Genomic DNA, 144,179 nt, shown 5'->3' on the forward strand with positions numbered 1-144,179 from the left:
CGCGCATTTTATTTCAATTATTGATCTCATAAATTCACTTGAGCGCGCATCAATTCAATTGTTGAGCTCAACAATGTGAAGAATTCTTGTTCTCAAAAATTACTTTTAAAATTAGACTTCGGTATCTTTACAAGATTTTGATGTAGGACCGAATTTAGGCCACATTCTCTAAGTAATGCAAAAACCCCCTTTTCCCACCAAGATGAACTTTGTGTTATGGTCTGGAATCAATGGACATCCAGGTAATGGATGTCTTGTCCTGTTGATAACTGACATTTTATTAATAATTCTATTTTCTGATTGAATGTTCTAAATAAAACTCAAATGTATTCATCATTAAAGTGTTAAATATTTATTAACAATAGGCCCAAGGGCCATAACGGTCACTTATATTTAAATGTGCAATTGTTTATTAAGATATCTGGTCGTTTTTGAATTTATATATTTAGATTCATTTGTACATACTACATCAAATCAATTTTGAACATGCATAGCCTATGTAAGCTGATAATCATATTGACCTTTGGTTCCAGTGTAGTTTAATTTTTAACATTATTTTGTGTGATGAATTGTTATAAAGGAGAGGACGTTCTAAGTTTTATGAACTTGTGACCGATCCTTTTGTTGTAATATCTAAACAATAAAATATGTTCAAATGGTCACTTGAGTATAATACACCACTGTAGTAAAAAACAAATCAAAATAAACTGAAAAAAGATGAAGCTATAATGCCCAAAAGCAAGAGAAATAGGATGATCAGGGATCAACAAAATAATTAGTAAAGTAATAAATAAGACATTTTAAAGTACGCAGATCTATTTACTTGCCTGTGCTTGCCCCAGTTTGTCACTATTCATAGTATTAAATATCACAAAAATTCATATATACATGTAACCCTCTTATTCAATTGACCGTTCAATTACATTATTAACAGTGATCAATTATCATGGGTGAATAGAAATGGGAAATACTTATAATTTTTCTCAGTAAAATACAAATCAATAGAGTCCTGCCCAGCATCAAAACATTAAGCAAGTGGTCCAGAATTTCAAAAAAATATGGTACAAATACCTTGATTATTACAATTTTGTATTCTGTTTGCTCCTGGATGCTGTGGTGCAGAGAAGATTTGCAAAGAAATAATACATTTTCACCAAACATTCAACACAGTCCCACCCTTAAACTAGAACCAATGACCAAGGAGCCATGAAAATCAAAATCATGTGCAATGTTAGAGGCACACATGCTCATCATAATTATGCACTTAGTAGAAAATTTTCAAAGAATTAATGCATTTTCAATACATAATCAATAGAGCTCCACCCTAACACCAAACCCCTCGCCCTGGGGACATTAATTTTACAATTTTGAAAGAAGCACCCTTGCTCATCATAACAATGCATTTAGTTTGTTTGCTTAATTAATACCCGGGAGCAGAGAGAAAGGTTTTCAAAGAAATCATGTAATTTCACAATATAATCAATATAGCTCCATCCTAACGTCAAAGCTACTGAACCAAGGGCCCAGAAATTCACAATTTTTAAAGAGGCGCCCTTTCTCATCAAGTAATTTTGCTAAATACCTAAAGGCAGAGCAGATGATAATCAAATAAACAATGCATTTTCACAATATGTATTCAACAGAGCCCCACCCTAACACCAAAACCCAAGGGGCTATAAATTTCAAACTTTTGGAAGAAACACCATTGTTCATCATATCCATGCTATCTGCTGAATACCAAGGAGCAGAAAAGAATTTCAAAGAATACATGCATTTTCAATATATAATCCATAGAACCCCGGCCTAACACAAGAACCCCCTACCCAGAGACCATGAAATTCACAATCTTGGAAGAGGCACCACGCTCATTATGAAAAATGCATTTGGTTTGATTGCTTAATATCAAGGAGCAGAGAAGACGATTTCAAAAGAATACATGCATTTTCAATATACAGTACCCGCATCGTTATTCTTTACAGGATACACGATACGATAGGATACATGCACGATACGATAGGATAAACGCACGATACGATAGGATACACGCACGATAGGACAGGATACACGCACGATAGGATAAACGCAAAACACGATAAACGCAAAACACGATAGGATTGTTTCAAAATGCGAAACGTTTTTTGACATGACGAAAAGTTTTCTTTTTGATATACTATAGTATGATAATTTTAATTACTTACAAAGCCGCAAATTGAAATAATAAAACATTTTAAATTTATCCTGATAAAACATTTGAAGTAATTATGCTTTGTAACAGATATGGTGTTTTTGTCAACAAAATTGATCGTCATCAAATTTAAGCTGTAATCATTTTAAGAAGATGGAAATTAGGCGATTTTTTGGTGTAATTATACAAATGTCGAAATTCCTTCGAATCGTTAAATTTGAATTTTGAGTCCGTAGACAAGCGAAGTTTTACACCCAAGTGCAATAAATTCACGAAACGCTATAAATATATTCATTATATTAACAAATAAAACCTTATGAAATTCATAACAAACATTGATTATTTTTACGGAAAAACATGTAAAAAAAAAATGAAATATTTGGATTCAATATCTTTTGTTAGAAGTCTGCGAAGTATCCAAAATCGCCTTTAATAGTTTGTATTTAATAATTCAAATCTTACAAAAAAAGAAGAAGAAAAAATAAATAAATAAATACTAGTCATAATTTAGGAGGGGGGGGGGGTATTGAAAAATTATTGTTATAATTATTTAAGGTTAATGCGTTCTCCTCCAAGTTTTTACGAATTTGATTTATATTTTATATAAATTAATTAATTTTTTTTTTACGATTTAAAATTGCTGAAATTGCTAGTTGCATTGAGACAGACCGTGCACTGGACTGTGAATAATTAATCTCTCCTATATATAAATATATATGTCACACATATCCCGTGCACATAGAAATTATTTACATATTCCAAGTACATTCCAAGTACATACATTGTATATGTATATATGAGGAAGAAGACTTGCGAAAAAAATCGAATTTAATAAAATTAATAAACGTCACTAGATCTGTCATCATCTATTATTCGAAAAAATATCGCATTTCCATTCTTTTGTATTTATTTTGGTATTTTTATAGGCCTGTAAGATTAAGCTAGAAGGGAGCACGAGTCGCATAAATAAAAAAAATGTTACAGTGTACCAGCATGTGTAGTATACAATAATAATATAATGCTTATATAATATTACCCATCGACAATAATAATGTCTTTAGCCATTTTTGTTTGCTTTTCAAAACATTTCTTTTTAGACCCCACCCCGCTACCCCCGGCCGCTCCCAAAGAAATGATATTTCTTAGCGTGCTTGTGTTATATGCATTTACAATAACAGAATTTGTATCTACTATAGATACGTGTAAACTAAGCTCACAGCGTATATGAATATATTTATTGAATACTTAAACTTTGTATTAAATAACATTGAATGGTTACGTACACTTGTTTACAACATATTAGAACACACACAAAAAATAAATAATAAATCAATTTCCACAATTTAACAAATGGATTTTCGGATTGAATAATTGTCAATTATTGCTATTAGACTTTGTAATAATTGTTACAAACCTTATCTTATATAGGACGACATCGGCAAAATTAGACAAAACTTTGTAAATTATGAAAGTCTTAACCTCTTTTGAGGCACAGTCAGCGGGGAAGGGGGGGGGGTCCATAATCCCCCCCAAAAAAAAATCCGATTCAAAAAGCCAAAAAAAAATTATAAATAAATAAATAAAAATAAAATAAAAATATATATTGACTTCTTCAATATAGTCACGTATTATATGCAATCGATAAACACGAATAAAATTAAATAAAAGGTATTTACCAGTCTTGTGTATCACCGCAGAACCGGGCGATTTTTTTTTCATGTACCTTTGAGACGCCTTTACATGTAACAACGACAGACAACACAGAAAACCCTAAGATCCAGAAGTATCGCAAGCGCATTTTTTTTTGATTTGATCACACCAATCAAACCTATAAAAATTACATAAAAATATACAAATGAACTAAATCAACGGAGTTTGGAGGACAAACCTCGCCTATATTTTATTTGATTCAATTATTCAATTTTTAATCTGTAACGGAAGTGTACATTTACCAATTTTCTTAGTATAAAATCTTTAATTGTTAATTAAGTGTTGTTCATAAAAATTATGAACAATATCCAGAAAATAAGTAGATGCATTTCATTGAAACCCAGTAGGGTTCAAGGTAAATACTTGACACCAGATGAGAGCCAGAGTTCAGGTATGTCTACGTTGAATACACACGGGCCGGTCATGTAGGGGAAAAGGAGGGGGGGGGTCTTCACTTGACAAGAAGACAGTGTATTGATTAGGCAGGTACATGTAGATGTCAGTTCTTTTGTCACGGGAGCGCTTCCGTCTGTCACTAAGTTACGGTATAAATATTACTTCATCTCCGCGTCGAAGTAGGTAAGATGTATAATAAAAATTTGTGTGGTTTTGTTTATTTACTTATTTATTTTTTTACATCTTCTAAATGCAGTAGTTAAATATGAATGGCAAACATCTATATTATAATATATACTTATCAGAGAAAAATAATAATACAAAGGAACAACAAAACTTGCGCGCATAGACAAAATTTATGCTTCCGTTATTGATAAAAAGGATAGCCTTAATAAAGATACTGCTATTTTTTTATTCAAAATTTATTTTTTGCACACATACCTAATGTTTTATGTTTCTATAATTAACAAAACAAAGTTAATAAAGGTCTCGCTTTTGTGACTCTGACTGTGTAAAGGGATTATAATATTTCTATCTTTGACAAAAATATTTCTTACATATCGAGAAATTAAAAAAAAAAAATAACGAATGACTCAAATAGTAGATCGATTATTTCATGTATAAAAATAGAATTTGACTTTCGATTTATGCTCTCTGCTTGGTGACGGTACTTGACGTTTATTTATTTATTTCTTTATTTATTCATTTATTTATTTTCTTTAAGAAACATACCAGAGTTAGAGTATTAATTTCTCTTTTTTTTTTTTTTTTTTTAAATTTTATTTCCCAGACCTATACTATTACATTTGAATTCCCTACACGAATATTTATGGCAGCTGCCAGGGATGGGGCCCTGACTAAGCTCCATCGAAATACAATTATAGCATAAATTAGTCCTACATCATCTCGCAGGATGATGACATGATAATAATATTACTTGTAGATGAAAAATAAATATTGATAATTATAGAGTTGTATACACACACATATTCATATATAAATATACATTAATTTTACAAGTTTATTTATTATGAATATTAATACATTCCCATTGCTGTCGAAAGGGGAAATCACATACATTCACTCAGTCCTTGGGTTCCCCTTCAACAGCACTACTAGAGGGACAGAAACCATCTAGCAGCGGGAATTAATTAATTTTTCTTATAAAAATAAATTAATTTAATACATAGAGATTACATGAACAGATTTTTTTTTTTTAGTTTTATAGACTTATATCTATATACTATAACAAATTACAGTAATTTTATAAACTTTCCAATAATATCTACATTTAGAGCATAATTACAAAACTTAATTACTTTACACCAAAATACTGTAGATTTTTTTATATGATGTACAACATTATATTCTGTTTCGTCAAGATTTTCTATTCTACAAAACATTTTGTATTTATATATTTTTAATGCAATAAAGGAAATAAAATTGTTCAGAAAGTATGTTTTCTTGTTACGTTCAAAATAAAAACCGATAACAATGTCTTTCCATTGAATGTTAACTTTAAACACAGTTGAAGCTATATCCCATATATATTTAACATTTCTACATTCAAAAATAAGATGTTGCATGTCCTCTTCAACAGAACAAAGAGAACACTTGTCTGTGGTATCCTTTTTCCACTTTACCATATATTTTTTACAACAAAGTAAATTGTGCAATAATTTGTAATTGAATTCCGCAATGTTTTTATCTATAGCCAGTTTAATCTTTTGCTGATAAATAGATTCCCACATTTTTTGACTAACATTGAACATTTCTCCAAGTATTCGCTGATGTTTTGGCGGAATAACTTTTTTACTTAGAAGGATATCATAGAAAAATTTACATTTCTTGCTTTCAGCCATACAATAATATCCATGAAAATTATAATACCTTTTGTTCTTTATGTTAATAAATTTATATTGTTGATCTTCACTTTTTTCTCTAATATATTTAAAAATTGTTTTAATCATTTTATATTCACACAATAAATTTGACTTTTGATGAATTTCTTCTCCTATATTTTCGATGGTTTTAAATCCACCATCTGAAAAGAGATCTTTTACATATTTTATATTTTTTAACCCAATTTTTAAAGAATACCGTTTTTCCCTTATACAAAAACAGTCTATTATTCCAGATCGGTTCTTGTAAAATTTCGTTAATACTCATTTTCTTTATATCGGGAAGTTTTTTACATTGATTAAAATAAATAAAGATTTCATTATAGAACAAAGGCAGTCTTTTAAAGGAGTCGAAGTCGTTCAAACCAGTACTGTTGGTTTTTAATATATATTCAAAATTTACATTATACACCCCTAATAAATTGTCAAGGTGGGAAAGCATAGAGTTGTGATTAGCATTATTCACGAGTCTTGGTATCCAAGCAGCTTTTAATGCTTGGAACTTGGTAAGTATATCTACTACTCCAATCCCCCCTTCTTCTATTTTACCAATTAATGTATTTCGCTTAATTCTGTCTCTGGAATCCCAAAGGAAGTTGAAAATGAATTTACTTATTTTTTTTAGTTCGTTTTCTCGCGGAATAGGTAAGATAGACGCAACATAGATAAATTTACTTATACCTAAACTGTTTATGATTTCAGTCTTACCAAAAATAGTAAGTTTTCTTTTTTTCCATGATTCAAAGAGTTTTTGCATATTTTCGCATTTATCAATCCAATTTTTTCTATAGCATTCCTCTTTATTTATACCTATGTATATGCCCAAGCATTTAAGTGATGAAGTATTAACTTTTATACCTTCTATTTTGTCTCTAATATGCCTCAATGCCCCTGTCAATATGCATTCAGTTTTATCTATATTCAACTTCGATCCAGCATAATTTGAAAACTCGCGTATTGTTTTAAGACATTCTTTCATTGATTCCATATTTTTAAGAAACAATGTAAGATCATCAGCATGATGGACATGTTTATATTCTCTACTGCTATCAGAAAGTTTAATCCCAGAAATTTGGTCGTTATTTTTGATTTTAAGAGCTAGAATATCAGCGACAAATAGAAATAATATCGCCGAGATCGGACACCCCTGACGAATTCCCCTAGACATATTGCATATTTTGGATACCCACCCATTGTTTTTTAATCGAAAAACTGGATTTTTGTAAAGAATTTTCATCCATTTTAAAAAATTTGTTTTTAGGTTGTATTTCTCTAAAGTTTTGAATAAAAAGTTCCATTCTATCGAGTCAAAAGCCTTTTCAAAGTCTAAAAATAGCAATATTCCATCATTATTAGTTTCTTCACAGTATTCTAAAATATCTAAAATAATTCTGGCATTTTCACCAATATATCTCCCTTTAATATATGCTGATTGATTTTCATTGATTATATTTCCAATAACTTTTTGCAGTCTTTTTGCAAATATAAATGCAATTATTTTGTAATCAGTATTAGTCAAGCTGATCGGACGATAATTTTTTAAATTTTTTTCATCGCCTTTCTTGTATAAAAGGGAGATAACTGCAACTCTCTGTGAAAAACTCATTCGTTCATTTTCGAAAATACTTTTCAATGCTTCGTAAAATAAATGTTTTATATCTTTCCAAAAACATTGGTAAAATTCATTTGTAAGGCCATCTAGACCAGGAGATTTGTTAGCTTTTAGATTAAACACTGCATCAGTGCATTCTTCCAGAGAGGGAAATTGTTCACAGAAATAAGCATCGCTTTCGCTCACTGTATTTTCTAACTCAATTGAAGATAAATAGTTATCAATGCCATCATCTGGTATATTATTTGAAGAGTATAGATTTTCATAAAAGTCGCACATAGCGCCTAAAATGTCATCAGTGGTCTCTATATTATTGTCATTTACCTTTAGTTCTTTTATTACATTTTGTTTTTGTCTACTTTTTTCTAGATTAAGAAAAAATTTTGAACATTTTTCACCTTCTAATATCCATTTTGATCGTGATCTTACAAAGGCACCTTTACACTTTTTATCATAAAGCTCGTCTAATTGTGCTTCTAGGTTGCGTTTTCTGTTCATATCGATAGTTTGAAATTCAGATTCTTCTATTTTATTTATTTCCTTCTCTAATAAGTTAATTTTGTTCTTTATATTTTGACTTGATTTTTTTGAGAATCTAATAGAAAACTCTCTTGCTTTAATTTTGAATGATTCCCACGTATCTAACGGGTTTACCTGTTCTTCCTGTATTTCACTTATTATAGTTTTAATTCCTTTTTTGTATTCTATATCAGTTAAATGAGAATTATTCAATTTCCAGTACCCGCTCCCTCGTTTCTTCTCATCTAATTTAAATGATATTTTTAAAACCCTATGATCAGACATTCTTTTTCCGAGATTTGTTCCAGGAATTTTACGTATAGTAATGTTGTTTAATTCGAAAGCGAAGTTTTTGTTTATAAATATATAATCTATTCTACTACTAGGAATATTTTCTGAATTGCACCATGTATATCCATTTAAGGATGGATATTTCGTTCTCCAAGTATCCATCAAATCAAAAGTATTTAATATTTTTTTAAGTTTTGGAAGACTTTGATCGTGATGATTATCAATTTTACAATTGAAATCTCCACATAAGATAATATTATCATCATCTGTTGTGCATTTTTTTTGCAAAAAACAATGCAATGTTTGAAAAAATAAACCCCTTTCTTTAACAGAATTTGGTGCATAAATATTTATAAACGAAAATAATATTTCATTTATTTTTACTTTTAAAAATAATCTTCTACCGTCATGCGAGACATGTTTCTCAACTATTTCTGCATTCAATTCTTTCTTAAATAAAATACTGACGCCTCGGCTAAATGATGAGTCACTATAACAATGAAATGATTTTCCAAACCATCTTGAGTCATATTTAATCTTATTCTTCTCAACATAATGGGTTTCTTGTAAAAAAAATAACATCCATTTTTGTATCATTTAGCCATGTATATAGTTTAACCCTTTTTTCGTCCGAGTTAAGTCCTCGGACATTTACCGACAATATTTCAAATTTATTCATTTATCATTCATATAAAAAAAAAAAAAAAAAAAAAAAAAAACGAATATAAACATATTTTGTGTTAAAGAAAATTATGATAAAGATCTGACAATGTTTATAGATTTCATTTTTTTTTAAATACATATTTGATAGGTCCTTAAAAAAGAACTACTATTCAAACAGTTTTAAGACGTAAACGTTCATGATTTGTTATTTGATTTATTATTTCTGCGGTTTCTTACCGACTGGGGCTTCTGAGCTGTGTTTCCCCGTTTGGATCTCATGATGTCCGTCAGAATTTGACCCATAGTGTTTTTCCCAGGCCATGCGCTCATATCGGTGTACAATGTACCTTTCTTATCTAGTCCAGACCCCCAATAGTCATCAAAGGCAGCTTCAACAAGTAGAGTGGATGACTCAACAGAGGAAAGCTTTTCCTTGAATTCAATCACTTGATCGAATTTGGCTTCGATGACCTGACGCATAACGTCGTCTCTCTCCTGCAACCAATGATCCGGAACGGTCACCTGTGATCCAGTACGTTTGGCGTCGAGCGCAGTAGCGGCGTTTCTGACAGCTGATGCCTTAATGATGTCACCTGCTCGCATCGCTTTGCTGTATTGAAAAGCATGTTCTGCGGAAGCATGTGGAATACCAAAAACCGTGATATCACACGGGTAGAAGTTTGACATGACATCATCTTTTCCACTGAAAGCAATAATTTCCTTTGAAGTTGAATCGTGTTTGGTACAAGCTGTATCTCCCGGGGAATGACCAGGGTTTTTGCAGACTTTACAACAAGCTTCATATTCGCAGTTATACCTTAAGTGGTCTTCTCCCCAACAGTTGGTACACACCAAGTTCCTTTTTTTTGTGGGCTGACCATAATGAAATATAGAGCATTTGAGACCTGCACATTCACTATTCTTAGGTAGAAACTTGCCATTTTCCAATGGTTTCATGTAAACAAACCGATTTCCATTTAAAATTTCTGTCATTTTTAATGTGTTGGGATTTCGAATTTTTTCATATTTGATGTCAGATGTTAGTGTGGCACCTAGTTTTTCAAGCATGCTTTTGATACACGTGTCATCAACAGAGAGGGGGATCCCACGCACTGTCACGCGTACTACCACTTCGTTTGGATTCTCCGTCCCCGCGGAAAACGGATTTGTATCAAAAACAGAAACTGTTTTATTTCGCAGTTCGAAACCCTCAGATATAAGGAGATTCCGACTTTCGCGCGATTCAACATAAATTCTCCATAGGTCTCTATCTCTTTGGATACATTTAATATCGGAAACAACACTGCCCACCGCACACGCTAAATTATAGTATGTAATAGGATTGCTCTTATCCGTCTGAATATCTCTATGTCTCAAGTAGACAGGTTTTAACATTTTTGTTTGCTCCAAAGCCATTGTCCTATGAAAATTTTGAGTGAGCTTCACTCACCTCTAGGTGTAGCACACGGTTGTATAAACACAGTTATGATAACAATAAACTTTTTTTTGTCTAATAGAGCTTCCTAATGAAAAGAAAAACACTCCATAAATCCACTGTTAACAATATATACACAGAAGAAAGTTAAATCCAAAGAAAAATTGTCAAAAAGACGGAGCGATTATCGGACACGTCTGTCGACTGCCCCGTCACGTGACTTTTTTTTTGTTAATTTCTCTTTTTGTTCAACAGTTAGATTAATCCTAAATAAATTAACAAAACGAAAGATGAACTCGAGATATCTCGGGTGTTTCTTCTCAAGGTAAAGATAAAAAGCGTGGGTTTCCGAATGCACACGATAAACGCAAAACACAATACACGATAGAACCTGATAAACGATCTTCACGATAAACGCAAAACCTGATAAACGGAAAACACGATAGAAAACGCCAAACCTGATGAACGGAAAACACGATACGATAGGATACACGCACGATACGACAGGATACACGCACGATACGATAGGATAAACGCACGATAGGACACGATAGAATTGTAAAGAATAACGATGCGGGTACTGTACCTGTATCAGGCCCGTAGGAAGCAATTTCACTTTGAGGGGGCACAACCATACATTTTCAGTTGAGGGGGCACTATCAACTACCAAAATTCCTTGACAAGCAAAAAAAAAAAAAGTCATCAGACGTTATTATTGAGGGGGCACAAGCATATAGCAGCTATGTTTTCTATAGTATTCTATATACCGGCAAAATTATTGGCACGCCCCCCCCCGTGCCCCCTCCCCCCGGTTCCTACGGCCACTCTATCACAAAAAATCCTTGATCCAGGGGCCATGAAATTCACAATTTTGGAAGAACATTATAACAAATGCATTTAGTTTATTTGCTTATTATCTAGCAGCAAAGAAAAAGATTTTCAAAGAAATAATGCATCCCCCCCCCCACACACACCTAACCCTGGTGCCACAGATTTCACAATTTTGGGGAAAACACTCTTACTCATCATAACCATACACTTAATATTACCGCTAAATACCCAGGATCAAAGGAGAAGATTTTCAAAGCAATATTGCATTTTCACAGCACTATACATGTATAATCAATAGAGCCTCACCTTAACACCAGAACTCTATGGCTATGTGGACATGAAATTTTGGCGAGGCGCCCTTGCTCATCAATACCATGCACTTAGTTTTTCTGCTAAATATACAGAGGAGAGAAGAGGATTTTTGGAGAATTTATGCAATTTCACTATTTGATCATTAGCCCCCACCCTAGCTCCAGAACATCTGATCCTGGGGCCATGAATTTCACAACTGGTAGGAGGCTCAATGCTTATAACAATCATGCCAATAGTTTGACTGCTTGATGTCCAGGAGTAAATAAGAAGATCTTTAAAAATAGCATTAATTTTGATGGTTTAGCCCCAACCCTTAGGCCCCCCTGTGGGGGGGGGGCATGAAATTCACATTCCCCCCCTTCACTCATAGATGTTCTATGCTAGAATTGCTTGATATTGGTTCAGCAGTTCCAGAGAGGAAACAAATGTTAACACACGACGCAAAACGCACGACGACGGACGAAAACAGATAGCAATAGGTCACCTGACTGACTCACTTGACCTAAAAATAGTCATGCGATATGATTTAAAAATTAGTGAAAAAATGTTTTTAAATTTCAATCTTCAAGAGCCCAGGCCCCATCTCCAAAATCCATGCTTTAATTCCATTGAATTAGATATCTAATTATTTTGCACGATTTTGTTAGAGGAGTTTATGTGCACATTAATTTTTAAATTTTAAAGAGAGTAGCAATTCAATTAAAGACATCGTATTTTAAGCTATGAATAGAGCACTAAGTTGAATTGAAGATATCACTAATTCAGGTTCAAGTTCATTGACAATTTATTCTCTCAAACCAATTACTGGTACATGAGATTCTAATAAATTAGTTGCTCTCTTTAATTGAACGAATTGTCTCGCGCATTAATTGAATTTATGATATCATTATTTAACTCAATTGAAGAGAGGAATAAGTGTGCACTAATTGAATTGATGCGCGCAATCAATCATTTAAAGAGCGCAATAATTCGGTTATTGCAAGCATTTTAAAATTCAGTTACTGTTTTTGGAATATTGCGCGCATCAATCCAGTTTGTTTGAAAAAAGTAACAATACAATGATTGCGCACTATTAGTGTTACACGTATCAATAATTGAATTAATGCGCACAATGTTTCAGAATTGAAGATATCATTTATTATTTGAAGAGATCTTTAATTAAATTATTGCGCTCGTGAAAAGAAATTATGATATCTTAAAAGCTTCAAATAATTGAAGATGTACATGTATCTTCAATTATTTGAGTTTACAGTGTATGTTAATTTTCAACTGAGTTGGTATGACTTCACAGCAATTCAGATTCAAAAGGTCAAACACAAGGACAACTACGCAAATAGTATTGATAAAGAAATATTAGAACACTGAAGTTGAAATATGATAATTACATATGATATAATACCAACAAACCTAAGCAAATTCAAAATCCTAATTTTAATGTCAAGGGTGAAGATAAATCATTATTAAAGGTTGTATTGAAATGTAGCTCACTACAAAATCTTTGTATGTGTGAAATTATAAAATAAAAACTGTGGTAGGTCACCAATAACTATTGAACAATTTCGCTGACCGCTCAACGTTCCCTATTACATATACTAGGATCGGAACAATACTTCGGATGAGTGAACATGTATTTTCTTAACAAATTTAGTTTCCATTTAATTTGAACAGGGCAATGGTCACAATGTAAGCTCACTAAAGATAGACATTTACTTGAATTGATTTTTCATCTCGCTGAAAAGTTTGTCACTTTTCTTAGCAACGAAATAATCTGTTGACTTTCTTGGGGGGGGGGGGGGGGTAAAATGCATATGTCATATAGTCAACATTTAATCTACTTGAAGATAAATAAATATTACACCAGTTTTGATCTTGATGTTTTGACTCTGTTTTCTAAAGGAAGAAATAAGTTATCTCGGTATGATTCAAAAGTTCTCATATAGCGTATATTTTTCTGTCTGATTTAAAAGAAAAAAGAAATACGAAATTTCAAAAAAATGAATATTACATTCATACTAAATTCATGTGCCCACCCCTATTCATAATAAAGTTGAGAACAGTTGAGCTATACAGTCTCATCAAAGAATTTTGGCTACAATTAAGTTGCATATAGGCATAGATGTAATAATAGACATTTTCTATATGGTATCGACTGCAATCAAATAATTTAATTAATCCTTATGTGTGAAATTTAAATGGACTCGATCAACAGTCCGCGATATCACACGTGCGCCGCGGATTAGGATAAATGTTAATTCACAGGATTAAAGAACTTTTGAAATTTCTCAAATAACTGATAAATTATCCCTTGTTGTTAGCATTTTGGTTTTCAATATTGTGATAGTTCTGTAAAAGCAATTAAACCTAGTACATGTATATTATATTTATAGAATTATTAACTTAAAAGTTTATTCAGTGGTCTTTTCAATTAAAAACAATGAACACCATTTATCCTCAAACATTCGAAAAATGTCAGCATTCGATCACTGTTTGCTGAAAGGAATGCTTTGGAAATTAATCAATTTTAGTGTTTTAAATATCATTTATTCTAAAGATATCATTATATATAAGAATTACATGCAGATGAAAAAAATGAAAAGATAAGAAGGTTCCATCCAGAAACAAGATGTGTTTGTGAAACACTGATGCCCCCGTATGGCAGCTTTTGGCGAAGGTTAAAGTTTCTCAAATGCAAGTCAAACTCCAGGTCAAGAGATCAAATATGCTGGTACCCAAAGAAAAGTCTTATCTCGAGGAATGTACCTGTGAAATATGAAAGCCCTAGCACCAACCGTGAAAATTTATGGCGAAGGTTAAAGTTTTTCAAACTAAGTAAAGTGGCAAGGTCAAGGTCAAATGGTGATCAAGGGTAGGCCTTCTCACAAGTGATACACATGATCCTGAAATGTGAAAGCCCTAAAACCAAACGTTCAAAGGTTATGGCCAAGGTTAATTTTTTTAAGTAGGTCAAACTCCAAGGTCAACGTCAAAGGGTCAAAGCAGTTGGTATCTAAAGTAAGGTCTTGTCACAAAGAATGCATATGTGAAGTATGAAAGCCATAACACCAATTGTTCAAAAGTTATGACCAAGATTAAAGTTTTTTCAACAGTAGGTCAAACTCCAAGGTCAAGGTCAAGGGTAAAAGTTGTTGGTGTCCAAAAAAAGGTTTTATCACAAGGAATACACCTGTGAAGTATGAAAATCCTAGCACTAAATGTTCAAAAGTTATGGTCAAGGGTTAAGTTTTTCAAAATTAATTTAGGTCAAACTCCAAGGTCATAGCTGTTGGCATCATAAGGAAAGTCTTGTCACAAGAAATACACATATGAAATATGAAAGCCCTAGCACAAACTGTTCAAAAGCTAAGGCCAAGATTAAAGTTTTTTCAACGTAGGTCAAACTCCAAGGTCAAGGTCAAAGGGTCAAAATTGTTGGTGTCAAAAGGAAGGTCTTGGCAAAAAAAAATACACGTGAAGTTTGAAAGCCCAAGTACCAACTGTTCAAAAGTTATGGCCAAGGTAAAAGTCTCATAAAATTTTGCAAAAGTGGGTCAAACTCCAAGGTCAAGGTCAAAAGGTCAATTATGATGGTACCAAAAGAAAGATCTTGTCACAAGGAATACACATGTGAAATATGAAAGCCAAAGCTTCAACGAATCAAAAGTTAATGGCAAAGTTAAAGTTTTTGCGGACAAACAGACAGACAAACAGACGGAAGGACAGGGCAAAAACTATATACCCCCGAATCTTTGATTACGGGGGCATAAAAATGCCAGATCAAGGGATTAATTTTTGAACTCTGAAATCAAAATGCTTACCAATTAGTTTGATATGGATTAATAGTTGGACACTTTTTAAATGTACAGTAAAACATGCATATAGCGAAGTGTCAGGGACGGACAATTTTGCTTCATTATAACCGTCAAGTTCACAACACTTCTCAAAACCACCGGGAATGAAATTACTTCGCTGTAAGCGTAAATTCATTATAAGCGTATTCGCTAAGAGAGTGTTTTATTATACATATAAGGAAGTCCATTTTATGCTGTAATTCTGGTGGGAGTAATACTTTGACAGTTATATGATCCTATAAAATACCTTGCGTTATGTTGTCATATCAACAGAAAAGGAAGGGGAGATTCACATCTGTTTAAAAAAAAGCAGGGTTGGGGTCAATTATTTTGAAATGTAATTAAATACTTTCAAAATACATTGATAATTTTGTCAATTACTTGCAATTACAGTTACATTGATTGTAACAAATGTAATTAATTACTCTCAATTACTTTGAAGAATGTAATTAAATACATATCAATTACTTTTGTTTTATTTCCAAAAAGTTTGAAGAACATCTAGATGAATATTTTGAAGCAGCATAATTAAATTTGGCCTTTCTTATTGCCCTGCAGAGAGTGTTTATGCCGTATAAACCTTATAAGGCATTTAGTTATTGAATAAACACAAACTCATGCCCACCAGTACTGGTATGCATTATGATAAAACATCTTTTTTAATATGTAACTTGAATAATGAAGTATTTGAACTGTAATTGAAATGTAATTGAAAAATACATGACATTTTTGGAATGTATTTAAATACATTCAATTACTTGTAATTGAAAACAAACTCAATTACAAATACTTTCAATTACTTTGAAAAAATGTATTTAAATACAGTAAATTACAATTACTTATTTCAATTACCCCAACCCTGTTAAAAAAAGAGATGTTAATCCCCCTTCTCCTTTCTTTTTTTTTTGTTGGCATAACAACGTAATGCAAGGTATGTTGAAGGATTATTTGATCCTATTTGTTTATAACTGTTAAAGTATTACTCTCAACAGAATAACATCATTAAATCGGATTTCCTTATATACATTAATGAAGTGTGTAACTATTAATCCATATCAAACTTTGGTAAGCATTTTAATTTCAGAGTTCAAAAATTAATCCCTTGATCTGACTTTTTGGGTTTTGAAAAGTGCTCTGGATACACCTGTGTTTAAAATTCGTTTAGAGAGAGAGAGAGAGAGAGAGAGAGAGAGAGAGAGAGAGAATGCCCGACAAATATTCTTTTCATAACTGCTGTCATCATTTTTAGTACATAATTATCACACATCATCGTAGCTGTTGCGTGTTTACCTCCCTGCAAATATCCCCCCCTTTTTTTTTTCTTTTACAAAGGGCTCTTAATGTATATATGTACAAGAAATACGCGCATTTATTACATTTTTATGCGCCCGGATCGATAGATCGGGGGCGCATATTGTTTTTGTCCTGTCTGTCTGTTTGTCTGTCTGTTGTCAACTTTAACCTTCGCCATAACTTTTGAACCATAGGAGATAGAGACTTCATATTTGGTATGCATACTCCACTAATTAAGTTCTTTCAAATGACACCAAGGTCAATGACCTTGTGACCTTGACTGTGACCTATACGCTAAAAATAGCTTTTTCGAACTTTGTTGCCGCCGGGTGCATAGTGTTTCACAAACACATCTTGTTTTTTTTAGAATTTGGATCACTTCTATCATTCAGTGCAATGACAGAAAGTACCAAAATTTTAAAAACAGAATCTAAAAATATTGCCAGTTTAGAAATATCGCAGACAGCGATACAACATAAAATTTTCCATGTTACTGCGTTAAAGTATTAATACCAGCAATGAAAGTATATTGTAGAAATGCAGTTACCATTGAATTTTCACTTGTTCTTCCGGATAAATTTTCAGCAATTCAAGCTATGTAATATCAATAGACTATATAATAAAACAATGTATAGGTGCAGACTTCTTAAACAACATGATGCATATTTAAGCTATGTCGATGGAGTGCTTTATAATTTATGGACACAATGTAAACCCACTCCAACGTAATAAAAATCTAATGAAAAATACCACCGATTCTATCCGTTTTATGGACAAGTGCAGCATTTAAACAGACATAAAGAGTCCTTATGTAACCAGTGTCTATTGAAGCGCACTTTTAAAGATGAATTCCTTATACACAAATATATAGAAATTGATTCCGTGATTTCAAAGTTATTTTATTCAACTTTTGCAAACAAACAAAATTTACTGAAATAGGAAGAAGGCGTGATACAATGTAGTATAAATATATTGCTTATAAATATTTACCGAATTTTACGCCTGACTAGTATATAATGTTGCAAGAAAATGAAGAACGGAGTCAAGCATTACATATTTAACACACAATCAAAACACAAAATTCAGTTATGTTAATGAGAGAGAGAGAGAGAGAGAGAGAGAGAGAGAGAGAGAGATTAAGTCAGCAGCATTTTTTAAACTTCCCCCTTATCAAAAGATGTTATCCCCTGATACGAAAGATATGACTATATCTGATAGCTTTAATAATAATAATGATAATACTAATAATAATACCTGTTCATTAGAAAGTCTTGTGATTTATTCAACAAATGAAACTGTAATTTAATGCATATGCTATAAATTAAAGCAGTTGCAATTCGATTAGAGTTTGTACTTTTCAAAAACCAGCACGAGTAATGTACGAGTAAATGAAAATGACCTTTTAGTGTAGGGACAGTGCGTCCTTAAAATACATACATTCATGCAGATAATTTAGGTAAGAATTATTTTAAAAAAAAATGACGGCACTCAATACATGTAACTGGACAAATTCAACGGTTACAGACGGTCAGATATGCCATCTTGATGATTTATAAGCCCTATTTCAAATGTAGTCAATCATTACTTCATGAAATGTACTCTTGGACTAACATATGCAATCTGGTATCCTTTTGTAAAGAAACAAAGCAAAAAACCGAAATACAAAAGCACCATAAATAATACTTTTTTCTTTGATTGTATCTTTATATATTGGACCTTTGCGTGACAAAAACTGTTGGTAGTGCTGACATGTCGTTAGGTAACTCAATACTGGTTCTAGGGTCATCTTTTCGAAGAGTAACAGTGATTGGCGGTAAAATCAACTTCGGAGTCTTTCGTGGGGATTCCTCAACCTCCTTCTCTTTTTCAATCTGTTCCATCCTCTTTTTGTGAACTTTCTCAAGAAGTTCCGGAGTTTTCTTTGTTCTGTCGAACACCTCGACCCTTTTTCTTTGACTAAGAAGGAGCTCTGCAGCCCTTTTTCGCCTGACAATTGGTGACATTTCGTGTAACTGTTTCTGAACCTCGCTCTCTAGATCCTGCCTGCTAATCCCGGGACCGTATATTCCATATTTGTCGTCCCAGTCTTGATCTTTGGCACGTTCTTTCACGATATTCTCAAGCACCTGTTTATATGCTTGATGGTCCTTTAAGTTTTCCTGAAACATAGTCCTCTCTCTTTCGTTCTTCATTTCAAAAATATGTTGAGCCGCTTTCACTGTGTTTTGTTTCACTTTAAGTCTAGCGACTTCGGAACGATTTAGGACGTTAGCCATCTTTGATCGGTAATCACACTGTCTTTGCAACGCTTCCATTTTGGATTCAGTGTAAAAACTCCCTGAGTATTCATCATAGAATACCTTCTTTTTCTTAACTTCACTACCACCACCAAAATTCATGCTTAATTCCTGAAAATACCTTTGTCACTTCATAAAATCATATCAGTCCCACGAATATCATCTCGCAAATTATTGGAAATATTTGAACACTGTGTCAATTGTCGAGTAGATAAAATGATATAATCCTCTACCCCACGTTCGTAAGACTTTAGCTTTTTTCTCTCTATGTAACAGTCAGGATCACATTAAGTGTCTAAATATCAAGACAGCCATATGGATACACCAAGATAACGACTTTCCTTAGGAACCGACTGTTCGATAGGACAATCTCACGGGGAAATAAAACGCTGTTGTAAACGAACGTGGCACAAACAATTGTTTGGGTATTCCAAATATAATCCAAGAGTTTAAGAGGATTTTAAATTATAATACTCCTATCATTACTAAGCTATACTTGTGTCTTTACAAATAAACTAATACTTAGTGGCTAAAGGTCCCTAGAATAATTACACTTTGATCCCTTTTGCCAGTATTGTCCAGTTAAATGTAGGTGAAACATAATTATTCCATTTCTGACATATTGACAAGATTTTTTCTAAAAGAAATTTCTGTATAGAGGTATATTTTAATCGTTAAGCCAAGCGGATCCAAACTTCAATTACTGTCATATCGCAACATGTTCTTGTACAATTGCTCTATTAAAATGAAAGGCATAAACGTACGGGTCGAACAATATCGTGTTTAAATTTCATAAGTATTGGAATTTAATCTGTAAACGAGATGATTTAAAAAACCACCAAATCTATCACAGAAATCAATACGGATTTTTCTTTCATCCATGCGTTCAGATTGCGTGAAATATGAAAAGCGGTACTTTTCTATATCATTGTCAAATCAATTGATTTCGTATGCTATTAATGAAAAGTGCATTAACAGATACATTAAGTAATTGAATGAGTCTATTCATTACCTCTCCCTGGAATTTGTTTAATAATTCTTACTGGTGTTCTTTTATTTATTGGGTAGCAATAAGAATTGGCATTTTTACGAGTTGAAAGGGGGCTGTCGTCAAAGCAATGTTACGTTAGTTTAAAACAACAGTGTATAATTTGTGTTTCTCTTAAACAGTCGGTGCTTTGTGTATTCAGTTGTTGTAGAATGAAAGTGGTATTTATTAACAAAAGGCCTAGAAGCCTAGAATGCTCTTTTTTTCCAGAACGTTCAACCAACCAACAAGGTTTCATGATCATTGAACTCATGAATATCTATATGAAAAATAAATATTAAACAAATAAGTTTAAAAATAGCCATAAATAGTAGATCATTCTGACCAATACACGAGTCCAAATTAAGATGCATCAACTGACACTATTTGATGATCCTTAATTATATTCTTATGTGTCTTTATTAAAAAGATTTGAGAAGGAAAAGCCCCCAAATTCCATAAGTAGATCATTGTGACCTACCCATTAGTTGGTTATACCCAGACCTCAAGATGCATCAACCAACATGAGTTGTTGATCCTTGGGCTCAAACCGCATGTCAAATATATTCTAAAGAATAATGAAAATGGATAGGCAAAAAATTCAAAATTAGGTCACCGTGACCTACATTTTATTTTGGATTGTTACACCCCAAGGTGTACCAGGATGAATCAACCAACAAGGTTTGATGGTCTTGGGATCACTAGATAATTTAAAAACAGATATGAAATTCCGTAAGTAGGTCAACTTGATTTTTTACGTTGACAAACCCCAAGACGCATCAACCGATCAAGTTTGATGATCCTAAACCTCAATATGAACGTCAGAGATTTGGCAATGAATAGCTGCAAAAGGAGGTCAGGGCTAACACATCTCTGAATCCCAAAATACATCAACTGCTCTAGGTTTGAAAACCCTGTGTCTGATGTTGTGCAAAATATTTAGGTTAAAATTTTTCGAAATGAATACCAATAAACTCCAAAAGTAGGTCACTGTGATCTAGTTTAAAATCAATACATTGTATGGCTCCAAAAAACTATAATAGCATATCATCTGTCAAAGTTCGAAGATCTTAAACTTCTTAGTATCCCAGTATGTTTAGCTTAAGGACTTAAAAATAAATAGCCATAAAATTCAGAAAATATGCCACTGTGACTTACGTTTAGTTGATACACCCGAGGCCTAAAGATGCATTGCGTCGGTGTCCATGATTTTCATCAAAATTTCAAAAGTAGACTTAAGTATATTTACATGTAGGTTTGTTTTCCTAAATAATAACATTTGTTATCAAAGATTACAAATCTCACCTCAACGAATGTTATTTATAAGTAAAGCAAATCTCACACCAAATTTATTTAAGTTAGTGCGCACCCTGAGGTCAATATCCATGCAGATTTGGTATCGGTAGGACTTATAGTTATTTAGGAATGTATAGGTGTACCTGCTCCAAAAACTTAACTCATCCGGAAGCAAGTCTGGTAGTGTCTATCCCTAAATGCATCATCTATGCAAGTTTTGTCCAGGTAGGGCTTATAGTTCTGCTCTAAAAGCTTCAACTTGGTTACTCATCCAGAAAATATAAGTCAGATCCAGCAGCTGAAGCAAGTCTAACAATGTCCATCCCTAGATTCATCCGTGCAAATTTGGTCTAGATAGGGATAATAGTCACTCATCTGGAAAATGTAGGTCAGATCCAGCACTCAAAGCAGGGTGGCTAATGCAGATCCCTAGATGCATAATCCCTGCAATTTGGGTATGGTAAGGCTTATGGTTACTTGGGAATAGACCTGCTCAAAAAAACTTGTTCCATTTGTAAAATGTCAGCCCCTGCATCCAAAACAAACCTGGTAGTGTACCCAAGACGCATCACTGATGCAAGTTTGGTCAAGGTAGGGCTTTAAGTTACCTATGTATGGACCGATTCCAAAAACTATCTCTTGGTCACTCATCCAGAAAATGTAGGTCAGCTCCAGCATTCAAAGCATGTCTGGTAGTGTTCATCCCTAGATGCATCATCCATGCAAATTTGGTCCAAGTATGGCTTTAAGTTACTTGGGAATGGACTTGCTCCTAAAACAGGGATGCTAATGCTGAAGCAGAACTCTCAACATCATAGAATGAAAAAAAAATCATAAGGAAGGGTCTAGGGGCCACTGGGGATTTTTTGTAAATGGGATTTTTTAATTATGGATTTTTCCACTTTGTTTATTCAAAAATGATTTAGATTGCATGTTTGATGGAAACAAACAATACAAGCAAGAGCTATAAGGACTTTGACTTTTTTTTTTATTATAATAGTGAAAACTGAAAGTGGTAACTATGGAAATGTTGGTATTTCAAACTTGGAATAAATAAAAAAATCGTAAGGTGTATTTTAGATGTTCAATCTGTCAGCCTTATTCCAAAATCATAATATATGGCAGCTCTGCTGATGCCGACATTGGGGGTATAACATAAGCTCAACTCGACTTCGTTGAGGTGAGCTAAAAATGAATTTTGATTTATGTTCAGTTGTACCCCTAGCTTCCTAGTGGATAATCTCTTCTTTGCACCATCACATCACCAATAATAAAACTTCCATTTTCCACACAGAAAACCATAACCTTCACACAACTATGTAAGCCACATCCTCTAGTGCTGGCTTGGACACAAGTTTATTTATATCACACTTGTTTAAGATGACCTACATTGGCAGATTTAAGGGGTTGGGATTTGGGCACAATCTCCCACAAAGAAACTCTTGAAACATACAAAACTTTCTAAAGTACCCCCCCCCCCCCTCAAAAACCCTTTGATCTTGGATCTGCCCCTGAACTCGGCAAACAGAGTAGGTGAGTTATTTGTTGTTGCTTTATCTACATTTCCTCAAGCCATCATGAAATATGATGAAAAGATTCAAAGAATCTTACCAGTATTATTCGTAAGCATATGAATACAACACTTTGAAAATAAATAAAACACCAATCAAGTTAAAATAATTTATATATATTAAAATATCATCAATTTTATAATATAATGTATAGAATATGATGATGGTACATCAATAATAAAAATGACAAAAATAAAACAAAAAATAAACATAAAATGGATGGATGATTTCCTTAGCTTGTAAGGCATGGATAATTGAACACCAGGTTTTATCCATTAAAACTATTTTTAGTGGACGGAAGTGAAATACATACTAGTGCAATAAAACCCGTTAATTAAAAACTAAATTCAAACCATGTACAACCTTGACTTAGTAATTGGCCTTTTGATACCACAACCCATTTTTACCATCATGACAAGAAAGTCAAAAAATTGTCAATCACTAAAATTCTTCAATTTTCCATAAGTGCACCATTTATTAATTTCAACTAGTGCATATTAAAATAAAATTGACTAGAATGGATTATAAACCAGCTTTACCCCAAACGGATTCTCTGTTTCTTACAGAAAAGTTATGGCAACCCACTAAGTGAAAATATACCTATACTCCCCAAAATCTAACAATTCCCTAGAAAAATTATTCTATTGTAAACATTTCAAGCTATTAATAATAAGTTTGTTGACAATGCATGTTTCTATTATCACACTGAGTATTAAAATCACCAGATTTAAATTTCTAGGTAACAAATCCCTACTGAATAAATCTTGATAAAACCGTTATCTACACAATATTTTAAGTAGGTTCTAGTTCATATATACACAAAGTAAACATATATACTAGTATATGTTATGCATATCAAATTATACTCTGTTTGTGAGGGGTTCAAAACTAAATATCACAGAACTGTGCACTTGTAAATGTAACCTGTGTAAAAATAATATTGCATAAATTGAGTAAATATAGAAAAAAACCTATTTTTTAGGTCACTGAAACCTAGGTATGTTTTAAATGGGATGCCAGGCACAGCTCAATTAAAATTGGATTCAAAATCTATGATTTTAAATAATATTTTTATATCCTTCCTATTTCATCAGATGTCAATAAAATAATAAAGTGCATTGGTGAAAATCATAAAAAAGTACCCCGTGATTTTGATTTGAGTTCATGCATATAAAATAATTATTGCATAATAATGGAAAGAGATGTATTCATAAACTTAAGCCATTAACATATTCCTCCGAAAAACGAAACTGATTTTTACTGAGCAGAAAAATCAGGAATATGCAGACACAGATCTTTATGAAAACTTCTCCCAGCCTCAGGAAAACCAGGACAATGTGGAGTTGTGGATGAGATAAGTTATGGATGAAATGACTGAATAATGTTGATGGCTAGACAAGATATTTTCTCTGTAGCACTTCTAAGTAGTCTGCATTAGATTTGGCAAAGGAAGAGTTCATTGTGTCACTGTGTAGGCGGATCACAGGTTTTCCATTGTCATGGGGTGCTGGAAAAAAAAAGCACAGTTTCAATTAATCTGTATGCTTAAATGTAAATTTCATTAAATACGATATGTTCATAAGTTATGAATACTACACACAGCAAATGATATACAGGTTTTTGTTTACTTGTTTCACATCATTAGTAGGTGATTGTTACTTTGTAGTGGTACAGTACATGTATGTACAATGGTCAGTAATTGTTTCCAATTTGAATTCATTTTAATAAATTTATATATAATCATTCATAAGTATTAATTATTGTCATATATTTACATTTGCAAATGTTTTCTTTTATATAACACTATTAAAAGCAACGCGTATCTATATCCGTATAAACACGGGTTCCTCGCGTCATAAACGTTCGACGTAATTTCTCAGTGACGTCATAAAGGGTCGATGCACAATCAGTGGATCAAACACGTGCCGTTAGGTTTGAAAAATAAAACGTTTCATGCGTTTAAGATTATAATCAGGCAAATATAAAATATGAACAAGTCACAAATGTAAATATAAGTAATAAGGTATCATTTTAAAACATCTATCAGGCTATAAATACGGGTTGGTACGGGATCAAATTTACCATAAAGCCCTTCAGGCTTTATGGAATTTGATCTCGTGACCAACCCGTATTTATATCCCGATAGATGTTTAAAAATGATACCTTATTTCTTAAATAACATGTACATCTTATATATTTTATAAATTAAAACTTGGAAACAATTACATTTAATGCCACTAAATTTTTTTTTAATGTTATGGAAACCTGAAAGCAAGACTGTGTTGTGAGGAAATTAAGTATGGAGGGCAGTGAAGGGTTTCATACAACCACTCATGAATAACTTATGGTTCCTTACCATATTTATAACAACTTGACGTCAAAACGTATACCTACAGATTACAGATTTTGTTATTTAAAGCAACAGATAAGCCAATCAATCAATCTTCAATTTTTTTTCTTTTTTTCTGTGCATCATATTTTCTATTGGTTCTTCCAAAAATTTAAGCAATAACATGCATTCAAATGAACTTTCCACAAATTTAAAATAATTCTCAATGGTATGAAAAAGGTAATTTCAAAAGGGGTAATGTATTTCCCCCCCAAATATTCATTTTAAATCCATGCTGCATTCATCAGAAAGAAAAAAATCAAAGATAAAAAAAAAGCAACCGAAGATAGTACTCAACTGATTTTCTCCTTGACGTACAAAATAAAGTTACATCTGTATATAATTGTGTCAAATTAAAAACATTAAATTCCTTTTACTGAATGAACAGACGACTAAAGTGAAATTGTTAATTTTTTCAGTAATCAGTATAGGAGTAAATCACTGAAATTAATAGCTTTCTGTGTAAATAGGTTACATTATGATAGGAGACAATGACAGATGCTGGCACATACCTGCTTCCAGGTGTTTATTGATGCTGCGATCTAACTCAGCCTTGAGTTTGCTGGTAAACAGGTCGTCCGTCGTCCCTGATATTCGACTCGTGTCCAGCAGCTGACCATTAAGTGTTCCTGAGAAAGTGAGGTTTCCTAGAGTATTCAGAGCTCTGTTTCTCTGTTTTTCTAAACTGTAACACAGAAAACAGAGAAATATTAGATGTCTACAAAACGTTTGGCTCAGAAAATGGGAGATAAATTTCTAAGATGACTGTGATGGAAGGTATATGATAGAAAGAAAGGCAAACATTTATCAAAATATATGTATATGTATTTAATCTTCTTTGATGCAAAAATAGAAAGAAAAAATAAATAAGAATTGGGTACATGTACTATTATGTACTACATGTAACACGTGACAACAATCATGCAAAATAATATGATTAATATACAATTTACAAGATTAAACAAAATAATACCTATTTATTATGAGATACAATACTGTTACACTGTTAAAACAATCAAAAAATGTTTAACTTGGAAAAAAAATCATTATAAAGAAACAGAAGAAGGTAATGGTGCCAGCTCCCGCATGCCTGTAACAGAGTGGGGCTCGCACTTACACTAACTTTGACTTGTACGTGAAGGCTTTATCAGATGTCTGCATGAGTTGGTTGCTAAGACGCATCCTCCATTGCATCTCGCTCTCGTAAAGTTCCCGGTAACGTTTTACCTCCATCTCGCGACTCTCCCTCTCAGCAACTGCCTGCTCGTACTTCATCCTCAGTGAAGCATTCTCTTCCTACAATGAATGGTACAGAATCATAGGACTAACATGCAAAGAAGTGATACTGACTATGAATTCTGAAGCCAACTGCTTTCTTAAACTTATGTAGAAGTCACAATAATAAAACCTTTTGCTGTAAATATCTTCCTTTTGCAGAGAAAGTTGGACTTAACAGATAATTTTTCCTCCCACTGAAAATTATTAATAATAATAATGTATCTATCCTATAACATTTCAAATATAGTCTAAGATATGTTGATTTTTAATACCTGAATCTTTTTCTGGTCATCTCTAATCTTGAACTCAGTTTCATCTCGAGACATGTCCAGTTTCTCCCTGGCTCGAGCTTGATCCTCCAGGTAATGGTTGACATCCTCTAGTTTACGGTTCAGTTCCATCCTGTATCGAGCCTCCATTTCACGCTGGATACGCTCCAAATCCTCCTTCTCTACATATCCCGTCTCCACCTTATTCTGAAAGGGAAAAAAATAATGATAACTGAACAGTTTAAAACATCCAAAAATCAGACTTTGTTCATGGAGAAATATGGAATGTTACCAATAATTCTGATACAAGACTCCTTAAAAATAAAAAGAAAATCCCATATAAAACAATTTTTTACTGCATTACATGAAATCTGTTAAAACTCTAAGAGTAAAAGTGAAAAAAAAATCATAAGTTGACAAAGTAACAGAAGTTAGTACAGGTTATGATTTTTTCCCCCCATCAGTCTAAAAATTTCTGGTCAAGCAGCTAAATATAAGCAATGTTGTTCATGCATTCATAAAGGGGTAAAATTATAGAGTGTTTCCAAATATTTTTCTTGAACTTATTGGAAATAACTTGTTAAATTTTTAAGAATATCTAATTGATACTGATAAATAACAGAATTTTAAGTGTTAGTATGGGTAAGAGAACATTGTTCAGAATACACATGCTGACTTGAAGTTACATTAACCTAATTCCAAAGTGCTCCAAATATCAAGGCACCTCTTTACAACTGTGAAACATTCAGTGCAAACCTTCAAAGCATTTTTCTGAATATTCAAACCATTTTTCTGAATAATAATCAAAGCTGTTCCAAGTGCATGCATTCAAGAAAATTACAATACAAAAACCAAATTCTTGTGCATTCTTCACTGAAATTTCAATGGTATCAAATAACTGTGTAAAAATACTGAAAAATGAACCAATATCAAGCAATATGCTACAGAACAACTATAACAAGCATGCTTTTTCCCTGGGTACAAATCGTGGTGAAACATTCCAAGTTCCCATCATGCATCAGTCACAATGGCATATGACCCATAATACCTTATAGGCCTTATACTCGCTCTCCAGTTTATCTTTAGAGAGCTCCAGCTTTTTAATCACTTTTTTGAGCTGCTGTAGCTCAGCAAGCTCGTTTTGCAGCTTAAGGTTCTTGGATTGTAGTCGTTGTTTCTCATCTATCTCTCTCTCCAAATGAAGCTGTAAATCCTGCAGCTACAGGGGGTCAACAAAGGTCAAGAGACATCAACAAAAGATCAAGAGACAAAGTGACAAGAGATGAATGATATAGATTCAAATAGTTGATGAGTATGAACAGAAAAAGAGGAATTACATGTATGTGTGAATTTATGTAAACCTCACATTGAAATAAGCTCTTGTGACACTGAAGAATAACTCTACATTATACAAGAACAAAAAGTAAAAATCTAGACTTTTCCTTACATAATACCAGTGTCTGATTACTGTGCAAGATAAATAATTATTAATCAAACCACTCCTTCTCTGTGCATTATGAATGGCTTAAACCAGTTTACCTGCTGCCTGACAGATGAAAGGGTACTCTCCATGGTCAAACGTTCACGATCAAAATCGGCACTCAGAGAGTTAATTCTAGAGTCACGGGAATCAAGGCCCTGAAGGAAGTAGGAAAGGGGAGGTAATGATGGAGAAAAACAGGAAGAGGAAATCAATGTCGATGTGCATGATGGGTGTAAATTGAATAATTTCAAACTTTGGAATTTAATTAAAAAATAGGGCTCATCAAAATTTCAATGTGTTCTGCATTCTGTAAATCATATTTGTGAGAATTTGTGAGAACTTTGTTTTCTCGCATGATCACCAGTGTAAGATTGACTTGTCCGGTGTGAGACAGCAGTGTGAGATTTTTCTGTCTTACACTGTGTATTACTACGCCGCGAACGATAATGTAAACATTCCGTCTTTATATAAAGATATTGTAACAATGTTAAAAAATATTACATATACTTAAAATGTTGTCATTTAACTTATTAAGATTAACTTATTTTCATTCAAAATATTGTCGTATTTTCACTTTTTAAATGGCACTATTTTTAGATCGCGGAAGGATTCTTCTTGAATGAATGTGTACGCTATTGGAGAGATAAGTTTTTTTATCCCCAGTTTTTATCTATCTAATTAACTTATATGGACTGAAATTCATTTTTTCAGTTTACACTGAGTGGAAACCATTTTCATGTTCGCTCTCTCCGATGGTGCATTTAGATTTTTAATTAGATGGAAAATTAAAAGAATATATTTTTAGCCCTATCATGGCGACGTCATTGACAGGCCGTTATTTTGGATAAAATAATTCGAGAAAAATAATCATTCATTACATACTCGTGTGGGAATAGTGAAATTCCACCTCGGGGCCAAGATTCACGGTCTAGGACTCGGCAAAGCCTCGTCCTAGACCGTGAATCTTGTCCCCTTGGTGGAATTTCACTATCCCACACTCGTAGTAATGAATGATTCTATTATTCACAAACGGAAGTTTTGCGAGACTGTGTACATGTAGATGCAAAAATAAAGTTCTTTTGAAAATAATTTTTAAAAAAAGAGAACTATGCTGATTTCTTTTTGTACTGAGAAAACATGAAAATTATGTTTCACAAGTAAATACAATGCCACTTTTCATGACCCTGACATCACACAAAATAAAGGTGATTTACAGTATGTAACTCAGAAAAAAGATAATCTAGATGATATACATGTAAATCTTTGTGTAAGTTTGAATAATTTGGAGCCATTATATCTATGACAATGATTTCCTCTCCATCATGACAGAATGACAGATTGTCAGGAGCTAAACAAATGTGTAAAGGAAGACAAAACGGGAATCAGAAACAGAAGTCTATAAGGATATGGTGACCTAATAATCAACTAATGACAACTATACAATATGTCTAGCTATTTGACTATGTCGTATCTAGCTAAGTTTGTTTTTGTATAGAATTTTCAAATATACTATGTTGCAACTAGCTAAAAAGTTTTTTTTTCTTTACAGAAATTATACATACACTGTCAAGAGTGATATTTGCATCATGCTCCTGAAATCCATGTTTTAAAAATCAATTTTGAAAAATTAAAAACATACTTTCTATTATTTTTGTTTACTAGTAACTTAAAAGAACAATACTGAAGGAATTCAATCGATGTGTAAAATACATGTATATGATTTCTGCTTTATAAACTTCTTATCCACCAACATGTAATGTTTCGGTTCAAGCAAGATTAAAATACAAACATGTACTCTGTGTAAAATTAAAAACTGATAAAACATGATTTTAAAATATCGTAATCTACTCTTAATACATCACTTAACCTGAAAGAGGTACCAGTATAGATGAAAACGGTTACCATTTTCTTGTCCTTTTTTAAGTACAGAGAACTCTTAAGCTAGACCAGTATAAATAGCGTAGTAGGGCTCAAAAGCTGTCAAACAAGAAAACCTCATTACATACCTTTAATCTCTTCTTGGCCACCTTCAGGTAAGTTTTTAAACTGGCCACTTCCTTCTGTAGCTGAGTATTCCTGTCAAGACAGACACAAATGACAGATCAGTCTACAAGTTCAAATTACAACTTGAAGTATTTCCACTTCCATAGAATCCATACAGAGTTATCTTTCCTACAAGAGTTGTCTTACTTGTCTATCTCTGCCTCCAGTTTCATCTCCGCTGTCCTCTTGGCTTCTATCGTCTTTCTGTGTTTTCTTCTCTCCTGAAAAATTTTTAAAATTCTGATGGATGGAAAAAAAAATCTTTCTAATTTGCTTCAGAAAAGAAAGCAATTCTTTTTCAGTGTATATCTTATTATTTGATGAACTCTGACCTCTTCCAACTGAACAAATGCATCCTGTTTCTGCTTTTCATACTGGGAGATCTGAAATATAAAAAAGAAATTAGTAAAATTGTGCAAATAAAAAGCATTCTGTACATCAAAAGTTTACAGTCTACCTAAAAAAAATCCACTTTTATCCATACACATAAGAAAAGGATATTTATTTCACTTAAATTAGAAAAAATAAAACAAAAATATTCCCAGCATTACAAACAGACTTGAAGAAATAAGATACATCTCACTTCTTTTAATATAGATCAATTAATAAAGATATATGTCAATTGCTTATACTTATGATTGACTTTGAAGACATTGCTTTAGGTATTACTATATCTACACTTGTGTTACATAAGCAGCATGAGTACCAGTAAGTATAGCAGAAGTGAGATAAGCTGTGAGATTCTGAGACATACCTTGAGACCGAGTTTAGATCGAGATATCACCTCTTTTTCCCAGAGATCTTTGTGTTCCTCTGCCTCTTGTGCTATTAATGACTTAGTTGTGTTCTCTTCCTACAGATCCCAAAACCAAAGAACTCTACAGTTAAAGTCTACACCAGTGGATGGAGAGATATATAACAGCAAGAGGGAAAAGGGGGGGGGGGGTCTAGAATAAGCTTTTTAGAAGTTTTTTTTATCACTGAAGATTCTGAATTATCAAGCTTAGAAATTTCAAAATATGAAGGCCTAAAGTGTATAAATTTCATGATAAATTGGGATAAAAATGTTACAATTTAAAGGGATCAACAGAATGATGCCTTTTTTCTGTAGCTTCTTTCACCTTTTTTGTTTTTTCTGGTGTTGGATTTTTTAATTTGATTTTACTTCTTGGGCTTTGTTATCATTTTGCACCAAAAAGAAAAAAAAATTAGTACAGAGGCTAAATTTGAGGGGAGTTGAAGGTGAACTGAAAACATATAGCAGTACCATCACCAAATGAAATCAAAGCAGATCCAAAAATACCACTAAGACAGATAAAGAGCAGCAAGCGTGGGTTATAAAGCTCAAAATAAATAAAGCTAGAGATAAGCTATACTACAAGAAAACCAAGCTATGTTTATACACCAACTGGTGAGATGAGCTTGTGACTTACATCTGAGCCAAGGTCAGTGAATGTTGCATGCTAAATCAAACAACATAAGCTTTCATAAAAAATATATAATATATTTAACAATTAAATGACAACTGTGATTATGAATAGAAAATATGTTCCTTACAATTTCAGCAGTGCCATTACAAAATATTTACTTTTTTGATAATCATGCGTCATAACCGACACTGTGTCATAATATATGGCTGACAGTTATCAAATAACTTTGAACTATGCAAAAAATTTCATGTGCCATGGTGGTAATACAAAATTTGCATTTTAGCATGCATATCCATTAAAAAGACAGTATGTGCAAAATGTTTGTATTTTGACAACAAATTTGGGTTAAACATGTACTTCTTTTTAACTAGCAAATACTCATTGGATTCTAAAATCCATTGAATAAACTTAGTACCATACACAGTTGTTTCCCTTATATATTTCTTTATCCAATTTTTTTTAATTTCATATATTTCACAAAAACGAGGCTTCACAATGATCATATTAAAAATAGATTTAAATTTTTTGAAAAAGAGTGGTAAAAGAATGCAAGAATGTACTAAATACATTGTCAAGTAAAATAGTTCAGTGGTCATTTTTTTCCTTGCACTGTAATAAATTGCAAGAAGTTTGCATATATAGAAATTTCCATCTGTGATTTATAACACAGCACAATGTAAACAATGAATACTCTATCGTTTGTTACTATATGTACTGAAATGACAAGCAGTAAACAAGAATGTATAACTCACCCCAAGTTTATCTTCCAGATGAGAATTTGTTGTCTTTAGATTTGAACACAATGCCTCCAAACTGTTACGGACCTTTAAAGAAAACATTAACATGCACTGTTATATACTGCTAGGTGAACAGTTTATTTACCCTTTTATCCAACAAAAGATTCAACGATGACTTAGCTTTATACTACTCTGCTCAATAATTCTAACCCCCCCCCCCCCCACCCCACCCATCCCGCCCTGAGTAGTCTTTTTTTCCTAATACATTATTTACCTTTTGTGAGTCGTTGAGATCCTTCTGTAACATTTCTACCCTCTGTCTCTCGTGTTTGACTTCAGCCTCCAGCTTAGCGTTCTCTAGCTTCAGATTCTGGTAACTTTCCTCCAGCTCCGACTACAGGTAAACAAAAAGACGATCTTGATCACAAGTTCATTTGGTTTACAGAGACAGACCATACTGTGATGCACACTTATGCCTGGGTAAAAATCCTTTCAATCCTTTCCAATCAATATTATACAATTATGGACTCTTTCGGTTGTGAATATGGTTTGTTATTCACCAGAAAAATATCAATATTGACCGAGGCGAAGCCGAGGTCAATATTGATATTTTTCTGGTGAATAACAAACCATATTCACCAACAAAAGAGTCCATAATCATTTTATTATATAGTCAGGCTTTAAATAAATAAGACATCGAGGTCTGCATGACGATACCATTTTCAATAACGAACCTCTGTCGTCGAAATAAAAAAAAATGTCCAGATTACAGCTTAACACTTCTGTGTTTTCCTTTTGCTGTGTGCAAGTCATCGAAATGTTTGGAAAATAATCCTGCGATAGACTTGCCCAACATTTTTCCTGCTCAGATACACAGCTGGCTCCAGTTGTTGCATCCTAATTGTTTTTAACGTTGTTTGAGGTATTGTGACGTCACAATGCCGCTGCACGTGCACTCACCCTCCGGTGAATATGGCCTCAAATCAAGTGAATATGTAGTATTATGAACTGTTTGCTTTTGTATAGATTATATAGGGACTATTTATAGACTATATAATAACACATTTTAAAGCACATTATTAAAATATGTGCTTGCATGATCCAATAAAAATATCAAATGAATTAAAGAATATGTTAACCCTGAACAAAGAAAATCCTTGTGGATGGCACCATCTTAAGGTCAAGATCTAGTAAATGCTTTTGGTGCTAGATCCATTATGACGTCATAATTGATTTAATCTTATTTTTTCCCGTATTTTACAGCTATAACAGAATTAAGTAGAAATTTGCACATTTTCATGGAATTCAATTTGAAATCATTTCAAAAGGAACCCCGATACCTATATTCAATTTAATATCATTTTAAAGAAGAGGTCGAGAAGATATAAAAAACTGTTTACTGAGAGACTGTAGGCAATATTGATACATTTTGTTTGTCTGAGATGGAGAAAACTCCCCTTTTTATACCTGATTTTCTTAATTTTTCATTGAAAAGGGCAGTTTAAAACGTTATTTCGTTGATATTATCTAAAAATTATGCCCCGATACACATCAATTTATTTAGCTATAATTGTAATAAATAATTAAAGGAATTTGTTTCTCAAATTTGAGAAATCTGTAGGCACTCTTCATTTACTAGATCTTGACCTTAACTGAGGTCCAGATCTGTGACTTTCATTGACAATCCTCAAACCTCAAGCGAGATTCATACAACCAATGGCAGTAAATGTCTCCCTCACCTTAGACTTATTGACAGCCTCCATGTTGGCAGAGCTATTGAGGAGTTTCTGACTGTTGGTCTCCTCCCTCTCCTGGATCCTCCTCAGTTGATCCTCCACAGTGTTGTATTTACTCTGGGCCTCGATACTCTTCTCCCGTTCGTGATTGGCCTTTTCTCTGTACTTCTCTATCTCCATATGTAACCTCATCTTCTCCTCCTCCATGCCTCTCTTAGTCTAAAAAACAAAGGATTGCTGTCAAATGCTGATAATTTCATTAAGTATTTCAATATTCACAATAGAACTCTAAGTCTATGAGATGAGAAGCTCAGTCTGTATTAGAGTCCTCATGAGGTACAGTTACAAAATCGAGTTTTATTCAACACTTTATTTTTGAGGATAAAGTTCTTGTGATATATTGCATTAAGTAATGCCTTACGAATCATATGGAGAATATGCAAAAATTATATCTAACGAATAAATAAAATACTATTCTCTTGCTAAAATAAAGTTATACAAACTATATACTGTATGTGGTATTACCCAGAACTTCACATGACTGAGACACATCTATATTGTTTTTTACATTCAGATAAATTATTTGTACATGAGATTGTTTTTTTTATTATTATATTATTTATTACCTGATCCAGATTTTGATAGTTGGCCTCCACCACTGAGAGTTTACGGATCTGGTCCGCTACCTCGTTGTTAAGTCGACCATTTTCCTGTTCCAGTTGATTCCGGCGAGCCTCAATGTTACGATTCTCTTCCTTCAGTCGAGAACACTGGTCTGATAAAATCAAATTTCTCTCCTCCCAGTGCATCTTTGTCTGAAATACAAGATTATGAGTGGGGTATTTAATTAAATACAGAATTTATTGAAGAGTTATTCCCCTTCACAAGCAATGAACATAACAAAATAAGCAAAACACAATGTGCTTTACCAAAATAGCTGGGAAAGTTTCAGAATTTATTTTTGTGATAATTATCTTGATATACTGAGTCACATAAACAGAGGTACTTGAAATATTTATCATTTATTTCAAATTTATTTTATTTTTATTTTCCCAAAACTTATGACTTTTATGATGGCCTCACCTTTTCAGCATCAGCCTGCATGCTGGCAATGATCTTAGTGTATTCCAGACTCTTGTCCCCACCCTGCTCTGCGATACTCCTCTGAAGGTTTTCAACCTGTTGCTTAAGGGACAGATTTTCATGCTGCATGGTGGTGTGTCTAAAGTAAGCAATAAATGACATATTTAAAATACCTTAAACCTGGCACATCTCTAAGAAACAATTTTCAGTTCATAAAACATATCTGATTGAGTCATCTTGTTAAACAGAAATCTCTTTTTTAATTGGATCATTTTGATTATGAATTTGAAAGGAATGTAATTTATGTTTTCTTGGGTTTTTTTTCTTTAAAAGATCGCCTACTTTTCTTGCAGCTGCTCCAGTTTAGCCTGTAACTTGTTATGTAGCTCCTAAAAAAGATAAACAAGCTTACATGTAACTGCTCAAAATTTTCAATATGCTTTCTTAATGTCATCCAAATATATACAAGTATTAGCCAGGTAACAGTTCACTGTAAATGTAAAAGAGGATAAATACCATCTCTGTGTGACATTTCTCCTCAGATGCAGTGTGAGCACTCTGTATAAAATCCAGGTCCTTCTGAGCTTTGTTTAACATGTTGTTCTTCTCTAAAAGTGTGGCCTCTGTTTTGTGTAACTTTAAAACAATAAAGGTTATAGCAAATGTACTTATAATGAATTCAGGCTTACAGTGAAAAAAATCTTCATTCCCTGTGGTTTTGAAATGTATTTTGAACTTATGAGATGTAACAAATTATGTTTACAAGGAATCAAAATTGTTGGTCCCTGACACTTCCCCATAAGCGTGTTTTATTGTATATTGAAAATTAAACACAGAAATAATATCACTTGTTGAGTCTTCCATATTTGCAAGACAATTAAGCCAAATAATCAACACTAACCTAATTTACACAACACATAAAATGTCACCTAATTCTTAATTTGATTTGCATGGGGGAAAAATTGCCATTTACGCAATTTTACAGCTTATAAAGTTTTATTTTCAATTACTAAATTTTGGTTGTTCTGTTAAGGTTAAAACTTGGGAAAACTATGCCGTTTGCCTGAATGTAGACTTTCCAAATTAAAATAAAAAAGTAAAAAGAAGTAATCTCACTTCTTCAAAAATATATTGCCTTCTCTTATCCAGTATCTATGGAAGCATTTCAGTTGGACCACATAACTGACTGTATTCCACCTCATTCTCACACAACACTGACTTGACCTTACCTAATTCTCACACAACACTGACTTGACCTTACCTCATTCTCCGTGAGGTTGAGTTTATTCTCCAGGTTAGTGATTCGGTGCAGTAGTCCCTGTATGTTGTCCTTCAGACTGGCCACTTCTTTTTCCCTGGTGTCCAGCTGCCTTGACCACTCTTCCTTCTCATGCTGCAATCGCCTGTATAAAATAGTGTGCATTAAGGTATGTCACTCGTCAGCCTTTTAGAAAATTTCAGTCAGAACCTCTTACTTAAAAACTTTTTATTACAATTCAATCTTTATAACATATTTAAATTAAACAATGTAAAATGTTCAACATTCAATTAAAAAACTGCTCAAAAATTCACAAAGAAGCAAGATTTAAAAGGGACTATTTCTTGTGGCGGAAGGATATTTAGCAGAAAATTCTGCAAATCTACACATTTATTAAATTTAATATCTTGGAACTTTAGCCTCATATACTTTTTCTCAGAGAATATTTTCCGTTATGATATGCCTGGAATATTAAATATAGGTCTCAATTTATATTATTATAACAAAATTTACACCGTCACTCAACAAACATTGCCAAGAAATGAAGATATGTTAAGGAAGTTGAGATAAAATTTACACAGTTTTTTGCCTGAAAATTGCATATTTTGACCAATATTTCAAAATCTACATCACTGACCCCAACTTTTTCTTTCATTATTTTAAACTACTCGATACTTTTGACTGATCAGCACTTAAGTCGTAAAAAGTTTGATACAAGAAAATATTCTATTGCCTATTTAGATTTTTAATACCCCAAATATGAGACTTTTTTAGTGCAAAAAGGTCACACGATAGTTTACGCGCATTAACTTGCATGATTTGTTCAATGATAAATATTATTCAAACTATTTTACGTAAAATAAGATTATGTTTATTGCCATGGTTACATCTTATAAAATATGATAACGGTTAAAGTGATTAACCAAAGAGTTACAATTTAAGTGCAAAAAGGTCAACTTAATTGTACCGTAGCTCAGTTAGATGCACAATGACCCCCCATTTTCTCTGCGATTTTGAGTCATACTATATGAGTACTTATCCAAACAAGAGGCCCAAGGGCCTTAACGGTCACCTGAGTATAATACAACAATTTAGAAGTTAAATACACTGATAGTTGAAGCTTTGTTGCCCTAAAGCAAGAGAAGTAGGAAGATCAGGATCAACAAAATAATTAGTCTAGTATTCAGTATCAACTCATAAATTAAGTTCTAATCTGTCCCCCACTTAACACTATGCAGACTATTAACAAACTATTAGTGCTTCTGTACTATTTATAAACCATACTAAGACCTCTAGCATTGACCTCTCTTATGGTCTTTGAAGAACTTTTAATAAGATAAGTTATTTTTGTCTCATTTTTATTTATCTATAACTTACAAGTCTACCTGTTTATTAAAACTAAGAAAGTACTTTTTTAATTATACAATAAACATTCTTGCATAATTATCTTATTCTATTAACCTACCTTATTTACAGTGATTAATTATCAAAGGTGAATGGAAAAGGGGAATAACTTCTCTCAGTAGATTACAAATTAATAGAGCCCTGCCCAGGACCAGAATGCTTAGACCAATGGTCCAGATGTTTAAAAATCTGGTAGAAATACGCTTACTCATATCATTTAAACTTTTACTCAGTTTGCTTCCAATATGTCCAGAAGCAGAGAAGAATTTCACAGGTACAATGCATTTTCACTACAGATTCAACAAAGCCTTACCCTAACACCAGAACCCAATACCAAGGGTCAAGAAATTTACAAATTTGGAAGAGTTACCCTCATCATCATAACTATGGACTTCAAAGAATTAACACTTTTCCACTATATTATCAAAAGCCCCCCCCCCCCCCCCCCTTCGTTATGCCAGAACCCCTGACCCTAGGACCACAAGATTTAAAAATTCTGTTCGAAGCTCCCATTTTCATCATAGCTAAGCAATTTATTTATCAGCTCAACACAAAGGAGCAGACAGGATTAATTAATGATTAATAAAATTAATGCTTTTTCACTATATAATCAATAGAGCCCCCCCCCCCCCCCCTCCTCAAGAACCCCAAAAACTGAGGCCATATATTTAAAAATTTTGGAAGAGGCATCCTTGCCTATCATAATCATGCACTTAGTTTGTTTATATAATCTCCAGTAGCAGAGAAGAAGATTTTCAAAGAATCAATGCATTTTCACTATATAATCAATAGAGCCCCGCCCTAACACCAGAACCCCTGACCCAGGGGCCAAGAAATTCACAATTTTTGAAAAGGCATCCTTATGCATCATAACCATGTACTTAGTTTGTTTAAATAATACCCAGGAGCAGAGAAGAAGATTTTCAAAGAATTAAAGCATTTTCACTATATAATCAATAGAGCCCCGCCCTAACACCAGAACCCCTGTCCCAGGGGCCATGGCTTTCACAATTCTGGAAGAGGCCCACCTCCTCATCATAACTATGTACTTAGTTTATCACCTTAATGCCCAGGAGCAGAGGAGAAGATTTTCAAAGAATTAATGCATTTTTACCATATAGTCGATAGAGCCCCGCCCTAACACCAGAACCCCTGACCCTGGGGCCATGAAATTCACAATTATGGAAGAGGTACTCTTGCTCATCATAACTATGTACTTAGTTACTTTATTTAATATCCAGTAGCAGAGAAGAAGATTTTCAAAGAATTAATGAATTTTCACTATATAATCTATAGAGCCCTGCCCTAACACCAGAACCCCTGACCCTGGGGCCATGAAATTCACAATTTTTGAAAAGGCACTTTTGCTCATCATAACTATGTACTTAGTTACTTTATTTAATACCCAGGAGCAAAGAAGAAGATTTTCAAAGAATTAATGCTTTTTCACTATATAATCTATAGGGCCCCGCCCTAACACCAGAACCCCTGACCCTGGGGCCATGAATTTCACAATTTTGGAAGAGGCACTCTTGCTCATCATAACTATGTACTTAGTTCCTTTATTTAATACCCAGGAGCAGAGAAGAAGATTTTCAAAGAAATAATGCATTTTCACTATATATAATCAATAGAGCCCCGCCCTAACACCAGAACCCCTGACCCTGGGGCCATGAATTTCACAATTTTGGAAGAGGCACTCTTGTTCATCATAACTATGTACTTATTTCCTTTATTTTATACCCAGGAGCAGAGAAGAAGATTTTCAAAGAAATAATGCATTTTCACTATATATAATCAATAGAGCCCCGCCCTAACACCAGAACCCCTGACCCTGGGGCCATGAATTTCACAATTTTGGAAGAGGCACTCTTGCTCATCATAACTATGTACTTAGTAACTTTATTTAATACCCAGGAGCAGAGAAGAAGATTTTCAAAGAAATAATGCACTTTCACTATATGATCTATATAGCCCCACTCTGGGGCCAGAACCCCTGACCCTGGGGCCATGAATTTCACAATTTTGATAGAGTGCTCCATGCTTATTACAATGATGCCAACAGTTTGACTGCTTGATGTCCAGGAGTAAAGAAGAAGATTTTTAAAGATTGCATTATTTTTGGTGGTTTTAGCCCCACCCCTCAGGCCCCAGGGGGGCAGGGACCATGAAATTCACAATTTTTGTTCCCCTTCACCCATAGATGCTATATGCCAAAATTGGTTGAAATTGGTTCAGTGGTTCCAGAGAAGAAGCTAAAAATGTTCAAAAGTTTACGACCGATTGACGACGAACGACGTACGACGACAGACAAAAACAGATAGCAATAGGTCACCTGAGTGACTCAGGTGACCTAAATATACTTCTCAAAAAATCCTTGATATAACAAATTTCACGAGTGACATACCTTAAGAGGTTACTCAAAGACACCCTCTAGAGAATACAAAATGGTTATCTTGTACTTTTTTCCCTTATTGATAATATATAAAGTTTGGTAAAAGATCATCAGTTACTGAAGATAAAAAACTTAATTTATATCTAAACAATCCAGTTTTGGGCAGAAAAGTTCAGAGGAGTGTATTTTCATGCCAGCATTCCTAATTTCATTCATCTGACCCCCCTTTTACCTCTCTGCCTCATTCCTAGCCTGCTCTGCTTTGTCCAGTTCTAGTGAGATGGTGTGGTACCTCGTCTTCAAAGATGCCAACTGTAATAGAGATAAACAACCAGCCTTACAGAGATGTTGCATATGGAGCATCTTATTACAAGTAGATATTAAAAAGAATGAAACGTACATGTATGCAAAAGGACTATAAAATAAGTTTATGATGAATCTTGGAATGTAGGAAACAAATTATGACAAAGTAATACTGTATATCGCCAATTTTTGTAACACCTCATCTTCTTCTTTGATATTTATTAAAGAGAAAAAATTTTTCTCACTCATAAATATCAGAAAATTGGGTTTTATAAAAATTTTGGATATTGTATACAATTGTTAAAAATAAAAGTATATGAAAGAATGAAAATTCTGTGAGTAGACAATCCCACGTAATTACAACAAAAATAAAAGTTTTCCAAAATAAAAAGTGAGTTACAGTATAAGCATACAAACCTCAGCCTCTAGTTTATCTTTGGTGGCCCTCTCCTTCTCCAGTACTGAGTTAATGACGGAGATCTCCGTTCTGAGGTTACTAGTCTGTAGATTGTATTGGATAGTCGCGTGGGACAGAGCCTCCTCATTCAGTTTAATCTCGTTCTTCAGTTCCTCAATTTTACTCTGCAGCTCCTCGGTTTCTGTGGATAACATGGTCACCTCATCTCGATGGCGAAGTCTCTGCTTCTCAATTTCCAGCTAAGGAGTAAGGAATAAATTGATTGTTATGTAATAAGATGAGAACATTTCATGACAAAGTGCTTGGACCGATACCAACTGCTCAGGGTGATACCAGGGCCGAAATCAAAACAGCAGTGTGATATTCTATATATTTTACGGATTTAAGATTCAATAACAGTACAGATGGGGTTAAATAAAATGGCAGTACCAACACTCTTATTCGTTACTTTTGTTTTACCTTAAATGCATTGTTCTCGGCCCGTAACTTCCTCAGTAACTCGTTAGCAGACTTCCTGTCCTCATCCACCGCCTCTAGTTTGTTTTCTGCTTCTGACTGCAATCACATAATATAAATACTACACTATTTATTAAGTTGTACATGCAGATACAATTTGATGTGCATGGAGGAAATCAATATATTCAACAATTAAAAAAAAAAATTTATATGTACAAACAGCAGTAACTTTCTTGACACTAAAATGTTTAAAAAAAATTTTCTTCAGATAATTTTAAAAATTATGATACAAGCATAAATGCTCCTCGATAGTTACATATCTTTTGCTACCATCACCACCACCAGCAAAATAATTTACACTCTACAATATTCAGGATTATGTTGTAAAATTTAAAGTTTAAATCAGGGATGCACAATATCTACAGAAGCAAGTAGATCAAAGTGTGAAATGCAACCTTATCAAAGATGAACAACTTTCTACCATTTTTATCAAAGGAAACAATTAATCTACATTTTAAGTATGAGACAGAAAAACTATGAGGAACACGAAGAAGAGAGGGAAGAATTAAACATCCAACACCAAAACAAGCAGGCATGAAATGTTAATCAAATTCAGCTGAAATGTCAAATGTATGTGTCTAAAATCTTACATCTTCATCATCATCATCAAAGGGCAGAATATCCTGAAATTAAGGTATGGTCATGTGATATACATGTACATGTGAATACACATCAAAACAAACTGTGAATGTTAAAGATTTATTGTGCATCAAATACTCAAAGAGGACCAAAACAGTTACTGTATTCTTTGCAAGTAATCAAGAATAAAGTTCAGGCAGATCAAAAGAATAAACATGTATTTACTGAACTTTAATCTTGACATGTAAAAATGTTAGATGGATGTAATCCTAAAGGTAATAAAAAATATATAAGTACCACCTTACAGTCTATAAAAAACTATTAGATAGACTACTCTGTTTATACTTTATAGGCTGAAATTTTATAATTACTACTACATGTAATAAATGATAAAAGTTTTAATCTTGCTAGAAACATGCTCATAAATAAATCCATAAGAGTGGCACATGATTTCCATATAATGTTAATGATCACACACATCATCACAATCATGAAGAAACAGAAATTATTGAAGACACCTTCAAACAAAAAGACAAGAACCTGCTCACCTTTTCTGCCTCGGATTTGATTTGTTCGGAGTGAAGGGCCTGCTGGATCTTTTGCTGGTCCTCATTAAACTGTTCCTGGAGTTGCCGTGCATTCCTCTCATTTTGAAGTTGTCTCTGAAGATCTGATTTTTCATCCTCCAACTAAACATAAGACCTTTATTGTGAATGTGTATTTTTTTGTTGTTGTAAATTTACAGAAAAACTACATTAGCATTAACGCAGCATATAAACAATTATAGAAGATCTCATAATACATGTACATAGCAATATCCTTCCTCATCCCTTTAACATCTGACCTGCCCAGGTAAATTCATTAATATTTGACCTAGTAAATTCATTAACATTTGACCTGGAAAATTCATTAAACTTTGACCTGGTCAATTCATAAAACTAATTACAGTACCTGTTTGATGTTATTTTTTGTGGTCCGGAGATCCAGTTGGAGATTCCTCATCTGGAGTTCTGTCTTCTGTTTTTCCTCCAGCTCACTATAAAGGGAATAAAAAAGACTCAGTTAAATAGCAGTCAATTAAAATTCCTAAGCTACTTTTATAAGGCCTTTTCATTAGATAGCTTTTAATTATTGTAATAAAGATAAACACATCAGTGTGTGAGGAAATCACTCTTCAAACTCAGTTCTTATTTCTTCTTCATACTTTGCAATTAGCTATCTTGTGTATCTCCATACTATTTTCTTCCTAGAAATATTGTTCAACAGTGCATGTGTGTGTCTTACTTACTTGGTGAACTGTTCCTCTTTGCGAGCAAGCTGTTCCTTGGTTTTGGTGAGTAATGTCTCGGCATTTTTCCTCATCTCAGCCTCCTCACTGAGATTGTACTCCAGATTCCGGATTTTCTGCTCCATATCAAGCTTTGTCTGTTCCAGGGAGGACCTCATCTGGCTCAGATTGTCTATCTTCCTATTCAACACACAATCATTCACTCATACATAACATATTTTGATGCCTGGAGTTATCATTTTCACATTTAATGGTAAAAGTCAGAAAATTTCCATCAGTAATATTTGGTTTCTTAAAAATTTAAGGTACTGAATTTCCTACTGGACACAAATTTTGTGAAAATTAAAACAGTTCACACAATTCTAGTTTCCGAAAATTCTCTTCATTGACAATTCCATCTTTGACTCATTATATTATTTGTTTATTGCACTTTTTTGAAGAACATTTTACTGTAATACCCCTTTAGCTTATTTGAGGTCACCTTGACCTTGACTTACTTGAGGTCACCAAGTGACCTTGACTTACTTGAGAAGTTCATTCCTCTCCTTGTTGAGTGACCTGATCTTGTTGTCCAGGGTCATCCTTGTGTTTTTCTCCTGGTCCAGCCTCTTGTTCTGTTCATGCATATGTTCCTGTAGCTTCAGCACAGTAGCAGGATCTACATTAACAATGAGTGTGTCTGTGTACAGTCCCTAGAGCAATGCTCATTACAAAATATCTAATATTGCTAATGCTGGGTCTTTATTTAAAAAAAAATTCTCTGACTTTATCATTATATCTGAATCTGCATAGATCACCTCTCAATGTAGATAATGACAAAAATAAGAACTTAGTAAAATTAGATGCTGAGCAAACAGAACTTTACTCCAATGCCTAACACATGCTATCTTATAAGTTTCTTTGGGACACAAACTTAAGTTCAGCTAGATGTTACTTCTAAAACAAACCTGATAGATTCATATTAGCTAGGACGTCTTTTCCGTAAGGAGAGTTGGTCTGGTAGATCATGCTGTCTCCATTCTCTGTAGAGGTGTAGGAAAAAGCATCATCATCAGGCAGATCTATCCCCCTGTAGGGTCCGTAGTTACCCCCAGGCAGGCCCCGCAGATAGGTCCCCATATTGTCTGCGGGTCTGGAAAAAAGAAACAATACCTATAAATTTAAAATATTTGTCTGGGTTTTTTTTTTTTTTTTGACTTTTCTCAATATATCTGCCAGTGGCTTTTGTTATGTCGCTGGCAGCTAAAACTCCTTGCCTAGAGAGGAGGAATCAGCAAAACACTAATACAATAATGAATATGATTTTTCTCATTTTTTTTCAAGTTATTTCTTATAATTTTAGGAATATATATACTATTTATCCTTAAAATGGATGCTCAATTTGTCTCATGCCCAACTCTGGCTCTACCAAATCATAGCTGGTATGCAATAGGGGGAGGGAGGTTAATTATAAACTCTGACATAAATATCTTCAATTTTGCTTAACCCACCTATGGACCAAATTTTCAAGAAAAAAGTCTTGAAGAATAACTAATAAAAAAAAAACTGGCTTAAACTCCTTATTTCTAGGGTAATCTAGATGTGCATCACCTGCTTGCTATAAACAACTGTAACTTATCAAAGGTAACACATATTTTTAAATGATTTTAATATAAAGCATTATTTGTAAAATATCAATCTTTTTGAAAACTTTAGAAAATACAGAATGATTTTTTATTTACAGTGACTTAAAATTTATTTATAAAAAACTAACATACCTCTATTTCACCTGCCCTTCTAGACATATCCTTTGATTTGTTTACATTGTATCCATAGAATAACTACGGGAAAATTTTTGTGCAGGTGTTCTTTACTTTATGGGCAACTATGATGTCATAAGACAATTGGTGACATCATAATTGACTATGCATCTACCTCATAAAAATTCAAAAGGGAGATTTTGTGCAGGTGTTCTATACTTTACATACAAGTATGACATCATAAGACAATTAATGACATCATAATTTATTAAGATCCTATAAAATCTCTCAAAACTCTGCTAATAAGGAACATTTTTAATTGATTTACTTTTACTTGGTAACTTTGAAGGAAACTAAATTTTCAAGCAAAGTCTCTTCAAAGTTAAATTTTAAACAGGAGATAGGGTTGAAATTTGAAATATTTTAACAACCTGTCAAAATCAAAATCTACAGAGTCTTCATCATCCACACTCATGCCATCACTGTGCATGTTGGGAGGAGAGGTGCCAGCAGTGATATGAGGGGTGTGTCTTTTATGATTGACAGCAGGGGAGGAGTTGAAGGAGTTGACTCCTAGACTGTGGTTATGGGAAAAGGCGGGGCCATCGGATCGATTCTTCTGTCCACCATGGATGTCAGTATCTCTGTGGGAAAAAAAAAACTCGTGCAGGACTCAAATAAAAAGAATGTGATAAATAATAAGTCTCTTTCTGTATTTGCATTAACAGAGAGAAAATGGAAAAGAAAATTCAATATCTTCAATAAAAGCATATACTAGTGCACACATATAAACATGGAGATCGGTGTGATAATTTTGTTGAACTTTAAATGCTTTCTAAAATTAATACCAGTATGTACATATAAAGCTAGTGCTGTTCACTTAAAATAAGGTCAAGCATATGTTCAATAAATAAAATCTTTATCAGAAAAATTAAATTGATTCACAAAATGAACATTTGATAAAGAAAATCTGGTATTTTGGCACCTCACTCAGTAAACTCACAGGCACTGGGAGAGAGAGGGAGAGATTTAAATATTTTTAATATCAAAAGTTAACTTAAATCCCTCTAAGATTAACTAATTCTTCTAAATTAAATGCCTCTTTTAGAGTTATTAAATTTTTAAACTTCTATTAAATACAGCAAGAAAAATTCATTTTTTGAAAAATTAAATCTTTTCAACTCACGTGTGGCAAAAGTGTGCATAAAATAGACCATCAATATGGGTTGAAATTGTCTGTGTCACATTAATCTTAAAAACTCAACAAAGAAATTTTGAAAACATAGAAAGTGTACTGTATCACTTTACTTAAATTTCCTCCACTCTAAATTTTCTCACAGATTGCATATTCAAACAAAAATATTTGATTTTTGCAACATAAAAGACATGGACCTGTTGTACACATATAAGGTCAACATTGGCAAATAAATCTTCTGGTTTGACAGCCATTAAAGAGTTTCACAGTTAAATCTAAATCTATTCACCACCCAGAGATTCTATCTATATAGAAAAATTAATGTACAATAACATTCCCCTTACTTGGTTTAGCAATCATATCCAATATTTTTACTGCTAAATGCACCAAAATCAACATTCTTTTAATTATGTAGTGATATATATCTTGGTCGCATAAAATATATTTCATGCAAGTACATGAATAAATAAAGCATGAACCTCTAAAATTGATATGCAGTCTGATAAAATTTTGATATAGATATCAGAGATTTAATATTGCATAATCAATAATCAATATGACTGTTGAGCAATGAAAAAAAGGAAATAGAGGCAATTTATCACGGAAAAATTTCTAAGCGGATCAATAAAATACAGCACTAAAAAGAACGGAGAAGTTATTTTTGCCCCATTCTTCAAGTTCTTCAAGACTTAGGCTGTCAAACTTGACAATTTATGTCTGACCTACATTTATAAATTGAAATAAAAAATATGCATCTCAAGATTTGGGTTTGATCTGTGATTTACCAAACTGTTATGATCTACACAATGTGGAGGGTCCATGAGCACCATTTTAAATCTCCAGTAGTTTACATATACACTTGAAAATTCTGTACACAATGTCAGAAACTGTCTTCTATGTCAATTCTAACTCCTTTGTTTGTGACCACTGATATTAGTTTTGTCTCAAACATTTAAAAGTTCAAGACAATACCTCATGAACGAAAAGAAAAGAATTCGGGGTCCTCAAACCTGAGCACCATTTTTTTCTTTTTGTCTACAGTGTAATTAGACATCTCATCATTTATCAGCATGGCCTAATTTCTAAATTATATTTTACTGCATGATCTATAGAAGTTGTTTGAAAAGAATGATTCATTGCATTCTGGACTGTAGAATATTGATATTTCAAATGAAGAAAGCCTTGAAAATGAGGAAGGGGTATAGAAAAGCACTACCAATAATAATTAATAAATATCCTCCAATAATATTGAATTACCTTTCCAATAATCTCAAGAAATAATGAACGAATGAAAAACTAATGCAGTAAAGAGAAATTTTCACACTTATAAAGCATCATGTAAGAATTTCTAAACTCAGCTGTATAGTAACTTATTGGTATGTATACCGTATATCTTTAAAAGTGACATATAATAAAAGAGGAGATCAGCTTTACAAACCTTAAATATCTTGATAAAAGATCCGAACATCCAGTTCTATCAAAGGTGTACTCCATAGTTCAATAGTGAAGGGATAACGAAGTCATTGATAGTATTCCCCTCAAGTTTCAACAGTTACTCAACTAATGTAGTCCTCAAACAGATCTAATTCTCTCTTCACAGTGTTTCTTTTCACATTTTTAGAAAAGTAAATTGCAATCACGTTTAAAAATTTTTCGGATCACAGTCCTCAAACTGTGTATTTAAATTAAGCCTTATATCTCCTCCAATGTCCATTTGTCATTTTAAATCATGTCAAATCCTCCCCAATCTCTGAATGTGTCCCTCACAAAAAGTAAACTGTAATCCCCTCATTATGTACTTAATAATAACAGATTGCCCCCTCTGTTACCAGAATTCTAACCAACAGAATAATATGACTGTCCCAGAAGTTACAAGTCTCTGATGCAAACCTGAAGTTATTTTTCCACTGTCTTGCTACATTTAAACTTTGGATACTGATAGGTAATCATTTTAAATCCCGGACAGTGAAAAGAACTTTTCATCGTGTTAGGATATGAGATAGTCAATGATTGTATTGCTGACAGTTTCATGTTTTTGTCGTAGGTGAGCAGCCAAAGACAAACATGATTAATCCATATCAAAGCCTCCAAAAAATATTCCAACTTGAAATAAAAACAGATCAGGCGTGCGAGTCTGAATGTGTGCACTCCTCGGAGCATTCAGGTAGAAAGTAATTTTACCCTGATCACTATCCCAGTAAATAATGCAAATTTTACACACCGCTAATCTCGGAAAACAAACCCCGAATTAGGTAAAACAAACATTGGAATACACTCTTGACATACTATCCATTCAAGTTAAATTCCGGCCTACAAATATTATGTAAACCTAGTATAATGTTTGGAATTCCACCCATGTGTAGACTCTAAAACTGTTTAGTTCTATATGTAAAAAATATTGGGTCAGCATTAGTTAAAATTTAATCAGCTTAAAAAATGAATAGTGAAATTTAATTCCAATCAAAATGTAAAAATGGTAAAATAAGCAATTTTGGAGAAGTTTTAGTATGTTAAATATAATAAAATTAAATCATGCTAAATGTACCTATCTTTCTCTGCATTTAGAGAGAGGTTCATTAGGTCTACTAAAGATTTTTGTTTAAATCCAAAATCTTAATTGGCACAACAGTGACTTATTTAAACCAATGCAAATCTTATCTTGGCCAAGAACCTTAGTTTGATTCCAAGCCTTTTTTTCAAGATTTGAAAGTATCAGCAGGAAAAGACTGAATCTCTTGTATCCTTTAATATATATTTTCTTGTATTATTTAATATGCAATCAGGCAGTATTTATATACTCTCTCTATATATGTTTTTAAAATTGTCTTATGCTGAGCAAGGCTTTTGAAGTATTCATGAAAACTGCACCTGTGTCCAGATCTTGTACATTAAACCCTGTTTTACAACATAATTTAAACTTGCCTTTAATGCTAAAAATCAAATAAGTTCTTTTTTAACAATTAATTAAAAAAATAAATTCTTCACACTTGTGAAAGAGGAAAAGCTTGAATGTCTATATTAATACAAAGTCTTCTTATAAAGTATATGCACAATAATTAAAATTTGGGGAAATCACAGAAAAAAATAACTTTAGGATGTTGTGATAGACAAATAATAAACCTAAACAATTTCAGAAAGACTTAATAATATGAAGTTTTTAGTTCCAGTAAGATAATCTCTACTTTTAGAACCTCCTCGAAGACTGAGACCAATAATCATAGCTTACAAGTGCTGACTTTCTCACATATTAAATGCTCTTCCTTTGTAGAAGAAGATTTCATAAATTAATTTGTTCAATATTTTAAAATAAAATATTTACATTTATTTGTGTATGGCTGTCCTAACAGGTGCAAACTGACCAGAAGGTCACCGTGTTTTTCAACAGAATGGCAGATTAATCTTTGTGCTATGTACAGTATTTTAAAACAAACCTCAAAATTTATTTTTACAAAGTACATGGTAAACATTTCCAGAGCTTTTAACAAATATAATTATGTTTATTTTATATGGGCAGGAAGATTCAAAACATGTTAACCTTATCAAAAGGCAGGGCCAAAAAACAGAGCCACATACATGTAGTCGGTAAAAGTGAACACACTAGGATTGGTCAGTATATGTAACATAGTACATGGATGACTGGAAAGTAATCCCAATCAGTAGTAATTTACTGTGACCTCATTATCATCAGTTCCTTAATATAAGAGGAGCTGATTTTCTTTATTAATGGAATATTTAATCAGAAGTAGAAAATATTCCTAAAATTTCTTTCACTTAATTCATTCAAGCTCATAAATCGATCCTAAATCAATGACATATATAATACAAGTATGTATTTTGTTATATTTCAGTTCTTCATACCCCAACTGTGCTGAAAGCTCATTTATCTGCCTAATTCGGTTTGTAATTTGTCTGTCTTTTGTTCAATTGTAAATCATTTGCCTTTCAATTTTTCATTTAATATCTTCAAGAACCATTTTAAACAAATTCAACAGAGCATCCTTGCATGGTATAGGAAATTTAATTTTGCTAAAATGATTATATAGGGCTGAAAACCAGCTCGATCCTTTTATAGGAAATGACAATTAGGAAATAGTGAACCTTATCAGAGGAGGGTGAATTTAAAATGGGGCAAATTCAAAGAACACAATATAATTTCTTATACAAAACTGTGACTGGGTGAATTTAAAACGGGGCAAAATTGTTCGCAAGTCCAAAAGGGCAAAAATAAAACAGGGCGAAAATAGCCCTGTATACAGTATACTGATTCTTAAAAAGCAAAAATACTCTATGTTGTCACACAGCAATTAAGTGGATAATACCAGTACATGTATTACTCTATGTAGTACATGTACCCATACACACATAATATGTTAAAGTACATTTGCATCACAATACAAGAAAGATAACTCTCCTGGGAATATAACACACTAAGTTTCAAAACTGCTTTGTGAACAAAACCTGCATTGCAAAAGGAATATACATATATATACAATGCAATGAAGTTTAAAAATACAAACTAATACATTTTCTTCTAATCAGTTTACAAAAGACGTAGAAAATTTTAACTTTTTAAGCTTTTAGATTACCTACCATAAGAAAACATGCATGTGCCTGCATTAAATGCTTAATTCTGAACCACAGAGGTTGTACATTGTATATATATGATATCAATAAAGTTTTAAATGATTAACAAGATCCTAAATAATAATGACTCACAAGTGTTAAAGTCTTGATCAGAGATTATCAGAATTAATAACTAACTCAGCTGTTAATCCTAATACAGACTTCAGAGATTTTTATCTACATTACAACCAGATAGATTTTAAAGCTTAGTATACAAAATATGATCACAATATCTGATCAACGACCTTAAGGCTTTTTTACTATAAAATCTACAACTGGCTTTAACTGCCAAAAAGGTCTGCAAGAACCTTGACTTGAAAAAAAAAATAATTACGCAATTATGCTTACTGGCAAATGTGAAAATGTTTTTAAACCTAACAATGAGAAAAGACAACAGAGTGTCTGTTGTGATGGTTTGTGTGGTGCTTAATCTACAGGTATTGTATAGACTTAAATAATCTCCTATTGTAGAATTAATGAACTGTCCCAGTGCTCCTTGCCACAAACCCACTGTTGATCAATAATGCAAAATCTTGTGCTCTGTAAAGAAAGGGCTTAAATACATGTATCGAAAGAAAAAATGTACAACCAATTTTCACCAGAAAATCTACAGATATTAAGGAAATATTGATTCAATTAAAAACTAATTTTAATTCATGTTTTTTGTTTTCAAAGCCTATATTGTTTAATTCATTCTTGCTTACGGTACACGTCACCAGTAAAACTCAGTTTGCGACCATAAAATCAGCATTAACGGTCGCAAATACCAAATTAAAAGATAGTTATTTCTTAATTTACACTTTATACACATTTTTAAGCATGCTTGCAAACCAATATTAGCAAATTATCCCATTGGAATTTAAGTGTGGAATCTTTTCTAAAAATTCTTTAATTAAATACTGCATTAAATACAAAAGTTCTTCCCAGTCATTCAGACAAAATCTGAATGTGATTTAACATTCTTATTGATAAGTAATAAATATGAAAAGTTTACACAATAACAAATAAACGGAAAACTTTCTTTCCATCAAGATTCAGGTGAGCTAAAGCTCCCTAGCACATGAAGAGATATGAAGACATGAGATATATTACATAATGAGCTTTTAGTACATGTATTATTATAATATATGTTAATAACTTTTTGTCTATTATTTATTTAATTGGAGATCTTAAATTAAACTCTAAGAAATATGACCATATTTTATCAGAATGACAAAAACCAAAACTCAACAGCAACACATATTATAAATTTATAATAATATAGCCACTGACTTAGAGAGGATAAAAACATAATTGTTTTTTCAGAATGATTCTATATCCCTTTAATGATATGTTGTACAAACTCAACGGAAAGATGTCGGACAATATCCTACTTTGTGTACACGTGCATGGACCTTACCTGACAACTAGGTACGAAATGAGAATCCATTGTGAAAATCACACTTACACTTAGATGAGATAAATTACAAAATTTGCTTCCAAACACAAGAACATCACAGGACAAACTCTGGTCTATCTAGGTAGGTCCTTTATTCCAGCAGAAGTTCTGGAGAGAGTTTGACAAACACAGACAAATAGAGACTATTGACCACCCTCTAGAGTATGTCAACACACACTACATAAATATTATCAAACTTAACAATAGATCAAAAATAACTATCTATTATCCTAGTGAAATTATCACAAGCACCCCATTTAAAACCTGAACATAATCATTTATACAGAAATTAATTTAAACCTGTTAGCATGTACAATGTGCCCATTCAATATTAAGGCATGAAAGCATGCAACTGTCATAAATATAATGTGTAGATGTGGAATTTCACAATCAAATGCCATTAGAAAAGAGAAAATAAACGAAGTACATGTCTTTCTGAACTAAATACTTCATGTTAGACTGACGTTATAATTATTCATAATGTAAATCAGGCAATTACTGAAGGAAATCAGATCTATTAAGATTTTCACTTAATATATGCAATTACTTTGTGTTCAATATGCGAAATCAGATTATTTCAAAAGTATCGGACCTTCTCACAAAGCAAATACATCTAACACTTTTATTTTCTCCCATTTGGTCTTTCTTACTGTGATTATAAACCTGCGTGTTGTTTTGCTTAACTTTTGCCAAAGTAAAAGCATTTATTTACCTGTTTTCTGCATAGTGGATGAAGAAACTCCATTGATCAATCAACATAGAATACCGTACTATACTACAGCATAAAAAATTCTCATCTGTACATAAAATTCACTTTAAAAGCAGATCAAAATCCAATGTTTCCAATAACTAAATTACAGGCTCATCAAAAATTAAGATCCACCCTTCCATTTTACTCAGTCAAGCATTTCATCAGCTTTTTCCAGTGTACAAAAAAGATATCACTCCAAGTTTGATACACTTCATTAATTATTAAGGGGGACTGTTCTCAAGGGAGATAATTTCAACTTATCAACATCTGTCAAGGAGTTTCATGAACTCCTATGCCAATCAATAATTACTTTTACAATACCTGAAATGTAATATTCAACACTATAAAAAGATCAAGTAAATCCAATACCAAATGGACTAGAAAAAGGGACAGACATGGCCTTTCTGGTTTACCAGCTAGAGGACCTTTTTTTTTTAAATTTATTTTTTAATTTAAAGTTGGTAATTCTGTGATGTCTTTATAAGTAAGCCCCTTTACAAATGTTCATTACAACAGAAAAGATGTACCTAATTTACTGTAGCATGATTTATTATATATAATTGTGCTCTAGCAGATCATCATGGTAGCTGCATGGCTGCATTTCATGGAAGATAACTCTTAGCAATTTTCAAATCAGTACATTGTATTACTGATGAGAAGATAGCTAGCTATCACTTCATTCATTCAAACATACATGTCATACATCCATCTTTTGATACCTCCTCACAGAGAATTACCAAGGTAACAGTCATATAACATATGGTTTTCACTCTGAAATCAACTACCCAAAATAAAACCTTTTTTTTTTTGCTTGTTTGTTTGTTTTTTTCAATGAACAAAATTCAAGGAACATTTGAAGCAAAAATCTTTTAAAAGACCCTTGTTTTGAAGAATACACACCTAAAGGTACAAACATTACTGGAATGAAAATAGATCTCCTGAATACAGTTCATACAGAGAATTTATAAATTCTCATATTAGTACAAACTTGACTATAGCTTACTTGTCATATCCGTTATGAAGTTGTTCTGTCACACTGGTCTGGGGAGGGCGTCTGGGGGAGGCTGTGTTGAAACTCGTGGTCACTTCAATCAAGTCTTCCTTCAAGGGTACCTGAGTCTTCTCGATGGAAATTGGGGATTTTTCAACATTCTGATCATCATTTCTAGCAGAAGCTTCCACATACTCTAACTCTGGTTCTAAATCAATCAGGGGAGGGCTACCAGTTTTCACCTGTTTAACTTCCTCTTTGACAGCCTGGGTTTTCACAGAGGTAAAGCCCCTCTCAATGGGAGGGGCCTGGAGATCCTCCTTGCTTTCCAAAGCTATAAATTCCTCTTCCACCTCCTTCTCTGGGGGTTTAGAGGATTCTGATTGGAAGGGTTTGATGTTCAGTCTCACTGTTGGTGGGGTGTCAGGAGATTTTACACCCTATAAGAAAAACACAATACATGTATCTCATACCCACCAAACTGTCTGTCTGGTAATGTGTCATCACAGTTAACTTTGTGGGGAGGGCTTATATAGGCTATGCCTGCTGCTCAATTCAGTTATGTATTTATTACTAATAAAATATGTTCAAAACAAAAAGAAAAAAAAATCACAGTTAATTGTGTACATCTCATATGATGGCTTTCCAAATCTTAAATATAAATTTACTATTTACAAAACGACAAAGAATTGCATTAGGTACATTCTACAACAATAAAGTATAATGATTCATCTTTATAGTGTGTTTAGTTTTTTATTATATATAGTCCTGCATAATGCTGTGTATTTCTTCCCCTAAAACCAAAAAGCTTATTTGAATAAGCAGGGTTGTCCCTAAGAATTGAAATAGCAGGGGACATTAAAAAAGTAGAAGTGTGTCTGGGATTCCTCCCCTAACAGGGAGTTGAGGGGGAATACCAGAATAACCGTGGGATTATGTCATTATAGGTGGGGAATTTCTCAGGCCCTTGGGTCTTAGGGAAAACTCTGAATATTAAGTTACATTTGGAACTGTACATAGAAAATGGATATACCATATACATAATATCATGTGTTTCATGTATTGTTCGTCCTATCAGTGACCTGAACATATGAATTCCTCTGAAATGCACTAGCCACAATCAGGCATGATGCTTTTAAAAGCTTACTAACTACAGAGAGGCAGCTAAATTCTGAAACTACATGGATTTACTAATTATTTCAACAGCTCTAAATTTTCAAACAGCTACTGCAACATTCATAGTAGCAGAATCCGATCTATAAGCTTCAATTCTACAGCCAGAGCTATTTGATGAAATCTCTGTGGGAAAAAAAAAGGTTGTGACTAAAGCATAAATTTCACCGATACATTTTTTTTAACTCAACTGTAATTTAATGCAATGTACATCAAAACACAGCTGTATATTGTAGTTTGGTTAACACTACAACAGTTCCTACATAGCAGAGAAATAGGAAGCACACTAGGAGAAACTTGTTCTTTAATTTCCTTTTTTTTGGTTGCATCTCTAAAGCAGCTTCAACATTACATATTACTGTATAATCATTTTTTTATGCGATATATTAATTTTGCAAAATTGAAGTCAAATGGCGAAGTCAAATTTTTGCATTATTTTTCAAAATTTGAAATGAGGAATACTGTCCAAGCACAAATTTTCATGGAGATAAAATTTCCTTGATTTGTCATCTAAAAAGGTTTCGTGGGAATTTAATTTCATTATAACCCTATTCAATATATAGTCATGTAAAGTTTCATGTAGCTGGATTTAATTTTGTTGTTAATTGTTAACAACAAAATAAACAAAATTAAATTCCCAACAAATATTTCTGCTTTTACAGTAATCTTTTTATTCAAGAGACTCCTACTTAATACCGGTACATTAGGCAATTGAGCTTACTGCAGTTTAATATTTCCATTTCACAAATTGTTTCAAAATCAGCAAAAATAAACACATAATTATACATCATACAATGCATCTGGCCAGGCAAACATTTTTTTCTCCTTTCCCTTGTAAATATTCTTATTTACCATGCTTACCAGTAAAATCATAAATATAAAAATTCAAGATACAGATATATAGGTAGGCTGGAACTACTGACCCCATACATGCAAGGTAACCAATAAGGCTAGGAAAACCCTTTGTCACACCCTGTGTCTCATGTAAATTACAAGGAAGCTCTACCATACACTGTACATGTGGACAATGTTTACAAACTTCAAGATTTCTTCTTTAACACATGAAGTAAAATTTGATACTTTTTTTAGGAGTAAAAAAAAACTCACAAAAAAACAGTAGAGCCTCCTTTAAATTTTCCTGAATTTTCATAAATCAATGTAATTGCACATAAATGTCATACATCTTTTATATGCAAATACAGAATACATTATATAACATATAATATACATTACAGGGGTAATTGGTTATTCGTGGCTATATGAGGTGTATATGTTCTTGGATACAAGAGTATAAATACTATTCATATAATTCTAAGATCTAAAGCTGCTCTACTTCCAATGAATTGACTAAACCTAACCAAACTGATTATATATAATGAAGAAGGCAGGATACAGCAGGTGATTTTCATACCTCAGATTTCATAAAATCTTTCACATGAAGAAAGCTGGCTTTTTTCATCTCCTTCTGTTTATAGACATATATTAATTCACAAAGAACCAGTCTTTGTTTTTAAAAACCAAATTTCAGAAAATCTTGCATAAAAAATTTCTGTCTATAATCTCAGACTAGTTTGTCTGATTTTTATTTCCACATAAATCATCTCTTATCATGCAGTTAAGTTGTACAGTAATAAAACACATTTTACTCTTTTCATAAATGGATATTTTTTTTTTTAAAACTAGCAAAGCAGGTCAGTAAATGCATGTTGGATCATATGACTGTTAGATCACATGATCTGGAATAGGGGGATAATATAGTGGGGGGGGGGATACATTGTAACTGGGTTTCTTACCCGTTTCTGTGACCCAGATGAGGAGTCCAGGGAGGACTGAGATTTCGGGGACAGAGGCTGAGTCTCCTCCAAAGGGTCCTCAGCAATGAATTCTTCCTCCAGCTCCCTCTCCCTCTACAAAGTAGAATGTATTCACTAGTTCATAGGGAAACATGATCATCTTTACAGAAAACTGTCAACTCCATATTCATTTTACTATTGACCACAACATGAACTTTGGTGTAGTATAAAAATATACACTCTCTTATAGATCATTATTATTTTTGTAGCTGCTTGAATTTGTAATACACACAGTATAATTGATTTTAAAGTTATTATACACAGTTTTTCAAATTTTTAACCAAGTCTTATGGCATAGACTGTGTATGATTGAAAGAATATCAAACATGTTAACCGAAGATGAGCAATAAGCACAGTTACAGAGATAACGCTGCCTTACCATCTGTTCCTCCTCTGCTTCCCTCCTCAATCTCTCTTGTGTTAGCCTCTCCTCCTCCTCCCATTTCTGTTGTCGTGACAACTCAGCCTCTCTCTGGATTTGTTCCAGCCTGTGTTCTTCCTCCAGAGCCTGTCTTTGTTCTTCCTCATCGAGTCTGTCTTGTTCTTCCATAGCCTGCCTCTGTTCCTCTTCCCACTTCCTCTGCAGTTCTTCTTCCTTGGCTCTCTGCTTCTGTAACTTATCCTTATCTTGCTTTCTTTCAATCTCCCATTCACTTATAGACTCTTCTTCAATATCCTCAGACACTGAGTGCTCTCCCTTTTGAGAACTCTCCTTTGTTTCTGGCAGAGGAGGTACACCATACACTGGAGGGGCAGATTCTGAGGGCAGCATATCATCCTGAAAAATGTGCAAATGAATTTCAGACTCCTTCTACACCAAAATGCATGTACTTTGCGAATGAAAAAAGGAATTTTTTTTCAAATTGAAACAGGATTGTTTTTCGATTTGAATAACCTTGAAACCACAATAATGAGATATACTTTGAGTTCTAATACTAGTTTCTACCTCTGAGTCCCAGTCTGAGTCTTCATCCTCATCCTCTGAGAGTGGAGTTTCCTGTTTCTTTGGGACGGCTGCAGTCTGGTTGTCAACAACACGAACTGGCTCCATTATCTTCTCTTTCATGTCTGGTACAGGTTGCTCCATCTTCTGGACATCGTTCTCTTCAGAGGGTTGATTGTCTTCATCCTCTTCTTCAACTTCTTCAGTGACTTTTGATTCTTCTTGCTTTGATTTCTAAATTGACATGTAAGAAATAAATTCCTCAAAGTGCATTTACACTGCATAAAAACTGGATCCTTCTTCTGACAACTGAAGAATCATTTCATTAAACACAATATCAGCTGAATAAATAGAGGATATTCAATGTTTTGTAGATGAATATGGAATTTACTTCACGAGTGGGACATGATTTTTTTTATATTTTCATGAGTACGAAGCACGAGCGAAAATATCAAAAAATCATGTCTCACAAGTTAAATAAATAAAATATTCATCTACAAAACATTGAATTTTCTGTTTATTACATTTTCTTAGATTTTCCCTTTCCCTCTGTCTTTTCATAACACAGTGTCATAGGCTGTGATGTCATAGTTGAGCGGTTGAGACGTCATAGCTAAGAGATTGCGAGATTGAAAAACGTTGTAAACATGGATTTTTAACGACATACTTGGAAAAACTTTGGCAGAATAACTATTAGTCTCTGTCAGGATGACTCATTAACTCTATCTTATAACAGGCCAGGGATTTATTTAAAAACACTCTTCGTGAAGAGAATGAAAATCGTAAGTTTTGCCACACTTCTGATATTCTCACACTGTGAGAATACCACGCTTTCATGCTGTGTCAGAATATCACTTTTATTCAGTAAATAAATTACAGTTTAATACTGTATTTCACTGTTAAAAATGTAATAAATTTTTATATACAGACTGATGATTGTCACAAAAAAAAGGGCTGCAAATTTTTGGGAAATGAATGATTTTGCCACTAACCATCTCAGTGAAATATGTCATATTTTGGACCCTGGGAGTGATCCCATCCTCGGCTGTAGAATCCCATTGGCTGGTAGTCTGTGATATAAATATTAAACAAACATCTAAGTAACTGGCAGCAGAAATAAAATTGATGTATAATAAAATATTATACAAAATTGTTTTTTAAGGCATGTTAATACAATATTACTGAAAGTTATCATTTTCTTCATAAAACATGTTTATCTTGGACCTAAATTGTTTTGTTATTATGGTAAAAGAAAAACTCTTTCAAATGAACACACAATGTAATATACGTTTATGCTATTTCTCATAGTGTACTTCTCTTGATTCTAAATAACAGCTAAGAAATGATAACCGTACATTCCATAAATTATCTTCATCTAATTTCTTACATCTATGTGTATGAGTATGTATCAGTGTAGATAATGTGTTGCTACAGAGGAGAGTCATTTTCAAACAGAGACAAGATTTTCAGAAAAAGGTGCCAAAGTAGCATAAGAATACTTAAATATCTACAAGATTATCATATCACACCAACCACCTCCACATAATACCTCAGTGTTATTACACAACAATACAGTTAGACCACCACAGCACAGGTAAACACAGGTGTAAATTAACACAAACACTGCAGACCTAGTATTGCCACAGCATACAGAAACAAAAACAGATCTAGACCTTTCTATGTGCAGAAATGTGCTTCAACACCATCAAATTTAAACTCTCAACCTCTTCATCAGATGGCACTTGTTCTGGTGAATCCTTTGGCTGAGGTTTGTCTTTGACCTTGACCTTATCTCCTGACCTTGAGGCAAGTACTTGGGCCACTTCATGGTCAGTTTCTGGATCATCACTAAGTTCCTCATTTATTTCAGGTGCTGCTGGTTCTAACTGCACCGGAATTTCATCAAGACCCATGACATCTACCCTGGGAGATTCGTCTTCTATGGTCAAGTCTACCACTTCATCATTGGATTCCTCTTGGAATGGTTCCGGAGGTGATACATTCATATCAAAGTCATCACTAGGGGTGTAGTCAAGAGCTATAGGGGAATCCCCTATCCCCATTAAGGTTCCATCCCTCTTTACCTCCTTTAAGGTGCCATCTCTATGGACCTCGATTCGTTTTGGTTTGGGTTCAACCTCACTTTCCTCGAAGTCCGACAACCCATCGTCATCATCAGAGAAGTGGGTCAATTCATATCTAGCTTTCACTTGACTATTTTCCTCAATTTCCTAACAATTCCAAGTCAACAGTGAACATGGTACATACAGAACACAAACAGTTGGCAATAAGACAAAATTTTCATTCCCATGCATTTCTACTCAATGTTAGTATGATCTAAAATTCTCATTATTCTAAGTTTATTTTACATTTTCACTTCCCTGATATGCTAAATGCATATCATAATCAATTAAAAGTTTTACACACATGTACACACTATAAACTACTTACTTGATCTGGGTCTACTTCATTTTCTAAGTCACTGTCCCATTCTGATCCCTATAATACAATATTCATGTAATAAATGAACAATACAAGTAATACAAACAATGGAGAAGGTAGAACTTGATACTTAAACCATTTAAACTCCAGCATCAATGCTTGGACTTCAATTACAATAGCTGTACGATACAGCTACAAACTTACATCAGATCTTGGTGTAATGTGTATGATACAGCTACAAACTTACATCAGATCTTGGTGTAATGTGTATGATACAGCTAAAAACTTACATCAGATCTTGGTGTAATGTGTATGATACAGCTACAAACTTACATCAGATCTTGGTGTAATGTGTATGATACAGTAATAAACTTACATCAGATCGTGTTGTAATGTGTATGATACAGTAATAAACTTACATCAGATCTTGGTGTAATGTGTGTGATACAGTAACAAACTTACATCAGATCTTGGTGTAATGTGTATGATACAGCAACAAACTTACATCAGATCGTGGAATAATGTGTATGATACAGCAACAAACTTACATCAGACCTTGGTGTAATGTGTATGATACAGCAACAAACTTACATCAGATCTTGGTGTAATGTGTATGATACAGCTACAAACTTACATCAGATCTTGGTGTAATGTGTATGATACAGCAACAAACTTACATCAGATCTTGGTGTAATGTGTATGATACAGCTACAAACTTACATCAGATCTTGGTGTAATGTGTATGATACAGTAATAAACTTACATCAGATTTAGGTGTAATGTGTTTGATACAGTAATAAACTTACATCAGATCTTGGTGTAATGTGTATGATACAGCTACAAACTTACATCAGATCGTGGTGTAATGATCTTCTTTTGGGTGTTCTTCTCCACCTCATCTTGGCTGGCCTGTAATGAAATGTAATACATGTAAATATTAACATCAACTCCTTTAATGATAAGTAATATTTGTAAACTTCAACTCCTTTAATGAAATGTAATACATGTAAACCTTTACTTCAACTCCTTTTATTAATGAAATGTAATACACGTACATGTATACATTTACTTCAACTCCTTTAATGAAATGTAATACATGTAAACATCTACTTCAACTCCTGTTATCATGGTAATGAAATGTAAACATTTACTTCAACTTCATCATTACACAAAAGCCATGTAATTGAAAAAAAAAAATGTCTACCATCAATCCAGTCATTTATTTAAATTCATGTACTTCATAATCAATGATTTTAACAATAAAGGATGATGTGACGTACGGCCCCCGGTAAATTGACAAAAAATTAAATGTCCTAATTGTTGCATGCAGCTAATCACTGATATGTGTACCCTTATGGAAAACTATTTTTAACAAAAATAGAAGCGTAATTTGGAAGATATAGATCTTTCATTTGGGTAGGGGTACCATGTTTACATCCGATTCCCATTGAATTTTGGCCCCGCCCCACTCTTTGAAGCCCTTAAAATATACGAGCGCAAGTAGGGACATTTTTCTCCTTTGGCTGGTCACTGTATTTTATTGAAATCTACCTATATGTGAAAGGAGAAAAATGTACCTAACTGCGCTCACATGTTGTTTTATAAAAAATGGTAAAATCTAGCTGCCTTTCCTATTATGAACAGATCGACGAAACTATTTTTTCTGACATAAGAATAAATTCATATGCTAATCGAGGCATTGGCGTGACTTTCTAACTGACCAATCAGCTAAATGAGATGCATTACGAGTGAGTACCACAAAAATACTAAGGAAATTTTATGCTTGGAAAAAAGGCTTTTTTACCTACTTTTCGATAAACAATTTTTTATGCATTTGAGTCACAGATTAGGCACGGATCTACAATTTCCCAGCTCATAGTTACAAACAATTGATTTTTATATATATTTAATTTTAAAGTTTTGTAAAGCGTTTGGTGGGCATGCAATGCGATAGGTCTACACGTATTCCCGAGTATCAGTGAATACAAGTTTCATGTGCATTTCTTGACCCAGAACGGTAAACGCTGAGGTTCCATGCGTATTATTATGTATAAACAGCCTTGGCTGACAATTAAAAGTTTGAAATGTGGTGGAGATAATGTGTAAATTGACCTAAACCATGTGCCTAAGATAAAATGTAAACATAGTAAACGACAGCATGTTTTGTCGTTCTCTCATCGGATTGGACAATTGTTCTCGGTAAGCGACTATGTGCGAAATAATAACAATAGCCATATAAGGTAAATTTCTCGGACATGCATATCCCTCTATTGTACTAAGACCCGCCTATTCTCTTTTCATAAAAGAACATTGTCACAAACCTGGCCGAATGTTAATGTCATAGGGTCTAAAAAATCATAGATAATGCAGTAATCCTTATAATTAAAATGTGTCGGAACTATTGAAACTATTCAAAAGGCGTTGTATTTATTCACTCATGTTTGAAAACTATCAAAATCGTTGTAGATTAAATATAATTCGTCATAGAAAAAGGGGCCCCAGATAGCAGTTATGTCACATCATCCTTTCTAGTGAGTAGGGTATAGGTTATAAAATAAATCTTCAAAAGACTACTTTTTTTAAATGTATGACAATCTCTTACATGGGTACATAGGGATAGAAAAAGGCAAATAATTGAGCAGCTTTATGTTATAAATGAATGATGATTGACCCCTCCCAGGTTCTGACCTGTTTCCAGTTTTTGAGTATCCCTGGCCTGGGGGTAATGGAGGGCTGGGTGGAGTCCCACTCACTCTCCTGATTATCAGGGTCCACCTCTGTTATTTTGGGGGGTGGTGACATGGGGAGGGCAGGTTCCTCATCTGACAGCTCAGAGATTTCTGGTCCACTATCCACATCATCATCTATACCAAGGTCAGCCAGGAAAGCTAGAAAATGTTTGAAGAACAAATAAAACATGGAAATTAGTGTAAGAAATATGAACATCTTTCACTTAAGCTTACTCAAGTGGGAATAATAACTCTAACCATGCATCAAAAAGAATTGAATATTTTTTTCAAACTTTGAAAAGATTTCTATCACCAAAAAACTAGGATGGATTATGATCTTAGAATATGATTTCATTGGTTTAGTTCTACTGCATATAGACTAGTTCCATTGCACCTTAAGCCATTGACATGTCTTAAGTGTTTATCTATCTAGTACAAAAATAAAGAACAAAGCCCCAGTATTTTAATCTAAAAGCCATTAGACAGATAAAATTCACGGTAAAAAGACCAAATGTGTGCAGTGACTTAATTAGTGGCACATAATTGTTTTTAACACACAAATTTTAAGAAAAGACTTACTTTAAAAAAATGTGAAAAATTAAGTGCAGATGATAAAAAACACACAAATTTTAGGCCCAAACCTATAAACTCTAGACTAATATTTACATAAATTTAAATTATTTATTTAAAAACTATAGAGTTGACTCTCTTTGAGTCTGTTTTAGTATCCAGCAAAAGGCAACAAATTTAATACAAACAAAATATATTGCATAATTCACATCTTTTTCTAGATCCACCCAAAAATCTATTCATTTCTCTCTTGCACAAGGGCACATCTTTTCCTAAATTTCTTGCAAATCTGCTCTCATTTTTTTTTCTTTTTATTATAGATATTTTGTACACAGAGTAAGGCAAATATGTTTTAGAACATAATCAGCCCAATTTCATTGGAGGGGTTATTTATAAAGTTAACCTAATTCTTCTTTAAATCATCAACACTTACTCAAATCTACTTTAATGTATACATGCTGATTAATGGATCCTAAATAAATACATATCAAAATGGCAAAGAATAAAACTAACAGTTCTACCATGTAAATAATAAGACTACATATTTATACACTATGAAATCTTTAACAGAATTTTTTACATATTCTATAGTCTAATCAAAATCTAAATGCCATGGAAGCAATTATAGCTCTACATCAGGCTACATGCTAACAACAGCAAAAAAAGCCAGTCAGGTTACTGAGGGAAAGGGTGCAGAAACCATTTTGCTATGTGGCCAGGGAAATGAAGAAAAATTTTTTTTTTTGATTTCTACAGTTGTCCTTATGATATATTTCATTTAAATTTCTATCCAAGAGCAGAACACTTTCCAGATGAAAAATAAGAATGCTTTATCCAAACTTCATTGCAATTATTTACACAATTTAACACTTTTAAATTAGTAGTGTTAACTGATAAATTCAAACACATGAGCAATCACTTCTGAATTACTACCTTATTAATCCTAGTACACAAATTTCCATGGCCACATTAAAAGATATGTGAAAAGAAAATCTACAATCTGAAATAAATCTGAAATACAACCTTTGCCCTGATTTTCATCAGCTGTGAACATGCAATGTAAACAACATCAATAAGTGACATGTAGGAGGTCCTCTAAGGGGACTAAGGCTAAAAGGTTCACCACAGGGAAATAAGGAGTCATTAAATATTGTTGCTTAGATGAGGTAAATACATGCTTTTATGTAATAAAATGTATGCAATGTACATTACATGCATAAAAAATTCCATTACAATTTAGCATGCTTTGGGACCCAGTCTGCTTTTGCATTCTTTTCACTAAAATATCCATTTCATAAAATAATAGCTATTAAAACAATCATTTTTTTTTCTTTTCATAGATATGATAACCAAAACTTTTATATTATAAAATAAGGAAATTCTTTTTTTTTTATATACATATACAGGGCACACCATTTTCTACAGAAAGAGTAATAGAGTAGAAATATTAGTCACTTCAGCATAAAACATCAAACTATTTACCACTTTGCTTGCTCAAGATGCCTTAAAAACATATACATGTCATTCTGTTAGTACATTTCCCACATGCATGCAGATATTTCATGTTAATAGATAATTTCATATACATGATGTATCATATTAAATAACTCAGTTATCTGTTCTAAACCATTATTAATAAATGTATAATAATTTACAATAGATAGATGTTAATGTGTCAACATAGTTAAAACTTAATTTTCAACTAAAAATAAAAAGATATCCTTCATTTAAGCATTAATTAAATTTCAAATACATGTATTTGAATTCTAGTTTAAACTGAATTTGGAACTTTGGAAGTTTTCTTACAAGAAACAGAAAATTTAACTTTGGAATCCTTGAACATAATAGTGAAATTGTAATTGTATTTTCCCCTACCTCTTTGCTTCTCCTTGTCAAAGCCAGCAGATGGTGATAAATTAGACACTCCTGTAGGTAAATATCCAGATGATGAAGTCTAAAAAACAAGATTAATAAACATTAATTTTGTAACATAGCTAATATTACACATAACAAGTACTTGTACAGCAGAATAGTGTTAACAGATAATATACTAAAACAACTAGCTCTGAGAGAATGAAATGTGATTAACAAAGTCCAATAATTTCTCAGTCTTCTAACTAAATATTCGTACATGTACATGTATGTCCACTACATGCATTACAATTTCATGTATCTTATCTGCTTTGAAGTCTTTTCTAACTTGTCCAAGGCACCGTAAACACCTAATCTACACACATATCTTAGTCTGGCCTAGATTAGAGCATCTACACTAGTGAGGACTAACTGGTAAAGTTTAATGTTTATGTCCATGCTTACTCACCATGTCACTATCTAGATCAACTCGTAAGGACAAATTTACCTGTTGATCGTCCAGTTTGGGTTTTTTGGCACCAGATCCTGATTCCTCATCCTCCTCAATGTCTGTAGTGTCATTATCATCAGTCTGAACCAATCAAAAAGATCATCACAATGAAATATCAGTCTGGACCAATTAAAAAGATCATTACAATAAAATATCAGTCTGAACCAATCAAAAAGATCATCACAATGAAATAATCAGTCTGATCCAATCAAATGGATCATCACAATGAAATATCAGTCTGAAACAATCAAAAAAAATCTTACAATGAAATATCAGTCTGGACAAGTCAAAAAGATCATCACAATGAAATATCAGTATGAACCAATCAAAAAGATTATCACAATGAAATATCAGTATGAACCAATCAAAAAGATAACCTCAGTAAGAAGTAAGAACAAAATCAATACATGTTTAAATTTAATTGGTCTGGTAATATTAGAAAGATCATATTCCTATATGGAAAATAATTCATTTTTAAAAACAGATATAGCTTCTAATTTCACTGCAAATATTGACAGCTTTTTCAATTCTGAGACCATGTAACAAGTAAGATGTGGAGGATATCATTATCTTTAAATGTTGATGGTTAGGGATGACCTCTCCTCCTATATATATAGATAATTCATCTAAGTGAAGGACTCAGCCTCAAAGAACAAAAGGTGGTACTAAAGAAAGCTTACAATTTCCCTAATCTCTGACTCATCCCTGAAGGAAACCCTGTTGGCAGTAATTGTTCTTTTCCTCCCAGGTTCCTCCATTTCCTCCCTGTTTTCCTCTTCTTCCTCCTCATCATAAGGAATGTTGTCTTCGATGGAGGTGTGTGATTGGTTAGATTTGACTGAGCTCTGCTGCTGTCGCCCTGGAATATTTGTCGGAGGAACTTCCTGATCTTCCTCATAATCTTCTTCATCCACATCTGATGTTACGGAAAATATGTAAATTACAAATGTATTAGTGCTTCATAAAGGAGTACATGATGTATCATATGTGGACAATGATAGCTGCATGATAATATCACCTTCCTTACTTTACAAAAGTACTCTATGTTTTAAATACACCGCAGTTAATCAAAAGCCATCATTCAGCCCTCATCAGACATCACTATTTAGTCTTACTTACCCTCATCTTCACCTTCACTGTCGGGGAATTTGGTAAGTTTGGCTGCCAGGCTTATCTTAGGAACATCCTCCTGAAATGTTGAAGAGGTAGAAATAAAAAGACTGACACAGTTACCAAAATGAAATATGATTTCTTCTCCTATCTTCTATTATATGTTTGTTACTTTTATACATCATCACTTTACTAAACTATTTAGATAACTGTAGATTTCATAAATCATCATAAATATCAATGTATACTGGAAAACTTTTGCCCTTTTTTATTTTCACCCACATTACCCTCATCCTAAGTGGGCAGACTTAAAACTAAGCTGGTATAAAGAAATAAACACTGACTGTATTTTAGTCATAAACTTTGCAAAGGGGTAAATTTAAAACAAGGCAAAAATATCAAAGTATCTAAGTATTCAGTTTAGAGTTTGATGCACAGCCAAACATTTAGAATTACTCATCCACAGTAAATTTACCAGAAGTCATTTGATTCCATATACCACTGACAATAAAGAAACTGCAGTCTTCAGGAAAAAAGTCATTAAGTGTTTTGCAAATTCACACCTAATAGTGATTAGAAACTGTGAACCAAACATGAAAGATCTGAGTGTGGAAAGAAAATGAAATCATTTTTCCCCTAAATGAATTAAGTGTGAAAAACCACTTCCAAGTGTGTGTAATGGTAAAAAAAGATACCAATTCTGTGAAAGATAAGTGCTAAAAAGGTGCTTTTTTTTGTCCTCATTGAAAAATTTCATTTCTATCAGGTTAAACAAATCTTAATTTTAAAGTTTTTAAGAATAACATTTTTAAAAATCTACAAAATAAACATACAATATAAATTACTAACTGAACAATATCTAAGAGCAAGATCTCAGGAAAATTAGGAAATATATAAAACAAAGGAATAGGGTCACAAGAAAATCGGTATGTCTACTGACGACACTGGGGTCTTACATCTGCCTCGCCCAACTCATCCGCCCCAAAGTCTGAGTCATCATCTCTATCCTAATGACAAGAATATGGCACAAACTGTACAGGTATATATGGGGTAGATTACATATGAATTAAATAAAATTAAATAAAATTTTGTTGCATTCATACAATTTACTAGCATATGTATAACACATAATTTTATACATGTACGTGTAATTACAATTCTATATACTTTAAAGCTGATATAATTTTTTTTACATGCAACCACTCAAATCAACAAGCATTTATTCAGTTCTTATGTCAATGTATACTCTTATTTTACAAAATCTGAAATTTTTAAAGTTTCTTATCATTTAATTACAACATAAGTTTTCTGAAGCCATAAAAACTAACATATAAACTGACACTTGATCTTATACCCTACAGCTGTCAGGCCAAATAATAATCATTTGTGTCTGTGTACAGGTGTAAATTTTTTGCATTGTAAGTGACTGTAAAAATTCACACACGTAGCATTAAAATCAAGTGTAATCTTTATATATGGAAATATCAAAGCTTCACGCAGCAAGAAAATGCAGTCCTAACTTACGGGAATATTTTGCATAACTCTCTACAAAGTGAACGTTTACATATTACACATATGCTGATTTCAAAAACTAAAAATCAAACATTTTAGTTACAGATTACATATTTGTGTAGTATCTGAAGTAGAAGTTTTTTGAATTGATACATTCAAACTTAAGAAACATGCTGTTTTTTTCTACATATATGTTCCTATAAAAGTAAAAATAAATGCACATTCATGCAAATTCAGTACTCTTAAATGACACTGAAAAAAATAATTTAATATATGTACATTGTACATCTATGAACATGTAGCTTTGCCATTTTAGCATCATTTGTGCAGTAAGCAGCAATTGGGCTTGTGTTTTTTTAAATCTTTAAGCAATACATATAAAATGTATATCCGAATGGCCCTTCAAACTTAATGGACCTACACATGCACTAAGTAAAACTATAGTAACAGCTATAAATTCCCCTGTAAACTGATACCTTTTTCTTGTCCAGTCCGAGGCTGACACTATCGTCGGCCCAGGAGTCATCCTGTTGACTGTGTGATACTCGGCTCTGTGTGTTCTCCTCATCGGAATCCTCAACTGTTGGAATAATTCAAATTTTACTATTGTAACTATCAAAGACTAAATCATATTTATGTACTTAATATTTTTTTTTCTGTTTTCTACTTTACATTGTTTTCTTGTTTATAAATTGAAATAAAAAAATTATAAACTGAATAGACAAAACTTAATTTTGTGATCTGTGTTTAAGTCACTGCTTTAATTAATTCAGCTTTTCAATTATCAATTCCATCTGGCCCTAATCACTCTAAACTTGGTGTAATGCATAGTAAAATACCCTTGTTCTAATTTACTTTCCTAAAGAAATCAAATTAATGTTAACATGTTTCTATCATGGTTAATTTATCTGTAAGCATCATCTACAAGGTGATCAAACCTTTGTCATTGTTATCTGCCGGTAGAAAATGGGAAAGTGAAGGATCTCTAGGGGTGGTAGAGGCACTGGAGGGTCCTACCGAGCCCCGGGGGGTCTCCCGTGGGGTGACACTCCCGGCGAGACTTCCCCCAGCGGACCTCCTTAACTTCATGGCATGGTCACTTAGTAGCTGTGCCGCAGCATATTGTCCTGTCATGTTAGCCATGTCCTCTGCTGTAAAACCTACAAAACAATTAGTTCACTGCATAGTCAAATCTATTCATTCAAAGACAAACATCAACAGAAAATCAATCAATTTATACAAAGTATTAAGTCAATGTCATCTTAATATTTATATAGAGTACTTAAGTCAATATTGTCTTAATACAGTAACTACCGGTATATTAATTCATTGACTGTTTAGTAGATTTGATAATAGTTTTACCTTTGTTGAAAATGGACACATTGTTCTAAAGAAGAAGGTGAAAGTGGGAAAGCCAAAGAAAGTACACATACAAATGGCAAATAAAAATTATTTAAATTGACTCCTGGTAAACCAACCTTTCTTGTCCTTGATGACGGTGTTGGCATTAAACTGCAGCAGCATTCTGACGGGAGTGATGGAACCCTCATAACAGGCCAGCATTAATGGAGTTCTGAAGAATAAAAGATCTCTTTCCAACATTGGAGTTTACATGTAGTAAATTTCCCACCTGCTAATCTTCTTGTACATGTATCATACAAGTATTTTTTGGAACTGCCAATTGAAGCTTGCTTAGGTGAAGTAGTACTGTTCCTATTTTTCATTTTGCAGACCTTGAATGTCTACACTAGTTATTCTTACCTACCTACCCTGGTAGCTGTATACATGCATGTACCTGAATTAGCTTACTTTATCTGACCATTTGACACTGTATGCCATCAAGACTTAACAACTGTTACCTGCCCAGTTGAACCTATGGATTAACAATTGCTAACTGCCCATTTTACTATGACATAATGTATGTCTTAATTAACTATATTTTCCCTCTTTTTTGTGGTATTTGTACACCTGGAATGCCCGATTGCATGTCTGGATCAACTTTTTTTACCTGCCCAAGTTATCCTGCACATCTGGATTTGCTTTTGCTATCAGCAAGGCCCTGGTAATTTCATCCCTTTTAAACTGTATGGACATGTGTAGAGGGGCTAATCCCTCCTCAGTCTACAAAGAATAGGGAAAATTTATTACTGTACAAGAATTAATTATACATGTAGTATGTTTTATATTTTCCTTTTTTTTTAGCATTATCCTTTGTCCACTATTTAATTAGTATCAACAAATTCACAACTGCATCAAAGACTTAACTTTCCTGAATTTGTGATAAATTTATGCATTTAAAGAAGAGCATGGACAGTAGCGGTCAGTTTCTTTTTTTTCAAAATCATTCAGTCTGTCATCTCTGTATCATCATATATATAAGCTGCTATTTTAGTAAAAGCGTAGCTGATTTAAGTTGACAACATACCTTGTTTTTGATGTTGACATTGGCACCTTTATCTGTGAGAATTTTGACAATTTTGGGATGGTTGTAGAGAACGGCCAGATGTAGACCAGAGTTCCCCTCTCTGTCCACAGTATCAACCTGGGCATTATGTTCTATCAATAGCTTCACACAGTCGTCATGGCCACATTCCACAGCCTGCCAAAAAGCATCAGATCTCTCAATTATTTCTTGCCTAAATCTAACAATTTCTAAACTGCATCTTTATGCTTTAGAATGATACCAAAAATACCTCCAATTAATCTAATTTTTTCTAAAGTTTTGTTCATGTTGTTTAAAACTAAATGCAATAAGCCACATTTTCTTTACCACAGCTATAAACTTTGATAAATGTAAGAAAGGCAAAATTGTGGAGGCTTAATGCTATTAATGGGTAAAATGATAAATCAAAAAAGAGGCCCAAGGGCCACAATGCTAACCTGAGTTACTAATGGCACTTCTGTTCTTCATCAGCAGATTTTTCCCTATATTATTGCCATGTAAAACAACTGCCCATTGTGGCCCCACCCTACCTCCTTGGAAACAAACTTGAATCTACACTATCTGAGGATGCTTCCATATAAATATGAGTACTCATGGCTTTGCTATTCTTGAAAGGAAGACTTTAAAAGATTTTCCCTATATGTTCCTATGTAACTTTGATCCCCTACTGTGGTTCTTGAAAAGAAGATCTTGAAAAGATGCCAACAAATTTTCATGAATTTTTAATTATCTCCCCTTACAAGAGGACGTGGCTCTTCAATTACACAAATTTGATCCCCTTTACCCATGCAAAGATATAGTGTGGCAAGTGTGGTTGAAATTGGCCCAGTGGTTCTTGAGAAGTTGAAAATGTGAAAAGTTTACAGACAACACACAACACAAGACAAGACACAATACAGATGATGCTGGACACTGCTTCCAGTTCAGGCAAGCTAACAAAAAGGTAGGGTAGATTGCAAAATTAAGAGGATTATTGAGCATACACATGCACTTAAATGACAAAGTTATGGGAGAAAGTAGCATCAAACAAGTTTTCAGAATGTCTGTTGGTTTCATATATTTGATAATTTCTGTGTTTAGAAAATAATTTAAAAATTTATTTTTCAACATACTGTGCAGTACATATTGTCAAGCATTCTTAAGATCATGTTTATAACTGATTTTCTGTAAATAAATCTTTTATCAACCGATTAAAAAAATTAAGAACCACTGGAAAAAAATTGCTTTTATTTTTGGTAGATATCATCATTAAATGTCGATAATCAATTTGAAAGTTATCATTCTTATGATACAGTAAATGCACCATCCATAGACAAGAGGATTAATTCAAAGTAATTACATGTAACTCAGATGTATTAACTAAGTACCGGTACTTGTATGTATGAATGTTAGATGAGGTTGTGATACAAACTTTTCCTATTATCACAGTAGTGGCATTTTAAAGGTGATTTATTGGATCTCAACGGTGAAATTCAACACCATTTAAATGACATTCAATTGAGTGGCGTCTCATGTTAAATCAATCACAGAGCACTGCAAAACAAGATCCCCCAGAATAAACACCGGGACAAGGAATTTAAACACTCCTCTTGTACATAGTTTCATTCCATTCATGAATAACAGTGCTGATTATTCTCTCCATAAATGGCCAATCAAATTGAACTTTCTGATGAGAAGGTCTATAATAACATGATAACCAACTTATTTCGTCTCCATTATTACATGCTAAATGTCTTACTTCAAAAGCAATGTAGGGTTTTAATAATCTTAGAGTACCATTCTTTTATTGGCAATATCAATCTTCATTTCCAATAACTTCTCCTTAGTAAATTGTGTTCATCAAGCTCAAAATGCCTTTCACATACACATACATATCATAAAAAAAATGAATCCAGCATATCTATGATCCTTGTCAACAGTACCACAAAGCAAAATATTCAGGGTACTGACATTTTGAAATTAATTCGTATATCTCTCATGCAACATTAGACAAAGCTATAAGTATTCAATGCTCATCTTCTGATTGAACATGTACAAGAAGACTTAACTGAGAGTGTGCAAAACCTGCTGATGAAACGATTAGAAATAAATCTAATAAAAATTATAGATATTAGACCAAGTTGCAAGATTTTGCTAATTTAATACATTCTATCATAGAATATTTGATTTGTTTAAATAATTTTAATGGAACAAATTATACAGTTAATGTATCCTTTTTTCTCTTAAATAAGAAATTTAAGATGTTGTAATCAGATTGAAAATCCTTGATTGTTAAGTCACACAGACCACAGCTAAATTGTATCATTACTATTTTTCAAGTTTGAGGGTGATTAGCTGCACATGTACATGTAGATTGAGAGATGTATACAGAGCTTAATTATCTCTTAAATATTGAGTCATGAACTTTTAGAGACATGCAGTGATCCTTTGTTTATGTTCTTTGAAGCTGCAATTACTTTGTCTAAAACAGTTTAGTACTTCTGGTAGATGTTCCATGTTTATATATATTGCTAACTCAGAGGAAGAAATGCTGCAAAGCCAATTCAGTCAAAATTAATGTTTCAATCATCTACACCCTTATTATGTGACCATGCAATCTTATCATTTTTGTCCTCATACAATTTCCTACTATTGATTTTTTCTTTATTGATTTGCCTTAATTGACATTTCTAAAGAAAGCTCTTCTTTTCCATACAACTCCAACACGTGCCTCAACAGTCATTTATTATTAATGACAAAATATGACCTGACAGATGTGGCTTAATTCAATCCACCTGACAAACTCTTCATGCATCAAGATTTATCTAAATCTATTGTTCAATACTTGTGTATAAACATGATAAACTCTGGTGCAACATTTCACACAATGCTATTGGATTTTTTTTTTTTATGTTTTAGTTATGCAGTGTTTGCTTCATTGATTTTTTTTTTTTTTTTTTTTTTTTGCTCAATTTTTTGTAATGAGAATTTACAAATGGTCTGGAACCACAACTTACCTTCAGGAGGGGCGTTTTTGATTCACTGTCCCCGATGTTGCTCTTGGCATGCCACTCTAGAAGAACTTTAACTATATCAGCATGGCCTTTTGCACATGCAAGATGCAAAGCAGTCCTGCAATAATATGCAAAATATTTCAACAGAAGAGTATAAATTATTTTCAAGCACATGTATTCTTATTAAATACATTTAATTCATGCATGCATGTTATGATAAGCACCTCCAAATGCTTGAAATGATGTATTTCAATCAACATGGTTAAAATGTATGTTCTCTAAAATTTTGTAAAACTTATAAATACTTTTACTGTGGTTGCAGTTGCAAACTGCAGCAATTTTATTTGTATAGTATGAGCAAACAGCTAATTTCTTTTTTTAATTCTTAACAATCCAGTGTGTTACGGTTATATATACATAAAGTACAAGAATGTGTGTCGCCTAATTTTGAATGTCTTAACAGTTCAATGCTAGGTATTTAAACTCATTGAAATGACATTCTTAAATACTTTTAACTGCCTAGAAAGATTTTAGTATTTACTTCTTTAAACATGCAGATCCCATAAATTTAAATATAGGCTATAGATCATTATTTTCTATGCTGTGCGATTAACAAAGTTATATGTCTTTGAAATATTTACAAAGTACTACAGAAAAACAATCCAAATTCCTCAAGCATAGTGTTATCTCAAAAGATGACAACGGAATGCAATGAAATACAAGTCATATCATGTTGTAATGGGCAAATGTACACCTGTATTTTAAATCATGTACGTCCACTATTGTGGATAAGTGTGCCTGTCGTTTTTTCTTAAACAAAATCATCTGACCGTAAATACCTGTTTTCTTTGTCAAGAGAGCTAGTATCCTTTTTCACAAGTTGCACTACTTTGGACAAATCCCCAGTCCATGCTGCTTTGTGAAGTTTCGGGAGATCTTTTTCGCGAACAACATAACCAGTCTCTGTCCCTCCCGAAGCCCCTCCAGTGTCAGCTGCCTCCTGCGGGTCGTAACTTCCCTTGCTCTGTGCCTTCTTTTTTATTGTTTTAATAAATTTCTTCATATTTAGACGGTAGATGTTACTTTTCAAAATCAACAGTGGCTGTTGCTGGTTTGAACATCGGCCATGACTGTAAACAAATGTTCTCGGAAGTCTTTTCACAAAGTCCAGAGAAGTTCCAAATGTCAATTACATATTTTGGCGCGCTTTTTGATCTTAAAAAAGGGAAGATTTTTAAAAGGGGTCCGTGTTTCACTGGGGGGGAGGGGGCGGTGTCGTTATTTTTACATAGAAATTTAATAACTCTTAAATTCCAGGGGGGGGGGGGATTCCGACCACCAACCCCTCTCTAGATCCGCGAATGTAATACTGAAATAGCAAACTTGAAACAATGTTGAAGATACACACTCAAGCTCAATAAAATGGTGCAAATGATGTCGCTGGGGGTTAAGCGTAAAAAAATAATGAAATGTCGAAGAAAATACTTTTTGAATGAATGCATGAATATGTAACCTTTAAGGAAAATATACAAAAATGAAGTGAACAAATCATATTGAGATATTTTATTTGGCATATAGTGATTTTTTGAAACGTACGTTACTGTCGCCAACATCGAATAATTACACTTAAATGGCTATTTTTTGTACAAATAACAGTTGAATCTTAAATTAGATAGCATATGTCTTCAAAACATTTATTTGTAAAATGCTTTTAATAAATTATTGAGCATAATCACAAATATATTACCAAACTTTGATTTGATATCCCCATGTCGCCAGAAACAAATAAAAACGGACTGTGATATTAAATATAGTATGAGTATTCGGTATTGTATGCCTGTAAGATTGGAATACGTTTTATTTTGAAGGAAACTTCTTGAAAATTAAAAATAAATGGTACAAAGCCTTATATATGTTACCAATACTTTGAAATCACATTCTATCTTCCTATTTTACTTGCGTATGGATAGGCATGAAACATTCGTTGTATTAGTTTAATAGATGAAATAGAATGATATCATAGTTAAACATGTGATATTTTTTCTTCTATCCAACAACTGTATTCCATGCTCCAACCATGATTTAACAATGTCTTATTATTAGCTTACTATTTAAGAGAAAATGATTAAATGAAACAACCGTTACCGAAACATTCGTTACCAAACCTCTTAAAAAAGAATGATTTATGAGTTCTAACATCTTCTGCACATATACGTAATCAAATATTTTGCGCCAGTATTCAAATTTTGACATCCGGAGTACGGTACTGCCTTTTTATGATTTTTTTTCTAAAGTCTAGACAGTGTTGGTGAGTTTGTTTTCTAGAATGCAATAACAATGAATCAAATGGAATGAATTAGTATGTAACTGTTAATATTTATATAACGACCGACAACAACTACGCAACCAGTATCAATCTAAGAGAGAAATTTTGTGGCTTGTTCCCATCATTTTCAAATTTTTCTTTGCGGATCTCTGTTAAAAATGATACAACAAATGTAGCCCTTTCATTCGGTCAATCCATACTTCGTGCTCGGTCGATATGCTTTTCTGTGAAGTCGATATGGATCGACCTCATGAAAGGGCTCTCTCTCTCTCTCTCTCTCTCTCTCTCTCTCTCTCTCAATATATATAATTCCTTAATTCCTACAGCCAAATGAAAAAAGGGTGAAGATAATTTCGAACAGTGATCGATCTCATAAAAACTTCAAACAATAAAAATCTGTGAACAGGGCATAAATATGGACACCTAGAAATCCTAGAGGTGGGATCAGGTGCCTAGGAGGATCGATTAAGCATCCCCTTTTGACCGGTCACACCCATCGCAAGCCCTATGTATTATTCAAGTAGACGGAACATTTTAGTATAAAAATTCTAACAATTGGTAAGAAACAAGTCAGCCAAAATAAGACTCAGTGATAGGTTATATTTGCTTATATGGTCATTTTAAAGAACAAAGAATTTACAAATGCTGACTTCAAACGAAGTTGTTGAAATCCCTGTAACATCAACTTATGTGTGAGCAGCCTGTCTCTGTTTCAAAACTGGTCGTACTCAGACAGATGTGGCAGACTGTGTGGCGTCTTTTATTTCAAGTTCACTGGGATAAATAAATGGAAATAACTATTGTTAATTTACAAAACGTGTATAACTGTCGAGTTGAAGGCAACGGCAAGTGTTTTCTTAATTCTTCTCATGTAGAAGCTTTTGAATAAATTCTGCTTTATACGAATATGCTAATAAAGGAACACAATTAGTGCCCATTGGAATTCCAACAGTTTGTTGGAAGGCCTTGTCTGAGAAGACTACATAAATGTTGTCAATAAGTATCTCCAATCTGATTAAAATCAGATCCTTTGATCCGCTCACATAGATCGCTACACAAGGCTTGTGTAGCGATCTATGTGAGTGGATCAAAGGATCTGATTTTAATCAGATTGTAAGTATCTCCAGCATCGTTTTAATATCAACTTCATAGTATGTAGAATCAGAGTGAATTTTAACGAAGTCATTTTGCTGATGACCAATCACAAGATGTGAAATTTCCGAGTTCTGTTTTTATTGAAGAAGCAGTTGTTTGTGATATCAAAAAGCCTAGTTTTTAATTCATCGTGAGGAATTGTTGTAAACAGTGTAGAAAAGTTGTACTTTTTGATGTTGTAGAGTTTTGAAAAAATTTGTGATTTCAAATTTTGTAAAAATTCTTTAGAGTTTTTGAGAATTCACATCTGATTTACACCACTTCTAGAGTATGCTGCAGCACATGTACGCTTGAAGTTTCTCCTTAACAGCAGTTAATATTTTGGTAAGGAGTAAAGATAGGGACTTAATTGGTAGAGAATTTGTTGGACCCAGCAATATATCTTTGTTTGTAAGGATTTTTATGTGAAATCTAGATTTGTCTCCCTGTGGAGTGATACATCTAGGTATATACATAAAGGATATTTTTAAAGTTTGTTTTAAGACTGTATTATTTTTTTTTATACAGTGGCTACCAGTCTGATTAAAACTTTCTGCCATCCGACAAAAAATTCAAAACAAGCAAGTTTATTGATCTGCGGAGACGACTATAAAGGATTAGGGGGTGAATGAAATATACAGGTGATAATAGAATATGTCTAGAATTAGGGAATGAAAGGTATAGTTGATTGTTCAATGCTGGAAAGTGGAAAAATACATCCCCAATAGTGCGCAGAAAATCTCGCGCCGTATGTAAATTGCACCATATATTTGCATTACGGGATCTATAGCTTTATGATCAAAGACTAAAATATAAAACTATAACGCTACATTTTGCAGCTGTGAATTACTATACTTACTGAAGACAATAAAATTGAAAACTGTATGATACTCTACACAAAACAATATATCTTTTCATGTTAATTACAATCAAAAATACCTGAGTACTTTGTTTTTAATTTTAAACTATTTTAGAAAAGATTTAGAAAATTTCAGTCAGAACTTCAAAACTATTTATTACAGTTCATGTATTTTAAGTCGGGATCGGTCTTCACATTTCTCAAACTTTTCCCAATGGACAATGGCTGAATGTGGAGACGACATTGTCTTTCAGTCGTCTTTAGACATCAACAAAAAGCCACACCAGGTTCAGCTCACACGGAGGCATCTTACATGGGACTTGGCTTCTCCAGGAAAACCGTCTCGGAAAGCGGACAGTCCGTCATCGCAGCCATTTATCGGTAAGATTTTCTGGGTCAAGAGATTTGGTATTTACAAATCAAATGTCAACAAACAGTAAACAGAGGAGGGAAAAAGACTATAAAAAGGTTGCTGCTTTAGCGTAGAGGAAAAAAATCAACATTGAAAAGGACTTAAATACATATGATATGCAGTTACAGAAAAAATGAAATTAACGTGTGATATAGAAAGCAGATTACATAAGAACATTCTGGAGATTTTTAAATATTTGCATTTATACTGAAAACTTTCTATCGAAAATGCATTTGTGTCCAATAAATGGATATTTTATTTTCATTTATTGATCAGTTTTTTAATGATGGATTATTGTTTGTTTTATCAAATGCAGTATTAATGAAAAATGTTGAATTGCAACTGATCTTTTCCCACCCATGCAGGTAGCCTCTTTAATCTTTATTGACCTTTTATTCAACAAGGGTTGCAGTGAGTTATTTGGGGACAAATGAATATAAAAATTCAAAAACTAAGAGTATCAATAAATGCTGCATTATGAAGTTGTCTTTAATCAGTAGGAATAGAATAACAATGTGACAATGTTTTTTTTTTTTTACCAAATAAATTTGTTTGAAACTGATTTTTATGTTCTAAAGCCAAAGGGAGATAACTCTTTAAGGACAGGTCAAGGTCATAAATAAGCATAAAATTGGTACTCAATAAAATAAATGGGAATTATGTCTACAAATATATTGAGTATTCAGCCTGTACATGCAGTCAAATTTGTTATCTCGAACTCCGTGGAACCTAGAAAAAACTTTGAATATCCGAGATTTTAAGATATAGAGGGTAATTAAAATAGTTTAAATACTAGTCTAGTACATGTACTTAAAGAAAAAGTGCTTGCCAATGGGAATTCCAAATCACTTCGACATGTCCATGGTATTAAAGAATACTTATATAATAAATAAAATTTTATCTTTCTATATAACTGTGATACTGGCCTTTTGCATAGCAAATTGATATATGTAGTGAAATTTAACATATAACAGCAATTGTTTAATAAACATCATTTAGTTATAAGCCATCTAAAACTTTGCTAGATATGTTATAGATGTTAATTTGCACTGCAAAAGATCAGTATTGTATTGAAATTATAGTGATAGGGTTAATTGAATGTAGTTAATTAAAAATGAATTGTTATACATGTAATTGCAACAGGTCACTCAGGATGTAAACACGTGCCATTACAAGAAGTGATTGCTGTTAATCTAGAGCGCAGTCTCAACAAAGCATCAACTCCAAAGTCGGCCAAGAAGAGCTCCTCCACCCCTCTGAAGGAATCCCCCATCTATATAGAGCTCCAGGCTATTCATCCTGTCTCATTCTCTGTCCATTTTGTCAAGCGATGCCCCAACCACAAGTGGAAAAAGAAAAAGGTGACATTTTTCTGCCAGGGAGAAAATGTATGCAGGACATGGGTGGACAAGATTGAGGAAGCACTTTCCAATCCAGGTATTAATGTGTCGTCTTCTTAGATTATATATCACAATGACATATAATGCTCGTGGGAGCAAAGGTAGAGGGAATTGCCATTTATTTACAGTAACTTCATTTTGTAACAAATAGTTAAGTTCTCCATAATAAATACAGAAAATGATATCGAAAAGATTACATTAAATTTACATAGACTTGGATAATTTTTAATTCCAAGCAGGTATGTCATACATGGAATATACTTAGTGTATAGAAATTTAATGTACATAAAATGTTTTCAAGGTTATTGCATATGATACTCAGGAAATAAAAACTCAAATGAATAATTGATAGAGTAAGCTGACAAGGGAGTTTTGTCATAAAGTGCAGTAGACTGTAGTTAATCATGTTAATTGCAGTCATGTAAATGTCTACAAAAGGAACTGCAGATAATGTTGGATAGTGTGATATTCCTTCACAGTTCTATCCAGTCTTTTATGACAAATGACGATGTTGATCTGCAGACAATTTCTTTTTTTTTTTTATTCACTAGAATTTGTAATCCCTGAGAGATTTGGCATTGGTGAATAAGTGTTCATTTGGATCTATAAGTCTACCAAGCTATTGTATAATTTTTTGAATGAATGCTGCTGCAGTTTTTGCGTTGTCTGTTATAAGAATATAAGAATATATTATATATAATTATAATAATAAGTAAATTTGTTTTGGTACAGTGGTAATGTAAAGAAGATTGATTTCTATGTAGATTTTGTCACTTCCTGAAAAATATCAAGGAAGACTCAACTTATGTAAAAAAAAAAAAAGAAACATGTTATGTATTACCACTGAACCAGTCAGCCATGAAATACTCATGCATGTCTTCCCTAACAACTCACAACTCTTGATGTAATTAGTAATTACATGATATCATAATTATGTTACTGTCACTTTACCCATAAGACTTACCGGTTGATTATGATTATGAAGATTCAAGACATGATTGAAAGACCGTTTGTACTAATTGCCTGTATTTTAAATTTGAGCAGAATGTGTGTTATGTATATCCACAATTATTCACTATATATGCAGGTACAGGAAAATAGTACATGTATAATTTATATATAACAATATTTGATATCGACAAGTATTTTGTGCTAAAGAAACAAGTTTGAATGTTAGAGTTAATGATATCTTAGACTTCTTGATAGGAAAATTAACTTAAGATATTTGTAAGGAAAAGTTTAAGGGTATATATACACATTTACATTGAACATGTTGAAGATTCCTGATACTTTGTTGAATAATCAAGTAGAAATCTACAAAGTAATGTATATATATACATACTGAATAAACAATACTTTGTTTAATAATCTTAATTTTTATCTATTTATAAATTCATACTAACAGTCACACTGTCAATTTTTATTTTCTTGTTTGATATATGTTGTTTCCTAGACTCCTAGATGACAATTCTTAATACAACATGTTACCTTTGATTATGCTGGATGACAATGCTTATTAATGGGAGATATGTTACATTTTTATCATGCTGTTTGTCAATGTTTTTTTTTTTTCCCAGCAAGCAAAAAATTGATATAAATACTGGAGAGAGATATTTTTTAATGTATAGTAATTACTGTGTTGTAAATTTTTAGCACTAAAAAGACCAAGGAGCTTACTGGTGTTTGTCAATCCATTTGGTGGGAAGAAGCGAGCGCCCCGGGTGTATGAGGAGTCAGTGGCCCCTCTTCTGGAACTGGCCAAAATCAAAACCCATGTCATCAGTATGTATACAAATGTGTAATTAGTACACATGTTAGGCTTAACAAATGTCAAAAGAAACTGAAAAAAATTGAATTTTGAAAGATATGTGGGCTTCAAGTTTGCAGTGTTCAGTAAGATATACAGCCTTAATATAAGATACAAATGCACAAGTATTAAGCCTACAATTTAATGTAGACTGCAGAATAAATTTGTAAGATGGTTTTCTTTTTGATATCAATGTGTACATTGTAATTCAGTTTATAGGATATCAGTAAAAGGAGGTACATGTATTACTGAAAGCTATTAAAACCCTTGAGTGATAGTAACAGAACAAGTGAGGCTACAATGTAGGGGCATTAGATGTAGGTGTATAACCATGATATATTCCTGTACCTAATGAATTCTGATCAGTTTTATCCTGTTTCAGCTACCACACATGCAGGACATGCAAAAGAGGTTTTAGAAAAGTACAATCTGCAGTCAGTGGATGGGTGAGTCATTCCAGTTCAGCATTTGTATTGTGGTTTCCTTGTGTATAATTATTAAGTTTGAGTTTTACAGCCTGATTTAAAAAAAAAAATGTTTTTGTCCCATTATCAGCTTTTAATTCTTTTTTTGTGTGTTTTTAACATGATGAAACACTTATAGGAAAATTTTGATTGTTTGCTTACACCTAGGATGATTCTAATTGGCTGCATTCAAAAGTGCTTCAAATAAATCTGAAGTGTACATGTTTGTATAACAGGAGAAACAAGTTCCAAAACCACTTTTCTCAAACTCGTTCCTGAATTTTTATAATTTTCAAGAGATACTCGGCAACCCTCACCTCAAAATGAAAAAAATTAAGGAAGTCAAGTTTGATAAAAAAGAGTTGCTAACTTGGACTGGTTATGGAGCCTATATTTTTAATCTTTCTGGAAGTACCAATATAAATACATGACTCTGAATGTATTCACATAATGTTTTAATCCTCAACATGCTCCATGTACTGTGTTGTAAATGTTTAAAATATTGAGGAATGTGCTTGTATCGCCTAATTTTTCATAATTACCAATTTTATGTTACTCTTTTAACTATATTGCTGTGTATGTGTAGATAATTGATAAATGTATACTTTTGTTTGTAGGGTGGTGTGTGTGGGTGGGGATGGAATGTTTACAGAACTCCTGAATGGTCTGGTTAACAGGAGGATGTCAGAGGCAGGGAAAACTCAGACTCGAACAGAACAACCCTTATCTCCTGACCTAAGAATCGGAATCATTCCAGCAGGTATGTCTGTTAGTCTGGGGGGAAAAAAAATTAACCATATTAACAATAGTGCCTGATTTTTTTATGATTATTTCTTTTCATTGGCACATTTTACTCAGTAATTACCATAAAACAAACATTAAAACTTAATATTGCAAAAGTGAGGTTGAATATGTTAAACACACTTTTTCACTATATTTACTTTGGCCCGTAGTCTTTATATAGTACTCTAACTCAAGGTTTTACATGTATCTGAAAGGTCAAGGCCATATGTGGTTTTGATTTAATATTGTATCTGAAGCATTATCTTTTAAACTATGCACTAATATGGATTAGACAACATGTCAAATAAAAGCACATTTCCCCTGTCCTTTGACTGTATGTCAGGTGTTATCAATCAAGTTTAGCCAATGTCTGTTGTCTTCTACAGTAAATAGTCAGAATCCTTAAAATTAAACTCAAATAAAAGATGCTAAAATGATGTACATACTAGAAATATACAGCATTTTACAATTGAGGCAGTTGTTAAAGAATGTTCAACATTCTTGCAGATTTTCCATTTTGATTCATCTGTGCTAATTTCTGTCTTCATTTAAAATTTTTAGATGGCCATTGTGTTAGAGGACAGGTTATAAGTTTGATTTTCTTCCTAGGTTCTACAGATGCCATATGTTATTCCACAACAGGAATCAATGACCCTATGACGTCAGCAATCCACATTATCGTAGGTGAGGCATATTTTAATATTGTAATTTATTAATTGATAATGACTATGTCTCATTCAAATATTGCTTACAACTCAATGTTGAATTTATTTTCCACTTTAAATAGAAATAATTATTACATGGAGTTTGATTTTGTACACAATGGCATTTATTTTGATTTACATCTACTGTTTATTATCTCCATATTTCATCTACCTAGGCTACTAGTACTTAGAAGTCAGACATCTTACAATTTACAAAAGTAATAGGCAAAAAAATGTAATGTTTTCACCATTGAAGATTTGACTTGTAGGTGATTGTACAGCCATAGATGTCTGCTCAATCTATGATGGGGACCAGTTTTTACGTTACAGTAGCTCAATGTTGGCGTATGGTTACTATGGTGATATGTTAAAAGACAGTGAAAATAACAGGTGGATGGGACCAAAACGTTATCAAATTGCAGGTAATGATTTAAGCTGTAGAATTTATCACTGAATAAAGGAGAAATTCAACATGTTGTCCATTTACATGTAGACGGAGCATATTTTGAAGTTAAAGAATACAAAACTTTTTTATTCCTGGTATTTGATATAACCTTTCCATGAAATTAATGGATTACAGGACTGAATATAAAGCAGGTTGGTCACATGTTTTCATCATGTACACTCATCAACCAATCCTATGTTAATTACATTCCACATTAAATTTTATACAACTGTTTATGACTTACATTTACATATATTTTGATATGTAAGGATTTGTTTGTTTATTTTCATATACATGTACTAAATACACTGTAAATTCTTAGTATTCTCATTCTCCTTTGAAATACAAGCCAAAGTTCCATAATCAGAATATCAGTGTTATGACATCATCTTATAAACTGCACCCCATAATCTACTGACATTTTAAATGTTAAAGGGCGTAAACTCCTAACTCAACAATATTTCAATGTTAAAGCTTGTGTAATAGGATGTTGTACAGCATCTATGGAATTTTTTAAAAAATTTCAATAAAATGACTGTTTCTTTTTATAGGTGCCAAAAAGTTTTTGGGTAACAAGTCTTATGAAGGGGAGGTGTCATTTAAATTGGCCTCCTCAACAGATTCAAACCCTCGGGACAAAATCACCTGTAATTCAGGGTATGAACATTAAATGATTTTTTTTTTGTTATCTTCCTTTGTATTTTTTTCTTTGTTAATAAGTATGAACTTGTTTAACTGATTAAACTGTCTTTCAGTTTTGAATTTAGACATTGTATATTAGAGCAAAAGGATGTTCTTTGAAATTTTAAATTCAGTCCTGCAATGTTTCCCTTAAATATTTGGGGAAAGTATTTCAGAAGTCTGGTAAAGTATCTGAAATTCTGGTAACAAAGGTATTGAAAACTACCTTTAACTCACTTGATTAGAGAAATGTATTAGAAATTATAATAGTATGAACTTGTAGAAGTGATATAATTACCCTTACTTCAATTAGTGTGAAATCACTAATTTTTGTGCAGTGTAATTTTCTTTGTTTTTGTGGAAAGAAGAGAGCCACAAATTCATGTCGAGCAGGAAATGTAAAATTTCAAATGTTTAACAGCTCAACACTTTGTCAACCACAAAATGAAATCCCCAAAACCAGACTTTTTCTCCATTAAAATTAGTCCCACAAAAATTTGTGATTTTACAGTACTTTTTAGCTCAAATTGGAATATATACATATGTGTCAATGGTTATTTTCAGCTGTAATATTTGTGCCATGAGTAAGAACTCGCAGGAAGAAAAAGGTAAGTCTAAAAAAATTATATAAAAAAAAAAATTTTTTTTGAAAGCAATTTCTTTTTCTCCAGGAAAGTTTTATCTTTCCCTGAAACCATTGTCACATTCAGTAAGTGTGCAGGAAGTGTGTGTTATCTTACCTCCTAGACTCTCTACCTCCTCCCCCTCCGAAAACTGATGCATGCTGTTGATATGTTTTCAAAAGATTTTTTTTTTAATTTAAAGAATATTTGAAATGTCTCTCTGTTAATCATAGGATCTGAAGGCTGGCACACTGTGAGGGGGAAGTTTCTAGCAGTAGCTAGCTTCACCATGAGCTGTAGATGTTTGATCAGTCCCATGGGACCCTCCCCCTACTGTCACCTGGGAGATGGGACTTCAGACCTGCTCCTGATACAAGAGTGTTCTCGTGTCCAGTTCCTACGTCACCTATACAGGTGTTCCACAACCAATGGCAACCAGGTAAATCATTGAAACACATCAGTTAATATTCTAACTAATTGAATGGTTTGCTCAATAACGCATACATAAACTGTATATTCCATGTACAAAATTCAGAGGACAATGATAAACAAAAAAAAAAAATATTTTAAAATCTTTGAAGAACAGCAGGGTAATAATTGAAATAGTCAAATTAACAGAGAAGCATCGTAATTTAATGAAAATTTAGTCCCCCCCCCCCCAAAAAAAAGGGTGATGAGGTTAGGGTGGGATTACAGTGGGATTAATCTTCAGGCCCTCTCAATTTATGTGTATTCAAAGAGCAATTACCCACATAGGGCCTTTTTTGGCCTTGAGAATTTCTGAAAAATCGAAACTGCTCAATTTTGGTTGAAAATGCAGTATTTATAACTTGGACCCTTGGTGACTGTGTTTCTATTGAATATGAAGTAATTTTCTCTCTAGTCAATGCGTTATGGCGTCATAAAATGCGTCATTTTTCCCATATCCTGTAAATTCCCTTAAAAAATGGCCAAAAGTTGAGGTATTTTTTCAATTTTCATGTAGAGCACAACCTCTGATCCAAAATATGCAATTACATAATGAAAGATCTGTTTCTGAAGATCACAAAACATGTTTTAATTTTTGGATTGTGGGCTGTGCTCATATTTTAATTCTTTGCTGAATGTAGTCAAATACGCATGTTTTCTGCAAAACTCAAGAACATTGCATTTTCTCAAAGCCTGTTTTCCCAAAACCTGGATTCTCAAAAAGAAATTTTGTTATAGGAAATGAGAGCGCTAAGTCTCTACTTTATTATGATATATGAAATGGGACTGAGGGTGATAGTCAAATAATTGATATAAGGACAGGGCCATTTTATGCATAAAGTGAACCTAGCTCTTTGTTGGCAGTAGATGGTTGGGGGTGTGTGTGTTACACCAGGTGGTCCAAGTTTAATACATGTATATGTGTTACTATATGAATATATAGGAAATGATTTTTGAAATCTGAAGAAGAAAAGTTCCGTAATCAGTCAGATTCAAGTTGGTTCAAAATCCTGGCTCTTGGGATGGGTCACAATATGAAACAGAAATGTATCAGCTACAACAAGATCAGCAAAGCAATCATTTTCTGTCCCCAGCTTGCTCTAAAAGTGGGGGATATTAATTTGGTTCTGTCTGTCCATCCATCCATCTGTCTAACTGTCATTCTGTTTGTGTATAACTCTTAAAAAGCCCTTAATCTTTTGTAATGAAATTTTATATAATTATAACTCTCCATGACTTATATAAGACCCCTATTGATTTTGAGGTCATAGGGTCAGAGGCCATGATCAGAAATTCCTAATATTGCATAAAATAGTTTTATGATGATAACTTTACTTCTCTTTGAGCTTTAGCAATGAAACTTAGTGATGAATCTCTCTAATTGAAGAAAGTCAAGATCAAACCTTGTTTTCTTTCTTTGTCTGATTTTTAAAAGGTCTTTCACCCCTTTATTTTGTCCTTAATTTGGCACGAAGCTTCAACATATTTTTGATTTAAAATGGTGGAAGTCATGGACTTACATTTATGGTCATAAGAAGGGGTTTTCTTTACTGCATGTTCAATAGAAAAGTAACTTACCTGTACATGTAGGTAAGTATCATGGTTCATTGAGTTTCCTGTATTGATTTGTGTTATTGATGAAATTTCAGTGAAGTGCCCAGAACATGCAGGATAATCAACTTGGCTAACAGACAAACAAATGACTATATTGACATTCATTTTTCAGTTTGATCTACCATTCATCAAAATTTTTCGAGTCAGGGAGTGGAGTTTTTCTGTCCCAATGAACACAGACTCTGAGAGTGACAGCCAGTCTAGGTCCTCCACATCCAGCAGGGCGAGTCGAGCCTCCACTCACAGTGTGTGGAACTGTGACGGGGAGGTAGTTACCTCCACTGATCTCCAGATCAGGTATAAACACTTAATGATACAGAATATTGATTCCTTATTGATTTGTAGTATGTACAGATATCTTGGGTATTCCTTTGCTTCAATCAAGCCCTAAACAAGTAGATACATGTATTTCTTAGTTCACTCAAGCCAAAACTCGAACGTGAACACAAATGGTTACTGTGTACTCATTTTAATTAGTGGGGGTCAATGTTTATGGACAAGCAAAATTTTACTTGTGGGGACGTAATTTTGTGGGTTACTGATTTATATTGTAGATTCATTGAATTAATATATTTACAAAATTAGCATTCATGGTGATGTTAATTTGTGGGTAAGGGTGACCCACAGTATTCACAAACATTGGTCCCCCACAAACAATGATGATTCCACAGTAAATGAATCTGCAAGCATTCCAAGGACATTTACCAGTAGATTCAAAGAGCTAAAGCCACGAACCATCATATTTGGCCCTGTGTTTTTCACAAAAATAAAGTTTCGATTCAAGAAGAGTACTATACGTTAAATGTTAGAGGACAACATACTTCTTTTCCATATGTAACTCATTTCGTTATATAATCTGCCATTAAGCACGTGCGACAGTTGGAAAATGCTACAGTTTCATTCAAACGTTAAAAATGCCGATTTTTCCGACAGATTTTCCCAATGTTAGATGTGGCCACAGTCAAGAACAACTTTTATACTTACCATAGATATAGATATCGCCGATACAAATCTTTATGTTTATTATCGTTGTTGTTCGTGGCTGTGGCCAATATGAAATTTAATTTTATATTTAAATTCTGATGGATCAAATAATCGCTAATTTGTGAATCAATCCTTTACATTCAATTCATGCAATAATAAAAAAAATTATAAATTTCGCAAAATATGCTAGAAAATCAGTCTATTGTTCATTTAAAACGCTAAATGTGAAGAAGAGTCAACTATATATATTTTCTGAAATAAATATCTGGAAAAACTTAAGATTTTTGTTATGAATAGGTCTATTATATATGACGTTACTAGTAATACGTCAGTTGTGACGTCATAAAGGCTGTAAATTATTTGGGATATTGTTGAAAAGTTTGTAACGCTCTCGAATAATGAAATTAAGATACTGCCCCTATTTATATGATTTAAACCCAACTGGATGATACCATCAAATTATACGTTATCAGAAATTCCCGCCATGGTGCTTTTCTTTACTACCCCTTTCCCCCCTCCCTTGAAATAATTCAAAATACTGTTGTTTACAGTGTTAACAGGCATGACTTAAATTGTAAACAAATTAGTAAAAAATGTAACGAAGATATCACGCTAGACCTTTGTAAAACAAGCGAAATAATAATGACATGCTGTCCAAAGTGAAAATTAAAAAAAGAATTTAAAAGAAATGGCAAAAAAAAATCTACATTTCCGCACCGAAATTCACCCTTTTGTGTACATGCAGAAGAATCATCTCAGAGGAATTATTAAATTCAGATATATCGATGACTTATACATGCTGATACAAAATAATGTATAGTTATAGTATACTTGTATGTGTGTACCGATATCGACTTTCGTCAAAACACTTGCACTTGACGAACCCGCTCCCGTGATCTAGAACATAGCATATATTTTTAGTATGTCTGCATTAGTGAGGATATTGATGCATGTATACATATAACAAATAATTGATCTTGTCATCATTTGTGAAACATAATTCAAATATACCCCGAGTGAGCAAAAATGCATTAAATTCATGTCAGATGTCTAAGAATTCAGAACCGTGAAAACACATGGAGAGAAAGAGAGAGTCCTTAGAATGTGTTTTAAAAAACAAAATAATAAACCGGGAATATATTCTTTGAAACGTATGGTCGTAAGTTGTTAATAGCCTTTTTTTTTAAACCTGGGCCAACGAAGTAGATTTTTTTTTTTTTTTTTTTGGATAATAAATTTTACTCTTTTTTAAATCTTTTGTCATCTTATTCTGGTATAGTACCTCCTTCCTCAGTATTAACTATTACATGTAGTATCATGATATATAGAATGGTAGATGCAAGACTTCCAGTTGAGATTGAAAAAAGAGGGGGGGGGGGCTACAAACTAATGACAGCAAAACTTGCATCTAATTTAGTTATTTTCAGTTCATTCTCATAAGTTGTCTTGAATTTAACTTTCTTTATTGTTAATTAATAGAATTCAATATATTAATTGAAAATTGTTTAATATTTTCCTACACCTATTTTTCCTCAATGAGGGAGGGGGTGGGGTGGGGGTGGCGGTGCCACTTTTCACGAAAAAGAAAAATTCATAAAGAAAACTTAAAATATATATACGACGTATATATAAAGACAACTCTTATTGGTTCTCTGAGTAAAACCTTTATAAGCAAGCTTTTCTTGTGTAAAATCAATCTTCCGATGATTGTAGGACAATTAAACAAGGATAAATGAACATGTACTTGTTTTTCACTTATGATAGTGACCCACATATCAGCAATGCAGCTCTACTCTTTTTATAAACCAAAAAAACAAAAAACAAAAACAATGTGCAAATGAAATCGAAAGTGTGGATCTTACACTATGGTTATGTATGATAATAACGAAAAATTGCTGATGTTTAATCTTTTGGTACATTTACATGGAAAATAATCATAGAATTTTTGCAGACTCCTACCTTTACAAATTCCTCGCAGATAAGATATTTGCAAGAAAAATATTCGAATATTTTGCAGGAGAAGGGGGGGGGGGTGTAGCAAAGACCCTTAAATATATACCGGTAATAATGGACAGTGACAAGCGATTTTTTAACATTTTTTTCCTTAAGAATATTTTTTGAAATGTAAATATATTCCATATTACTCCAAAGAAACTCACATTTAGGGCTAGAATGCTTTAAAGAGTTCTGTTTTACTAAAAAAAAAACCATTCTGATGAATTGCGAAATCCCTTTCCAATTAATCTAAAATTTTCACTGTTTCTGTATCGAAAACGACGTTCAAATTATTGTTATAAATAAATAAATTGATTAATTACAAGTCTTTCCAACTTTTTTCTACCTCCTCTCTTGCAAATAATCTAGATCTTTTACATGTAAATGTTAAAAAAACTCGCAATTTCAAGATCTAAGAATTTCGTTTTTTCGAATTTTGAAAGTCTATTTCAATTTAAACAAAACTTTTCAGAAACATTCCTTTCAAGATCATTTCAGTTATCTTGTCAATTATTTTTTTCCTGACTGCCCCCTTCCCAACTTTGAAAAACGATACTACGTGCGTAGACGCACATGCCAAAGATCAGCTTAATACCTGCAGGCCTGTAAGGAAAAATCCGGAAAACAAAGTTGGACAGACTATCAGCATTTGAAGCATGTCATATTGTTTATGATGATCAATACTTAACTAGGAGCAAAGCATCGCTCAAAAATGTGTTGAAGGGAAAATAAATAGAACGTTCCTTCTTTAATATTATATTACATAGGAACCAGGTAGAATAAAAAAAATTACCAAGACAGTCACACAAATTATTGTACCCCCCGCTTGAAAAGTGGGGGGTTACAGTGATGGGGGTGTCTGTTTGTACGTCCGTTACGCTGTAGGGTACACATCTCTTATCTGCAACTCCTCTTATACGACTGAATAAGATTTAATGATACATTCACAGAATCTTTGTTACAAAGTGCCATGCATTGTGCGCCCTCTGTTTCACTTTTTGATCGGACACATACATGTATTTCGGGTTTCCCATTGCAAAATATGGACTTTGCCATTATAAACATATGGGAGACGGGGGATATCATTTTGTGAGCCCAGTGCTCACAGTACCTCTAGTTTTTACTACATGTATCTTTAAAATTCAATCAGTTAAATACGATCGAGGTTGCCAATGTAAAATCAAGTTCCAAAATCCTTTTAAAAGTCTTAAATTAATTATGATGTTTATTATTATAGTATTAATACTAGTTTTAATTCAAAGTCACATATTCATACGTGTAAAATCGATCAAGGAATTTTTTCCGCCCTACGACGTGACAGAAAATGACGTTCTACTAACATTTTCCTTTAAAACACCATTATACTTCAGACTCTCTTTTTCAAAAAATATAATCGATATCGGAAAAAGAAAAACGGAAAAGAAAAGCTAAAAGTCTTTACTATCAATTGACAAAAACCCGTTAATTTTTGAGACAGGGCCATTTTTGATGCTTCGTGGCTCTTGCTCTTTGCTCAATTCATGGTCCCTTGTTCTAAGATGTCAGATTTTCCGTTTGGAATACTCAACAAAAAATCTTTTAAAGAACAAGAGGACCACAGTTGGTCCAATTTATATTTATATACAGTCAAACCTATCCTGTAACTCAAAGGAATAGTGATTAAAGTTCGAGACCAAAAAAAAGGGTAAAAAAAGAAAACGTGGTTTAGACTACCAGTCACTTCGACATATCCAAGGTATTCAAGATATCAGTGTTTGAGATAATGAAGTTCAACTGTACTCATATGAAAAGTATATTCTACTTGAAACATTCCCATGTAGTGTAGATTCAGCATTTTCAAATCTCTCAAGAAAGCTGGGGTTAGGAGTTTGTTATTTCTTATTTACAACACTACAACAGTATTTGATTGATTTTGATGTACTCTGACAGTAAAGATAAAAGTTGTTGACAGTATGTCTGTTTTTGACAACAAGGGGTTATATATTCATTAATTAATCTCTCAGGAAATGTGACTCAGATGAGTTTTAATTAAGATCTAAGAATTTCTTGTTTCATGTCTTTTCTATTGATCAAATCTTAACAGTGATCAGAATTTTGCAGTTCAGCCATGTCAATTAAATGTTGTAAATTAAGAAGTAGGGATGAAGTACAAAATAATGTATGGGATAAACATACAGTACATGTGTATTGTTTCATTTCAGAACCCACTGCCAGCTGATCAAGCTGTTTGCCCGAGGGATTGAGGAGCTGGAAGTTAACGCCTCCCAGTCCTGTACCTCCTGTTGTGATCTGTGTGACCCTGAGGATAAGTACACAAGTATAGGAGGTCACACCTGAGTGACGTTCGACCCCTCACCGGTAGTTAAAGGCCACACAAGGAATTATGACCATCACACTTGATTGAAGTGAGGCACCTCAAGTGATTCATGCATGTTACTTTGCTTTGGAGTAATTTTCTATTTAGTGAATACTTTCGTTAGTACTTTTTCTATTTGTGAAAGAAATAACATAAGTAATTGTTTCTGTGGGGAAGTTGTTTTTGTATTGCTATTCAGAAATGGAAGTTAAAAAAGAAAAAAAAAATCCATGAAGAATAATGAAAATACATGTAGCATCTTTATGAGCCTCTAAAAAGACAGAGATTTATACCCACAGAAAGGATTACTTGTAGGGTATGTAAAGAAGGAGGTGAATTAATAGCAGTCTGTGATATTATTTATGTTTTTAATGTCATACATGTATTATGTTTATGCTGTATTTTTCTGAGAAATCTATTACATCATTATCAGTTGCCCACTGCTGTCAGTATGGACATGCTTAAGCACATTATCAGTTCACAGTATCAATTACCCTTATATACATGTATTTTTTGATGAGGGAGTAAAATTATCTTATCAAAAGTATACTAGGTGAATGAAAGAGATCTTTAAGCAATATTTTTGAATACATGTACAATGCAACACATTCCATACAAACTTTTCACAAGCACACAGTCATGCATAATAAATGTGGTGTGAAGTACACACTTGTATAGGTTCATGATTTTTTTTTTTATCTAAAATGATAGAAACTTTTGAACTACTTTGAAAGTATCAAAATAACTTTGTATTCTGTGCAATATTGTATATTTTAAGCGCATTCATTTTTCTAAAGATGAGTAAGGGTAGATGAATGGGAAAATCATTATTCTTAGAGATTAGCAATACAGTGGTTGATTTAGTTTCCTTCTCTCTTTGTTGGGGGAATTTTTTCTCTCTATGATACAGTGTACAAAGTCCATCTGTCCTTCAACTGACAAGAATGCATAATTATGATTAGTTGAGCATTACTGAAATCAAATTAATGGGTAGCTGAAATGTCAGTATTTGTCATCATACAGAGGTTTGATACATTGAAATTCTGTTCAAGAAATTGATTTTAAACTCAAATTTATTTTTTCTGAAAATAATATCTAAAGGATCTTAATCCAGAGAAGCTTACATGTAAATACTGGTTCATTGATTAAATCATTTTTAATTAAGAAGTGAATTTCAAAGATTTATAGTACCCTGCCTAGTCTATGATACATTATATATTCTATAAATAATTATTATAGCAATGGAAACTTATTGCACTACAACTTTAACTGCCAGAAAATTACTATCTGCTTCAGCACTGTGTTGTCATATCTTGATTCTCATTTCATCACTTTCTTCAAAGGTTGTTCACATAGTACATGTACGTAAATTAGTTGGGCTTGAAAATACCTGGGTACTCATTTTCTGAAAGTATTGAAATTTTATGTGAAGGTTTTCAAATAGGTCAGCATGCAGGGAACCAACCATTTTCCATTTTTACATACCACTTGACATACATGTAGTAATTCTACTCATCTAATATTATATGTGATAGCATTGATCTCTATGTATTCAGAACTTAAAACATGTTTACTGTATGGAGAGTCTATGACAACAGGGAGATGACATAAGCTTAGCCTATTTGATCACAGACAACATGCATGCACTGATTAAGCTCATGTGGAATTTTTGACCTTTTAATTAATACTTGCAGATGATAAAAATAAGCAGACAATTATCTCAATGTTTTACAATTTGTTGCAGTGGTATAGTTCAAAGTAAATCCAATCCATCATTAAGCAAAGTTACCTTATATCTGAATCAATGCAAATGTAGTAATGTTCAATGCAATTAATAATCAATATAATTTATGCAACTGTAGATATATATATTTTTAAATACATCTGTTTTGAAATCCCAAGAAGTTGTTCAGATCCAATGGAAAATGGAGTAGCCTTCTATTCTGAAACTATTAATCAGGAATATATATCTTAATTAGACTTTATTTCTAAAATAAGAAAGTAGAATGGTTTTTTTAATTTGAAGAAAACAGAATACATGTTCCTTTAAGGAATAACTTAATAATTGCTTTTTCTTTACTGGACATATCTGCACTACTCTTTTGTTACATTTTGTTTCATGTAAAGTGAATGTAAATCAATGATAACTTTATTTAATAATTACAGTACATTCCTGACAGTTTGTAGATGAGACTAAATTGTGAATTTTATTTTTGTCTGTATAGAAGATGGAAGTAGATTTGAATATATTTTTATGCTTGTGTTTTAGCTATGTTTCTGAACAAATCCTATATATTAATTTTTCATAGGACATTAGGTGAACTTCGGTAAGGACAGCATCTATTAATGGGTTTAATTTGTTGTATGGATGCCTTGCATCCCCAGATGATCTAATTCTGAAATTTGCAATGGAGTATCTTAACAAATTTTACATTAAATAAAATGAGTATATCAGAAAGAGGATAGAAAAGTATCTGCCTTCTGATATATGTTGTAGGAACTATAATTCTACATTACAGAAGTTCTACATGTATACTTTTGTAATTTGAATGGTTGCTGTCCTTGCAATGTTTACCACAAATGTGTGTTACGTGTACTTGGTAAACTTAATACGTCAAGTATATCCTATATATTTTAACAATTTTTTTTCTAAAAGTGTGAAATATGTAGCTGCCACTTTACTGTGTACTTTCAACATGCTTGGGTTGCACTTTAATGACCTTTTCCCAATCAGGATTATGGTGAAAATGGTGCACTGAAAAATTATAGACTTTTTTGGCCAACAATCAATGCTATTAATCAAAAGGTAACTTTGCCAAAAATGTAATGTTTAAAGAAAGCAATTTTCAATATCCCCGTAGAAAGAGGAATGCATTTTATTTTTATATATTTTACTAAATATAGCTTATTTTTCAAGTCATTCAAACAGTTTAAATAATATGACAGGTGTAATTATTGAAAGTCATTCATACTTTATATTTTTATTGATTAATCAATGCAAAGAATTTATTTTTATGAATTCAAGGTTTTTAAAACAATGCAATTTTTCCAAATGTTACAAAGCTTATGTACGTGAAGCATATATCAGATGTGTATATATTGTAGTAGACGGTTATCTTATTCTATGCCTTGTTAACATGGAATCAAAAAGGAATGACCATAATATTTTTTTTTTTGCTGCACATTTGTTGGATTGAAACGCTTTAGATGCTGTTTTTATTTATAATTATAGTAAGTGGTCTCTGTGAACCAAAATTGTTATGCGTTCTAAGGCTTCAGATGTCATTGTTGATTTCTTAGTAAATTATACTTTATTCTACTTGTTGTTTTCACTTTGGGATAATTAGAATTATTATTCCTCTACTAATTTTTCCCTCTATAAAAATTAGATCATCAGGTTTGAATAATTCCCCCAAAATCACTGAATGGACGAAACCCAGTTTTGCCATGCGTTAGTCATGAGCTAACCGGGTGCTAATTCAAGATTTTTGGTGACTGTTGTCTGGCTGTTCACTATACTTGCAAAACTTGCACGATGGGCTGAAGATTTTTATAGGAAAAAAAGAAAAACGTATTTTAATGACAATGTCATTAAAGTCACAAGAACAGGATGTAAATACTAACAATTAAGTGTGCTTATAAATAATGTAATCATAGGGAAATTACCTTTACCATCATTGTAGGAAAATGATCATATCACTCATTTACGTTATTTAATTTTCCTACAATGCTGACAACCCTAGTATTTCCAATGATGGCAATAAAAATACTTTTCATTGTTTATATTGACGGATATAGTGTTGGATATTCATGTACATGGACAACTGTGATCATCCAAGACATCTATAGATTGTCCCATATGACGAGTTTTTTTTATAACCCCCCCCCCCCTTTCCCCGGAACCGAAGGTTAGGGAAGGATGTGCATTGAAATCAGTTCTGAGTTGAGTTTCAAGGAGTTTAGTTAGACATGCAAACAGCATTTTGATATCTGTCCACTTCAAGATTAGTAATCATTTCTGTTAGAGAATTTTGATCAAGCAGGTGTTATCCATATCTTTTGGGAATTTGGAAGATGAATAAAAGATCTGATCACTTAGTTGCAATTGATAACATCTGTTGGATTAAAATGTGTAGTTCTTGATGGCCAGATATTGTTTTCAAAATTAATTTGGTATAAAGTTTAAAAACATTTGACCTTGAATAATGTAATACTTTTTATATATCTACTAACAACCAAATTGCAGAATGTCATGTTCACTAAAATGACAGATGGTTGCAATTAAATTTTACAATCTATTAAAAACACAATTACATGTATTCTATTTGAATGTTATATTAGGCTGTGCCACAGTTCATCATTTATAAAGATACAATTCAGTTTGGACTGACATTGTAAACATTGTGGACACACTTTAGATCCATAGAGTACTTTTAGTGACATGATATCATTCTTGAAAAACCCTGCGGGGGGTTTTGTCAATTTTGAGCATTTCTGTTTTTATTCTGACATTCAGTTAACTAACATTGACCAGCATATTGGCTAAGAATAAAACAAACAAACAAACAAACAAAAAAAATGCATGGTACATTTTAAATAATGATGCATGTTTGAAATTGCTTCGGAGGCTTGATTTTTTGCTCACCTCAACAAAATTGGGGGAGCTTATGTAATACCCTTGGCGTCGGTGTCGGCGTCCCAGGTTAAGGTTTTTGGAGCAGTTTTCTTTTCAAGTACTTCTATGGCCTATATTAGTCAGAGATGCATGGAGGATGCTTCTAGTGTGTTTCATTGTATCAGTCAAGGTTTCAGCTGCTGCAATTTCAGCTAAAGAATGACCAGATTAATGTTTTTGGAGCAGGTTAAAGTTTTTGGAGCAGGTTAAAGTTTTTGGAGTAGGTCTCATTTCCAAGTAACTATAAGCCCTATATTGACCAAACTTGCATGGATGATACATCTAAGGATGCACACTACTGAACTTGCTTCAGATGCTGGATCTGACCTACATTTTCCGGATGAGTGACCAGGTTAAGGTTTTTGGAGTAGATCTCATTTCCAAGTAACTATAAGCCCTATATTGACCAAACTTGCATGGATGATACATCTAAGGATGCACACTACTGGACTTGCTTCGGATGCTGGATCTGACCTATATTTTCCAGATGAGTGACTAGATTAAGGTTTTTGGAGCAGATGTCATTTCCAAGTAACTAAAAGCCCTATATTGACCAAACTTGCATGGATGATACATTTAAGGATGCACACTACTGGACTTGCTACAGATGCTGAATCTGACCTATATTTTACGGATGAGTGACCAGGTTAAAGTTTTTGGAGCAGATGTCATTTCCAAGTAACTATTAACCCTATATTAACCAAACTTGCATGGCTGATACATCTAAGGATTCACACTACTGGATTTGCTTCGGATGCTGGATATGACCTATATTTTCCGGATGAGTGACCAGGTTAAAGTTTTTGGAGCAGATGTCATTTTCAAGTAACTATAAACCCTATATTGACCAAACTTGCATGGATGATACATCTAAGGATTCACACTACTGGACTTGCTTCGGATGCTGGATCTGACCTACATTTTCCGGATGAGTGACCAGATTAAAGTTTTTGGAGCAGATCTCATTTCCAAGTAACTATGAGGCCTATCTGAACCAAACTTGCATGGATGATGCATCAAGGGACGAACAATCTCAAAACTTGCTTCGGATGCTGGATTTGACTTACATTTTCTGAATGAGTGACTAGTTTTAAGTTTTCAGATAAGTCTATTCCCAAGTAACTGCAAGCCCTATCAGACCAAAATTGCATAAATGTTGCATCTAGGGATGCACACTCCTAGATTATTAGTTTAGTGTGAGACTTTGCCTTACTTAAAGACAACATTCGTTGAGGTGAGCTCTGTAATCTCTGATTACCTATGTTTGAATTTTAAAAGAGACTTTCAGAAAGTCTTTAGTAATAAATAAGGAAAAAAAAAAAGAATTGCTCAGAGTACAGTAGTAAAAGTGAGGGAATTTTCAATAAATTGAGAATAAACCATCCATCTATCCGTGTTTATATTTACATTAATATTGTTTCTACACAAATATGAAAGCATTTCAAGTTCTTTGTTTCTTTGATTCTTATGCCAGCTTCCACTGAAAACAAGTAATCATATATATATATATATATATATATATATATATATATATATATATATATATATATATATATATATATATATATATATATATATATATATAAATTACACATAACTTTTTTTGCATTCCAGGAATTCAAGAGCAATATTTTCTTCTTTTTCCCGTATTCCAATAACAGTGTATTTATTTATCTTTACTTGATAGAAACTGCAGAAAAACCTCATTTTAAGTATTATTTGGACAGGAAATAATAAACTTTTTTTGCCGCCTATTATCCATGACTGTTTCCTTGTTCATACATAATGCATATCATAACAGACCAGACATAATTTCTTGTATATTAAAACTGCGACTAAATGAAACCCTATATGCTATTTGAAATATTTATATCGATTTTTCTGATTAAGACAATTGTTTCCTCTATGAAAACATCCCCATTTCCTTGTCTGTTATTCAATTTGAATGAGCTACCTTTTATCAAATAATCCCCCGAGAATTCGAATTCGCTTAGCAAAGAAAAATGATTGTTTTAAAATATTTCATACCAAATTTTTGATAATTTTAATTCATAGAGATTGTCGTTTCAAGAATGAAGCGTGAGCGATTTAAAAAAAAAATTAAAAGTATGAGGTTTTAAGCCTTTTTTGACCCTAAAATCGAATTCTACGGTAAAAAGTTTAGTTTAAAACTTCGTTTTTTACAGAAGTCTTTAACCTCGTTCTCTGAAAAAAAAAATGTTTATTCATTGAAAAATTGACAAAAAATAATTGTCAACGAAGCGTGCTTGGTGTCGTTTCTCTCGTACTTAGCCATTTTTTTCATGTAAACAAACCAACGAGATGTCGTTGAAGCTGACTTAAGATCTTGCAAAAAATACAGATGCAACTGAATTTCTTAATTAATCTAAAAAAAAAAACAAAAAAAAAAAAAAAAACAAGACACTAACCCTAATCTCTCGGATGGTATGCGAAGACTAACCCAAATCTCCCGGGCGGATGCTAGCTAGACTAACCCATATGCGATGACTAACCCTAATCTCTCGGATGGATGCGAGAATACCGTAATCAGTCGAAAACTTGTGCAAGGACTAACCCTAATCTTTCTGGTGGGTGCAAGTCTAACCCTTACCAGTCGAAAAATGTGCAAGACTAACCCTTATCAGTTGAGTGACTTAAATCTTATGTCATAGTGCTATGAGTACGCGGATCTTGCGGATCTGGGGACCGGTATTAAAGCAAAGTCTACCCCATATTTAGACAATTGAGCCCTTTTTAATATATCAGTGATATAATTCATTTTTAGCATTTGAACCTTTTTTAAGCTTTGCCCGTGTCTGGGGACCATGATTAAAACAAATCTAAGACTACACTGCATGAGAATTTTCCTGTCATTTTCATTTCCATATAAAATGTTGGACCCTTTTATAGCGTCATCCATATGCAGTTTTGTTTTGAACATATTTTATTGACAATATGTCAAAGTGATTGGACACAAGTTCTAAAAATTTAGATAGTCCTCTCCCATACATAAAATCTTAATAGCCATACAACATTTTACAAAGATTTACAATTTTACAATATTATACATGAACGTAGAAGAACAAAAACAAAAGTTATTATTGCTAAGGAATATCAATTGATATAAGGATGATTATAATGACGTCAATAACCATATTAAAATAGTTTCAAAAGGTAGTAAATACAAGTACATGTAAGTGTTAATTGAAACGACCAGTATCCTGAATAAATTTTTGAACAATACCAAATATTTGTTCGTTTTCCTGCAAAGATAATGATTCATCTCCTCATAGCAGTTTATGCACATTTAACATTTTTACATTATTAATTAAAAGTAATGCATATCCAGTGGTTCATGGTTTGAACAAACTGAATTGTATAACGCTTGAGAATACCTGCATGTAAGTTTGTAGCGCTGTAGTTCTTTTAAGATTTTAAAAGATATTTTCCGATTGTACATGTATATCTATGTGGAAATTGGGATTCCTTTGGTTTGGTACATTCTTTAACCTGCCTCGGGAGCAATTTTATAAGAAAAATTGGATCTACAGAGCATGAAAAGGATAGTTTAAGAATTTTGATAAATTTTAGATCCGTTTTGTTCTAATCGCTGCCCATTGGGAATCAGAGTAAACGTACGGGAATCTTCATTGTTTGAGGATAAGTCCATCTGAATTTGCAATTTTAAAGCCTTTCTAATCAAAAATATATTTTAAAGTTTTTTGTGCTATTATTTCCTACAATTTTAACTTTTTTTGAGGCCCCATCCCAACCTTAGGATTTATGGTTAGTACAAATATTACACTAAATGACGATTCTTGTAGACCTTATATAAATTTGCTAATCTGTATCCAAGTTGTTCGGGAGGAAAAAAAAACATTTCTATGTAAAACTTTGGACTCTTTTTGTATCCCAATCATTGGCCCTAGTATCCACGGGGTTGAAAAAGCTGAAATTACACTACACAAGGGTATAAATTTACATATTATTAACAATTTTACCTTAAGTTTCTAGTTCTTAAGGAGATTTTTATACATCATTCATATGCGTTGTATATACTCCCTCCCCTAGTTGTTTTTGACAGGGAACGTCTGCATCCAAAAGTTGCATCTTAGAACCAAACTCCAATTTTTTTTAATTGTAAATAAGCTTGTTTAAATATTCATGTAATGATATTTTATCTGATTGAACTCGGCATTTAGTAAAACCAAATCCCAAAAATGAGTATAAAATATTTATTATAAATGTTTCATTCTTTCATTAAAGTAAAATTAAGCCTTTCCTTCTGGCTAATATTTTGAAAAATTGCAGGTAAATCTGTGTTGACTTAATGGGAATGGAGTGCAGATAAATCTGTGCAGATGGAGAACAAAACAATCTTTTTACCGGCTTGCTATAGTTTAATATCATAGATAGAAGGTGAATTATATACTTTGCAGCATTCTTTTTGTCACAGTTTTGTTATATATGTACATTAAATTATATATTATAAATTAAATATTTTTTGGAATGTATCGTGTCTGTTCTGAATTTTTTCTTTTTAAATTTATTTTATCAATTGTGTGAAATTATTTACTGAATATTAAATAAATTACAGTTTTATCCTTCTATTCCTAACTTTTCTAGAACTAGCTATATCAAAATTTGTCTTTTTATGTCAATTATGCCTACATTTGAATTAATCATGTTAAATCATATAATGTGTGCGCTTCATGATAAAAGTTGTCATACCGCCACATACACATTATCGCATCAAACTAGTAAACATTACCGCTACATTTAAATGTATAAGTTACCTGAGAAAAGTTTGAAAGGGCTTTATTCCATTTTCCTTATTTTTTATCTGGAAAAGGGCCTGACCCTTCATTTGAGAAAAAAGTCAATACCTTCTATCTAAATATTCTTTGTGGCAAATTATTTTGAAGATGATCCTTGAGAAGACCTTAAACTTTGAATTTAGCTAGGCACAAAAGATGAAAACAGATTCCAGTTGGTCACCTGAGTGATTTATAATACACATTTTTGTCTTAAGCCTTTTTTATGAATAGATCATCAAAGCTTTTGATCGAAAATATTCACAAACTGAAGTTGTATAGATGTATTTGTTCAGAAATAAACAGAAGGCTTATTACCAGACTAATAGTTTTATTTCTTACATATATCAAAGAAAGCACATAAACACTAAAGATGAACATATTCTTAACTTCTTTAGGCAATCCTGACACAAAAATGTAGCATAACTTTTTACACAATCGTACATTTATAGGAAGAAATCTTGACATTTTTTGGTGGTTGGTTGGGTCGATTGTTATTACACTTACTTCAAAGCAATAGACAGTGCATTTAAGAAGAAAAGAAACCACCTCTAATAAATCAGGAAACCCACAAAAACTATAAAGCTAGACAAAAGTCATCTTATGATTGAAGGGTGAACATATCCTAGAAACATTGCTACAAGCTAGTTTTAAAAGAGCAAAAAAGAGACAAGAATGTAAAAGTATCTATATTTATTAAGCATAAAGACTATCGAAGATGAAATTATTAAGCAAAGTGTCAATTTATTTCAATCGCTCTTGGCCAAAATTTAAAAAAAGGTGTAGCTCAAAGCTATAATGAAAGAAACCAAGATGAGCAAAGCAAAGAATAGAATTTATGTGATTTATCCCTTTATCGTATTTTAGACATAAGCAGGTCAAATTGCTACACAATAACATGTAACAAACAATTACAATGACATTGACGTGAAATAGGAAGATAACAATGATATTGACGTGGAATAGGAAGATAACAATGACATTGACGTGGAATAGGAAGATAACAATGACATTGACATGAAATAGGAAGATAACAATGACATTGACGTGGAATAGGAAGATAACAATGACATTGACGTGAAATAGGAAGATGACAATGACATTGACGTGGTATAGGAAGATAACGATGACATTGACGTGGAATAGGAAGATAACAATGATATTGACGTGGAATGGGAAGATAACAATGACATTGACGTGAAATAGAAAGATAACAATGACATTGACGTGAAATAGAAAGATAACAATGACACTGACGTGAAATAGGAAGATAACAATGACACTGACGTGGAATAGGAAGATAACAATGACACTGACGTGAAATAGGAAGATAACAATGACACTGACGTGAAATAGGAAGATAACAATGACATTGACGTGGAATAGGAAGATAATGAACAGTGATCATGCTTGAAGTCCAATCTAAATACAAACTAAGAGCAGGGCAAATAGGGAACCCTGAAAAAATAAATTTGGGATCATATGCCATGGAGGAAAAAGCATCCAATGTCGACCGCATCCATCTTTAGTCCTAGCTTTGTTTTGATCGGGTTAATGGAATAATCTGAAGAAATATTAGGATGAAAATAATGGCCTTACAATTCTTACCAAAAGCGTTAGTCATTATTTGACTTAAGGATAGGTTGATTTTGCAAACGAAGTCACTGCATCGAGCATGGAATGTGCAAAATATTTACCTTAAACAAAACGAAATATTGACTAAACGAAATATTGACCTTAAACATTGATACCCCTTGTATCATCAATTTTTGTTTCAGCAGCCAACCTCGGTATAGAGATACGTGGAACATTGCGTTTCGAACCAACTAGTACTGGGAGACAAAAAACACCATATACAGTTAAAAATACGTCTGTAAATGATAAATATGCAATCTTAATTCTTTGTGCATCTTTATTGATGATATTTTACGTTGTTAGTTCAAGGGTTTTGGAAATGAAAAAGTAAAAAAAAAATCTGAGAGAGAGAGAGAGAGTGGCTCAAAACCCCCAAATCCTGGCTTAGATTAAAAAAAGAAGTCAAAACGAAGTTTGATGAGCATTCTCGAGATTCTGTTTCTTCTTACATCTGGTGCGTTTGCATTTTTGTCGCAACACAGAAAAAACCCTTTTTGTACAGACAAATGATACCATAATGAAAACACCCTGTGAAGCATTTAGTAATATAAACAAGTATTCCAAGACGTTTAACCTCAACCAGTAGTTAATAAAGCCCACAATCCATAAACTTCCTGTCAAACATGACAACTTCACAATAACTTTACTCTTATTGAGTTGAGACTTGACTGACTGGATATTTTCATGGCTTCGTATGCGACAGCAAACAATGACAAATAAAATGATATTTGTCGCCGTCACTAAAAATGCAGGTGTGATAAAGGTGGTGATAGCCATGATCGGATATGATATATAGCATAGATCCAAGCCATAACCATACTCCTTTCCATCTGATGATAGAAGAGAGTATCCTATGTTAGTTGCTATGAGGAGAAAAGGACACCCAAATGCATAAAGACAATATTTCAAAAGTCTTTTGTGACTGTTTTGGGTTTGTCTTGTAACAAATCGACCAAACTGTAGAAATATTTGTATTGAACTTGCACTCATCCAAAAGAAACTTGTTAACCAAGCGTAATGAACGATAAATCCCACAACTTTGCATGTCACAGGATAATCATTGAGCGTTATACCAAACTGAAACAATAATTGTGCAATCAAAAGTGAAACAGACAGAAACATGATGCATTTTCCAGGAAGAGATCGTAATTCAGGACAAACGAAATAAATACTAAGAGTGATTAAAAGACTCAAAGAGGAAATACACATCAGTACTAAAGATAATATACCTTCAGGTGTGTAACGATATACCCAAATTTCTTTTCTTTCTAACTTTGAGAAATTCAAATTATTGCTATCCAATTTTGAAAAATAGTCTTCCATGCAAATTTGAACAGACTCTCCTACGTAATACAGCATAGAATCAAAGCATACATCGAATGTGATAAGACACAGTTGAGATTTATTGTTGAAGATAACTTCATCTTTTCCAAGGACAACCATTGGACAGAATAATGTTTTTCGGAATGAATATGTCAGAAGCTTGGATGTTCTTTGAAAAATCATAAATTCTGTTTGCAATTTTCTTTTAAATCCCTTGGGACTGTCGTCGTTTGAAATAAATTGAAACTGGAAATTAGTTTCAGGATGGCGAAGGATTGGTGGTTTCTTTGTGATGCTTGTCATTGAAAAGATTTTTTCATGAAATAAAGAAATTAGTTTTGAGACGTATTCTTTTAGATTTAGCATAGGAAAAGCCATTATTTCAACATTCGCCTTGTAAAACATTGAATTCTTCTCATTTTGGAAAATTGTTATACATAAAACTGTTGCTAATTTGAATTCTGAAAAATGTGTTGCTATTAATAGATGTAACCATGAAACATAACTGATATATTTCCCATTGCTAGTTTCAGCGTTCTGAAGTCGACTTATGAAAAGAGTTGCAATTAACTTAATCTCGTTGCTGGCGTTTGACATGCAGTTTCCACTTTTGTATAGAAAATTTTTGAAGCACTTCACCTCTCGAGATATGTTCTGAAAATAACAATACATATGCATTATTTATTCTGAATAAGGAACAGTTTCTATTATTTTTTCAAAAATACCATTTTATATATATATATATATATATATATATATATATATATATATATATATATATATATATATATTAGGGATGTCAACAAATATTCGAGTACTCGACTATCGTTCGATCTTACCGACTATCGACTAAAATTTCTTTAGTCGGTTGTTCGTTTAAAATATGTTACCTAAAAGTAGTTTTAAATTCAAGGTACTAAACCTTGATTCGCCCATTTCATTTATATACAGATCAATGTTCTCGTAAGTGAAACTCCGGGTATGGTTGAACTGTTCAAAGGAAATTATTTGTATGCCGATTTATGTTCGGCAAATATGCCTCCAAAATCTATAATTTTAATACACTTTAAAAACGTCAGGATGGAAAAACAGTTAAAAGTACGTTATCAAGGTTATGTGAAACTGAACTTGTATTTAGCAGTGGAACATGATCAAATATGATGTATCTTATGCCGAATCCGTCAAACATACACGTAGTAAACACATTCTTCAAGTGAAACTTTTCTTAAGTAAGCAAAAATGCCAAAAAAGCAGAGCCGGAAAGAAAATTGTTGCTATCACAAACATGATTATCAAGGATTGTTTACCACTTATTGTTGTAAATGAAGAGGACGTTCAAGAATTTGTTGGTTTTGTAGATTAATTCCAATTATAGAGTTTCAACCTGCAATCTCGTAAGATCTGAGTTATGCAACTATTCATAAAGAATAATGAAACAAACTAAAGCTGTTACAAAATTGTAAATACATGTAAATTGGGGGACAGTTATGAGCGTAATTAAATGGTGTTTCTTTCTGATATTAATATCATGCAGTCATTTTAAGATTGTATTGATTATTTGCACAACATCTCATAATTAAAAAAATTATCTCTCTGTTTTTATAAGAGGCACGCTTAAATTGTTTACCAGTCAAAGGTCACTTACACGACGCGTAGAAATGGCTTCAATTAACGGGTACATGTACTATCGTTATGAAAAGAAAGGAAAAATGCGAGCGTTTGGTATCCTCCGTTTAGGTAAAATGTGCAGTAAATATTATATTAATTTTGAAATCAAATACATTGGATAAATGTAGATGTACAGTATTTATTGTATTGTGGAAATGACATAAAAATTAATTTAAATTTTAACGAATATTCGACTATCATTCGACTAAAGCCCCCGACTATTCGACTAAGCTGTTCGAATAAAATTGACATCCCTAATATATATATATATATATATATATATATATATATATATATATATATATATATATATATATATATATATATATATATATATATATATATATATATATATATATATATATTAGGGATGTCAACGAATATTCGAGTACTCGAATATCGTTCGATCATACCGACTATCGACTAAAAAATTTTTACTCGGTTATTCTTTAAAAATTTGCTACTTAGTAGCAATTTTAAATTCAAGGTAATAAACTTGGATTGCCCAATTCATTTATTAACAGATCAATGTTTTCGTATGTAAAACTCAGGGTTAGGCTTAACTGTGCATAGAAAATAATTTGTATGTCAAATTATGTTCGGCAAAACATGACTCCGAAATCTACATTTAAAAGATGTCAGGATGGAAAAACAGTTAAATGTACGTTATAACGGTTATGTGAAACTGAACTTGTATTCTGCAGTGGAACATGAAATATGATGTATTTAAAATTCATCGCTATCTCTCTCTGTTTTTATAAGAGGTACGCTTTCATTGTTTACCACAGTCATTGGTCAATTGGTCACTGACACGTCACGTACAAATGGCTTCAATTAACGGTTATATATGCTAGCATTATGAAAAGAAAGAACAAATGCGACCGTTAGATATCCTGCATTTAGATAAAATGTGCAGTGATATTATACTTGAAATCAAATACGTTGAATACATATATTTATTACTACGTAAATATTTACTATTTAGAAATTCGTTGCATAATGGTGATAGCGTAGATTAAATATTGTACAAGAAGTCTGTAAAAGACAAATAGTAAAAAAAAAATGACAAGAAAAATTTATTTAAATTTCAACAAATATTCGACTATCGTTCGACTAAAGCCTCCGACTATTCGACTAAGCTGTCCGAATAAAATTGACATCCTAATATATATATATATATATATATATATATATATATATATATATATATATATATATATATATATATATATATATATATATATATATATATATATATATATATAATATTTACCTTATATTCGTCATATACATGATAACGAATGCCAGTTTTCTTATAATTCTCTGGGAATTTCGTTGATAATGTTTGCAATTGACTTATGTTAGATTTAGATGTATTTGCTGCACCTGATTGTTGAATTTTCGAAGGTAAAAAATGTGTCGTTGGTGGTGGTTTGGTTAGTGAAATCACTGTTGTTTTGAGTGTCGGTGGAATTAGTGAAGTTGATACAATTATTGCTGGCTTAGTTGATCTTGGAGGTGGTGTTGTCTCAGGAATAATTTGCTGTTGGGTCGGTATCATCATTGTAGTTTTTGGGGGCGGTGGAATTCGTGAAGTTGATACAATTATTGCTGGCTTAGTTGATCTTGGAGGTGGTGTTGTCTCAGGTATAATTTGCTGTTGCTTCGTTATCATCAGTGTAGTTTTTGGGGGTGGTGGAATTCGTGAAGTTGATATAATTATTGCTGGTTTAGTTGATCTTGGAGGTGGTGTTGTCTCAGGAATAATTTGCTGTTGCTTCGTTATCATCAGTGTAGTTTTTGGGGGTGGTGGAATTCGTGAAGTTGATACAGTTATTGCTGGTTTAGGTATTCGTGGAGGAAATGTTCTCTCAGGGATAATTTGTTGTCCTTTTTGTCTACAATCGCCATATAGTAAAATAAAGCCAAGAGATAGAGGGCAAAAAGTTGGTGCTGGTGTTATCATTGGTGCTGGTGTTGGCGGGTCCGGAGTTGGTGGGTATGGAGTTGCTGGGTATGTTTTCATCATCAGAGTTTGTCTCTTCTGATTCTGATTTTCTAATTCTAGTTTAGATATTGTAAATGATTGATTGGTATCCAGATGTGTTACCGACGGTGTCTTGAGGGAGGTATTCCACTGCAAAATGATGTCCTCAACAGTCAGAATGTTTTTTGAAAATAATTTTGAGACCCTTTTAGTTCACCGAATTTCAAACAATTTTTTGAAAAAAGTATCAGTGGGTATAAAACTCAAATTTATTCAAAGGACCCGACCATTTTCAAGAAAAATTAAATTTAAAAAATGAAAATAAGGCGTGGTCATTAAAACAAATTCTCAAAACAACCAAGAAATAAGAACAAAACGTGTATGAATGCTTTATAATAATATGATGAAAATTTGGTCAAAGTATGACCCACGTGTCAAGATGAGACCTAGATAAGGTCCATAGTTTTGTATTGGGGAAAATCTTTAAAAATCTTCTCAGAAGGTACTACAAGACTTGGTATTGTCAATTGTTCATGTAATTTGATTTTCATATGTGCTATCTAGGGTAGGGATGGGGACATCAGTGGCCAACGTTTAGTATAAAATTAGGAAAAATATTTAACATTTGTCTACTAAAAAAATACAAGGCTACAGATTGTATATTCCTGTTCCTTTGCAAATGTCATCATATAATTTTGTTCACTTCATGGATTATTGTGCACGAGTTCGAAAATGTTCAATTGAAATGTATAGGAATAATCTTTGAAGCATTTATATAAGAAGTTATCTAATTTATATGAAGCTATTTGATTCACTTCTCAAGGTTTGCCTCTAAAATTGATTAAATGCAAGTATGCTTATTTTATGTAGATTTAATACTGTTCAATTTTGCTCCAGTATGGCTCCAGGAGCAGGAATAGAGTCACAGAAGGGATTCAAATCTCTTAATTAAGGAAAAAATCTTTAAAAAAAAAGAAATTCATATGCACTCATCATCATGTTATTCCGATTCAGTTCAGTAAAAAGGGTGTCTTTTCATTTATGTTGTACTATAAAAGACTTTAGCAAATGCAAACTTCCCAAAGAAAGACTTAGAATTAATAAATTATTATGAAAATAATATCTTAAATTAAATTCAAGTTGTTTTAAATCGTAGCCTTTTGTAACATTTCAAAATGTAGTCTCAAGTTATACAAATGAGTAAATATACAAGTGCATTTTTGGAAAGCTCTGGATGAAATCAGATTTCAAGTTTTAAAAAGGGATAATTATTACATAAATAGAACGACCATAATCTTATATATTATTTTCTACCAGTCACGATAGCCTAGTGGTAGGCATATCCCTTCGTGATCGTGAGGCCTGGGTGCGAACCTCGTTCACCGCGCCGCGTTAATTAAACCTAAGTCTTTATTTTTAAAAGTTTAATCCGAATTTTTATTTTCACAAATATATATTTTCATATATATATATATATATATATATATATATATATATATATATATATATATATATATATATATATATATATATATATATATATATATATATATATATATATATATATATATATATATATAAAAGAATTTCAAATTCAACTTCTTCAATATTTTAATAAACTGTATATAAATATTCTATCTGTTCCAGTGTATATCATGTACTAGAAATGACATTTCTTCAACACTGTTCAATGGCGCCGTACGCCATTACGAAGTTCACAACATTCCTACTAGCATGCACTAGATTCTGTGCGACTTTAAAAATGCTTGTGGGTATTTTTTTCCATTTTAAAAAGGTACCATGTCCTTAAAAGGAGACAAAGCCCTTGCGTTTGCAGAAAAAGGGCTCCCCTTTCACTTCTCGATCAAGTCCAGGAAATGTGGAAAAAAGTCTTCCTAAAACCTTTTTTGTGCGAATAGGTGCACCCTAAAGCCACAAATTATACCTTACTAGCTTTTTATTATCTAATTATCACTTATTTATTCACTAACAGGTTTAATAGACACAACAAATGAGCCGCTTTGTATACCGATAAGTACTTTGCTTGACCAGGATTGACACCTATGACATCAGAGCAATGTCGCATAGCATCAGCGATCAAAATATGCATATTGAGAATTTCAAACTTTGAATCGCTGAAACATCAACAATATTAATTTTCGAGCAAAGATTTTTAAATATATGTGTTTAATAACATGTAAACTTTGTCATATCAAAAAATTTTGAGATGTGATAAAACCCCTTTAATGAATTTCAGGAACAAAAAAGTAATACATTCGATAAAATATATTTACAACTACTTACCTCGTTGCTTGTTGTTTGTTCACTTTGATTCATCCAGCTACCGAAATAAGCATACGTCATTTTAACTAGAACATGGAAACACACTAAAGAAATTCTGTTATTCATGGCCCGACAGTACTTAATTTCTTTCTAATGTGAAGAAAAATTTATTTTGTCCCTCTGCTAGATCAATCCTCTTGAAATACAATAGCGATTTGGTGCACTGTGTCTAAAAAACTGCGGATTTATTTTCCCTAGCAACATGTGTGGCGAAATGTCCCTTGAAATATAAGGAATATGCAACAAAATATCTTTGTTTTATATGTCATTATCCATGTTGAAATGAGCCGAACATTCAGAATTATAAATTTGTAATATATTGACATTGTCCAAACATTGTTTATCTTGATAGATGAATAATGTAAATGGTATATTACATTACGACAGCCAGACTACTCGGTATTTCACTGAATGTTTCAAAAACAAAACCAAAGATGAGTCTGTTTTCTGTACAATATCTTAGGTATGTAAAAGAAAAAAAAAATATACATTATAATTTGTTTTATTTTAACTTTATATAATTTAATTTTTGGTTGTAACGCGGTATATGATTGGATAAAAATTTACTGTATATTGTATAAATTGGGTTGCCTTCGTCAAAATTGACTTGCATCAAAAACGTATCGATCCGCCTGACGTTACATTCAAATTTTGTACAATTTAAAGTCATTTTAAGGGCAATCGTCTTTTTTCTTACACTTAATGAATGAAAATGAAATTATAAAGAATGAATTTAATAGCTACCCGATTTATACGAGATAAACTGGGTTGAAACAGTTTACGCTTTTTTCAGAAACCGCTTCGCGGTTTATAAAGCGTAAACTGTTCCTTCCCAGTTTATACCGTAGGAAAAGGGTAGCTATTAAAATTCATTCTTTAAGTGATATATTTTACACTTACAGGCAATTTCAGCCAGTCAAAAGCTAAAGAAAAGGAGCGCGATGCAAATTTGTTCTTTGAGCTGACAAAAATGCAGCGGCTGGTCATCTTTAATTCTATTAAGAAAATAATTAATTAAATAAAGTTAAAATCTGCATTTTTGAGTCAGGTTTAAATGCTACGAACATGTCAAATATTTCTATGAATTTCATGTTGAAAGTTCTGTTTAATACCAAAAAATTTAAACGACTTATGCAAACTAAGCAATATTAAGTTTACATTTTACAATTAGGGTAGTTGCTAAAGAATGTTCCCAATCTTGCAGATTTCCAGTTAGAGTTCATCTGTGCTAATTTCTGTCTTTGTTGTTAAAATCTTTTAGATTCCCAGTGGGTTACAGGTCACATATGTTATAAGTTTAATTTTCTTCTTAGGTTCTACAGATGCCATACGTTATTCCACAACAGGAATCAATGATCCAATGACGTCAGCAATCCAAGGTATATTTTAATTTTGTACTTTATTAATTGATAATGACTATGTCTCATTCAAATATTGCTTACAATTCAATGTGAGTTAATTGCTTACAATTCAATGTTGAGTTAATTTCCAAGTTTAAAGAGAAATATTTATATAGTATTGAATTTCCAGTATTATGAATGTGCACAATGACATTTATTTTGATTTACTTCTACCTAGACTATGACATACTAGTACTCGAAAGTCTTGACTTCTTACAATTTACAAAGTTAAAGGTAAAAAAGTGTAATGTTTTCATCATTGAAGATTTGACTTGTAGGTGATTGTACGGCTATAGATGTCTGCTCAGTCTATGATGGGGACCAATTTTTACGTTACAGTAGCACATTGTTGGCGTATGGTTACTATGGTGATATGTTAAAAGACAGTGAAAATAACAGGTGGATGGGATCAAAACGTTAAAAATTGCAGGTAATGATTTAAGCTGTAGAAGTTATTACTGAATACAGGATAAATTCAACATGTCCATTTATTTGTAGACAGAGCATATTTTGAAGAAAGTTTCAGAATATATAACTTTTTTTATACTTGGTATTTGATGTAACATTTTCATGAAATTAATGGATTACAGGACTGAATATAAAGCAGGTTGGTCACATGATTTCATCATATACATCTACCAATCTTATTTTAATTAAATTTTATACAACTGTTTATGACCTACATTTATTTGGATTTGTAAAGATTTTGTATGTTTATTTTCATATACATGTACATGTACTTATCACTCAATAAATTCTTAGTATTCTTCTTCTCCTTTAATATACATGTACAGCCAAAGTCCAGTGATCAGAACATTTGTGTTATGACATCATCTTATAAACTGCACCCAATTAAAATATCGACTGAGAGGGAGCAAACTCCTAACTCGACAACAATATTTCAGTGTAAAAGCTTGTGTAATAGGATGTTGTACAGCATTTACGATATTTTTTTTAAAAAAATGCAATAAAATGTACCATTTCTGTTTATAGGTGCAAAACAGTTTTTGGGTAACAAGTCTTATGAAGGGGAGGTGTCATTTAAATTGGCCTACTCGACAGATTCAAACCCTCGTGACAAAATCACCTGTAATTCTGGGTATGAACATTAAAAAAAATTTTGGGTTGTCTTAATTTGTAATTTTTTCTTTGTTAATAAGTATGAATTTGTTTAACTGATTAAACTATCTTTCAGTTTTGAATTTAGACATTGTACATTAGAGCAAAAAGAATGGATGTTCTTTGAAATTTTTAATTCAATCCTGCAATGTTTTCCCTTAAATATTTGGGGAAAGTATTTCAGAAGTCTGGTAAAGTATCTGAAATTCTGGAAACAAAAGTATTGAAAAACTACCTTTAACTCACTTGATTAGAGAAGTGTATTAGAAATTAAAAATAGTACGGATTTTTAGAAGTGATATAATTATCCTTACTTTAATTACTGTGAAATCACTAATTTGTGTGGGGGTGTAATTTTCATTGTTTTCATGGTATGTAGAGATCCGGGAATTCATGTCCTCCATGGAATTTAAAATTTCAGCTTATATTATCATATTTATGTCTTCAACCAAAAAATCAAATCCCCATGAACAGATATTTTTCTCCTCAAACCATGAAATTTGACCCTACAAAAATATGTGATTTTACAGTACTTTTTGCTCAAATTGAAATGTTCATATTTCAAAGCTTATTTTTCAGCTGTAATATTTGTGCCATGAGTAAGAACTCACAGGAAGAAAAAGGTAAGTTATTCAAAAACTACATAAAAATATTTTTTTGAAAGCAGTTTCTTTTTCTCCAGGAAAGATTTATCTGATCCATGAAACCATTGTCACATTCAGTAAGTGTGCAGGAAGTATGTGTTATCTTCCCAGTAAATTCCCCCTAGACTCCCTACCTCCTCCCCCTCGGAGAACTGATGCATGCTGTCGATATGTTTTCAAAAGATTTATTTTTAATTTAAAGAATATTTGAAAAGTCTCTCTGTTAATCATAGGATCTGAAGGCTGGCACACTGTGAGGGGGAAGTTTCTAGCCGTAGCCAGCTTCACCATGAGCTGTCGATGTTTGATCAGCCCCATGGGCCCCTCCCCCTACTGCCACCTGGGAGATGGAACTTCAGACCTGCTCTCGTGTCCAGTTCCTACGTCACCTATACAGGTGTTCCACAACCAATTGCAACCAGGTATAACATTGAAACACATCAGGTAATATTCTAACTAATTGAAAGGTTTGCTGAATTACGCAGACATAAACTGTATATTACATGTACAAAATTCAGAGGACAATGATATATATGAAAAAAGTATTTTGAAATCTTTGAAGAACAGCAGGGTAATAATTGAAATAGTTAAATTAATAGAGAAGCACCGTAATTTGATGAAAATTTACTCCCCCCCCCCCCAAAAAAAGGTTGATGAGATTAGGGTGGAATTACAGCGGGATTAATCTTCAGGCACTCTCAATTTATGTGTATTCAAACTTGTTGGCAGTAGATGGTTGGGTGTGTGTGTGTGTGTTACACTAGGTGGTCCAAGATAAATGATTTTTGAAATCTTAAGAAGAAAAGTTCCATAATTCAAGTTGGTTCAAAATCATGGCTATTGGGTGGGTCACAATATGGAACAGAAATGGCGTTTGTTATTTCTTATTTACAACAGTATTTAAATGGTTTTAATGTACTCTGACAGTAGAGATAAAAGCTGTTGGCAATATGCCTGTTTTTGACAACAAGGGGTTTTATTCACTTATTCATTTCTCAGAAAATGTGACTCAAATTAATGAATTTTATGAAACTATGAATGTCTTATTTCATGCCTTTTCTAATGATGAAATCTTAACAATCATCATAATTTTGCAGTTCAACCATGTCAGATGTTGTAATTAAGAAGTAGGAATAAAGTACAAATGTATGTGATAAACATACAGTATTAAAGTATATTATAATATGTTTCATTTCAGAACCCACTGCCAGCTGATCAAGCTGTTTGCCCAGGGATTGAGGAGCTGGAACTTAACCCTCCCAGTCCTGTACCTCCTGTTGTGATTTGTGTGACCCAGAGGACAAGTACACAAGTATAGGAGGTCACACATGAGCGACCTCCACAGGTAGTCACATGAGTGATTACGACCATCACACCTGATTGAAGTGAGGCACCTCAAGTGATCCATGCATGTTACTCTGCTTTGGAGTAATTTTCTATTTAGTGAATACTTTTGTAAGTACTTTTCTATTTGGTGAAAGAAATGACATGCTTTATAAGTAATTGTTTCTGTGGGGAAGTTGTTTGTGTATTGCTATTCAGAAATGGAAGTTGAAAAAGAAAAAAAAATCCATGAAGAATAATGAAAATACATGTAGCATCTTTATGAGCCTCTAAAAAGACAGAGATTTATACCCACAGAAAGGATTACTTGTAGGGTATGTAAAGAAGGAGGTGAATTAATAGCAGTCTGTGATATTATTTATGTTTTTAATATCATACTTGTATTATGTTTATGCTGTATTTTTTTGAGAAATCTATTACATCATTGTCAGTTGCCCCTGCTGTCTGTGTGGACATGCTTAAGCACATTATCAGTTCAAAGTATCAATTACCCTTATATATATTTTTTGATGAGAAAGTAAAATTATTTTTATCAAAAAAATATGTGAATGAAAGAGAAATAGTATAATGTTTTTCCAGTGTGGCATCTTTGAGCAATATTTTTTAATACATGTACAATGCAACACATTCCATACAAACTTTTCACAAGCACATAGACATGCATAATAAATGTGGTGTGTGTAATGTAGCACACTTGTATAGGTTCATGATTTTTTTTTTATCTAAAATGATAGAAACATTTGAACTACTTTGAAAGGATCAAAATAACTTTGTATTCTGTGCAATATTGTATATTTTAAGCGCATTCGTTTTTCTAAAGATGAGTAAGGGTAGATGAATGGGAAAATCATTATTCTTAGAGATTAGCAATACAGTGGTTGATTTAGTTTCCTTCTCTCTTTGTTGGGGGAATTTTTTCTCTCTATGATACAGTGTACAAAGTCCATCAGTCCTTCAACTGACAAGAATGCATAATTATGATTAGTTGAGCATTACTGAAATCAAATTAATGGGTAGCTGAAATGTCAGTATTTGTCATCATACAGAGGTTTGATACATTGAAATTCTGTTCAAGAAATTGATTTTAAACTCAAATTTATTTTTTCTGAAAATAATATCTAAAGGATCTTAATCCAGAGAAGCTTACATGTAAATACTGGTTCATTGATTAAATCATTTTTAATTAAGAATTGAATTTCAAAGATTTATACTACCCTGCCTAGTCTATGATACATTATATATTCTATAAATAATTATTATAGCAATGGAAACTTATTGCACTACAACTTTAACTGCCAGAAAATTACTATCTGCTTAAGCACTGTGTTGTCATATCTTGATTCTCATTTCATCACTTTCTTCAAAGGTTGTTCACATAGTACATGTATGTAAATTAGCTGGGCTGGAAAATACCTGGGTACTCATTTTCTGAAAGTATTGAAATTTTATGTGAAGGTATTCAAATAGGTCAGCATGCAGGGAACCAATCATTTTCCATTTTTACATACCACTTGACATACATGTAGTAATTCTACTCATCTAATATTATATGTGATAGCGTTGATCTCTATGTATTCAGAACTTAAAACATGTATACTGCATGGAGAGTCTATGACAACAGGGACATGACATAAGCTTAGCCTATTTGATCACAGACAACATGCATGCACTGATTAAGCTCATGTGGAATTTTTGACCTTTTAATTAATACTTGTAGGTGATAAAAATAAGCAAACAATTATCTCAATGTTTTACAATTTGTTGCAGCGGTATAGTTCAAAGTAAATCTAATCCATCATTAAGCAAAGTTACCTTATATCTGAATCAATGCAAATGTAGTAATGTTCAATGCAATTAATAATCAATATAATTTATGCAACTGTAGATGTATATATTTTTAAATACATCTGTTTTGAAATCCCAAGAAGTTGTTCAGATCCAATGGAAAATGGGAGTAGCCTTCTATTCTGAAACTATTAATCAGGCATATATATCTTAATTAGACTTTATTTCTAAAATAAGAAAGTAGAATGGTTTTTTTAATTTGAAGAAAACAGAATACATGATCCTTTAAGGAATAACTTATAATTGCTTTTTCTTTACTGGACATATCTGCACTACTCTTTTATTACATTTTATTTCATGTAAAGTGAATGTAAATCAATGATAACTTTATTTAATAATTACATGGTACATTCCTGACAGTTTGTATATGAGACTAGATTGTGAATTTTATTTTTGTCTGTATAGAAGATGGAAGTAGATTTGAATATATTTTTATGCTTGTGTTTTAGCTATGTTTCTGAACAAATCCTATATATTAATTTTTCATAGGACATTAGGTGAACTTCGGTAAGGACAGCATCTATTAATGGGTTTAATTTGTTGTATGGATGCCTGAAAAATTATAGACTTTTTTGGCCAACAATCAATGCTGTTAATCAAAAGGTAACTTTGCCAAAAATGTAATGTTTAAAGAAGCAATTTTCAATATCCTCGTAGAAAGAGGAATGCATTTTATTATTATATATTTTACCAAACATAGCTTATTTTTTCCAGTCATTCAAACAATTCAAATAATATGACAGGTGTAATTATTGAAAGTCATTCATACTTTATATTTTTATTGATTAATCAATGCAAAGAATTTATTTTTATGAATTCAAGGTTCTTAAACAATGCAATTTTTCCAAATGTTACAAAGCTTATATACGTGAAGCATATATCAGATGTGTATATATTGTAGTAGACGGTTATCTTATTCTATGCCTTGTTAACATGGAATCAAAAAGGAATGACCATAATATTTTGTTTTGCTGCACATTTGTTGGATTGAAATGCTTTAGATGCTGTTTTTATTTATAGTTATAGTAAGTGGTCTCTGTGAACCAAAATTGTTATGCGTTCCAAGGCTTCAGATGTCATTGTTGATTTCTTAGTAAACTATACTTTATTCTAATTGTTGTTTTCACTTTGGGATAATTAGAATTATTATTCCTCTAATAATTTTTCCCATATATAAAAATTAGATCGTCAGGTGTGAATAATTCCCTAAAAATCACTTTGAATGGACGAAACCCAGTTTTGCCATGCGTTAGTCATGAGCTAACCCTTGGGGGTGCTAATTCAAGATTTCGGTGACTGATGTCTGGCTGTTCAATATACTTGCAAAACTTGCACTATGGGCTGTATATTTTTATTGGAAAAAGGAAAAACGTATTTTAATAACAAGAACAGGATGTAAATACTAGCAATAAAGTGTGCTTAATATAAATAATGTAATCATAGGGAAATGACCTTTACCATCATTGTAGGAAAATATCATATCACTCATTTACTTTATTTAATTTTCCTACAATGCTGACAACCCTAATATTTCCAATGATGGCAATAAAAATACACTTCATTGTTTATATTGACGGATATAGTGTTGGATATACATGTACATCGACAACTGTGATCATCCAAGACATCTATAGATTGTCCCCTATGACGAGTTTTTTTTTATACCCCCCCTTTCCCCCGGAAGGTTAGGGAAGGATGTGCATTGGAATCAGTTCTGAATTGAGTTTCAAGGAGTTTAGTTGGACATGCAAAGAGCATTTTAATATCTGTTCAGTAAAAATTACGTAATAATTTATGTTAGAGAATTTTGATCAAACAGATGTTATCCATATCTTTTGGGAATTTGGAAGATGAATAAAAGATTTGATCACTTAGTTGCAATTGATAACATCTGTTAAATTAAAATGTGTAGTTCTTGATGGCCAGATATTGTTTTCAAAATTAGTTTGGTATAAAGTTTAAAAATATTTGACCTTGTATAATATAATACTTTTTATACATCTACTAACAACCAAATTGCAGAATGTCATGTTCACTAAAATGACAGATGGTTGCAATTAAATTTTACAATCTATTAAAAACACAGTTATTAGTATTTTAATGTTTTATTAGGCTGTGCCATAGTTCATCATTCATAAAGATACAATTCAGTTTGGACTGACAATGTAAACATAGTGGACACACTTTAGATCCATAGAGTACTTTTAGTGACATGATATCTTCCTTGAAAAACCCTGTGGGGGGTATTTGTCAATTCTGAGCATTTCACTTTTTATTCTGACATTCAGTTAACAAACATTGACTAGCATATTGGCTAAGAAAAAAAACCATGCAGGGTATATTTTAAATAATGATGTATGTTTGAAATTGCTTCGGAGGCTTGATCTTTGAATTTTAAAAGAGACTCTCAGAAAGTCTTCAGTAATAAAAAAATAAGGAAAAAAAAAGAATTGCTCAGAGTACAGTAGTAAAAGTGAGGGAATTTTCAATTGATTGAGAATAAACTATCCATCTAGCCGTGTTTATATTTACATTAATATTGTTTCTACACAAATATGAAAGCATTTCAAGTTCTTTGATTCTTATGCCAGCTTCCATTGACAACAAGTAATTATATGTATGATATATTACACATAACTTTTTTGCATTCCAGGAATTCAAGAGCATTTTTTTCTTCTTTTTCCCGTATTCCAGTAACAGTGTATTTATTTTACTTTACTTGATAGAAACCTCACAATACCTCATTTTAATTGTTATTTGGACAGGAAATAATAAACTTTTTTTTGCCGCCTATTATCCATGACTGTTTCCTTGTTCGTACATAATGCATTTCATAACAGACATAATTTCTTGTATATTAAAACTGAGACTAAATGAAACCCTATATGCTATTTGAAATATTTATATCGATTTTTCTGATTTAGACAATTGTTTTCTCGATGAAAACATCCCCATTTCCTTGTCTGGAAATTCAATTTGAATGAGCTACCTTTTATCAAATAATCCCCCGAGAATTCGAATTCGCTTAGCAAACAGAAATGATTGTTTTAAAATATTTCATACCAAATTTTTGATAATTTTAATTCATAGAGATTGTCGATTCAAGAATGAAGCGTGAGCGATCTAAAAAAAAAAAAAATTAAAAGTATGAGGTTTTAAGCCTTTTTGACCCTAAAATCGAATTCTACGGTAAAAAGTTTAGTTTGAAACTTCGTTTTTTAAAGAAGTCTTTAACCTCGTTCTCTGAAAAAAAAAAATTGTTTATTCATTGAAAAATTGACAAAAAATAATTCTCAACGAAGCGAGTGTGGCGCATGCTTAGTGACGTTTCTTTCGTACTTACTTAGCCATTTTTTCATGTAAACAAACCAATGAGATGTCGTTGAAGTTGTATCAAGATCTTGCAAAAATACAGATGCAACCGAATTTCTTAATTAATCTAAAAAAAAAAAACAAAAAAACAAACCCAAGACATTAACCCTAATCTCTCGGATGGTATGCGAAGACTAACCCAAATCTCCCGGGCGGATGCTAGCTAGACTAACCCATATGCGATGACTAAACCTAATTCTCTCGGATGGATGCGAGACTACCCTGATCAGTCGAAAACTTGTGCAAGGACTAACCATAATCTTTCAGGTGGGTGTAAGTCTAACCCTAACCAGTCGAAAAATGTGCAAGACTAACCATTATCAGTTGAGTGACTTAAATCTTATGTCATAGTGCTATGAGCACGCGGATCTTGCGGACCTGGAGACCGGTATTAAAGTAAAGTCTTCTTCTTATTTATAGACAATTGAGCCCTTTTTAATATGATACTGTGGTTTCATCAATTTTCGTTGGCATCAATTTTCGTGTATTTTGTAAAACAGACATTTTCGAGGATACGTAATTTCGTGGACAAAAGCATTGCCTATACAAATGAATAACATATTTCGTAAATCAATGAACATTTAATTTCGTGGATCTGCCTAATAACGAAATCCTCGAAAATTGGTGCTCAACGAATATTGATGAAACCACAGTATCTGTCATATAATTCATTAAGCATTTGAACCCTTTTTTAGGCTTTGTCCGTGCCTGTGGACCATGATTGAAACACATCTAAGACTACACTGCATGAGAATTTTCCTGTCATTTTCATTTCCATATGAAATGTATGACCCTTTTATATCCATATCCAGTGGTCCATGGTTTGAACAAACTGAATTGTATAACGCTTGAGAATACCTGCGTGTAAGTTTGTAGCGCTGTAGTTCTTTTAAGATTTTTAAAGATATTTTCCGATTGTACATGTATATCTATGTGGAAATTGGGATTCCTTTGGTTTGCTTCATTCCTTAACCTGCCTCGGGAGCAATATTTTATAAGAAAAATTGGATCTACAGAGCATTAAAAGGATAGGTTAAGAATTTTGATAAAATTTTAGATCCGTTTTGTACTAATTGCTGCCCATTTGGAATCAGAGTAAACGTACGGGAGTCTTCATTGCTTGAGGATAAGTCCATCTGAATTTGCAATTTTAAAGCCTTTCTAATCAAAAATATATTTTAAAATTTTTGTCCTATTACTACCTACAATTTTAACTTTTTTGAGGCCCCATCCCTGCCTTATGATTTACTCCCCCCCCCCCCCCCTCCGAATTGTTTTTGATTGATTGATTATTATTGTTAACGCCGAGTCGGCAATATTTCAGCCATATTTCGGCGACAAATTGTTTTTGACAGGGAACATCTGCATCCAAGTCTGCATCTAAGAACCAAACTCCAATATTTTTAAATGTAAATAAGCTTGTTTGAATATTCCTGTAATGATATTTTATCTGATTGAACTCGGCATTTAGTGAAATTAAATCCCAAAATGTTCAAATATGAGTATAAAATATTTATTATAAATGTTTCATTCTTTAATCAAGGTAAAAGCCTTCTCTTCTGGCTAATATTGTGAAAAAGAATTTCGGGTGAATCTGTGGGAATGAAGTGCAAATGGAGAACAATACAATCTTATTACAGGCTTGCTATAGTTTAGTATCATAGATATCTATGCTGAAATATATACTTTGCAGCATTCTTTTTGTCACAGTTTGGTGATATATGTACATTGTTATATATCATAAATTAGATATTTTTTGAATTGTATCGTGTCTGTTCTGGATTTTTTCTTTTTGAATTTATTTGATCAATTGTGTGAAATTATTTACCGAATATTAGATAATTCACAGTTTTATCCTTCTATTCCTAACTTTTCTAGAACTAGTTATATCAAAATTTGTCTTTTTATATCAATTATTCCTACGTTTGAATTAATTATCTTAAATCATACAAAGTGTGCGCTTCATGATAAAAGTTGTCATGCCGCCACTTACACTTTAGCGCATCATTCTAGTAAATATTAAATATATTTAAACGCTACATTTACATGTATAAGTTACCTGAGAATAGTTCGAAAGGACTTTATTCCATTTTCCATATTTCTTAATCTGGAAAAGGGCCTGACCCTTCATTTGAGAAAAAGTCAATACCTTCTACCTAAATATTCTTTGTGGCAAATTATTGTGAAGCTGATCCTTGAGAAGATCTTGAACTATGAATTTAGCTGGGCACAAAAGATGAAAACTGATTCCAGTTGGTCACCTGAGTAATTTAAATCATTATAATTACACTTTTTTTGTCTTAGACTTTTTTATGAATTGATCATCAAAGCTCTTGATCGAAGACATTCACAAACTGATGTTGTATAGATGTATTTGTTCAGAAATAAACAGAAGGCTAATTAGCGAAACAGTAGTTTTATTTCTTACATGTATCAAAGAAAGCACATAAACACACTCAAGATAAACATATTCTTAATTTTTTAAGGCAATCCCGACAAAAAAGGTAGCATAACCTTTTTACACAACCGTACATTTAGAGGAAAAAATCTTGACATTTTTTGGTGGTTGGTTGGGTCGATTGTTATTACACTTACTTCAAAGCAATAGACAGTGCATTTAAGAAGAAAAGAAGACCACCTGTAATAAATCAGGAAACCCACAAAAACTATAAAGCTAGACAAAAGTCATCTTATGATTGAAGGGTGAACATATCCTAGAAACATTGCTACAAGGTAGTTAAGAGCAAAAGAGAGACAAGAATGTAAAAGGTATCTATCTTTATTAAGAATAAAGACTATAGAAGATGAGATTATTAAGTAAAGTGTTAATTTATTTTAATCGCTCTTGGCCAAAATTAAAAAAAGGTGTAGTTCAAAGCTACAATGAAAGAAACCAAGATGAGCAAAGCAAAGAATAGAATTTATGTGATTTATCCCTTTATCGTATTTTAGACATAAGCAGGTCAAATTGCTATACAATAACATGTAACAAACAATTACAATGACATTGACGTGAAATAGGAAAATAACAATGACATTAACGTGGAATAGGAAGATAACAATGACATTGACGTGAAATGGGAAGATAACGATGACATCGACGTGAAATGGGAAGATAACAATGACATTGACGTGGAATAGGAAGATAACAATGACACTGACGTGGAATACGAAGATAACAATGATATTGACGTGGAATAGGAAGATAACAATGACATTGACGTGGAATACGAAGATAACAATGACATTGACGTGGAATACGAAGATAACAATGACATTGACGTGGAATACGAAGATAACAATGACACTGACGTGGAATAGGAAGATAACAATGACATTGACGTGGAATAGGAAGATAACAATGACACATACGTGGAATAGGACGATAACAATGACATTGACGTGGAATAGGAAGATAACAATGACATTGACGTGGAATAGGAAGATAACAATGACATTGACGTGGAATAGGAAGATAACAATGACATTGACGTGAAATGGGAAGATAACAATGACATTGACGTGAAATAGGAAGATAACAATGACATTGACGTGAAATGGGAAGATAACAATGACATTGACGTGAAATGGGAAGATAACGATGACATTGACGTGGAATGGGAAGATAACAATGACATTGACGTGAAATGGGAAGATAACGATGACATCGACGTGAAATGGGAAGATAACAATGACATTGACGTGGAATAGGAAGATAACAATGACACTGACGTGGAATACGAAGATAACAATGACATTGACGTGGAATAGGAAGATAACAATGACATTGACGTGAAATGGGAAGATAACAATGACATTGACGTGAAATGGGAAGATAACGATGACATTGATGTGGAATAGGAAGATAACAATGACATTGACGTGGAATACGAAGATAACAATGACACTGACGTGGAATAGGAAGATAACAATGACATTGACGTGGAATAGGAAGATAACAATGACACATACGTGGAATAGGACGATAACAATGACATTGACGTGGAATAGGAAGATAACAATGACATTGACGTGGAATGGGAAGATAACAATGACATTGACGTGGAATAGGAAGATAACAATGACATTGACGTGAAATGGGAAGATAACAATGACATTGACGTGAAATAGGAAGATAACAATGACATTGACGTGCAATAGGAAGATAACAATGACATTGGGTGGAATAGGAAGATAACAATGACATTGACGTGACTAGGAAGATAACAATGACACTGGCGTGGAATAGGAAGATAACAATGACATTGACGTGGAATAGGAAGATAATGACACTGACGTGGAATAGGAAGATAACAATGACATTGACGTGGAATAGGAAGATAACAATGACACATACGTGAAATGGGAAGATAACAATGACATTGACGTGGAATGGGAAGATAACAATGACATTGACGTGGAATAGGAAGATAATGACACTGACGTGGAATAGGAAGATAACAATGACATTGACGTGGAATAGGAAGATAACAATGACACTGACGTGAAATGGGAAGATAACAATGACATTGACGTGGAATAGGAAGATAACAATGACATTGACGTGGAATAGGAAGATAATGAACAGTGATCATGCTCGAAGTCCAATATAAATACAAACTAAGAGCTGGACAAACAGGAAACCCTGAAAAAAAAATTTGGGATCAGATGCCATGGAGGAAAAAGCATTCAATGTCGACCGCATCCATCTTTAGTCCTAGTTTTGTTTTGATCGGGTTAATGGAAAAATCATAAGAAATATTTGTATGAAAATAATGGCCTTACAATTCTTACCAAAAGCGTTAGTCATTATTTGACCTAAGGATAGATTGATTTTGCAAACGAAGTCACTGCATCGAGCATGGAATGTGCAAAATATTTACCTTAAACAACACGAAATATTGACTAAACGAAATATTGACCTTAAACATTGATACCCCTTGTATCATCAATTTTTGTTTCAGCAGGCATCCTCGGTATAGAGATACGTAGAACATTGCGTATCGAATCAACTAGTACTGGGAGACAAAAAACACCATATACAGTGAAAATACGTCTTTAAATGATAAATATGCAATCTTGATTCTTTGTGCATCTTTATTGATGATATTTTACGTTTTTAGTTCAAGGGTTTTGGAAATGAAAAAGTAAAAAAAAAATCTAAGAGAGAGAGAGAGAGAGAGAGAGAGAGAGAGAGAGAGAGAGAGAGAGTCAAAACCCCCCAAATCCTGGCTTAGATAAAAAAAAAGAAGTCAAAACGAAGTTTGATGAGCATTGTCGAGATTCTGTTTCTTCTTACATCTGGTGCGCTTGCATTTTTGTCGCAACACAGAAAAAACCCTTTTTGTACAGACAAATGATACCATAATGAAAACACCCTGTGAAGCATTTAGTAATATAAACAAATATTCCAAGACGTTTAGCCTCAACCAGTAGTTAATAAAGCCCACAATCCATAGACTTCCCGTCAAACATGACAACTTCACAATAACTTTACTCTTATTGAGTTGAGACTTGACTGACTGGATATTTTCATGGCTTCGTATGCGACAGCAAACAATGACAAATAAAATGATATTTGTCACCGTCACTAGAAATGCAGGTGTGATAAAGGTGGTGATAGCCATGATCGGATATGATATATAGCATAGATCCAAGCCATAACCATACTCCTTTCCATCTGATGATACAAGAGAGTATCCTATATTAGTTGCTATGAAGAGAAAAGGACACCCAAATGCATAAAGACAATATTTCAAAAGTCTTTTGTGACTGTTTTGGGTTTGTCTTGTAACAGATCGGCCAAACTGTAGAAACATTTGTATTGAACTTGCACTCATCCATAAGAAACTTGCTAACCAAGCGTAATGAACGATAAATCCCGCAACTTTGCACACCATAGGATAATCATTGAGCGTTATACCAAACTGAAACAATAATTGTGCAATCAAAAGTGAAACAGACAGAAACATAATACATTTTCCAGGAAGAGATCGTAATTCAGGACAAACGAAATAAATACTAAGAGTGATTAAAAGACTCAAAGAGGAAATACACATCAATACTAAAGATAATATACCTTCAGGTGTGTAACGATATACCCAAATTTCTTTTCTTTCTAACTTTGAGAAATTCAAATTATTGCTATCCAATTTTGCAAAATAGTCTTCCATGCAAAGTTGCACAGACTCTCCTACGTAATACAGCATAGAATCAAAGCAAACATCGAATGTGATAAGACACAGTTGAGATTTATTGTTGAAGATTATTTCATTTTTTCCAAGGACAACCATTGGACAGAATAATGTTTTTCGGAATGAATATGTCAGAAGCTTGGATGTTCTGTGAAAATTCGTAAATTCTGTTTGCAATTTTCTTTTAAATCCCTCGGGACTGTGGTCAATTGAAACAAATTGAAACAGGAAACTGGTTTCAGGATGGCGAAGGATTGGTGGTTTCTTTGTAATGCTTGTCATTGAAAAGATTTTTTCATTAAATAAAGAAATTAGTTTTGAGACATATTCTTTTAGATTTAGCATAGGAAAAACCATTATTTCAACATTCACCTTATAAAACATTGAATTCTTCACATCTTGGAAAATTGTTATGCTTAAAACTGTTGCTAATTTGAATTCTGAAAAATGTGTTGCTATTAAAAGATGTAACCATGAAACATAACTGATATATTTCTCATTGCTAGTTTCAGCGTTCTGAAGTCGACTTATGAAAAGAGTTGCAATTAACTTAATCTCGTCGCTGGCGTTTGACATGCAGTTTCCACTTTTGTATAAGAAATTTTTGAAGCACCTAACCTCTCGAGATATGTTCTGAAAATAACAATAAATATATATTATTTATTCTGAATAAGGAAAAGTTTTTATCATTTTTTTTTCAAAAATATCATTATATATATATATATATATATATATATATATATATATATATATATATATATATATATATATATATATATATATAATTACCTTATATTCATCATATACATGATAACGTATGCCAGTTTTCTTATAATTCTCCGGGAATTTCGTAGTTAATATTTGTAATTGACTAATGTTAGATTGAGATGTATTTACTGCATCTGATTCTTGAATTTTTGAAGGTAAAAACTTGGTGGTGGTTTGATCAGTGAAATAACTGTAGTTTTTGGGGGTCAGTGGAATTCGTGAAGTTGATACAATTATTGCTGGTTTAGTTGATCTTGGAGGTGGTGTTCTCTTAGGAATAATTTGCTGTTGCATCGGTATCATCAGTGTAGTTTTTGGGGGCGGTGGAATTCGTGAAGTTGATACAATTATTGCTGATTTAGTTGATCTTGGAGGTGGTGTTCTCTTAGGAGTAATTTGCTGTTGCATCGGTATCATCAGTGTAGTTTTTGGGGGCGGTGGAATTCGTGAAGTTGATACAATTATTGCTGGTTTAGGTGATCTTGGAGGAAATGTTCTCTCAGGGATAATTTGTTGTTCCTTTTTTTGTCTACAACCGCCATATAGTAAAATAAAACTAAGAGATAGAGGGCAAAAAGTTGCATGTGGAATCATTGTTGATGGTGTTGGTGTTGGTGGGTATGTTTTCATCATCGGAGTTCGTCTCTTCTGATTCTGATCATCTAATTCTAGTTTAGATATGGTAAATGATTGATTGTTATCCAGTGTTGCCGACGGTGTCTTGAGGGAGGTATTAAACTGCAAAATGATGATCTCAACAGTTAGCCCCTTTTTTTAGGTCTCCGAACTTCAAACATATTTCGACAAAGTATTAGTGGGTAGATATACTCAGATTTATTCAAAGGACCCGACCATTTTCAAGAATAAAAAAAAATGAAAATAGGGCCTGCCATTAAAAGAAGATCTCAAAACCACCCAGAAATAAAGGACAAAACGTGTATGAATGCTTTATGATATTATAATGAAAATTTGGCCAAACTATGACCCACACGTGTCAAGATGAGACCACGATAGGGTTCATAGTTCTGTATTGGGGAAAATCTTTAAAAATCTTTTCAGCAGTACTACAACACTTGGTATTGTCAATTTTTCATGTAATTTGATTTTCATCTGTGCAAACTAGGTTAGGGGTGGGGATATCAGGGGCTTATGTTTAATATCAAATTAGGAAAATTCTTTAACATTTGTCTACTAAAAAATTACAAGGGTACCGGTTGTATATTCCTGTTCCTTTGCAAATGTCATCATATAATTTTGTTCATGCATGAGTTCGAAAATGTTCCATTGAATTGTATAGGAATAATCTTAAAACATTTTTCTAAAAAGTTATCTAATTCATATGAAGCTATTTGATTCACTTCTAAAGGACTGAAGTTTGATTAAATGCAAGTATGCTTATTTAATGTAGATTTAATACTGTTCAATGATAAGGCCCCAGGAGCAGGAATAGAGTCACAGAAGGGATTCAAATCTCTTAATCAAGGAAAAAATCTTAAAAAAAAGAAATTCATATGCACTCATCATCATGTTATTCCGATTCAGTTCAGTAAAAAGGGTGTCTTTTCATTTATGTTGTACTATAAAAGACTTTAGCAAAACAATCTTCCAAAGAAAGACTTTAAATTGATAAATTTTTATGAAAATAATATCCTTGTCTAAATTAAATTCAAATTTGTCTTTAATAAATCGTGGCCTTTTGTAACAATTCAAACTGTGGTCTCACGTTATACAAATGAATAGATATACAAGTGTATCTATGAAAAACTTTGGATAAAATCAAATTTCTAGTTTTAAAAAGTGATAATTTTGACATAAATAGAACGACCACAGTTTTATCTAGGATTTTTTACCAGTCAGGGTATCCTAGTGTATGCATCTCGCTTCTTGATCGTGAGGCCTAGGTGCGAATCTCGTTCACCGCGTTGCGGTAAATCTAAGACAAAAACGTAGGTAGTGACTGTTCATTTGCCAAGAGGCCGACACTAAAAGTAAAAGTCACGGGATTTTCAGATGAGACCATAGAAACCGAGTTCCCGTGTAACGGTAGGCATTGACTAGTTAGAATAATCTAACTGTGTCTCGGGACAAGCCCTCACCACACAGTTAAACCGGGTCGGTAGGACAATATCATTTTAACGATAGAACATTCTATCTAGGCATTGGCATGATAAAGAACCCTCACTGCTCAATACTGTAAAGGGGATTAATTCCACGGGTTGTATTTTTCACGTTTTCCTCTCCTTGGACACGATCGCAGTTTGATGAATTCATGGAATAGATGTAAAATAAAAAGAATTATTTCAAACTTTTTTCCCTGATCCGCGGGAAAAGGATAGAAGCAAGTGCCGTTAAAGCACTTTGACGATAAACGTCAAATGACTTCCGTGCTTGCTATTACGATGAGGGATGTTGTACTTCCCCCACAGTTGTTAAACCAAGGTAAAACTGACACGTGTCACCCAAATGTTCTCCTTTCCGAAAGGATAAGAAATCACAGTTTACGAAAAATCATTGGTCCATTACGTTATGTCGACGAAATAGTAGTATCATTTGAATTAAGAAAATTTGAAGGAAAAAAACCCGGGTGTGTTTCTCAAATTGTCGATAAAATCAGGTGATAAATGCGAGATAATATTCGTTACTCAACATATACAACACGTGTTTTTGTTAAACACCAAGCGTTGGCTATTTATACGGCCATTCAACGATTAAAACGGGTCATTATCTGCAGATTTGAATTTTACGTCAAAATGGTAATTAAAATAATTAAATGACAAATACAACTCATAATTACTGCCTGCCTGCGTGATACATGTATATACAAAATTTTATATCCCTTTATTACTTAGTGCATGGTGGCTTGGACTCCCCCTACCCCTTAAAAATGGGGGAAATATGATTTGATTTAAAACTTATTCACTGTCTCTTGAATTCACTAATTTATTAATACCGTGAATATGGCGAATATTTAAACCGCGAGTTATTACCCCTTATACCGTAACCCGGAGTGCCGAGTATAGGTCTTTTAAAGACCTTAACTGGTACATGTACACGGAGACGTCTCTCTCTCTCTATATAAAAATACTCGAATGGAACGTTTCAATCAATTAGGATTTTCTACTTGCTATATCATCAATGTGTTAATTTTCAAGGGTATTCCTTCTGAATTCTTTATGAGACTTTACTTTAACCTTCTTTTCGACCTAAAAGATATAGGACATTCCTCTTAGGCTTTGAGGACCTAAGGACTATTTATGACATGCCCTTGAAAAAATCTTGAACATTTACACTCGTATGACCTTTACAACCTATATGGACCTCTTGTTAGATGTTTATTTTATCTAAGTTTAATCCGAATATATATATATATATATATATATATATATATATATATATATATATATATATATATATATATATATATATATATATATATATATATATATATATACTGTATAAAACTCTCTCTAAAAAAATCAACAACACAGTATATCCTAAGTGTCGGATCTACTAAATATATGCAAGGTCCAGGATGAAAATTTATATAAAGCACTAAAAATGACCAAAAACACAAACAATAGAAATTGTCAAGTTTTCGGGATGCCATATATATATATATATATATATATATATATATATATATATATATATATATATATATATATATATATATATATATATATATATATATATATTGCTTATTTTTGAAATCACATTTTGTCAATTGAAAAAAAGCTAAGAAAATAAAAATCACTATAAATTAAAATATCAATATAATTGAATTAAACTCCAAGAAGTAATATCAAATACATAGAATGAAACGTAATTTACGTTCGATATTAATTATAATACCAAAAAATAGTTAAATGAGATGATGCTAAACCTTAATTGTTATTTGGATTAATCTTTGTTGCATATTTAAGCTGAATAAATCAAACAACTATCAATATATCTTTTGTTATCAATTCGAATCCCTATGATGCATAATATATTTAAGTATTAAGCAATATTATTTAAAAATAAATAAACATAAAAAATTATTTTTCTTTGTTTTTTAATGAATTTCAGGACAAAAAAGTAATACATTCAATAAAATATATTTACAACTACTTACCTCGTTGTTTGTTGTTTGATCACTTTGATTCATCCAGCTACCGAAAGTAGCATATGTCATCTTAACTAGAACATGGAGACACACTAAATAAATTCCGTTATCCATGGTTACAGTTAACATCAAAGAAAAAAAAAAGCCCAACAGTACTTTTTTCTTTCTAATGTGAAGAAAAATTCATTTTGTCCGTTTACAAGATCAGCCCCCTTGAAGTACGATAGCAATCTGGTGCACTGTGTCTTAAAACTGGGGATTTATTTTCCCTAGCAACATGTGTTTTGAAACGTCCCTTGAGAAATAAGGGATATGTTACAGAATATCTTTGTTTTATATGTCATTATCGATGTTAAAATGAGCCGAACGTTCAGAATTATAAATTTGTAATAAAATGATATTGTCCAAACATCATTAACTTGATAGTTCAATGATGTTAATGTTATATTATGTATCGACAGCCAGACCACCCGGAATTTCACTAATTCTTTCAAAAACAAAACCAATTAAGATGAGTCTGTTTTCTGTACAATATCTTCAGTATGTAAAAGAAAAAAATATACATGTACATTACAATTTGTTTTATTTTAACTTTATATAATATATTATACATTTACACACAATTTTAGCAAGTCAAAAGCTAAAGGAGAGGTAAGGCGATGCAAATTTGTCATTGTGCTCTGAACCTTTGAGCTGAAAAGAATGCAGCGGCTGGTCATCTTCATTCTATTAAGAAACTAATCGATTAAATGAAGTTTAATCTGCATTTTTGAGTCAGGTTTAAATGCTACGAACATGTCAAATATTTCTATGAATTTCCTGTTCCATTTTCTTTGTATTGAACGTTCTGTAGAATAGCAAAAATTTAAAACGACTTGTGCAAACTAAGCAATATCTAGTCTATACTTTCAGGTTTTTCTCTATGAGAGCTATGCAGGTTGCTAGATATTTATTATTCAAAAAAGCTTTTCCGTTCAATGATACTAATTCAGAGAGAGAGAGAGAGAGAGAGAGAGAGAGAGAGAGAGAGAGAGAGATGAACCATTCCCATGACTACACGATACAAGATATTTCTGTTTCATTGCATGTTCTTTAGTGTTCTAATTGGAGAGAGAGAGAGAGAGAGAGAGAGAGAGAGAGAGAGAGATGCACATCTGAACTAGCATTCCCGGTTCTTCTTGCGTAATTACGGGATAATTAATTCCTCGCGTATATTTACGAATCTACAATAATAATAAAATATTATTTTTTTCTTGATATTTGTGTAATAAATTTTCAGGAACAACAAAAGCAATTTACATTTGATAAAAAATATATAAAATTACGTACCTCATTGCCTGTGGTTTTCTCCACTTTGATTCATCCAATGACCAGAAGAAAGAGTGACCATCCTCACTAGGACAAGAAAGCATAGTAATGAAAGTCTTCTAACCATGATTGCACCTAATATGGAAGCAAAGAAATAGCCTGACAAATACTATATTTTGTTTTTCTTGTGACTCAAAATTCAAAATAAGTCCCAACTGAAAGAGAATGCGAGATTGTGCACTGTGTCATAACAACTACCATGATATGTCCCTAGAAAATTTTAATTATGGGGAAAATGTATTTTATAAGTCTTCGTTTTTGTTTTAAAATACATTGGAGATCGGTTTTGCAATTCTTAATGTTGTTATGCAATATGTAAATTGTATAGATAACAAACAGTGATCAATATGTGACATACTGACATTGTTTACTCCCTATTCTCATGGGTCATTTAGAAAAATAAAAATGGTGTAAATAACAGAAGCTAAAACGTGTACTGTATTTAATAAATACCTAACTACAAACATGGATCTTTTTACGGTCAAATTTGACCAGTTTGTGAATGATGTAATAAAGAGTATTTTTTATTTCATTGCAATTATGACTTAATAATTTATTCGTTCAGTTTCATAAAGTCATAACGATGCTGATCGTAAAAGTTATGGAAACAAAAAGAATAAAAAAAAAATCGTTATTTATTTTATTTTTACATCAAAATTTGGTTTTGCTTAATACAAACTATTTATGTTTCATTGTAATAAAAATGAAGATTTTATGGTCTCATATAACGATGCCGTTCATCAGAGAATGGACATTGGGGGGTTACTTTTTTTTTTATTGGAAGTACTCTCCTAAGCATTTGGGTTCCAAAGAGAGAGAATTAATTTCTATCAAAATGAGTGTTTAAAATTAATTGTTATATTCATAAAATATTGAATATATACAACCTAATACAATGTGAGTAAAAGACAGAGAGTCAAATGCATTTTAAGGAGTTTTCTTGGGAACTATCTTTCCTTGCGAAAGAAAGGATTTCAAAGAAGGCATGCATAAAAATTTGCATAAAAATTTATCTTAGAGTACGTTTTAAACATTTCCTTAATTAAGTAACCCTTAAGTACAACTATTTTTTTCAGAAATCAGACAAACAGTACAGACATAAATCTAATATATGGAATTTGAAAGTAAGCCGTTCGATTTTTTTTTAATTAACGCAAGACTTACAATCACAAAACTCTTGAAAATAAATTCAATATTTTCATTTAATTCTTATTTACAATCTTAATAACTTTAAAAAAAAAACGTGACCCCACATTTTGGGGTTATTCATATACAAAGCAGAAGATATTGCAATAACATTCATGCATAAAGTTTTAAAATGACATAACTCTTTCACCAAATTTTAGATACATACTTTATTCATATTATATTTTCCTACCTTAAGACCAAAACGGTCAGGATTCATATTTTTTTCTTACCAAATTTTATAATACATGTACTATCCTTGAGAATTTATTGACATAAAACGTATAATCATGTTTATAATATATTTTAACAACAGTAATTTAAATCAATCAAGATATAAAAATCAATTTTTCCTGAGTGCAAAATGTTAAATTTTGACTGGCTTTCACTAAGAAACAAAGCACGTGTCAACCTTTACTATTTTTACTCTTTATCACAATAGATATTAGAAATATACTTCACGAGAAACTGACGTTACAATACTCTCAGGTGCGTACCTCCTTAAGGATCGCGGGAGCCATTAAGATTCGTTAAATATCTCAACAAAAACACATATTAAAGAGAATATTCAAATATAATACCGTAATGTAATAAGGATAATATGAGAGAGAGAGAGAGAGAGAGAGAGAGAGAGAGAGAGAGAGAGAAGGTTTCTTAATGGGCTGTTTAACGTGGCTGCCCTGCTACACTTTTTTACTTAGTGCCAAAGTTAAAAACCCATGGTACTGTTTCAGTAAAATATTAGTACACATTATCAGACTATAATATGATAGATAAATAATGAGATGGTGTTGAATAGTTTACACAAAACAGAATGTTTTCTCTAAACTATTCAACACTATCGAGTTATTTATCTAACTTTAAAAAATTCCCCACTTTGGACCCCAAAGAAACACTTACCCATTCTTATATCCAACTTTGCTGTAATACAATAGCATGAAACCTTGTCACTGCGTGGTAGAATAAACATTAGGAACTATACGCATTTTCAATACTCTAGGAACAATGAAATGTATACGTTTTGGCTCAATTTTATTAGAAACAATTTCCCTATAAAAGTATTATAAAAATTTAACAGTTGTATGTTTAAAATCAATTTGTCATTTCATTTCCCCTGGCAATATTCATTTGCGTTATTTAACTTTCCACGTTATAACGGCTCTAACGTCTTTTAAGCACACCAGTTCTGAAATGCACTAAATTAATAAAAAGGAGATCGAAGAAATTAACAATTATGAAGAAAGAAAATATGAGAATGTAAATATAAGCATTGAATTTTTTTTTTGGATGTCGTCGGTCCTATAAGAGTCCTATAATATTGTCCGTGCCGACAAATTAAACCGCGTGTTAGCGCGGTATGATAATTTGCTGCACGCCAGGTGCTGTTATAGGACCGACGACATCCAAAACTAAGGATTTAATGCTTAATTGAACGTCCTTTTTACAGTTTCCTTTTTTAGTAAACTTCCCTTAACTTTATTGGTAGTTTGTCTACATGTAGAAAACACCAGGGGCCCGTTTCACAAAGATTTCCTAAGATATTTCTTAAGGTACAAGTTATGATATGCCTAAGTGTTATTTTTTTTCCTGAGACATATCTTAAACCATTTATATATAACCTTTACGAGCCAATGGGATTCACCCCCACCCCTTTTTTCACAAAAAAAAAACTGCGAGGTAAAAATTAATTCGTATGCAGAAATTAATAGGCAGTCTCTTTGAGATATGAGATTTATTTTTCTTAATTAAGGTTATTGTTACAACATGTATGTTAAATAAACATGTACGTGCACAGAAAGGTCACATAGTATCAACGATCAATCGTACATTTCATGCACGTAAAGTGATATGTACCTCCAACTCGTACACAATTATTATACATGTATCTACGTTGTTGGGTAGAGGAAACGATGGGGGAGAAGTATTAAAAAACAGTTATTGACTATTAAAAACAATTCATTTAATTAGACATTGCTGTGAAACAAAAAATTTGGGTCTTTGGTTTCGGCAACTTAAATCGAACACTCTAGTCAGCAGTTAAAGTGTCTTTCATTTAGTCATGAATGAGTGCATTGCATTGCCTAGTCCATGTAAATAGTCCGTGCTTAGATGTATACATGCTTTCCCGCCCACAAAATCAGAATGTCTCGACCAAAGAGGAACCCAAATTTTACTACTGCAGAAATTTCTATGTTGACTGAAGAAGTGGAGAAACGGAAGGACGTGATATTCTCTCGACAGAATTCATCTGTGACCAACCAGGCAAAAAAGGGAGAATGGGACCTAATCTGTGAAAAAGTGAATGCCGTAAATACATCCCATTTACGTACAGCAGATAAACTGAAAAAGAAATGGAGTGTTCTCTGTAGTGAGACAAAGAAAAAAATTTCCAAATTAAAGCAGGAGCAAGTGAGGACTGGTTGCGGTCAATTGCCTGCGGATTGTAGCGTAACCCCTGTGGAGGACAAAATACAGTCCATTATTGGAGAAACTGCAATATCTGGAGTAGACGGGGGCATTGACACTCTTGAAGGTAATGCTGGATAAAAGTGGTTTCTACTAAATTTACAATAAGATAATTTAAAGCCATACCATTAGACACCTCTAGAAATTAATCACATATAAAATAAAATTAAAATTCTAAGGAAAGGTTGGCATTTTTCAAATAAATCTATGCATAAATCCTTTATACAAGTTTAAACAATTGTTGCAATAATAATACCAAAAACAGAAGTTTAATTGTTCTTTTTAAGTAAACAAGCAGTCAATAGATTAATTAGATTCAATTTAAATATACAGATATTTTATTTATAAACTTGTATAAAGGATTTATGCATAGATTTATTTGAAAAATGCCAACCTTTCCTTAGAATTTTAATTTTATTTTATATGTGATTAATTTCTAGAGGTGTCTTATGGTATGGCAGGAAAAGGGGCACTAATCATCCCAGCGGCTGACCAGTCACTTGAAGGATCAACGGATACTATAGCTACATGTAGATCTACAACTTCAAACAGACAGACTTCTACAGAGGGCGGTAAATATGTTTTCGTCTTCTATTCTGAAAGGAGGGAAGAGGCATTCTAAAAAGAAATTACATACGTATGTTGTATTACTGAATGCTAGTACATGATTTGATAATTATTTTATTTTATTTTATTTTTTTAATGAACTCTCTTTGTTTCAAATATTAAAATTTAAAAATTATATTTTAACGTCATTTCATTGTACATGTACTAACTTGTGAGGATTTATATGTATATATAATTCTTGTTCATTTACCAACAGCAAAGAAATGTAAGGTAGACGTTAAAACACCTTCGCTGGATTTAATTGATGTTGAAAAGACTGGAAATAGAAAAAAAGAGACTTGATGTGGAAATGAAAAGACTAGAAGTCGAGGAACAAAGGCTTCTACAGAAAGGACAAGATTACAGCTAGAACAGGAGAAACACAGCATAAAATTCTGTCAGCTGGGCATTATTTCCAATGCCACTATCACTTCTCAACAATAAATATTTATTTTTCATCTTTTTATTCTTATTGATAAAATTTGCACATTTACAAGCAATACTTGTCACAGGTTACTCTATATGAGTTGATGTACATATAAGAATAGAAGAAATTGTTGCTTAAAATCTTGCGTCAATAAATTGTCTTCTAACTTCTGTTCCGTCATTCAATGTCCCACGATCCACATTGTCGTTTCCGTCATTAATAACGGCCCTTCCAACTGGGTCTGGAACTTTATTGTCAATGCATATATTATGCAGAACTGCAGTTGCAACTATAATATTGCAGGTTCTTTTAGATGAGAACTGAAGTGTACCGCCTATTGTGTCCACACAACGAAATCGCATTTTCCATACACCAAAACATCTTTCAATGACGTTTCTTGTTTTCATATGAGGATTATTGTAGGCATTTTCTTTAGCGGTGGTTGGGTTTAGAACAGGTGTGACTAAATATGGATTAAGTGGATACCCACTGTCACCTAAAAGTCACCCTCTTGATATTATCTTGTTTTCTAAAACCTGACAAAGTTTAGAATTGTTCCAAACAAATGAGTCATGTGATGACCCTGGCCATTTTGCTACAACATTGAGAAACTTTAAATTGGCATCACACACAGCCATGGTGCTAATTGAATGACAATTTTTCCTGTTCACGAAGACATTTTCTTCAAAACTTGGAGACTTAATTCCAACATGTGTTCCGTCTATCGCACCAATAACATTTGGAAATCCACTTGTTCTTGAGAAATGGAACATAGTATTTGTAATTGCAGTCTCATCAGTAGGCATTTTTATATATCTTGGACTGTTTTTACTAAGGATTCAGACACATCCCTAACAATTCTTGATATGCTTGCTTTACTTATACTATGCAAGTCAGCAGTAACCGTTTGGAAACTCCATGTGGCTAAAAACCGTAAAGCAACCATGACCTGGAGGGAAGGTGGAAGTGAGTGTGATCTTGTAGGCCTTCTGATATCGTTTTCGATCTCCCCACAGAGATATCTTGAATCAAATGGCGAGGGAGTCTAAACTTTGAGATAATCTCATGATCATCCATATAATCCATTGGATCATTTCTGTCTCGAAATATTCTTTCTCGTCGAAAGAGATTCCTATGATTTATAATAACATAAGTAGCCGCCATATTTAATCTGTTCTTAAGACATCGATTTACCTCTCCTAAAGTTAAGACACAACTTAGGAATTTCATAAGATATCAATAGATTAGTGAAAAAGTTCTTTCCTAAGATAAAACTTAGTCCTAAGTAGGTTTTGTGAAACGGGCCCCAGCTTTTTTGTCAAACGTGTTTACTCATTTATTGTTTTACATGAGAAATGTTTTACACGAGATTATGTTTCTAAATATTTCATCACACTACTAGTGTGTTTCTTGTTATTTTAACTAGGAAAATGATGATTTAATCCTGACTGGTTTAATTTTGTACAGGCTCATGTATGATAATTAAACCCTGAGGGGTATGTTTACCTGTCTTATCAAATCAGGTGAGGGTTCAGCGAGTTGTTTTCAAATTATTAAACATAATTAATTCGTTTTTGCATACTCTGAAGACAATCGTGTATTTTCTAAGGGATTTAAGTGAAGTACTTACATGTTCTTGAGTAATAGCAGTTCCACGTGACATTTGTAACAAAACATGGAAAAGACTTCTGGCTGTGTCCTTTTGTAATTAGATGTAGATCAAAGACATGATTGTGGGTATACTTTTTTTTTTTACATTTCTGGGATGGATATCACTCTAGCTGAAGTATGAATTACACAGTAATCCTTAAAAAGTTAATCAATTAAACAACGCCCCTTTTCTTATAATATTCCCTCTTAATTTTTGGCCCAAGTAGATGTCAGAAAGAGAGAAACAAAGGAGAGAGAGAGAGAGAGAGAGAGAGAGAGAGAGAGAGAGAGAGAGAGAATACCCCAGCCTTATGCAAACCCAAAAACTACGTATGGTCACCTTTTTTTCATGCATTGTTTTCAGAATAGTCCAAAGCTGAAAATATATACCAAGTTACTATAGAATGACTTTTAGCCATGTCAGTACCTAATCAATGTGTTTTTAGTAGTAAAATCGAGCATAGCTAATTCAACCACAGAGCTTTATCAATTTTAAGATGCAAGACTTGTTCAACTCTTAATCATTCTTAAAATATTTATATCATCATTCCTGATGATTTCTGGAAGAACTAGGAATATGACCAAAAGTCTGTATCTATTGACTTATAAACATGAACATGTATGTGAGAAGAGTAAATAATGATGACAAGTCAGAAGTGGGGTTAATATTCACAAATTTTAGGAGTTTCAACAATTAAGACATGCAGAGATAATAGATATGTAAAATTAGCTACAGGTAACTGGCTACAACAAGTGGGTAAAGTTAGCTACTAGTACATGTAACTGGATACGATAAGTGAATAAAGTTAGCTACTAGTATCTGGTTTCTATTAACTGACTTAAAAAATGTGAATAAAGCTAGCTACTAATAACTGGCTACGACATGTGGGTAAAGCTAGCTACTAGTAGCTTTTTACTAGAAACTGACATAAAATGCGAGTAAAGGTACGTAGGTATAAGTGACTGGGTACATTTCAAATATTAATTTAAAGAAAAAAATGTATTGAATGTATTTTTAATTTTTTTGAATAACAACCTCGTAGTTTTTGTTTCGATAGTCAAAATATTTGATATTAAAATATGCTATTTTTAATCTACTTGCAGTTTAATACTATCGTTGCGTATGTTTTTTGAATTGGTCATATCTTAGAAAAAACCGTTAGTGTGCTGTTTCTTTTTTTATTTCGAAAACACAACTTCCGTCCGAAGAGCCTTCTGCTGGTATTTTTATTTTGAATCACGAGCAACGTCGCCGTAATGTGACATTACAAATATTAATCATTTTGTCACCATGACTTAGGCGTGCTGTGTCTTTAGAAGGCGGGCAATCCGACTTTGATGTCAGTGTTTGCAACAAACCCAACGGACTTTGGCGCAGACCATCGGTCTTTGGTGCGACTATCAAACTACTGAGTATATTACATATTGTGCTTTTTTTTTTTCGAAAGCACTTTCTCAACACATAATCATATTACTAATTCAAAATGCATACGAAACTAAATATGGATCTGCAAGTAGATTAAATGAAAAAAAATATTTTAATACAAGATATTTTGACTAGCGAAACAAAAATACGAGATTGTTATTCAAAGAAAATTGAAAAAATACATTAAATACACCATTTTTTCTTTTAATTAAAATTTATAATGTAATGTAGCCAGTCACTAATACCTACGTACCTTAACTCACATTTTAATTTAGTTTCTAGTAACGAACAACTAGTCGCTAACTTTACTCACATGTCGTAGCCAGTTACTAGTAGCTAGCTTCATTCACATTTTAAGTCAGTTACTAGTAGCCAGTTACTAGTAGCTAACTTTACTTACCTGTCGTAGCCAGTTACTAGTAACCAGTTTCTAGTAGCTAATTTTACCTACTTGTCGTAGCCAGTTACTAGTAGCCACTTATTAGTAGCTAACTTTACATGTCTAGTGATAACTCCTTCCCCTTTTCCCCATTCCCAACACCTCAATTTGTTCATACATGTATGCAAACCTATAATTTTTGTTTTGACATAAAAAATTGGGAGATATAGTTTAATGATGCATTTCTGAATGATTTTTCATTCCTAATTCTAGGAGGATGGGTTGATCCAAATCATGGATGAAAAGTCATACAATCTTATCAATGATTGACTTTTGAATTTGATGCAGGTCATATTGTGAGCATCGCCAGCGTGGCGCAGTGGTTAGAGCGTCTGCTCTAGAGTCGCGGAGTAAGGAGTTGATCCTTACGTTGTGGGTTCGAATCCCACTGTGGGACGTGGAGACCGGTCCTTCGGATGAGACCGTATTAACCGAGGTCCCGTGTCGCAGTAGGTGCAGACACGAAAAAGATCCTTCACTGCTCAATGGCCGTAAGTGCCGAGTATAAGACAAAATTTGCAGCTCTCCACCGGCAAGTGGTGGCGTCTCCATATGAGTGAAAAATTCTCGAGAGGGACGTTAAACAACAAACAAACAAACAAACATATTGTGAGCAATTCCAGTTCAAAGCGGTAAAGGATGACCTCCAGGGGTTCATTAACTTAATTTATACCATAGTTACATAATGACACAAGAACAAAATTATGTATGGTCAATGGGAAAATTTTTTAATTTCTTTTTTGAGTTTCATGATCATTTGTCGTGTCAGGGACAGGGGGTGGCCAGGGAGACCTCTGGGCGTGGGTGGGGGTGGGAGGCGTCATGACCCCTTATACCATTTAATGTGTCATAATACAAAAACAGCTTTGGGGTTTCCGATTTTATTTAAAGCTTTTTGATTGTTTCCATATAAAAAAATGGGAATGACCCCCCAAGGACTAGCTTCAATGTATAACTAGCATGTGGCATCCCATGATCTTTGACCATTTTTAAACTATAACCTAACCATTTGCATTTCAGTTTATTTTACCCCATTCTATACCTAAACTTGTACCTACCGCCTGTCATAGGTACTGTCAACTTCATTACATATAATCCAATTAAAACACACAATGAATCAATTCCTACTGATAAAAAGGTGTGTACACCACGTGCAATCCAATAATGATAATTGTAAAACTAGTACTCGTAGCGTGACGCAAATCCAATGTGAGGCGCGAGTCTAGAAAAAGGTGTACACATGGTACATGTGCTTTTATATAAACGCTGTTTTTACACAGCTTTGTGCTATCTATTTCCAAAAACAGACAAATTGAGAGGAGGGGGTGGTTTTGACAAGATTGATCGGGGGAGGGTTTTGGAAAGGGTTTTTGCCTACCCAAATACTGATAAAAGTATGCACAGTTCGATCAATTCTGAAAGTTGGCATCTTAATTTTTTAAGTGTTCATCAAAAACGCTATGCACTAAAATAATAATAATTGTTGTTTTGAAAATATATCTAAAAAGTTCCAATTGTGGGCCAAAAATTTACATCCCCCTTTTTGAAAAAAAAACAACAACATAATTTACCTCATTAATTGAAATATTTGTAATTTCAGACTGGTAATGAATTCATAATATGAAATACTTACATAAGAGGCCCATGGGCTACATGTT

General features: G+C 32.7%; 3 protein-coding genes and 1 long non-coding RNA gene across 4 annotated transcripts; 3 read left to right on the plus strand and 1 right to left on the minus strand.

Annotated features, from left to right (window-relative positions):
• Positions 1–23,282: 23,282 nt before the first annotated feature.
• On the minus strand, positions 23,283–75,726 carry LOC133187519 (ankyrin repeat domain-containing protein 26-like). The gene is made up of 53 exons (XM_061322922.1): positions 75,503–75,726; positions 74,667–74,781; positions 71,653–71,826; positions 71,236–71,348; positions 70,706–70,800; positions 70,166–70,387; positions 69,698–69,807; positions 68,672–68,722; positions 67,725–67,794; positions 67,286–67,521; positions 66,603–66,686; positions 66,119–66,197; positions 65,726–65,746; positions 65,267–65,287; positions 63,633–63,832; positions 61,794–61,853; positions 60,954–61,001; positions 60,176–60,733; positions 59,495–59,572; positions 58,506–58,736; positions 57,939–58,337; positions 57,500–57,613; positions 57,118–57,171; positions 54,546–54,973; positions 45,967–46,179; positions 44,744–44,928; positions 44,322–44,454; positions 43,797–43,976; positions 43,460–43,544; positions 43,057–43,197; positions 42,520–42,552; positions 41,873–41,968; positions 41,413–41,652; positions 40,925–41,004; positions 36,897–37,038; positions 36,152–36,271; positions 35,978–36,024; positions 35,636–35,774; positions 35,179–35,367; positions 34,556–34,771; positions 33,091–33,210; positions 32,832–32,903; positions 32,083–32,112; positions 31,404–31,502; positions 30,982–31,032; positions 30,797–30,870; positions 30,613–30,682; positions 28,663–28,761; positions 28,172–28,342; positions 27,127–27,330; positions 26,700–26,872; positions 26,089–26,261; positions 23,283–24,694 (listed from the first exon to the last, which is right to left on the minus strand). The coding sequence occupies exons 1-53, from the start codon at positions 75,724–75,726 to the stop codon at positions 24,579–24,581; spliced, it is 7,476 nt and encodes a 2,491-aa protein (XP_061178906.1). The 3' UTR covers positions 23,283–24,578.
• A 3,465-nt stretch (positions 75,727–79,191) lies between these two features.
• On the plus strand, positions 79,192–97,037 carry LOC133187518 (ceramide kinase-like). The gene is made up of 12 exons (XM_061322920.1): positions 79,192–79,363; positions 80,538–80,831; positions 82,448–82,576; positions 82,984–83,047; positions 83,683–83,825; positions 84,458–84,532; positions 84,822–84,974; positions 85,549–85,654; positions 86,243–86,286; positions 86,535–86,740; positions 88,496–88,680; positions 93,564–97,037. Exons 1-12 carry the CDS (start codon positions 79,204–79,206, stop codon positions 93,697–93,699), a joined length of 1,695 nt encoding a protein of 564 aa, XP_061178904.1. The 5' UTR covers positions 79,192–79,203; the 3' UTR covers positions 93,700–97,037.
• Positions 97,038–114,554: 17,517 nt separating this feature from the next.
• Positions 114,555–115,642, plus strand: LOC133187520 (uncharacterized). The gene is made up of 3 exons (XR_009721206.1): positions 114,555–114,662; positions 115,262–115,305; positions 115,560–115,642. It is a non-coding gene; the product is annotated as an uncharacterized LOC133187520 (long non-coding RNA).
• A 22,007-nt stretch (positions 115,643–137,649) lies between these two features.
• LOC133187606 (uncharacterized) lies at positions 137,650–138,882 on the plus strand. Its single transcript, XM_061323026.1, has 3 exons — positions 137,650–138,040; positions 138,414–138,545; positions 138,797–138,882. The coding sequence occupies exons 1-3, from the start codon at positions 137,650–137,652 to the stop codon at positions 138,880–138,882; spliced, it is 609 nt and encodes a 202-aa protein (XP_061179010.1).
• Positions 138,883–144,179: the final 5,297 nt, after the last annotated feature.

The sequence above is a fragment of the Saccostrea echinata genome, unplaced genomic scaffold (genome assembly GCF_033153115.1).
Source record: "Saccostrea echinata isolate AGI-Se365-2 ecotype Australia unplaced genomic scaffold, CSIRO_AGI_Sech_v1 ptg000015l, whole genome shotgun sequence".
Taxonomy (NCBI): Eukaryota; Metazoa; Mollusca; class Bivalvia; order Ostreida; family Ostreidae; genus Saccostrea; species Saccostrea echinata.

Coding starts and splice junctions, on each gene's coding strand:
- LOC133187518 (XM_061322920.1), top strand. CDS start 79,204: ATGGCTGAATGTGGAGACGACATTGTCTTTCAGTCGTCTTTAGACATC. Junction 84,533..84,821: donor AGCAATCCACATTATCGTAG/GTGAGGCATATT, acceptor TTTGACTTGTAG/GTGATTGTACAGCCATAGAT. Junction 86,741..88,495: donor CCACAACCAATGGCAACCAG/GTAAATCATTGA, acceptor TTCATTTTTCAG/TTTGATCTACCATTCATCAA.
- LOC133187606 (XM_061323026.1), top strand. CDS start 137,650: ATGTCTCGACCAAAGAGGAACCCAAATTTTACTACTGCAGAAATTTCT. Junction 138,041..138,413: donor GGGCATTGACACTCTTGAAG/GTAATGCTGGAT, acceptor ATTAATTTCTAG/AGGTGTCTTATGGTATGGCA. Junction 138,546..138,796: donor ACAGACTTCTACAGAGGGCG/GTAAATATGTTT, acceptor ATTTACCAACAG/CAAAGAAATGTAAGGTAGAC.
- LOC133187519 (XM_061322922.1), bottom strand. CDS start 75,726: ATGAAGAAATTTATTAAAACAATAAAAAAGAAGGCACAGAGCAAGGGA. Junction 46,180..54,545: donor CTTCATAACGGATATGACAA/GTAAGCTATAGT, acceptor TTTTTCCCACAG/AGATACTGACATCCATGGTG. Junction 26,262..26,699: donor GCCTTCACGTACAAGTCAAA/GTTAGTGTAAGT, acceptor TCTGTGTTACAG/TTTAGAAAAACAGAGAAACA.